General features: G+C 34.8%; 7 protein-coding genes and 1 long non-coding RNA gene across 20 annotated transcripts; 4 read left to right on the forward strand and 4 right to left on the reverse strand.

The window, feature by feature from the left end:
- Positions 1-1,702: 1,702 nt before the first annotated feature.
- Positions 1,703-17,775, forward strand: LOC7467222 (E3 ubiquitin-protein ligase UPL1). Its single transcript, XM_024595687.2, has 17 exons — positions 1,703-1,863; positions 2,032-2,176; positions 4,680-4,775; positions 4,860-5,066; positions 5,239-11,803; positions 11,973-13,042; positions 13,121-13,420; positions 13,535-13,739; positions 13,960-14,231; positions 14,319-14,596; positions 14,911-16,021; positions 16,104-16,250; positions 16,337-16,417; positions 16,499-16,724; positions 16,857-16,996; positions 17,252-17,358; positions 17,516-17,775. The coding sequence occupies exons 2-17, from the start codon at positions 2,081-2,083 to the stop codon at positions 17,616-17,618; spliced, it is 11,004 nt and encodes a 3,667-aa protein (XP_024451455.1). The 5' UTR covers positions 1,703-1,863; positions 2,032-2,080; the 3' UTR covers positions 17,619-17,775.
- A 3,035-nt stretch (positions 17,776-20,810) lies between these two features.
- On the reverse strand, positions 20,811-27,480 carry LOC7467223 (kinesin-like protein KIN-14R). Of its 3 annotated transcripts, XM_024594547.2 has the most exons (20): positions 27,194-27,480; positions 26,763-27,067; positions 26,482-26,653; positions 26,312-26,382; positions 26,031-26,214; positions 25,843-25,952; positions 25,650-25,749; positions 25,496-25,582; positions 25,188-25,364; positions 24,389-24,665; positions 24,048-24,209; positions 23,656-23,871; positions 23,535-23,572; positions 22,965-23,128; positions 22,621-22,872; positions 22,473-22,538; positions 21,921-21,995; positions 21,744-21,818; positions 21,598-21,663; positions 20,811-21,488 (listed from the first exon to the last, which is right to left on the reverse strand). In XM_024594547.2, exons 1-20 carry the CDS (start codon positions 27,264-27,266, stop codon positions 21,015-21,017), a joined length of 3,144 nt encoding a protein of 1,047 aa, XP_024450315.1. In that variant the 5' UTR covers positions 27,267-27,480; the 3' UTR covers positions 20,811-21,014. The 3 variants fall into 3 exon arrangements, with proteins under 3 accessions (XP_024450315.1, XP_052306129.1, XP_024450316.1); XM_052450169.1 differs by lacking the exon at positions 21,921-21,995; XM_024594548.2 differs by lacking the exon at positions 21,744-21,818.
- Positions 27,481-30,490: 3,010 nt separating this feature from the next.
- LOC7467224 (protein SABRE) lies at positions 30,491-52,523 on the forward strand. Of its 2 annotated transcripts, XM_002301083.4 has the most exons (22): positions 30,491-30,875; positions 31,286-31,397; positions 31,817-32,083; positions 33,079-33,344; positions 33,628-33,844; positions 34,432-34,602; positions 34,705-34,782; positions 36,201-36,452; positions 37,661-39,772; positions 40,833-42,696; positions 42,945-43,045; positions 43,685-44,044; positions 44,249-44,367; positions 44,923-45,172; positions 46,258-46,482; positions 46,800-46,939; positions 47,577-47,649; positions 49,550-49,651; positions 49,738-50,166; positions 50,255-50,422; positions 51,119-51,497; positions 51,811-52,523. In XM_002301083.4, the coding sequence occupies exons 1-22, from the start codon at positions 30,805-30,807 to the stop codon at positions 51,918-51,920; spliced, it is 7,866 nt and encodes a 2,621-aa protein (XP_002301119.3). In that variant the 5' UTR covers positions 30,491-30,804; the 3' UTR covers positions 51,921-52,523. The 2 variants fall into 2 exon arrangements, with proteins under 2 accessions (XP_002301119.3, XP_052306829.1); XM_052450869.1 differs by lacking the exons at positions 30,491-30,875; positions 31,286-31,397; positions 31,817-32,083 and having other exon boundaries at positions 33,208-33,344; positions 33,633-33,844.
- Positions 52,524-53,982: 1,459 nt separating this feature from the next.
- On the reverse strand, positions 53,983-59,510 carry LOC7467225 (GATA transcription factor 24). Of its 3 annotated transcripts, none has more exons than XM_024595672.2 (10): positions 58,837-59,509; positions 58,084-58,170; positions 57,866-57,999; positions 57,243-57,353; positions 57,045-57,159; positions 55,991-56,050; positions 55,569-55,634; positions 55,412-55,480; positions 55,003-55,083; positions 53,983-54,480 (listed from the first exon to the last, which is right to left on the reverse strand). In XM_024595672.2, the coding sequence occupies exons 1-10, from the start codon at positions 59,128-59,130 to the stop codon at positions 54,400-54,402; spliced, it is 1,098 nt and encodes a 365-aa protein (XP_024451440.2). In that variant the 5' UTR covers positions 59,131-59,509; the 3' UTR covers positions 53,983-54,399. The 3 variants fall into 3 exon arrangements, with proteins under 3 accessions (XP_024451440.2, XP_002302363.3, XP_024451442.1); XM_002302327.4 differs by having other exon boundaries at positions 53,983-54,465; positions 58,837-59,506; XM_024595674.2 differs by lacking the exons at positions 53,983-54,480; positions 55,003-55,083 and adding an exon at positions 55,090-55,316 and having other exon boundaries at positions 58,837-59,510.
- A 1,166-nt stretch (positions 59,511-60,676) lies between these two features.
- Positions 60,677-61,812, forward strand: LOC112326650 (uncharacterized). The gene is made up of 2 exons (XR_002980541.2): positions 60,677-60,845; positions 60,957-61,812. It is a non-coding gene; the product is annotated as an uncharacterized LOC112326650 (long non-coding RNA).
- Positions 61,813-62,309: 497 nt separating this feature from the next.
- On the reverse strand, positions 62,310-67,644 carry LOC7461845 (GATA transcription factor 25). Of its 2 annotated transcripts, XM_002302328.4 has the most exons (7): positions 66,958-67,641; positions 66,625-66,699; positions 66,409-66,542; positions 65,027-65,134; positions 64,825-64,930; positions 62,795-62,854; positions 62,310-62,656 (listed from the first exon to the last, which is right to left on the reverse strand). In XM_002302328.4, the coding sequence occupies exons 1-7, from the start codon at positions 67,237-67,239 to the stop codon at positions 62,549-62,551; spliced, it is 873 nt and encodes a 290-aa protein (XP_002302364.2). In that variant the 5' UTR covers positions 67,240-67,641; the 3' UTR covers positions 62,310-62,548. The 2 variants fall into 2 exon arrangements, with proteins under 2 accessions (XP_002302364.2, XP_024451718.2); XM_024595950.2 differs by lacking the exons at positions 62,310-62,656; positions 62,795-62,854 and adding an exon at positions 63,111-63,526 and having other exon boundaries at positions 66,958-67,644.
- Positions 67,645-70,428: 2,784 nt separating this feature from the next.
- On the reverse strand, positions 70,429-102,148 carry LOC7461846 (BEACH domain-containing protein B). 6 transcript variants are annotated; one of them, XM_052450838.1, is made up of 41 exons: positions 102,023-102,148; positions 101,073-101,293; positions 99,871-99,934; positions 97,831-98,065; positions 96,511-96,687; positions 95,913-96,236; positions 94,582-94,804; positions 93,461-93,529; positions 92,577-93,029; positions 92,113-92,440; positions 90,922-91,374; positions 90,672-90,830; positions 90,372-90,521; positions 89,232-89,387; positions 89,016-89,057; positions 88,512-88,856; positions 87,606-87,779; positions 87,313-87,473; positions 86,906-87,221; positions 86,387-86,819; positions 85,905-86,241; positions 85,606-85,794; positions 84,322-84,583; positions 83,970-84,161; positions 83,650-83,868; positions 83,352-83,528; positions 82,675-82,790; positions 80,653-81,117; positions 80,292-80,505; positions 79,070-79,291; positions 78,481-78,954; positions 78,081-78,407; positions 77,545-77,997; positions 77,404-77,450; positions 77,207-77,300; positions 75,809-76,015; positions 74,772-74,897; positions 74,288-74,659; positions 73,939-74,170; positions 72,127-72,888; positions 70,429-70,945 (listed from the first exon to the last, which is right to left on the reverse strand). In XM_052450838.1, the coding sequence occupies exons 2-40, from the start codon at positions 101,192-101,194 to the stop codon at positions 72,191-72,193; spliced, it is 9,807 nt and encodes a 3,268-aa protein (XP_052306798.1). In that variant the 5' UTR covers positions 101,195-101,293; positions 102,023-102,148; the 3' UTR covers positions 70,429-70,945; positions 72,127-72,190. The 6 variants fall into 6 exon arrangements, with proteins under 6 accessions (XP_052306798.1, XP_052306799.1, XP_052306797.1 ...); XM_052450839.1 differs by having other exon boundaries at positions 70,429-70,865; positions 101,959-102,128; XM_052450837.1 differs by having other exon boundaries at positions 101,959-102,128.
- A 25,999-nt stretch (positions 102,149-128,147) lies between these two features.
- Positions 128,148-136,924, forward strand: LOC7467228 (serine/threonine-protein kinase CTR1). Of its 2 annotated transcripts, XM_052450811.1 has the most exons (16): positions 128,148-128,364; positions 128,538-129,551; positions 129,641-129,939; positions 130,041-130,185; positions 131,707-131,822; positions 132,375-132,580; positions 132,931-133,380; positions 133,503-133,543; positions 133,738-133,806; positions 134,473-134,573; positions 134,663-134,747; positions 134,825-134,923; positions 135,013-135,081; positions 135,511-135,642; positions 135,736-135,830; positions 136,366-136,924. In XM_052450811.1, exons 2-16 carry the CDS (start codon positions 128,694-128,696, stop codon positions 136,484-136,486), a joined length of 2,886 nt encoding a protein of 961 aa, XP_052306771.1. In that variant the 5' UTR covers positions 128,148-128,364; positions 128,538-128,693; the 3' UTR covers positions 136,487-136,924. The 2 variants fall into 2 exon arrangements, with proteins under 2 accessions (XP_052306771.1, XP_024449952.1); XM_024594184.2 differs by having other exon boundaries at positions 128,148-129,551.
- Positions 136,925-144,179: the final 7,255 nt, after the last annotated feature.

Here is a 144,179-nt window from a genome sequence, read left to right on the forward strand (position 1 = left end):
CAGACCAAAAAATAATGAATTCACTTTGGCTTTCAATTTTTTTTTCTTAAATTTTATTATTACAGGATTGAATCGATGGACTGGACCTGCTAGTGATTTACTCACTTTCAATCATGCCATGTATACGAAATTGAGTTTGTGGTTGGATGAATATCATGTGGTGTGAAATCGAACAAAAACTAGCACTCCATGCCATGCAAAAGTTGGAGCAAGCCTTGAGTTTGCTCTTTAATGATCACGAGTTCAAGTTTTCTCATGGTTACTAGAGGTTTACATGGTCGTTAACTTCAGGGTCCGTGAAATTAGTCGAGGTGCGTGTAAGCTGGTCTGGATACCCATATTAATCTAGAAAAAAAAATTAGAGCATGATTGTGCTATCTCTGACATTTCCAACAATATTCATAAAGATTTGATGAAACATACTGTCGACTATTCTCCACGAGTTACTCAACATTGTCGCAATTATTAGAACAAATATGTGGTGAAACGAGGCATCGGTTAATCTGTCATCTTGAGTCAAACATGAGTTGCATGATCATACTTTTATTATCACTCACCCGTACTATTAGGATCCGGATTTTATTCGGATCCGAATATCATATCATTCCCGGTGCAATTTAGATGAATGGCCCAACAAGCCACTCTTGTTGGGCTCAATTGCAAGACTTGGGGTAGACGACTATACTTACATGTATGAGTGAAAGATTTGGATCCCACAGAAAGAAAAGAGGTGTTGAAAGCTTTGAGGACAAGAAAGGGTAATAAAAAATGAGGGGAAGTCTCTCTCTTAATAGGAAAGGAGAGAAAGCCAGAAACCCTAGTGTACCGTCTCATTAATTCATTGACTATATATTCTTGTAAAAAAAAAGTGTCAAAATCCATTTAATGAAAAACCCTAAAACTAGCACGGTGCTTAATTCGATTAGGAAAATAAACCATTCTTGAATCCATTGACTATGTGGTAGAAGAAGAATCTTGATTGTGTGAACACTTTAGAAAGGGATTTTTTTTAATTATAATTCTCTTTATAAAATAGCAAATTGAAAATACATAAAACTAATAAAGTATTTTAAAAGTGTATGAATATTTTTGCGTATAAAAATGTTTTTTCTTAAATATTTTTTTTATTTAATTTTTTTCTATCAATAATATAAAAAATAAATTTTAAAAACATTATTTTAATATATTTGTAAATAAAAAATATTTTAAAATATAACAATTACAAAACTACCAAAAGATTTCTTAACCGGCGTTTGAAAGATTAGCTTGAGTAATGTGTCAGCTCCCCTTGCCCAAGCACACACCCATCCCTCATAACCGTGTAAATTACAATTAAGTCCATACAGTTCCAGAAAATATTGAATCGGTCCCTATAGCTTCGAATATCATAATTAATCCCTTGACTAGCTTTAATTATGAAGAGTCTCTACTCATTAATAGATTTAGTTATAGGTTAATGTACAATTCACCTTTAAATGTATAATAAATAAAGAAAAAACTAAATAAAGGACTAAGTTAGAAACATAAATTAAAAATATATAGAATAAATTTAGATCTTTATAAAGCGAAGGGACTAAAATAAACAAATACTCACGAACAGTGACTACGTTATAATTTAGGTGTCCAAATCCAAAGACGCATCCTAATTACGCAATTCTGAGAGTATTATAAAACCAAGACAACCCTCCCCAACTCCAAACACACAAAACAAACTCAACCCCACACCACACCTCTCCTCTTTGCTCTGGGGTTTCGCCTCTCTCTCTCTCTCTCTGAAAATAAAAAAAGCAAGAAGAAGAAGAACAATCTCTCGCCTTTTTCTCTTAACTCCACTCTCTCCTCATGTGTATGCATCCTTCTCAGGTCACTCCCTCTCTCCTGATCTATTTTTTCTTTTCAGTTCTGTCTCTTTATTTACAACCAATCTAAGGGATTTCTTTCAGATTCTTCTCCGATTCCTTCTCTCCCCCAATTTCTGGCTTTATTTTGTGGTTTTGATTTTTATTTTTTCTAATTTTCTTAATATTGCAGTTGTAGTAGCAGTAGTTGAAAGGGTAGATTGTAATAAAGTGGAAGCCTAATGGCAACGATACGATCGAGTTTGCCATCGAGACTACGGCAGCTTTTGTCCGGTGATAGCATCATCGGTCCATCTATTAAATTAGACTCTGAAACTGTAAGCTTTTTATTTACTTATTTTTGTTTGTTTTGAAGTTTAATTTTTTTTACTGGTTTTTCTATCGGTTTTGAAATCTTAAGAACATATTAGGGTTTTGTGTTGGTTTTTTCGTTCTGTTTGATGATTATAGTGGGATTTTAATAAAGGGTGTTGCTCTATGGCTGTTTAATCAGTTTTAACTACAGTGACTGCATATTGACTTTGTGATTAAAGTCATAATTGCTGTTAGTGGTAGTTTTTATTTCTTGGTTTATTAGTAGGAGAGGAGGTTGCATATAATAAAATATATCTTTGGCATAGTCTCTGGCTGGTCATTTAAATTTAATTATTATTTGAATTTGAATATAGCTTAATGAGTTTGAATAGCTTTATGGGTTTAACAGGCTGATGTGGGGTTGGTTGAATCTGTGTGTCTAATTGTACCTGAGTGGATTTGAATAAAAAGTTCTAGTGGGGTCTAAAGTTTGGTCGAATTCCAGTAACAGAAAGATAACAAATGCTCTGCTTTTGCCCGAGTTTCTTCACAAGAATTTTTCTCCGAGGAAGTTTGTTCACATCAACTCATGAAAAGTACAATGAGTCTCTGCAGTCGAGCATCCCTGGTAATGGTGTTGTATAGGATGTGCAAGTAGCTATCCGATAGAAGGATATTTTAGTTCTGCTGCGGTTTGGACATTGAATGTGATACCTTATAGCGTATCTAGAAGTAACTGTCACCTAGAAGGGTGCTTAGTTTCAGTTTTATTCCTGTACCTCTAAGCAGTGGTATCTTCTTCCAGAGTGCATATTAAAAGCACAGATAGCATGCCATTTTGAATAATGAATAGTAGGTGGTTTGGCACTATAGAAAAATCCCCAATACTTGTTAAAGTGACTGTCCTTAATTTTTGAAAGAAATTGTGCATTTTAAGTTTTACATTGCCCAGATTGTTGTCTGTATATTCTCTGCAGACCAGTTGGTTGTATGTATTAACTGCTCTGACATGTGCACAATATTGTTAGTTAAGGATCTGCAATGCTAAATAATCCAATTTTTTCTTTTCTTATCTGGATAAAAAAAGAATATACTATTAGAAAGAATTGAATATGATCAAAATAACAAGCACAGAGCATCCTATGAAGAAAATAATATTACAATCAAGACGATATGGCTTACAAATACCACTGAATATCAGCTGTTGAATCAATCTACTGTGTCTGCTTAGGTTGCAGCTACTGGACCATTTTTCTGTATTGAGAACCTGTATACTCGAGCTCGGATTTGGTTTTATACCAAATCTTAAACCCTTTCCTTATCTCCAATGCCTTTAGATAATTTAAAATGATTGATTCTGGATATTCTTTTGAATTTTTTTGAACCTATTAACTTTCTTTTCATTAACTTTTGCCCACATCTGAATGCTATTGCACCGTTACATTAGTTATTGGTAGATTTCATTATTTCTTGTTTCATTATTTTGTTGCCTATTTTTCACAATGTTGCTTAAAATGCTATTGATGCTAAATAGCAGTGTATTCCTTGCGTCCTCATGATGTCATGAAGCATTATTATGGTATCTGAATCATATTTATTTGTAAATTTTGGATAGGTGGCTAACAATTTTTTTTCCTGAAAACCTATTGTACATATTACTTCGTTCCTTTTTGGTGAAGTTAAATTTTATTTAGATATTTTATGTTCATTGTCAGTTTTTCTTTGTTTCTTGAAGTGCGTAACTTCATATAGCAGTGTATTCCTTTTGTCATTGTAAAGTAACAAAATAATATCGTGATCTTTAAATCCTGCTTATATGTAAATTTTGATATGTTGCTAACCAAAATTTATGAAGATCAATGCGAATCCCTTCACTCATTTTGGTGAATTTTCAAAGTTCATAAATTCTTATTTTTTTAATCTATAGTTTTAATCTCAATGAAATCTTATATTGCATTTTATTATTCATTTTTCAACTAAAGGTTATATACTTCTTTGAGATACCATTTTCTGTCACAAGAATTTCTTTTCTTGGCTCCATTGTGGTAATTATTTATCAAGAAACAAATCACACCAGCCAATTCTAGGTCAAGCCACAAGAACTGACTCTTTAGTCTTTACCTGTATTTGTCAATAGGAGAATAAGTTGTTTTGGAACTATCTGGATACTCTCATTTAGTGAGAACTATTTGTTTTTTTATGCTACTATCAGAATTATAATTAATCCATTATTTATTTTGTATTGACGACTGGTGTCTTACTGCTAGTGTCGCATTCCTAACTATCTTTTTTGGATATGAAAAACCACTCTTCTTTGCTTTTTTTTTTACCTCAGTTTATTCGTAGGAATGATCTTGTTTAGTGCTATTACTCAGTTTTGAGTTTTCTGAGATAAGTTGCTTGCCATGCATCAGACACGAGGAGGGAGATTTGCCCCTCTAGAATCTTGGAGGATAATATATGTGGTGTTGCGTAGTTTGCACTGATTTGTTTTTCAAAAAGTCTGACCATGGTTTTTGTTTGCAGCCTCCTAAAATTAAAGCATTTGTTGACAAGGTGATCCAGAGTCCATTGCAAGATATAGCCATACCCCTTTCTGGCTTTCGGTGGGAGTACAGTAAGGTAAAGGCATTTTTTTGCTGCAGTACAAAGATTACTTGTTCTCCCCTTTTCTATTATATATCTTATTTGTTGCTTTAACTTCAGGGGAATTTTCATCATTGGAGGCCTCTGTTTCTGCATTTCGATACATACTTCAAGACATACTTGTCTAGTAGGAATGGCCTTTCATTATCAGATAATATTTCAGAAGATGATAGTCCATTTCCAAAACATGCGGTTCTTCAAATTTTACGTGTGATGCAAATAATTTTAGAGAATTGCCATGACAAGAGTTCATTTGATGGCTTAGAGGTATGTATCTGATTTGAGTCTTGCATTCTGCTCATAGGTGTTCGATGTTCACTTTTTTTAAGCCACCTGAAAATGTATGGATGTTGAAAGTTTGTTTGTATGCCTTTTTACTCTTTCAAAAGCTTCTGTAATGTTTGTTCTCTAATAAGCTTATATTGGTGACTTCCATCAGCATTTCAAGCTCCTTTTAGCATCCACAGATCCAGAGGTTCTTATAGCTACATTGGAGACTCTTTCAGCACTTGTTAAAATCAATCCGTCTAAGCTGCATGGAAGTGGGAAGTTGATTGGATGTGGCTCAGTAAACAGCTATCTCCTGTCTCTAGCACAGGGTTGGGGAAGTAAAGAGGAAGGCTTGGGCTTATATTCATGTGTTATGGCAAATGAAAGAACACAGGAAGAAGGGCTTTGTTTGTTCCCATCTGATGAAGAAAATGAACTGGACAAGTCTCAACACCGAATTGGCTCAACCCTTTATTTTGAATTGCATGGTCTGACTGCCCAAAATACTATGGAAAACAGTAGCAATACAACTTCTAGTTTGAGAGTTATACACACAGCAGACCTGCATTTACAAAAAGAAGATGACCTACAGTTGATGAAACAGTACATTGAGCAGTATAATGTACCTCCTGACCTTCGATTCTCATTACTGACCAGAATCAGATATGCTCGGGCTTTTCGTTCTCCTAGAGTGTGCAGGCTGTACAGCAGGATCTGCCTCCTCGCATTCATTGTGCTTGTTCAGTCTGGTGATGCGAATGATGAACTGACTTCCTTTTTTGCTAATGAACCTGAGTATACAAATGAGTTGATTAGGATTGTGCGATCAGAAGAAACTGTTCCTGGAACCATCAGAACTCTTGCAATGCTGGCCTTAGGTGCTCAGTTAGCTGCTTATACAGCATCACATGAGCGGGCACGGATTTTAAGTGGATCTAGCATCAGTTTTGCTGCAGGGAACCGCATGATTCTCCTGAATGTGCTTCAGAAAGCTGTTTTGTCGCTGAAGAACTCCAACGATCCATCCTCTCTTGCCTTTGTTGAAGCACTTCTTCAGTTCTATTTGCTCCATATTGTGTCATCCTCAGCTTCAGGGAGCAATGTTAGGGGGTCTGGAATGGTTCCTACTTTTTTACCACTTTTGGAGGACTCAGATCCCAGTCATATGCACCTTGTCTATTTGGCCGTGAAAGCCTTACAGAAGCTCATGGATTACAGCAGTTCAGCTGTGTCACTGCTTCGAGAATTGGGGGGAGTAGAACTTTTGGCACAAAGGTTACAGATAGAAGTACATAGAATTATTGGCTTGGCCGGGGAAATTGATAATTCAGTGACCATTGGTGAATGTTCAAGATTCAGTGATGATCATATCTACTCGCAGAAGAGGCTCATCAAGGTGCTTTTGAAGGCACTTGGGTCTGCCACATATGCACCTGCTGGCAATGCCAGATCCTTGAATTCCCATGATAGCTCCTTACCTTCTACTTTGTCACTGATATACAAGAATGCAGATAAATTTGGAGGTGACATTTATTACTCAGCTGTGACTGTTATGAGTGAGATTATTCACAAAGACCCAACTTGTTTTCCTGTTTTGCATGAAATGGGTCTTCCAGATGCATTTTTATCCTCAGTGTTAGCTGGAGTTCTTCCTGCCTCAAAGGCTCTTACATGTGTTCCTAATGGTCTTGGTGCCATCTGTCTTAATGCAAAAGGTTTAGAGGCAGTGAAAGAAACTTCTGCTTTACGGTTCCTTGTTGATATCTTCACCAGCAAAAAATATGTTTTAGCGATGAATGAAGCCATTGTTCCTTTGGCAAATGCAGTGGAAGAGCTTTTGCGTCATGTATCTTCATTGAGAAGCACTGGTGTTGATTTAATTATTGAGATTATTGATAAAATTGCTTCCTTCGCGGACAGTAACTGCTCATCATCAGGGAAAGTTGTTGGCAGCACTGCAATGGAAATGGATGCCGAGAACAAGGATAGTGAAGGGCATTGCTGTTTGGTTGGTGGTGTTGATTCAGGTGCAGAAGGAATCAGTAATGATCAGTTCATCCAGCTAGGTATTTTTCATATGATGGTGCTGCTTCACAGAACAATGGAAAATGCTGAAACATGTCGGTTATTTGTGGAGAAGTCAGGGATAGAATTTTTGCTGAGGCTTCTATTACAGCATAACATTGTCCAATCATCAGAAGGAATGTCTATAGCTTTGCATAGCACTATGGTTTTCAAGGGTTTTACCCAGCACCACTCTGCACCTCTGGCACATGCATTCTGTGGCTCCCTTAGGGATCATTTAAAGAAAGCTTTGACTGGATTTGGCATGGATTCTGGGTCCTTTTTGCTTGATCCCAGGACAATGCCAGATGATGGAATCTTTTCATCACTTTTCCTTGTTGAGTTCCTTCTATTTCTTGCTGACTCAAAAGAGAACCGCTGGGTAACTGCACTGCTAACAGAATTTGGAAATGGTAGCAAAGATGTTCTGGAGGATATTGGACGAGTGCAGCGAGAAGTTCTTTGGCAGATTGCTTTGCTTGAAGATGCTAAGCCTGAGGTGGAGGATGATGGCACTAGTTCTGCTGCTGAGTCACAAGAGTCTGAACTGGGCACAAATGAAACTGAAGAGCAACGAATTAACTCCTTCAGGCAGTTTCTTGATCCATTATTGAGAAGGACATCTGGGTGGAGTTTTGAATCCCAGTTTTTTGATCTTATAAATCTGTACCGTGATCTTGGTCGTGCTACAACTGGATTTCAACAAAGGCTAGGTACTGATAGTTCTATAAACCGGTTTGGATCTACTCAACATCCACGTCATACTGAATCTTCAGACACTGCTGGTGCTATCAGTAGGAAAGAATATGACAAACAGAGATCTTATTATAGTTCTTGCTGTGACATGGTGAGGTCGCTTTCTTTTCACATAACTCATCTGTTTCAAGAATTGGGAAAGGCAATGCTGCTTCCTTCTCGTAGGCGGGAAGATACTGTGAATGTTTCCCCATCTTCCAAGGTAGTGGCTTCTACTTTGGCTTCCATTTCATTGGATCACATGAGTTTTGGTGGTCATGTAAGTTCTGGATCTGAGGCATCTGTATCAACCAAGTGTCGCTACTTTGGCAAGGTTGTTGATTTCATTGATGGCATATTATTGGACAGACCAGATTCCAGTAATCCAATACTGTTAAATTGTTTATATGGACATGGAGTTGTTCAATCTGTTTTGACCACATTTGAAGCCACTAGTCAATTGCTCTTCACTGTTAACAGGACCCCTGCATCCCCTATGGAGACTGATGATGGGAATATAAAACATGACAATAAAGAAGAGGCTGATCATTCATGGATTTATGGTCCCTTAGCTAGCTATGGTAAACTTATGGACCACCTGGTGACATCATCATTGATTTTGTCTCCGTTTACAAAGAACTTGCTTGTGCATCCTCTGGTAAATGGAGTTATTCCTTTTCCACGGGATTCTGAAACTTTTGTTAAAGTGCTCCAGTCTATGGTGCTCAAGGCAGTGCTACCTGTTTGGACTCACCCACAGTTTGCTGATTGTGGTAACGATTTCATCAGTGCAGTTATTTCCATCATCAGGCATGTTTATTCAGGGGTTGAAGTGAAAAATGCAAACAGCAGCACGAGTGCCCGTATCACTGGTCCTCCCCTGAATGAAACAACTATTTCAACCATTGTTGAGATGGGTTTTTCCAGGTCTAGGGCAGAAGAAGCTCTGAGGCAAGTTGGATCAAATAGTGTAGAACTGGCAATGGACTGGTTATTCTCCCATCCCGAGGAAGCTCCAGAAGATGATGAACTTGCTCGCGCACTTGCCATGTCTTTGGGGAACTCAGAATCAGATGCAAAGGAAGATGCTGCAACTGCCAATAGCCAACAGCTTGAAGAAGAGATGGTCCAACTTCCTCCAGTCGAGGAGTTGTTGTCAACATGCACAAAGCTTCTGCAAGTGAAGGAGCCTCTAGCTTTTCCAGTTCGGGACCTCCTTCTGTTGATATGCTCACAGAATGATGGTCAATACAGGTCTAATGTCATCTCGTTTATTCTTGATCAAGTGAAGCAAAGCAGTCTGGTCTCTGATAGCAGAAATAATACCATGATATCTGCTCTTTTTCATGTTCTTGCCTTGATACTTCATGAAGATGCGGTGTCACGTGAAATTGCGTTAAAGGATGGTCTGGTTAAAATTGCATCAGATTCACTTTCACAGTGGGATTCTGGTTCAATTGACAAAGAGAAAAAACAGGTTCCAAAGTGGGTAACGACAGCTTTTCTTGCGATGGATCGGCTACTGCAGGTGGATCAGAAATTGACATCTGAAATTGTGGAGCAGTTGAAGAGGGATGATGTCAGCAACCAACAAATCTCAATCAGTATTGATGAGGATAAGCAAAACAAATTGCAATCTCCACTGGCGTCACCTACAAAGCACATAGATGTAGATGAGCAGAAGAGACTTATTAAGATTTCTTGCAGTTGTATCAGGAACCAGCTTCCATCTGAAACAATGCATGCTGTGCTGCAGCTATGTTCCACACTCACGAGAACTCATTCTGTAGCTGTTTGTTTTCTTGAAGCTGAGGGTGTGAGTTTGCTTCTTTCTTTGCCAACAAGTAGCCTCTTTTCTGGATTTGATAATATTGCTGCTACTATTATCCGTCATGTCCTTGAAGATCCTCAAACCCTCCAGCAAGCAATGGAAGCTGAGATAAGGCATAAACTTGTTACTGCTGCTAACCGACATTCAAATGGAAGGGTCACTCCACGCAATTTTCTTCTGAATTTAAGTTCTGTCATCTCTCGGGATCCAACAATTTTTATGCAGGCTGCACAATCTGTTTGTCAAGTTGAGATGGTAGGTGACAGGCCTTACATTGTGTTGCTGAAAGATCGTGAGAAAGATAAATCCAAAGAGAAAGAAAAGGAGAAGGAGAAAGCTTTGGAAAGAGAGAAACCACATGCTGGTGATGCGAAGGTTACTTTGGGCAGTATGAATACATCATCACCTGGGTATGTGCATGGGAAACTTCATGATATGAATTCAAAGAGTTCCAAAGCTCACCGAAAATCTCCCCAGAGCTTTGTACATGTTATTGAGCTTCTTTTGGATTCAATCAGCAGTTTTGTACCTCCCTTGAAAGATGATGTTGTGACTGATGTGCCATTATCCGTGGATATGGATATTGATGCTGCTGCAACTAAAGGTAAAGGAAAAGCAGTAGCCACTGTTTCTGAAGAGAATGGGACCAGTTGCCAAGAAGCATATGCAGTGCTTGCAAAGGTTGTTTTTATCCTAAAGCTTTTGACTGAGATTGTGCTAATGTATCCTTCATCTGTTCATGTGCTTCTTAGAAGGGATTCTGAAGTTAGTAGTTGCCGGGGCCCTAATCTTCAGAAGGGTTCCGCTGGTTTGTGTACTGGAGGTATATTTCACCATATTCTTCACAAGTTCATTCCGAGTTCTCGAAATATGAAGAAGGAAAGGAAAATAGATGGTGACTGGAAGAATAAACTAGCTACTCGGGCAAACCAGTTTTTGGTAGCATCCAGTGTTCGTTCTGCTGAAGCAAGGAGGAGGGTCTTTGCTGAGATCAGTGACATTTTCTGTGAGTTTGTCGATTCTTGTGATGGCTTTAGGCCACCAACCAATGATATGCAGACATATATTGATCTGCTAAATGATTTACTTGCTGCCCGTACACCTACTGGCTCATACATCTCCCCAGAAGCTTCTGCCACTTTTATAGATGTTGGTTTGGTTAGGTCTTTGACTCGAACTCTTGAAGTGTTGGATCTGGATCATACTGACTCACCTAAAGTTGTAACTGGGCTTATCAAAGCTCTGGAGTTGGTAACCAAAGAACATGTCAATTCTGCTGATTCTAATACTGGGAAAGGTGAGAGTTCAACAAAACCTCCTACAGAGAGTCAATCTGTCAGAACAGAGAATATTGTTGAGATTTCCCAGTCAACTGAAATGGGCTCACAATCCAACCATGATGCTATGTCAGCTGACCATGCCGAATCATTTAATGCCATCCAAAACCTTGGTCGATCTGAGGCTGTTACAGATGACATGGATCATGATCAGGATCTTGATGGAGGTTTCGCTCCTGCTACTGAGGATGACTTTATGCAAGAAACTTCTGAGGATATGAGGAGTCTTGAAAATGGCATGGATACTGTTGGGATAAGATTTGATATCCAGCCTCGTGGGCAAGAAACTCCGGATGAAGATGAGGATGAGGATGAAGAGATGTCTGGAGATGAGGGGGATGAAGTAGATGATGACGATGATGAAGATGACGAGGAGCATAATGGTTTGGAAGAAGATGAAGTCCATCACTTGCCACATCCCGACACAGATCAAGATGATCATGATATTGATGATGATGAGTTTGATGAGGAAGTGCTGGAGGAAGACGATGAAGATGAGGAGGAAGATGATGGAGTTATTCTCCGGCTGGAGGAGGGCATCAATGGGATAAATGTTTTTGACCACATCGAGGTTTTTGGTAGAGACCATGCCTTTGCCAATGATACTCTCCATGTTATGCCAGTTGAAGTTTTTGGTTCTAGACGTCAAGGGCGTACTACATCAATTTACAATCTTCTTGGTAGAGGTGGCGACAGTGCTGCCCCCTCACGACATCCCCTTTTAGTTGGACCTTCATCATCAAATTTGGGCCTTCCCAGACAAGCAGGTGTGTTTCAGTAGTTGGATTTTCATCTGCTGTAATATTAGTTATTGTTTTCATTTATTTCTTGCAAGTAATTGCCTGTAAGTGTGTGTGAAGTCATTGTGAGTTGATCTTAATTTCCACATCTTTATAGTTTTGAAATTTATCTTTCACATGATTTTGCATTTTCCAGAAAATGCCCGCGATATGGTTTTTACAGATAGGAACTTGGAGAGCACCTCATTACAGCTGGATACTATTTTCCGCTCGTTGCGTAATGGGCGTCATGGAAACCGTTTGAACCTGTGGATGGATGACAATCAGCAAAGTGGTGGATCTAATGTATCTGTTCCCACAGGCCTTGAGGAGTTGCTTGTCTCTCATTTGAGACAGCCAAACACTGAAAAACTCTCTGATCCAAACACATTGACAGGGGAGCCTAAACGCAATGGTGAGAACGTTCAGTTACAGGAACCAGAAGCAGACACGCACCCTGACATCCAAGTTGAAAACAATGCAAACCTTGAGGGCAGCAATGCACCAACTACCACTTCCATAACAATTGATGGACCTGGCAATGTTGAGATCGGACTGGCAGCAAGTGAATCTCACACACAATCTGTTGAAATGCAGTTAGAACAGAATGATGCTGCTGCCCGTGATGTTGAGGCAGTAAGCCAAGAAAGCAGTGAAAGTGGGGCAACTTTAGGGGAAAGCCTTCGGAGTCTTGATGTTGAAATTGGAAGTGCTGATGGTCATGATGATGGTGGAGAAAGGCAAGGTTCGGCAGATAGAATGCCTTTGGATCCACAGTCAACTCGGATAAGGAGAACGAGCATGTCTTTTGGAAATTCTACTCTTGCAACTGGGAGAGATGCATCTCTTCATAGTGTGACTGAGGTATCTGAAAATTCTAGCAGGGAAGCAGAGCAAGATGGTCCAGCTGTGGAACAGCAGATTGGTGGTGATACTGGATCTGGATCAATTGACCCTGCTTTCTTGGATGCCCTTCCTGAGGAATTGCGTGCTGAAGTCCTCTCTGCTCAACAGGGTCAAGTGTCACAGCCTTCAAATGCAGAACCACAAAACATGGGAGATATTGATCCAGAGTTCCTTGCAGCCCTTCCCCCAGACATCCGGGCAGAGGTTTTAGCACAACAACAAGCACAAAGACTTCATCAATCTCATGAACTGGAAGGTCAACCTGTTGAGATGGACACAGTCTCAATCATTGCAACATTCCCTTCAGATTTGCGTGAAGAGGTACATTTCTTCTTGTGCTCTGGTCATAAAATTTGTTTGGTATGTGATATAAACATATAACTATGTTTCCATCCTCAGGTTCTCCTAACATCATCTGATGCTATTCTTGCCAATCTCACACCCGCCCTTGTTGCGGAGGCTAACATGTTGCGAGAAAGATTTGCTCATCGTTATAGCAATCGCAATCTCTTTGGTATGTACCCTAGAAGTCGTAGAGGTGAGTCTTCTCGACGGGGTGAAGGTATTGGATACAGTCTGGAAAGAGCTGGGATTGCCTCCCGTAGGTCTATGACTGCTAAGCTTGTTGAAGCTGATGGAGCTCCTTTAGTTGAGACAGAATCTCTTCAAGCAATGATTCGGGTGCTTCGCATAGTTCAGGTACTCAGCAAGAATATATTTGCCTTTGTGCAGTACTCTCTCTTTTTTTTTTTTTTTCTTGATAGTGTGGACCATCTAGATTCTGATAATTGTACCAATTGCATGACTTTGTAGCCGCTGTATAAAGGACCACTACAAAGGCTTCTCCTGAATTTATGTTCTCATGGTGAAACCAGAGCTACTCTGGTAAAAATCCTGATGGATATGCTGATGGTTGATAAAAGAAGGCCTGCCAATTATTCAAATGTTGCTGAGCCATTGTATCGACTCTATGCTTGCCAGAGCAATGTGATGTATTCGCGTCCACAGTCTTTCGATGGTAAGATCTGTAATTTAATTTCTGTATCTTAACATTTTAAAAAAAATAGTTGCTATTTATTATTATTAGAAATCAAGACAATTATGATTCATCTGCTACATGCTTGAAGCTTTAGAGCTCTAATTCTTGATGGTGTATTCGAGGAGTTTCTGATTTTTATCTTGTGTTACTGGCGCATAGAGTAGTTAGTATATACATATAATTTGTTGTTTATTTATAGGAGTTCCACCCTTGCTGTCTCGGCGTATCCTTGAGATGCTGACTTACTTGGCTCGAAACCATCCCTATGTGGCAAAAATTTTACTTCAGTTTAGACTGCCGCTCCCTGCACTAAGGGAGACAGAGAATACTGAGCAGGCACGTGGCAAAGCTGTGATGATTGTAAGGGAAGATGATAGAAAGCAGCACGAGGAAGGATACATATCTATTGCCTTACTCTTGAGCCTCTTGAACCAACCTCTTTATTTGAGGAGCATAGCACATCTTGAACAGGTGATGCTTCACATAGTATTATGTTGGTTTTTAGATTGCTCATTGGACTGCAAAGTGGATATTGATTGACATGAATTCATTTTGCAGCTGCTTAACTTATTGGAGGTTATCATTGACAATGCTGAAAACAAAACAAGTTTATCAGATAAAACCGAGGCTGCCACTGAACAACCATCTGGCCCCCAAAATTCCAGTTCAGATGCTGACATGAATACTGAAGTTGGTGCTACCACTTTAGGCGTTGCTGGTTCATCTTCCGCCAAACCCACTTCTGGTGCAAATAGTGAATCAGATGCTCAAATCATACTGCTTAACCTGCCACAAGCAGAACTTCGACTTCTATGCTCATTGCTAGCACGGGAAGGGTATGATGTAACTTTAATATGCTTTTCCATGCCTTATGTGGTTCTTGTGCTCATTGATGTCAACAAATAGTTGTTTATTATCTTTCTGGCAAATTTTCTTGCATCATCTGCTGGTGTCATGCATGGACTAGATTTCATGGACTACAAGTCTTATTTTTATTTCCTCAGTATGGCTCAGCTGACAATTTGTTGGCTCAACAAATTTAATGGCTGTTTTTCTATTGTCTGCGATTAGTATCATCATTATTTTAGAGGTGTAGGATCTATTTTCACATATGCTCGGTGCCTTTGTCTTGACATGCTATGTTTCTCAGTTTGTCAGATAATGCTTATACTCTTGTGGCGGAGGTAATGAAGAAGCTGGTTGCCATTGCTCCAACCCACTGTCATCTATTTATTACAGAGCTAGCCAATGCTGTTCAAACTTTGACAAAATCTGCCATGGTTGAGTTACGCATGTTCGGTGAAGCAGTGAAAGCACTTCTCAGTACAACATCCTCTGATGGAGCTGCAATTTTGAGGGTTTTGCAGGCATTAAGCTCCCTTGTTACTTCACTAGTTGAGAAAGAGAAGGATCAGCATCTTCCTCCAGAAAAAAAGCATACTGCTGCTCTCTCTCTGGTATGTGACATCAATGCAGCTTTAGAGCCTTTGTGGTTGGAGCTGAGCACCTGCATAAGCAAAATAGAGAGCTATTCAGATTCTGCTCCTGATTTGCTACCGAGAACTTCTACATCTAAGACATCTGGTGTGATGCCTCCACTTCCAGCAGGATCACAGAACATCTTACCATACATAGAGTCCTTCTTTGTGATGTGTGAGAAGTTGCATCCTGCACAGCCAGGTTCCAGCCATGACTATAGTATTACAGTTTCTGAGGTTGAAGATGCGAGCTCATCTGCTGCCCAGCAGAAAACCTCAGTCCCTGGTTTGAAAGTCGATGAGAAACATGCTGCTTTTGTCAAGTTCTCAGAGAAACACAGGAAGCTGCTTAATGCTTTCATCCGTCAAAATCCTGGGTTGCTTGAGAAGTCTTTCTCACTCATGCTGAGGGTTCCGCGTTTTGTTGATTTTGACAACAAGCGAGCCCACTTCAGATCAAAAATAAAACACCAGCATGATCATCATCACAGTCCTTTAAGAATTTCTGTGAGAAGAGCTTACATTCTTGAAGATTCATACAATCAACTTCGCATGCGATCAACCATAGATTTGAAAGGGAGGCTGACTGTTCACTTTCAAGGAGAGGAAGGAATTGATGCAGGTGGACTGACGAGGGAATGGTACCAGCTGTTATCCAGAGTTATTTTTGACAAGGGAGCACTGCTGTTTACAACAGTTGGCAATGAATCAACGTTTCAGCCTAACCCAAACTCTGTTTACCAAACAGAACATCTATCATACTTCAAATTTGTTGGAAGAGTTGTGAGTACCATTTCTAGATGTTCTTGTTTGATTGCAATGTTGATTGTGTATTTTCTAAATGACTCTCATCCATGTCTGGCAGGTTGGGAAAGCACTTTTTGATGGTCAACTTTTGGATGTCCATTTCACTCGATCCTTTTACAAGCATATTTTAGGAGTTAAAGTTACATATCATGACATTGAAGCTATTGATCCTGATTACTTTAAAAACCTGAAGTGGATGCTTGAGGTATGCGCAATGGCAACCACCCCCCTAACCAACTATGTGTACACGCACTCTTTGAAACTTATTAGCCTACTCCTTCATGCTTGCAGAATGATATAAGTGATGTTCTGGATCTCACTTTCAGCATTGATGCTGATGAGGAGAAGCTTATACTGTATGAAAAAAATGAGGTAATGACTTTGCACTGACTTTGTAACCAAGACGTCATGGATGATGTTTTTTAATGATCAAGTTTGATGAACACAACGTAGGTGACGGACTATGAACTCATTCCTGGTGGGCGTAACATTAAAGTCACAGAGGAGAATAAGCACCAGTATGTTGATTTAGTTGCTGAGCATCGTTTGACAACCGCTATTCGTCCTCAAATAAATGCCTTCTTGGAAGGATTCACTGAATTAATTTCCAGGGAATTAATTTCAATTTTTAATGACAAGGAGTTGGAATTATTGATAAGTGGACTTCCAGATATTGATTGTGAGTTTTCCCCAATCTGTTGTCCTTGCTTGATTTATGACGATATTTTTTCATTCCCTACCTTCTATCCAAAAATTCTTGTGATATATGAAACAAGGCTCTAAAAGATTGTTCCTTGTTGATGTCTTCCAGTGGATGACATGAGGACCAATACTGAGTACTCTGGATACAGCCCAGCATCTCCTGTCATACAGTGGTTCTGGGAGGTTGTTCAAGGATTCAGCAAGGAGGATAAGGCTCGGCTTCTGCAGTTTGTGACGGGCACATCCAAGGTATTTTACTTACACTAGCATGTTATTTTGTCAGATTCATGCCTTAAGGTTCTCAACTTGTTTCTGACAACAGATTTTCTTGATCATTGACATCTCGATGAGATTGTAATATGCTTGCTAAAAAGTCTGCTTGGAAACAAATTCATAATCTTGGGGGATTGTTGTTGCATTCTTTTGATGCTTTAGATCATTTTCCTGGATAAAAATGAGGGAACTCTTAAGAGGTCTAAGAATGGTTCTTTCTACTTCTTCCAGGTGCCTTTGGAAGGCTTTAGTGCTCTCCAAGGAATCTCAGGTTCACAAAAGTTCCAGATACACAAGGCTTATGGGAGCCCTGATCACTTGCCCTCAGCTCATACTTGGTAATCTTGTATTACAGTGGCTTTTTTTTTTTTTGTTAAGATTATATGCAGTAATGATGTCTCTGGCTGCATTCCTTCACTTCACTCCCCCAATTTAAATTTTTGTTGATGGGGAAAATATACATGAGATTCTAACCTAACCAATTGATTCTTGCAGTTTCAATCAATTGGACTTACCGGAGTATCCTTCAAAACAACATTTGGAAGAGAGGTTGCTACTTGCCATTCATGAAGCCAGTGAAGGGTTTGGATTCGGTTAAGCTGTGGGGCCATTGCAGAAGTTATTGTAGATAATGTGTGTCACAGGCCATGATTAGAAAAGAATTCGGTGGCATTGAGATGTTGAGTTGAAACATGTTAATATACTGTACAGCCGTCCTATAATTGGCTATGGGAAATCCTTTGGCAGTTTTTCAATTTGCCAACCTGTGCTATTTGCTTGTGGTTTTCATTCTTACCTAAAATTTGTTTTGGGGCTTGTTCAGTGATTGTGGCCATTGCAGGTTTTCTCAACGAGTTGAACGCGATAATTGCAGCCAATTCCTGAGTGTTGGGGGAGGGCACCAGCTTCCATTTTATGTCGCAACTCATGCTCTCGAGGCACCGGGGCTGCAAAGTAATTGCATTGAACTTAATATATTAAAAATTCAATTTACTTTTACAGGATTTTGTGGTGGGTGGGCTGGTGCGGTCATGACGTTCGATTCACATCATAATAAATTTTCGGAAATAAACATGGCAGGGTTTAATAATTGAACATGTTTGGTTTCTGGAAAGGGAGGTGAAACTCAATTTCCTTGTTAGCAAGCTCAATTTCCTTCGTCATTAACACGGCAGTAGGACATGGATCAATGAAACTTTATTCTAAAAATTTCCTCGTAATTTTCTTTTTCCAAATTTACAAGTCATGGTCATCAGTTATTAACCTTAGCCCCGATCAAATGACAAGGAAATATAGAACGAAGAGTGAAAATCATAATAAAGAAACTAACCAATACTATCATCAAACTAAAGCTATCATGGCCAGGAATCTACCATAAAAAAAGTGATGAAATGTTGATGTATATGTCAACGTTAAAGTGGGCTGATATGGACTGGATCAAGTTTGCTGTATTCTCGATATTATAGAAGTTTTGGAAGTTTGTGTTCATATATAAATTTTAGTATGAAAGTGTGTTTTTGAGGTATTGTGGATATTGTAAAAGCTTTTGTTAAATGTACAGTGTAGTTTGGATGAAATTGGATACTTGGCGGAAAATAAATTTCATATGGGAGTGTAATCTAGTACAATGTGCTTATGTTATTGATGAAGCACGAATATATTATTTATATGGTAGTTAAAGTTGAGATAAACTAAGAATATACAAATACTCGTAGTAACTTGCATACCTTTATGCTTGAGTTAGAATGGCCATTGAATGAAGGAATGCTTGATTTTGGCCTAATAAAAATGTTTATAGGCTATCGTTGGGGAATTATAAGAGGAACAACTGAAGTGAAACCCAACTTGTCAAGAGCATATATGACAAGAGCTCTAGATAAGGGCTACCTCTTTGCCTATTTTTGTAATGATAGAATGCAAAGAAAAACTTACATGTATTGTGTACAAACTATTTATCATAAGAAATTATGTATTTAGAGTGAGAAATTGATATTATCAGAGGTCATGCCTTCAGGGCGGGGAAAACATTATCATCAGAGATTATGTCTTCGGGGTAGAAAAATGATATTATAAGAAATTATGCTTTTAAGATAAGGAAAATGATAGAAATGATTTCTTTGACGAAAAATGACATTAAAAAAGAATATGCATATGAGACAAGTAATATTATAAAATAAGAGTATGCCTTATTGGTGAGGACTAAAGAAGACATTAACTGAGTGAGTCACTTGTGTGGTTGATGACTAGTTATGTGATGATAATTTGTTAATAATGATAATATTAAAAAAATGAAATGAAATAAAAAATAATAGTTATATTGTAGTTTTAGGATAATAAAACATGTATGTGTATGATAGGATTTTATATTTATTTATTTATTGTCTACATTATTATATTTTTTATGATTATTTTTTTTTAAGAAATGTATAGTTTTGTTTAGGTAGGATTTTTATATATGCTATTTATATTATGTAAATAAACTTGATGTATGTAAATTTAATTAAACTTAATCTTTTGAACGTATAAAAAAGAAAATACTGATTTTTTTATATATTGTGAAATATATTCCCTGAAATATTATACATATGTCTGCATATATACTATGATACATGTGTTATATTGGTATAAATGGTTAGAGTGGAATGTATGTATGAGGCCACGTTGGTTTGTGATGATTGTGAATGGAAATTGATGAGTTGGATGTCCAAGACTACCCATATATATCTGTGCAAAATTGAAAATTTAGAGAAGCTTACGAATAGAGGAAACTTTGCCACTTTTTTTTTTAAAAAAAAATGAATAAACTTATTAACTTAAATGGAAAATCATTTGCATGTTGATATGCATATATAATGTAATTCGAGTGATACAAGTTATGATAAAAAAAAATAAAAATTGCCCCAACTTTTACTCATAAGTGCCTATCAAGAAATATGAAATCATATTAAAAAAATTATGGGATGTTACAATTTGACACAAAATGAAACAAGGAGCAAACTATATATATATATATATATTGTAATTATCCCTTTTTATTAACATTTTCCTCTATATCAATTTATCTTTTTTATTTTCATTAATCTTATATATATAATAAAATATATCATAAATTTATTTTGAATTTCGATTAGTGATTTTATTAACATTCTTATATTTTTCTTGTCCCTATAGTATCGATACACTGTGTCTATTAGGCTCAATTCACAGAGTTCATAAATTTATTTTGAATTTCGAATAGTAATTTTATTTGGGTTTCTCGGGAAACTTTCAATCTATGATCTTCCGTTGTTCATTTTTGAAATCTAGCAAAGAATAAAAATAATCTCAAAATTGTTGTAGAGCGATTCACATATAACCATATTAAGAATGCAAAAGGCATGCACTTGAGGGTCTAGCTGCTGTGATCAATCGTGTGACTTGTTCCGCCCCCGTCCCGGGTTCGATCCTCTATGTGCACGCCTGTCACCCCCGCGGTGCCTTACCTGCTCCTGGGCTTGCAGGATGTCCAGTGGGCCGTGGGGAATAGTCGTGGTGCGCGTAAGCTGGCCCGGACACCCCACGTAAATCAAAAAAAAAAAAAAAGAATGCAAAAGGCACTGCTCTATTTAATAATAATAATATTATTATTATTTTAATGAAGATATACAGTGCTCATGTCAACCACAATCAAGATTGGATTGCATTTTTTTTTTATTATTATTATTATTTTGTAAATACCTTGAACTGTTACAAATGAATGGTTTTGAAAGATCTAATTTAATATGTTAAAAACACCACCGAAAAAGAATAGTAAAAAAAATCCACACACTTCTTTTCACATATATCTTGACATGTGTTTTCATTAAATCACTTTCATTTCTCTAAATGAGAAATTGCAAGTACATTCGAACGACCTTCACCTAATCTATGTTCTGCTAACATATAAGAAAGAGCTTGAAAAGAATCATCACTGGCAGTTTTACAAATCACATCAGCTGGAAAGGCAATAAAACTTTCACCTCAACCAAACTTTGAATTTGTTATCTCTTGCTCCTGCACCTTGATCTTTGTTGATTCTGTTTGCAGTATTGGAGGTTGTCTTCTGAGCACCACGAATTGATTTTGTACTTGTTGTAATCTTTGCCGATGCTCTAGAAGAGTCAAGATGCTTTGCCTTGCTTGATTCAGATGGCAATCTCTTCTTCTCGAGCGAAGAAGCTGATATCAAGAAATTATTCTCCATCCCTCTGCTCTTAATGTCTCCTTTCCTCCTCAATTCACGGAGGGATGTATTTCCATGGAGTAAGCTAGGTTCTTGGTTTATTGTTCGGTTCGTGGAGTTTAAGCTTTTTTGACCAAGTGGATCAACGTCATATATGTTTTCCATTCTTGACAAAACTGGAGTGGCTTCTGACTTTTCAGCAGAGGGTGGCCTTGGCAAACAATCTCCTTGTTCATGTTGTCTTAGCCCTTCTCCAAGAACATTGATCTACGTAAATCATAGCAAAAAAATAATTATTACATCGTAATGGCCAGAACTTTTTACAAAAATTATATAGAAACATACATAAAAGAAAAAAAGAAGAAGAAAGAAAAACCTTGTGTTGAAGTGACTGAGATTCGGAATTTTCTTTCTCCCATAGTTTGTTTTCAGCTTCCTTCAACTACAACACAACAAAAATGGTGTTAACCGTGTGCTAGATTGGTGGATTTTCATAACAGCAGACAACAGTGCAAGCAGCACCTTTTGTTGGAGACTCTTTGTATGAAGCTCGAACTCCTGTGTTCTCTCTTTCATTCTGTTTTCAAGCTCCTTGACCTGTATAGCACAAGAAAAATAACTATTCCAACTTCCAGCACCTAAAACTCCCTATCAGTCTGACAACAAAATGAAGAGTGCAGACAACAGTGTAAGCAGCACCTTTTGTTGGAGACTCTTTGTATGAAGCTCGAACTCCTGTGTTCTCTCTTTCATTCTGTTTTCAAGCTCCTTGACCTGTATAGCACAAGAAAAATAACTATTCCAACTTCCAGCACCTAAAACTCCCTATCAGTCTGACAACAAAATGAAGAGTGTTTCCTTTTTTATTCACAACATAAAAAATCAACGTATAATTGACAAAAGGAATCACAAACATAATGAGTGGCATTGTTCAAGTAAATATTTAGTACACAAAAGTGCTGCTGATCAATCCCTGTCATCACGTTGAAATCCAGTAAATGTAGATTAAAATGAACCATCATGATTAGAGGAACAACATTATTTGAAGATCCACTAAATCTAAGACCTCCATTTTTCAGGTATTAGTGCTCAGCGTCTGCCAGTGGGGGATTGGTGGGAAATTGGTGTCTCAAACCCAAGATAGCGGGGACTGCATTCAACCACTTCGATGTACCTCTCTTGTCCTAAAATATTTACTCATGCAGTTACACGACTTCAAAATTTTATATTGTAAGTTAAGATTGTAAAAACCTTGCAATGAAGATTCATAGACGCTGCTTCTTCCTGCTCTTTCAGCTTCTTCTCAAGCTCGTTGACCTATGAAAGGCATCGGAGTCAATTGCCAGATTTATTACTCAAAGAAACAATATGAAGTAAAACCGTTTATCTAACAAGAAACCTTCTGCTGGAAATCTGAGCAAATTTCTTCCTTTTCCTTCTTTCCTTCTGAAAGTTGTAACAGCTGCTTCTCTAGCTGTCTGCATAACTCTGTCTTTGATGCAAGTTGACTCTCTAGTTCATTGACCTTTTCCTGTTGGTTTTTGAAAAGCTGATCCTTGACTTTGGCCTTACCTTCTACATTTTGAAAACCCTCTTCTAGCTTGCGCATGGCATCATCTTTAGATCTCAATTCTTGCTTTGCTTTGTCAAGCTTCAAAGAATTCACAAAAATAATAAAACCTAGTTGATCATCCTTTCCTTTCATCAATGTAATAAAATGTCTGTTACTATCTGTAAACTTACCATTGTTTTGAACTTTTGAAGCTCACCCATATCAATCTGCTTCTTCGCAGGACCCAACTCAACCCCTCGAACCCGAGTTGCGAAGTTTAGAGAACTCAGAGTCTCTCCTATGTCATGCTCAGAAGGGCTGATTTGCACTAACATAAGGGTTTTCGAATCACCTCCTGGAAAACATGAAGGTTTAGGATGATTATTAATATTATTATAATATAAAAGTCTTAAGCATTTGAATAATTTTAAGTAGAGTTCTGACAAGAAACCACTGTATAGTGTATACACCATATATTTTACAGTTATTTCAATGCTCTTTTACTTGTCAACGATGGAAACATACAAACTTAATGCATCTATTGTATTCTATGTTCTAAGCATTATGTATCCCCCTTGTATCATTGTCTGTGATGCATCATTTGCTATAATCGCTCCTTTTGCTTGGAATAACTCATTTTAAAAACAAAAATTATTACTTTGATATGTTGTCATGAGTAAAAGAATATTTGCGATGCTAATAGCTGATATATTAGAGGTTCTGGTACTGGATACGAACTTGTATTTCTTGTAGCTACTTACCCAACGAATCCTGGAGTAAATGTGTGAGCTTCGAGTTTCTGTCAAAAACCAAAAGAGGAAGTCAGAATAATTTAATTTGCAAGCCATATTTGAATATTACACATCAAGATTCAAAGGGAACCTGTATGGAATATGACTACTCTTATTTGCCAAACAAGAAATAACATCCCCAAGAGCTGAAAGTGATCTGTTTATATTTTGAGCTTCCTTGAGTCGTTCCCCTTGAACCTCTGTTTTTGCCAGCCTCTCACTGCCTGCCAAGTCCACAAGCCATAGCTTGCTCATAGTGCACTCATCATTTACCAAGTTCTTTGCTCTGACCATTGTGCAAAGCATGCTAAACACATAAGAATATGGTAATGTCAATATATACGTAAATTTAACATTTTATTCTGTTAACATAAAGCTTGATAGTAAAGAAATGAATTGCAGTAAAAATAAATATCGAGAGAGTTCCATCAATGAACACTTAAAACTTAAGCATGGCAAAACCAAGTTCAGATAGGCACTGACCAATGAGATCGGCTACTACGTTCATTCACATTGTTTGACCCCACGGCCCTTGCATTGCTTCCAGCCTGCAAAACATCCCAGGCCTGCTTAATATTCTCGACCTTTGCTTCAACTATCCCCGGAACATGCTGGACCCCATCAGATACTTGTTTTATATCCAACCTAAAACACAAATATATTCTTAGACGAGATCTTGTTAATTTGACAATTGCATGGAGAAAACAGCCATAGAATATTAGTATGATCAAATTACAAGGCCAAATTCCTTCTCAACCATTTTTTTTTTTTTTAAATTGAAAGTTTCGAGTAATCAAACGAAATTTGTAGGACAATGATAATACCTCTTTGTTGTTGTTGTTGAGGTGGCTAGCAAGTCTCTGATTTGCTCATTGTAAACTTCAAGTACGCTAACAGAAATGTCATATGTGACAGTTTCTTTCCTTTGCTGAGCAATTTTAAATAATTGATGTAAAGTTCGGTAGTTGACTCCTCGGTTTTGCTTGGTACCTTCCATAGTGAAAGTCTTTCCGGTTCCAGTTTGCCCGTATGCAAATATGCAAACATTGTAACCATCTAACACGGAGGTCACCAGAGCAGAAGCATCCGCGAAGACATCAACTATTTTAGTTTAAAAAACAATAGTCAACATGTGAACCTTTTCGTTTCACCCTAAGAAAAATAAAATGAATAAATAAATGTCCACTATTTTGTCGTCCAAAACTAACCAAACTACAAGTTACATAGTTTTGAAGGACATTTCTCCGAAGGTGCTCTGTTCAAATTCAATAAAAGGCTGGTCATCACTTCTTCTCTCCATCAGAAAAATAAGGTTCTTATGCTTACTATTGAACTTATTGAAGAGATAAACTATTGAAGTGATCATCAGAAAGACTAGTAAAACTAGGTTGCACCTGGAAAATATAAATGCCTTCAAAAATAGATAATGTATAATAAAAGAAGCATTCACTGTGTGTATTGTTGAAGTTCAAAAGGAGTTTTTCAGAGAAACAAGAAATCTTTTACTATAAACATCAACCAAACCAGTAGTAGTGGATTACATGTCACAAAACCCAAGCACTGTTCAGTAAGTTGACAGTTGAAAAAAAGAAAGAAAAGAAAAGGCATTTCAGAGGTGCATGCCTTGATCGTCCTTGGGAGCGTAGACTCGATCAAATTTGAAATTTTTCTTAGTGGAGCCATTTGTAATTACTGTAAGATCACCATCCTTAGCAGCACTAAAATCTACCACTGTTTGACAGCCAATTGACATCTCCTCCTTAGTCAACGGGCGGCACCTACAGAACACTCTTATGTTCCCTGAGATATTAAATAATAATAATAAAAAAAGAAGCAGAAGCAGAAGCAGAAGCAGAAGAAAAGAAAAAAACTTAGAATGGTTCAATCAAGAAAGAGAAAAAATGAACCCGAGTTTAGAAGATTAAGTATACCCTTTGCCTCCAGCGCTTGGTTATAAAGCTTCTTACTCTTTGCCTGCTCTTCATTTAACTTCAGTTTGAGGTCTTCATGTTGCGCAACTGCAATTCAGAAAAATCTTACAATTTTTTGTCTATCAATTTAATTTTACAGTTGATGCAAGATTACCTATGTCTCGAACTGCAATTATCATCTTGTTTAATTCAGGAATTGTATTGGCACACGCATGAGCATCATGGAAGAGTTGCGAGTGCTCTATCTTCATCATCTACAAATGGATCAACAGATGGTATTATCACAGATATACAAATTGATTTCCAAACATTTCCACGTAACATTTGTCATTCAAAAAGTAATTTACCTTTATTTTCTTTTCAAAATCATCAATGGCTGCAGCCCACAGTTTCTTATCACACTCATATCGTCTAGAAACATCTCTCAATTCTGCCTTTTGCTTTTGCATGGCTTGATCTAAACAAACATCAAAACCTGGTCAGTGTCGCTTCAGTTTCTAGTAACAAGCCTCAAATCAAATTGGGTCTATCTTACCTAATTGCATATTTCTGAAGAACCTGTTGTCAAGTTCCATCCTAATCTTCTCGAGTTCCTCGTTCGCCGCAGTCAGTGACATCCAGGCCTCGTGGCATTCATCTGTCTTGAGTTGGCATTGAGCCTTCAATTCCTCTATCTTCTTTTCATACCTCGCTAAAGAGTTCGTCCTCATAACTCTATTCTGCAGTCCACATCAATTTAAGGCTAAGTTTAAGCAAAAACTCAAGTCTTCACTTCAAATTTCAAAAAACTACCCGTCAATACAAATTGCATCTCACCTGATCAGATGAAACTTTTACTTCAGCGGCGCAATTGTTACACAGTGAAAGCTCCTGTTTAACCGAAGATTCTGCATTCAATTTATAAGATAGGAAACACCTGAGACTCGTAAGCGAACCTATAAGGACGGACCAATATGGCAAATATAAAACGGAAACGATAGCTTTACTTGGCAATTCTGTCGCCTGCTTTATATAGATCCCGCTAACTATTGGGCTCCCTACAACCCCATCAAACCTCATAAAAATCACCCCATCTTCCCCGACAGAAACCCTAACATCCACCACTTGCAACGGTTTGTTGTCACCAACAATAGAGTACACATCAAGCTCTGATATAACCTGCCATTTTTTATTTATTTTTTTAAAAAAACTTTCTCGTTTTAAAACAAATAAATTCATTAAAAAAAAAAGAGGAGAGAGAGAGAGAGAGAGGACTGAGTGCACTTGCCTTCTCTTCTTGAATAAAGACATCAAAGACTCTCATTCCCTTAGGACCGTTAGTGTAAACTATCTCTGCAAAATGAAGATCAACCAAATACTCTCCAGCCGGCATGTCATTGAACTTGTAACTCAAGTTGGTACCAAACCTTGCTGATTGATAAACAGAAGGTATATCACCACCATTGATTATGCTCTCATCTGTTCTTATAACATCTCCACCTTCAAAACAGCAATCTTTCTCAATATCAAGATTGATATCCCCCTCTTTCTTTATAGCCCCGCCTCCCGCGTTTACAAATATAACTGGCCTCTCTGTTTCAAGAAACACAAAAACTCATGCTTATACATTTAATCTTGAAGTTTATTGTCAATAATACTTGTAACATTTAAGAAGGCAAAAGGAATGTTTAGTATTCATTAAAAAAAGTAAAATAAAACCTTTGAAATTATTGGTGTTTGTTAACCCTGACTGGATCGATCTCGAACCCGAAACGCACAGCATGGAATCCATGAAATCTTGGCCGTCAATTGGGAAAGTGCCTATCTTCTTGTTTGCGGGATTTTGGTCACGAGTGGTGTCTTTTAGGGTTAGAATTTCTGGGATCTGAGAGAGAATTCTGTATAGTCTGTTTGTTTGGAAGAAGAGAAAAAGGAAAGAGAGCTTGGAGCGTGTTTAATTTGTTATGTTATGCGCTTTCCTTTTCCGCTCGTGCTGATGAGGAAGGGAGATCTTAGGTTTTCAAAATTCAAATTTATATGACCGTTAATTATTACTCTTTTAATTAGTGGGCCGTGGATAAGAGGGTTAGCGACCCGGCCCCAAAATTATACTTCCTTTCCTTTTCTGTTTTTTTTTTTTTTTAATAAGGTAAAATTATAATAATCCCCTATGAAAATTTGAAGGCGGCCAGGAAAATAGTCTTATCCTATAGTTATTTTCTGGGTTCATCTTAAAAAAAAAAAAACAAACACAAAAAAAAAAAATTAAATCTATAATCACTAAAAATGATAAAAATATTTTTATTCAAAGTTTTTCCTTTCTGATTTTATCTATTTTTTAAAAAAAATATTAATAAAATAATTAATAAGATATCACTAATTACTCTTTAAATACTATAAAATTTCTTACCTGCTTGAAACAAAATGAAATTACATGTATCATTAAATTTTTTGAAAATAGTTAAATTAAAAATACATTAATAATTCGAGAAAGAAAGTTAAAAAAAACCTAAATTGAACAAAACTAAACAATGAATTTTATATTGCTCATTCACTAAATTAAATAATTATCATATCCATTCATGTTTTGATAAATTTTTTTGTTAATTTAAATAGTAATTAAGAATTCTTGGAAATAAAGTATAGTTTTTTAATATTTTTTAAATGTAGACTGTGTAGAGGGGTTTATCATAATCTTAATTTTTTAATAGTTTTTATAATTCCATAATAAATAAAAGAGGCTGATGTGATGAACTCCGTAAAACAAAATCCAATTTTTACCTACACCATAGAATAAATAAATTACACTATCAAATTACATGTTTATTGAGTGTTTTTTTTTTAAAAAAAAAGGGTGGGGGGGGGGGGTTTTTGATAATTTGGTAGTATATTATTCTACAAACGCTAAGTAGAGTTGGGTAACTAGGAATTGAAAATTAAGATGATGTTATTGTAGACTTACATAGAACTTTATTAGTATCAAAGTATAGGATCAGATCACCATAAATCATGATGTTTGGCTAGCCATAGTTGAGGACATATTATTTTATAAACAATAGTCATTTTTTTTTGGCACTCCTTATTTGTTTCTCTGCCTGTTTGAGAGTGTAATTGTGATTGTTTTTCAAAATATTTTTCACTTGAAAATGCATCAAAATAATATTTTTTTTATTTTTTAATAATCATTTTGACATCAGCACTTAAAAATAATTTGAAAACATCAAAAAACTATTAATTTGAAGCAAAGAAAAAAATAAAAAAATTTTAAATTTTTTTAAAAGCACTTTTAAAATACAAAAACAAAACGCTTTTTAAATGTTTGTGTTTTTTTTCTATTGTTTTATTTGTTTGGAGATTCAAACCATTTATTGTTGCCATTGCTGGTTCCCCTGCCTATATTCATAGTTTTTGTTTCTCAGGTGAGGTCTTGCTCTCTTTTTTTCTTTATAAGTTGTTGTTATGTATGCTTTAATTAGGTTTCTCTTTCTGGTACAGTGGAAATAAAAAAGAAGAAAAAACTAGCGTTCTTTATGATAACTGGTATCAATAAAAAAATCTAGCGTTCTCTACGATAACTGGTATTCATTTAAGCACAAATTAATTGGGTTTGTGTGTTTAGCTCATTCATTGCTTCTGGTGTTGATTTCCTTGCCTATATTTTTTTTTAAATTTTTTTTCTTAGATGATATTTTTGTGTTGCCTCTCTATTTCTTTCTAAATTATTATCCGCCATGTTTTTTGTTTTTCTACCCAATTCTATGTGTGTGTGTGGCCATTCTTGCTTTATTGTGTTTTTTTTACTCTTACCTTTTCCTATACCTTCTTTAATTGTCTTTTAGCTATTTCCTTGGTAGATATTCTGGAAAGGTGGGACATGAGAAGGATGCTAACTTCCCAACCAATAATGCTTCATTATCAATATCCCTGAATATATTACAACTCACGTGACAAAGGGAAACATCCTCACATAGAAAAATGCTGAAGTACACTCGTAACATCAGTCTGGGAAAAACTAACCTTTTATGCCATGAGACCAACACCACCATCCTATCCAAATATGGCAAAACTTACGATGAAATTAAGGAGGAGCTAGATTGACCACCATGCATTTAAACATATTTCCATAACCAATAGTGATGAAAAGGCTCCATAAATGATGATCATGAATCTCTATGATTGATCTCGATAAAAACCTCCATGAACAGTCTCCATGCAAATGAATCTTCAAGATCGCTCTCGTGAAAAATATCCATGAATAGTCTTTTTTATGTTCCAGACTAAGTTAAGGTTTTCCTAACATGAAAAAGTATTTTAATTAAGACAGCGCTGATGTTTTTTAAAAAAGCAGAAAAAATATAGTTAAGTGTGGAGCTCCATGCACTAATAAAAAAAAACAAAGAGAAGAAAAGGAGTTAAAAGTTAAATCCATAAAAATAAAAACATCAAACCCTAATTCAATTATCATATTGAGAATTGAAAATATCGAAAGCTAACTTTCCTATGATTTGACTTTGTTCTTCTTTAGTAGCGTCCTCCATTTTTCTGTTAGCGGTCAACAATAACAGAGGAACTAGGGTTTTAGGGTTCCCCTTCCGCTCTCTCTGAACGCTGAGGTTTGTTCTTTATTGCCAGTAAATATAGTATTGCTAATTTGGGCCAACTGGTAGGATCTTTGTAGAATTGCTGATTTGGGCTTCTGTTCTTATTGGTCCGCTTCCAATAACGGGCTTCTGTTCAACGACGCCCATTTTAACGGTAGAATTTCCACCGTGGACCAATGATTTTGAACCGTCACGTGTAGTTTATTTGCGTGCCCGTAACGCTGTCTTTACTCTTTACTCTCCGCTGACAAAATGGCCTCCAAATCAACCCAGTTACGAAGGACACGTTCCCTCCAACAACGACATCTGAAGCACGTTTCCCTAGAAACATCCCTCCACACTATAATCCCTGCACCCTCATTACACCTGATAAAACCCCTCAAAAAGGGTAAAAAGAATAAAGAAAATAAATACGGTCTTTCTCTCTCTTCCATGTCTCTCTCAGTGTGTGATCAACGAGCGTCTCACGGATCGGATCTACGCTTTTATAAATAAAAAAGAAAAAAGAAAAACGAACGCGATCAACGCGGCTTTCTCTCAATTGACTCGCAAGATGGAAAAAAGAACTGTGAAGAAATTTAGCTTTTTTAGGGTTTCGATTATTCTATTTTGATGCATTTGTGGGTTGCGACCTGAAATTATGGCACAGAGAGTTTTCTGTATTTGAATATTATTTTGTGGCTTATTATTTGGATAATTAGCAGTGGAAGAAGTCGAGAAACTACGAAAATGGCAGCTTCGCCTGTCAAGTTTCTCTTCGGTTTCTTGTCGCTTTCCGTCACTTTGTGGTTGCTCTTCATGTAAGTCATTCAATTAAGATCAATTTTTTTTTACCGCGTCGAAATTTGGATTGATGATCGCTAGCATAAATGGATTGAAATGGCTGGTAATTTAGGCGCGTGAATGAATGTAAATAACCTTTTCTTTTGCGTGTTGTTGATAGAATGTAGTTGACTATGGTTCATGATTAAAGCCATGAAGATGGATAATTGAATGAAGGAGTCATGTTAATGTTACTAGAAGGAGACAAGGAGAAGTATATGATTATGTTTTGATAGATTATTTGGATTTAACAATTTGTTTGATGTTTTGTGGTTTAAGACATACTGTTCAGTTACCTTAGCGTTGATGGTAGATAAGCTTCGTTCAAAGTTACAGGCAGTTTTACGTGCTGAGATTAGATTAATTTTTATTGTGCATCTCTTTGCAGTTTTGCTTCTAGGTTGATGGCTTGGATTTTGAGCCGGATCTTGGGGGCATCTGTTGGATTTCGAGTTGGGGGATGGAAATGTTTGAGGGATGTTGTGGTGAAGTTTAGAAAGGTCAGTCCCTTTTTAAAAATTGATTCCATTTTAGTTGTTCTTTTAAGAGTGAATTAGAGAGGATCACCTCTTTTGACATTGTACTAAATCCTCGTTCCATTTAAAAATAAAAATAAAATTGAATAAATGAATGGCTTGTAAAAGTAGGGTTATCCGCTGGTCATAATTCACATTGGCTTATATTGGTTGAATGATTCCATGGTCTGGAAGAATTTTCTTAACTGGAATCTACAAACTGTCTGTCACTCAAAAGTAGATTTTGACTTCAAATATACAATGAGCCAATTTTACTAGAATTGAAATGTTGTTGTGAGTTTGAGATGAAGAACCTAGTGTATTCTCCTCAAAGAATATACTGGTTTAGTGTATGAAGCATCGGACCATGCAATTAATTTTGTTATGAACTTGATAACTTACAGGGTCCTGTTGAGTCTATATCAGTTGGTGAGGTTAGACTTAGCATACGTCAGTCTTTGGTCAAACTCGGGGTGGGTTTCATTTCCAGGGATCCCAAGCTACAAGTATTAATATGTGACCTGGAGATTGTAATGAGGCCTTCTAGTAGAGGCACACAGAAAACAAAAACTCAGAGACCCCGACCGCGCACTTCAGGCAGGGGAAAATGGATGGTCTTAGCTAACGTCGCAAGATTTTTGTCAGTTTCTGTGACAGATTTGGCTGTGAAGGTGAGTATTTTTAATAGTCACTACTGTAAGGGAATAGCATATGTTTTTCACCATTCATTTCATGGGTAAAATATAGCATACAACTTGTAGTTGATCATTTTGTCAATTTCTGTTGTTTTTTATTTTCAATTTTGTATTGGTTTTTGATTATTTGGCTTCCATCTATTTCTTTTTTTTCCTCCTCTTTGTTTAATAAAAGAATATTTTTTTACTAAAGGTGAATAAAAATGAATTTACAAAATTAAGCACCAGAAAATTTAGAAAGACACATTTTCTTAACAACTTGTTAAATGAGCATTTTTTTTTATATAAAAAAATCTGCTTAGCTTCTAGTAATCCTCCTCCTATTGATGTAATTGAGGTTAGTTATATATGTATCCTTTCCACAAGATAAGTAAATTGGAATAAGTTTAAAAATAATACATATGCGCTGATTGCATTAGCTCTTTATAAGTTATCAAGAAGGAGTATAGCTGTAGTTTTTGCAGGGTCCACAACTGAAAGCTAATTTCATGTATTGATTGAGTCAAATTAGTAAATGTTTAACACATCAACTGATCTGATCTTAGTCAAATTAGTAAATGTTTTGGTTTTGTGTTTAGTATCAATCTGAACAGCTGAAACAAGTTCATTTTGTTCCAATTTTTGTGGACTAAACCCTGGTCAATGTAAACTTGGTTCTACCTGACTTGATCTTGACCTGCCTCTCGACCTACTGGTTTGCTTGGCCTCTAGTAGTTGGAGTCTGATTTTTTTTTTTTAATTTTTTTGACAATGAGACTTGAACATGATTCTTTAAAAGGATTGGGCATAACAATGTGCTAAGACAGCTACTGCTCATGCAATGCTAGAAAAGGTGGTGCTGAAAGTACACCTGGAGGTTCTTAAAGCACCTTTCTTTCTGAATTTGTGATATTAACTTATATTTTACTCACTTATCATTCCCCCCCTTTTCTTCTGTTTTATATCAAAAATTGTTTCTGGAAACATGGCAGACACCCAAAGCTACAATTGATGTCAAGGAACTGAGATTAGATATATCCAAAGATGGGGGATCCAAGCCAAATCTGTATGTCAAGCTTAACATATCACCTGTTCTTATCCACATGGGTGAACCACGCATCATTTCTGACCAAATGCCTAACTTCAACAATGGAGGATGTATTTCTTCAGGAGAGGTGGCATTTGGTAATATGGACAGGTCTTCTGCTGCTTTTTTCTGCGAAGAGCTCTCTCTCTCTTGTGAATTTAATCATGATAGGTATTTTTCTCTTGATATGTTCTTTTCCTTTAATTGCAGTTGTCAGAAATCTGATCATAACTGCTCTATCAATCAGTGATTGATTAATGGCAAGATTACCACTGCTGATATTCAGAGTTTTAGGATGTTCTTTAATTCAGTTCTGACAGTTTGGATGCATTTCTTTCTGCTCTCTTCCTGTTAAAAGTTCTATAGAATGTCTTTGCCTCTTATTTCAGCTCTAGTTATAGACATGCCTGGTCTGTCAATTAAAGGTTCTTATGTATGTCTGTTTTGGATGTAGAGAAGTAGGTGTAATAATCCAGAATGTGGACATTAACAGTGGAGAGGTCACTGTTAATCTCAATGAGGAACTGCTTTCAAGAAAAAAGAGTTCATCCGATGCCTTTGCTCATACGGATAAAGAGTTGGTTGCTGATTCTTCAGTCTCTAAAAATCAACAGAACAAACAATCAAAACTTGTAGCAATTACAAAGTATGCTTCCATGTTTCCAGAAAAGGTTGGTGGGCTTTCTATTTATGCCATTTAGATGGGATTGCTGATTACCACATGCCCTCTCTGTCTTCATGCTTCTGTTTTCTATTTCAGTTGCTTCTTTTTGTCTATGCAACTTCATATCTCATGCTAGAATAAGGCTATATATGCAACATGAAAAGCTGGTATTTGCTCATCTAGATCCTCTAATTCTATAATTATGGTGCTTTTGTAATTCTTGCTGATTTGTTGTAATTCTCGGTAGTTGATTTGCTACATCCTCTCTCATGAATACCCTCCATATTTCACATTTAGTTGTTCCTAGAGTTTGCTCATGCTCAAAAAGTCTAGTAGTATTTAGCTCTCAATTTCCTATCTTATCCTAAGCTTACATGGCAGGCCTCTTCAAATTTGAAAATTTTAATTGTTCGTTGAGCTTCCTATTTTTTTTGTCAGAGAACATATTTTAGCTTTTATGAGTTATTCTTGATCTATATATAAATTACAAAAGCCATCTGTGTCAAGATAAGACACGTGCTACATAAGCCTGATTTTTGCCTAAAAATCTGAATGCCAGTGGAATCAACTGATAATCTTATTTTAATGTGACAGGTTTTCTTCACTTTACCGAAACTGGATGTTAGGTTTGTGCATCAAGAACATGATCTTGTTGTTGAGAATAATATAATGGGCATTCAATTAAGGAGCATCAAATCACGATCCGCTGAAGATGTGGGAGAGAGTACACTAATTGAAGTTCAAATGGATTTCAGTGAGATTCATGTATGAGCATAACAATTGTCAGAGCTCTTTTGGTGGTGTAATTTTCATATTTCTCATGCTGTTTGGCCTCTTGATGACCATGCTTTTTGCATTATATTTCAGCTTCTTAGAGAAGCTGGCACTTCTGTCTTGGAGATATTGAAAGTCGACGTGGTCTCATCTGTCTACATTCCTATACAGGTAATTCCTATCATTTCAATTACTGCAGTTTAGCATCTTTGTTCAGCAGATTTCCTATAGATGTATAATGGTGAGGGGCAATTGTATCACTGTGCTGAATCAGATAACTGACTTTGATGCTTACTTTTTCCTTATGCTGTTAGCTGAACATATATTGTTTTGTACTGGCTGATGCTTGGATAGCATTGTTGGAATATAAAAAATCGCTTATCATGTTTCACGGTACCTTTTCCATATTCAACTAAAGAGATGCTCACATAGATTGCTGCATTTGATACTTTTCAAGGTTTCTTAAACTAGGAGGAAAAATAATCCTTGTTGGTTTGTGTTTTTTGGCACTAGTTAGATGTTTTAGTACCCTCAAAAGAGTTGTCGGGGTTTAACCCATTCTCGCTGCATATTTGGCCTTTTGATGGTGCAAGTTGTTGGTTTTGGAAGCAATTGATGCAGGCTGCTTTAATTTCTGGAAAAGCAGGCTTGATTTTAGATTGACTTTAACCGAATAATTCTTTCTTTTTTTTTACTTTTACATTCCTAGTTCTTGATGGAGTCACGTGTGATGATTATCATATCATTTAGTTTTCTTTGAATGGTGGTGAGGATAGATTTTATTTCCATCTTGTCAGTGGGAGTATTTTTCTTTAATTTTTCTGTTGTAACACAGGTCAGGTGGCAGATTATAACTTGGTGTTACACCCATATAGTTTTATGGGACCCTACCCTTTCTTCTGAACTCTTCAAGAACTGACCGAAATAAACCTACATTATGTTTTATATGCATCTAGTATTTAATGCCTTCTTAACCTAATCAAAAGGCACTTACTTATCAGAAGAAGAACCTCATCAATATTGGTAGCTTTTATAAGAGCTTTCTACTGAGAAAAATCTATATCATATTTTCAATGAATCAAAAGGTCAAAGTTACCTTAGTTGCTGTTATTTTCTGTTGGAAGTATTATAACGACTATTTTGACATCTCCACAAAAGGGAATACTCTTTGTCAACAGATCCCTTTTCTAGTTGCCAGACATTGTGGGAGTGCATATCCTCACTATTGTGGATTTGTTGGGTCATAACAGCTGATCAATTGAAGGAATGCATGGATTTTCTTGCTCTTATAGGTCACAAGTCCTTAAGAGTTCTTTATAGTGATTTTTTCCTATTGAGAAAAAGAACATAAGGCTTTATGTATAAATTGAGAAAAAACTATTTTAAAAAAAATTGCTATCAGATAAATAAGGTTGTTTGATCCAGGGATGCACTCTTTCTTTTTGTTAGAGAATAATAAATTGAGCACTTTTGTATCAAAAATAGCAGAGTGATTTATATCTGTTTTAAGGCTGGGGAACTTAACAGTTTCCAGATTAATGATTCTATGCCTATTGCTTTGCTTATTCGTTGGATGCTCCGACTTTCAGCCAATCTCACCAGTTAGAGCAGAAGTTGATGTTAAGCTCGGAGGTACACAGTGCAACATCATAATGAGCAGATTAAAGCCGTGGCTGCGCCTCCACCACTCAAAGAAGAAAAAAATGGTGCTTCGAGAGGAAACATCTACTCCAGTTAGGTCTCCGACCACTGAATCCAAAGTCATCATGTGGACATGTACTGTCTCTGCTCCTGAGATGACTATTGTGCTTTATAGTATCAATGGTTTGCCTCTGTATCAAGTAAGTTATGTGCATATTAAATTATTAAAAGGTATTGAATTTTGTGAAAACAGCTGAGCTCTTACCTTAGCTCTCGCATTTTGCTGGTGCCCCATATCTGCAGGATTTTTTTTGTGTTTGTTAACTTTCTAGTAATCTTCCTCAGTCCGAAACCTTTTTATTGTTATTATTATTATTATACAGTTTAGGGGAGAAAGGGGGGTTTTGAACTTGCAACCTTCTCTTTGGAGGAGAGGTTTGTCTATCATTTAAGCCATGACTTCATCGCTTTCTCACAGACCAGAGCATGGAAAACATGTATTTAAAATTTATGTCCTCATTTTAACTCTCAACATGATAATTTATCTTTAGTCACTTCCAGTAACTGGACCTTGCATCTTAAAAGTGGAAATCTTATAATATTTATCCAGCCTTTTTAGCCAATGTTGTAAGGGAACCATTTGAGTTAATGCATCTAAATTTCATGATGGTGAAAAAATTGCTCGAACTTGTCAATCTAGTTGTCAGAATGGTAGGAGGTCATTTGCACTCTTGCTTCACACTTGACTTGAGACATTTATTGTGAACAGGTTGTTTCACCTTTTTTAGGAATTTCAGGGTCACATTTAATGCGGACAGGTTGTTTCACCTTTTTTAGGAATTTCAGGGTCATACTTTAAAAAGTTTCGTTATTGTATAGAGACTGTAGTGCAAACATGAGAAGGAGAAAGAGTCTAAATCTTGAGTCTTTTTTGCATCTCCAAGTAAATTGATATTTCCCACATTCTTTTGTTTTTCTCTTTCAAGCTTCTCAATCATGAACCTAACAGAAGGATGAGAAGTTGAACTCTCTATTGGGTTTTATCTAGTGGCATAGCAAACCTAGGGTTAGTTGGGCCATCCAAACAAATACAATCAAAGTTTAATTTTATGCTTTAGGCTGAGTGAATGATTTTTTCATCTCAATTGCTCCTTTCTCCTCTTAAAGGATTCATTTCTACCATCTGTTTAGGACATCTGGGAATTGGTCCTCTTAGTATCTCTTACACCCAACAGACACTGCTGGTAAGATGTGTAATTAAGTAGTCAGCCATCTATATCTCCCTGCCCAATTCATAATTCACCATCTTTGTGAAATATTCATCAATATCAGAAAGCTAGCTTACTCTGAGTTTGAAACCTCCAAGTCTCAATCATATAGCATCTTAACTTTTAATTTCCTTGTGTAGGGCTGCTCCCAATCATCACATGTGTTTGCAAATAACATATCAAGCATGGGAACTGCAGTGCATATGGAACTTGGTGAATTAAACTTGCACATGGCAGATGAATATCAAGAATGCTTGAAGGAAAGCCCATTTGGTATGGAATCAAATTCAGGTGCCTTAATGCACATAGCAAAGGTTAGTTTGGATTGGGGCAAGAAAGACATTGAATCATCGGAAGAAGATGGTTCTAGATGTAAATTGGTCCTTAATGTTGATGTCACTGGAATGGGTATTTATTTGAATTTTAAGCGTGTAGAATCACTTATAACAACTGGCATTTCCTTTCAAGCTCTCTTGAAAAGTCTTTCAGCTTCTGGTAAAAGAACAGCACAGAGCCGAGGTGGTCGGTCATCTAAACCATCAGGGAAAGGGACTCGATTCTTGAAATTCAATCTGGAACGCTGTTCTGTAAACTTTTGTGGTGACACAAGCTTGGAAAACACAGTTGTTCTGGATCCCAAGCGTGTCAATTATGGATCACAGGGTGGTCAGGTAATAATCAGTGTTTTGGATGATGGCACTCCTCGTACTGCAAGTATAATGTCCAGTGTTTCTGATGAGTGCAAGAAGTTGAAGTATTCTGTTTCTCTTGATATTTTCCATTTTACTCTGTGTATGAATAAGGAGAAACAGTCCACAGAGATGGAACTTGAAAGAGCAAGGTCTATGTATCAGGAATATTTGGAGGAACGCAGTCTTGATACAAAGGTTACAGTGTTTGACATGCAGAATGCAAAATTTGTACAGCGTTCTGGTGGTCTTAAAGGAATTGCCATCTGCTCTCTCTTCAGTGCTACTGATATTAAAGTCAGGTGGGAGCCTGATGTACATCTGTCATTAATTGAACTAGTTCTGCAATTGAGGTTGCTTGTACACCATCAGAAGCTCCAGGTTTATGGTAATGAATCCAAGGAAGATGCCTCTAACATGAAAGACACTGATCAGAAAAAAGAAGCCCCTTCAGCACCAGAACATTTAGATAAGCATAAGAAAAGGGAATCCATTTTTGCTGTTGATGTGGAAATGCTCACCATATCTGGTGAGGTTGGAGATGGGGTTGAAGCAGTGGTTCAGGTTCAGTCAATTTTCTCTGAGAATGCCTGTATAGGATTGCTTCTTGAAGGGCTTCTTCTCAGTTTCAATGGGTCTAGAGTGTTGAAAAGCAGCAGAATGCAAATTTCCCGTATCCCTAGCACTCCCAGTAGCTTGTCTGATGCAAAAATACCAGCCTCCGTGACATGGGATTGGGTGATTCAAGGGCTTGATGTTCATATCTGCCTGCCATACAGGTTGCAGTTGCGCGCCATTGATGATTCCATTGAGGATATGTGGCGGGGTTTGAAGCTTATAACTGCTGCTAAAACTGCACTGATATTTCCCATGAAGAAAGAAACCTCAAAGCCCAAAAGGTCCAGTTCAGCAAAATTTGGAAGTGTAAAATTTTTTATACGCAAGCTAACAGCTGATATTGAGGAAGAACCAATGCAGGGTTGGCTTGATGAACACTATCAGCTGATGAAGAACGAGGCTTCTGAGCTTGCTGTCAGGTTGAAATTCTTTGATGAATTTATTTCCAAAGCGAGCCATTGTCCTAAAGTTGCTGAAACAGTTGATTCTAGTCAAGAAAGAAAGGTTATGTATAATGGAGTTGAGATTGATCTGCAAAACCCATCAAATATTCAGGAATTGCGAGAAGGTATATATAAACAGTCATTTAGATCGTATTACAATGCCTGTCAAAAGCTAGTAACATCAGAAGGTTCGGGTGCCTGTGTGGAAGGATTTCAGACTGGTTTCAAGCCCAGCACTGCTAGAATATCTCTTCTTTCTATTTCTGCTACAGAGTTAGAAGTAAGTTTAACAAGAATTGATGGTGGAGATGCTGGGATGATAGAGGTTCTGAAGAAACTTGATCCTGTTTGTTGCGAGAATGACATACCATTTTCTCGACTTTATGGGAGTAATATTTTCTTGCGTACAGGGAATCTGGCTGTTCAGTTAAGAAATTACACATTTCCTCTTTTTGCTGCTACTTCTGGTAAATGTGAAGGTTGCGTTGTGCTAGCTCAGCAGGTAACACTAAAAGTTGCTTTCCACCCTCCCTTCCTTCCCTAATCCACGATGCTTCAAGTTTTCTTCTCTAGTTTATGCTCATTTACCTTGTCTGGCCTCTCCATTATCATATTGAAAGAACAATGGAAATGAAATCTACTAGCAATTACTCACTTCTATCATGCCATGGGTTTGAATTCTACTAATGAAATTTATCACAATACTGAGCTGATAGCTGGCCTTCCCATCTCAACTTATTTTTCGTAGTAGTTTAGTTGATTTCCATAGTTAAGATTAGATAAATTAGCTGGCCTGCTGAAGTGAGACCAAACCAAAAAATTATTATGTATGTTGACAAATAACTACTACTAAAAGAGGTCCAAATATTTGAATGTATGTGGATGGAGAGATGGTCTACTTTGGAGAGAGGCCATCCCTTTAACTAAAATACCCTGGAATTAGTAGTAACTGGTTTGAGGTCATCATCTGACAATCTACCCAAAAATGGTAGAGAATAAAGTTCGGAAACCAAAGGTTTTGTGGTTAACAAATTTAAGGGTATCCTTTAAACAACATTTCCGATATGTCTGCACCAATTAATTTATTTGCGAAGTCAGATAGATTAGAGATTTGACCAGAGCATTTATTTTATGGCCATTGACCACTTTTTGTTCAATTAAGTGGATAACTAACTACAGCCCCCTTTCTCCTGAAATTAAACACATTCCAGTGCTCTTCATAGTATTTGCTTGAAACATTCTAGAAAAGCGTAAAAATATTATGGTACAGGCATTTGTTTTATTGGCTACAGTATTTGATAATGGAAGGGACTAGTAAGTCAGTGACATGATTTTTCTCAAATGCTTGTGGTGTGTCTAAATAGTAGAATTGCGGTAATATTGTTTTCCCACTGCCAGTGTGAGGTGCAATATGATGGCTGGCTAAACTTCCTGTTAAGAATAATGTATGAAACACAAGAACTAGTATCTGTTCTTCTTTATTTGCATCTCTATTCATCTGTGATGTTATGTCTTGACTCCCCTCCCCCCTCTGTGATTATGACTTTTCTCCTTTGAATCAGGCAACAAGTTTTCAGCCCCAAATTTACCAAGATGTCTTTATTGGGAGATGGAGAAAGGTGCGCATGCTTCGTTCCGCTAGTGGCACGACTCCTCCAGTTAAATCGTACTTTGATTTACCTTTACATTTTCAAAAAGGAGAAGTGTCTTTTGGAGTGGGTTATGAACCATCTTTTGCTGATGTGAGCTATGCTTTTATGGTGGCTCTTCGTAGAGCTAATCTAAGTGTTAGGAATTCTGATGCTCCACAAGTTCAACCACCAAAAAAGGAGCGTAGCTTACCATGGTGGGATGATATGAGAAACTATATTCACGGAAATATCACTTTATTCTTCTCTGAAACTAGATGGCACGTTCTTGCAACAACTGATCCTTATGAAAAGCTTGACCAACTTCAGTTTGTATCTGGTTTGATGAAGATCCAGCAATCAGATGGTCGTGTTTATGTGTCTGCACAGGATTTTAAGATTTTAATTAGCAGTTTGGAGAAACTGGCAAGCGGCTGTGGCTTAAAACTCCCTTCTGGTGCATCTGGTGCCTTACTTGAAGCCCCGGTCTTTACTCTTGAAGTCACAATGGATTGGGAATGTGATTCTGGAACTCCACTGAATCATTACTTGTACGCACTTCCAATTGAAGGGAAGCCTCGAGAAAAAGTTTTTGATCCATTCAGGTCTACATCTCTGTCCCTCCGATGGAACTTCTCTTTTAGGCCCTCCCCTCCCTCGTGTGAGAGTCAATTGCCTTCTTCCTCTTCAGTAGATAGCAAAGTTGTAAATGGAACTGTCTATGATCTACCTTACAAGCCAGAAAATGTTTCAACAGTTTCCCCAACTTTGAATATTGGTGCACATGATTTAGCGTGGCTGATTAAGTTCTGGAACATGAATTATCTCCCTCCACACAAATTACGTTCCTTCTCCCGATGGCCTCGCTTTGGAATTGCAAGAGCTATCAGATCAGGCAATTTATCATTAGACAAGGTGATGACAGAATTTTTTCTCCGCATTGATGCTACACCTACTTGTATAAAACACATGCCTTTAGATGTTGATGATCCGGCAAAAGGACTTACATTTAACATGACGAAGATGAAATATGAACTCTGTTATAGCCGGGGTAAGCAGATGTTCACTTTTGAATGCAAGCGTGATCCTCTTGATCTTGTTTACCAAGGTCTCGACCTTTACATGCCCAAGGCTATCTTAGATAAAGTGGACTCTAACAGTGTGCCAAAAGCAGTTCAAATGACCAGGAATAATTCTCAATCCTCAGCTGTTAATAGAATTCCCAGTGAGAAACGCAATAATATGGGTGGTTGCACTGAGAAGCACCGTGATGATGGATTTCTTTTGTCGTGTGATTATTTTACAATCAGAAGGCAGTCGCGAAAGGCTGATGCTGACAGGTTATCAGCATGGCAAGAGGCTGGGAGAAGAAACCTTGAGATGACATACGTGAGGTCTGAGTTTGAAAATGGGAGTGAGAGTGATGATCACACAAGATCTGATCCAAGTGATGATGATGGATACAATGTAGTAATAGCTGACAACTGCCAGCAAGTTTTTGTTTATGGCCTCAAGCTTTTATGGACTATTGAGAATAGGGATGCTGTTTGGTCCTGGGTTGGCGGAATATCCAAAGCATTTGAACCCCCTAAGCCTTCTCCTTCTCGACAGAATGCGAGGAAATTGCATGAAGAGAACCAGTTAGATCCCAAATCTGAGGTGCTTCAAGATGATATCTCCAATCTCCCTTCTATCAGTCATAAAGTAGATACCCCTTCTCATCATGTGGAGACCTCAGGAACTCTTTCATCTCCATCACATTCAGCTAAAGTAAAGAATTCGTCATTTCCTTCAATTGGTATGTCAGCAGCACACCTTGTGATTTCAGTTTAAAGGATCTCACTTGGGAATACACGTGTTTTATTGAAGAAGCAACATTTCAGAACTCTCACTGTTTTTTGGTGTGATGCAATGCTATTCAGTGTGTTTATAACTCTTTTAAATATACTTGATGATTGTAATCTCAATTTTCTACGAACGTTTTCTTAATTGAGATCTACAAGCTACCATATAGCATAACATTACTGTTTTTTGCTTTGTAATCAGTGACAAATGGAAGTATTGATGATTCTGAGGAAGAAGGGACTCGTCATTTCATGGTGAATGTTATGGAGCCACAATTCAATCTTCATTCAGAAGAAGCCAATGTAACTTTTGAACCATGACTTTCTTAAATATTTGCTCACGTGGTCATTAACTTCTTCTCTTTTCCTGTGGTTATGATTTACATGTCCATATCTTTTTTCAAAAATTTATGCATAGAAGATTTTATTAGTGAGAAAGGAATTTGAGTTATAGCAAGGACTAAGGAGGTAAGAAATTCTTCAGACATTAGAAGAGGACCAAATAATTTCATGATTGTTTTAAATGTCCTATTTTGTGGCTTTATCTTCTGTCTCATTACTTTTTTCATTTTTGGTGTTTTATTTTCATTAATATTCAGTTGATTATTTTATGCCACTGATATCCTAAGCACACCAGAAGCCTATGGGTGAGGGATTTTTGTGCTTAAGAAAGGAAAAGAAACAAAATATAAATTACTATGTTGGAAATCAGTTTGGTTTTATTACATCTAATTTCTGTTTTTTGAAATCGAGTAATTCCTATAGAATATCAATTTCTCTTGTAATGTAGGTTTCTGCAGTAATTCTGGTTCATTCTTGTGCAGTGTAGTTGTGCTGGAAATGTAACATAGTTGCTCGATAAAATGTGTATGTTTAAGTTTATCTAATGAAACCTCTAACAAACAATGCTTTTGCTTTGGGGTCTATTTTTTTTTCCACCAGGGTAGATTCTTGCTTGCTGCCGTTTCTGGTCGTGTTTTAGCTCGATCATTTAATTCTATTCTTCATGTTGGATATGAGATTATTGAACAAGGAATGGTCAATGGAAATGTACAACAAATTCCTGAACATGTACCTGAAATGACATGGAAGCGCATGGAGTTCTCTGTAATGTTGGAGCATGTACAGGCTCATGTTGCACCAACTGATGTTGATCCAGGGGCTGGATTGCAGTGGCTTCCAAAAATTCTTAGAAGCTCTCCAAAAGTAAAGCGTACTGGTGCTCTACTTGAAAGAGTGTTTATGCCTTGTGATATGTACTTTCGGTACACAAGACACAAAGGCGGTACTCCAGACTTGAAGGTAAAACAGCAATGTTATGCTATAGGATAGTTTTTCTAGATTGTCTTGCATATCAAATACAAAGAGCTTGGTTGTGTTTGATCACTTATTTTACTTATGTCCCCTTGCAATCCTCTGAAGTTAATATTTTAAATGCTGGTTGTTTTATCAAGTTGAATTCTTTGTTTTGAACAATATGCTCACCTTTGATTTCATTTATTGTAGGTCAAGCCTCTAAAAGAGCTTACATTCAATTCTCATAATATAATGGCAACAATGACATCCCGGCAGTTTCAGGTTATGCTGGATGTGTTGACTAATCTTCTCTTTGCACGGCTCCCCAAGTGAGGAATTTTTTCTCCTTTCTTAGATGTATTTTAGGAATCATGTCTTGACACTCTTTGATATTCAAAATTTTGAGTTGCATTCAGTTTAACCAGTTTGTTCTTTTATGTCATGTTTTTGGCATATCTTATGCATGTAGAATTGCCATTGGAGATTCGTTCATCAAAGGGCTTTTTTTCCGTTTCTTTTTGTGCATCTTTTTCACCTTTCCCATCTGCGTGTAGTTGACTCTGATAACTCAAAACAGTTATTTTTATGTTTGTTTCGTGTACATTGTAGATTAGAAATGAACTTTGTGGCATATGCTTGGACTTGTCAGTTAAATTCTGTTTCAGATCGCTTTTAGTAATATGTGTAGGCTCTTTGTCAGTTTTAATTTGTAAAGACTTCAATTAATGAAGATATCATCAAATAAAATCTAGGTTTAGGCTTGTAGATTCTATCCACCTAAAGCAACTACCTTTTGATCTATGAATACTTAACTGCATTCAACTAATCTCCTGAAATCAATGCATTTCTGCTCCTGATTGGTTAGAGCAATGTCTGTTATTTAGGCCTAGAAAAAGCAGCCTGTCATATCCTGCTGAAGATGATGGAGATGTTGAAGAGGAGGCAGATGAGGTGGTTCCTGATGGTGTTGAAGAGGTAGAACTTGCGAAAATCAACCTTGAACAGAAAGAGCGGGAGCATAAGTTGATTCTTAATGACATCAGGAAATTGTCTCTATTTAGCGATACTTCTGGAGACCCGCTTTCAAGAAAGGAAGCTGACTTGTGGATGGTCACTGGTGGAAGATACTCTCTGGTGAGGAAAAAATGGTGAACAATGTTAAAATTAGAAGTTCCATGAATTATCATCAAGTTAATTATAAATAAAAAAAAATTATCTTTTATTTAAATACTGTTTGTTTCCAGGTTGGACTTTGATGCTCTCTTCAAACTGTGGGAGAGACACTATCTCACATGATATTTGAATTTGGACATCTCTTGAAACTGTTTTGGTTGTGGTTGTGGTTCTAGGGTAGGGATCCCTTTGCTAGCACGCCCTAACATAATGTTTAGAGCAATTCCATTGAACTTTCACCTTCACTTGAAAGGATAACAGGTCACTTTGTGTTATTTTTAGGTTTGAGGGACTATATGTATATATAATGTGCTCATTACATAGTCACTCAAGTAAACCTCATAAGCACTTATTGAATACACAAGTTAAACCTGATAGAGCACCGCAGCAGCTTGCTTAAAGCTTGTCTCATTGCAGAATTACATTGAGGAGAAGGATCCATATAAACCAATGAGTTTGGAACTGAGGCTTAGCTTAGTCAAGTGCTTCCTGTAACTTTAGGCATGCATGGCCACACACTTGCTTTGTTTAACTTTCATATATGTGCTAATTGATGCAACCTTTCAGTGAAAATAGCAATCTGTGTAGATTTGTGGTGAATGGACTTCTTTCAAAGTCTGCACGTTCTTTTCTATGCCTTAGCCATGAATTTTCTCAATGCTGTCCTAATGAATGTACAAGAGGTTGTGGAGAGGAAATTTAGTGCTTATTTTATTCAACTGGAAAAAAAATAGCAGCCAAAATATGACTTTTATAGGTTCCAATTAATAATGCTGAGATTTCAAATCTGAAGTTTAGTTTTGAATGCACTGCTATTTGACAATAGTAATTGATATATGTAAGTAGGTGAGACGGTTTGTTTCTGTGGCTCTCATTTTCTTCTGAATCTTCTGTTGCTTGCTGTTTGAATGTAATCTAAAGTTTCAGCATTGAATATTTCTGTCCTGTGCGAAAGTTTGTTTCTGTTTGTGTATCTTCTTCTAGTATTATTGATAAATTCTTCAGTATGCTATAGACTGTAATCTATTCAAGATTCATGCTCCCAGGTGCAAGGACTAAAGAGAGAGCTTGTAAGTGCAAAGAAGTCTAGGAAGGAGGCATCTGTATCTCTAAGGATGGCTCTGCAGAAAGCTGCTCAGTTACGACTGATGGAGAAGGAGAAAAACAAAAGTCCATCCTATGCCATGCGTATATCTTTGAAAATTAATAAAGTTGTTTGGAGCATGCTTGTAGATGGTAAAACTTTTGCAGAGGCTGAGATAAATGACATGGTGGGCACCAAAAGCTTTCCTTCTTTTCCTCTCAATTTCTTGGTCTCTTATCATTCAATTACTAACAAAGTAACTGCATTTACGTAGTATTTAAAACTGTCCTTCATGAGAAGTTCTCTCTTCTCTTGTTTATTAAAAAGAAAAAGAACCTGCCATATAGTTACTAGAGCTTGGTGTCCAAGTCTAGGGTATAAGACATTTGTGTTTGATATGGTTCCAAATAGATTTTGGTGGGCTTTGATTCTTTATTTACTTATTTCCTAAAAAATCTGATTCTTTCAAGGATGTTTATTTTTATGGGTTTTTTTTATTAACAGATATTTGATTTTGACCGGGATTACAAGGATGTTGGGGTTGCTTTGTTTACAACAAAGTATTTTGTCGTGAGAAACTGCTTGTCTAATGCCAAGTGTGATATGGTGTTGTCACCATGGAATGCTCCAACAGATTGGGGAAAGTACGTACCTTTCATATCTGTGTGCATTTAATGGTACTTTAGGTTACTTCCATTGTTATTTGTTATTGGTTAATCATTTACAGAGAGTTGTGGTTTCATTTACCACTTTGTTGTTTATAGTTGTTATATATATCACTGTGGTGAATGTGTTCCATAGTTTTTATTTGTTGATTTACAAGGCATGTCTTCTTCTTGTTTATCATATAACTCATATATCATATAAATAATCCTTGGACGTTAAAACTTGTTTGAGGACAAAAAAGGGCTTGGTTTTAATTGTGACCATAATACCTGTGCTGTATTCTTTTTTTATTGATATATCATATATATCACCGTGAGAAGCTGTGAGGCTTGTGTTTACCATGCATGTTTCTCATTTGTTGAATAAATAACCAGATACTTCCAGCAGATCATAGTACAATGATATCTAGGTTCAGGAATGATTTGAAAATTGCTTTATTAATGCATTGCTAGTAGTCATCCAATAGGTTGTTGAAATGGAGCAGAGACTGCTATTCTGATACTGAGAAGTTTAATCTGTGTTCCTTTCTAATACCCATTCAATTGTTTTAGCTTTAAGTACCTTCCTAAATATTGTATTTATTATTCAGCAAAATGCAATTGTTTTTGGCTGCAGAGAAGTCATGCTACGTGTAGATGCAAAGCAAGGGGCTCCAAGGGATGGAAATTCGCGTATTGAACTTTTCCAGGCAATTCAGTGCTCCTTTATTTCCCCATTATTAACTCTTCATGATGAGCATCAAGCAAAAATAGATGTAGGGTGCACACTACATATGTGAAAATTCTAATCTGTTGAAACCTTGAAAGTTTAAACCTCTCCCCACCTGTTTGATCATTCATCCAAGAGCTTACTGGATACTGATTAAATAGGAAGAAAGGAATTTAAAAGAGGACAATGAAGAATAGGCATTATATATTAACATAAATACACATATGCCATGCACATGTATGTCCTCTTTATTGCTGAATGTATTGAATACATGTATGTGCATGTGTTTGTGTGTGCATGCAAAGTGCTCTTATTGCTGGGTGTGTCTGATCATTTAAATGCCAAGAAGCAGAATAGCACAGCTCGAAACACTGATGAAATGAGAACATCAGATAAGTCAGTTGTCTTCATAATATTTTTTTTGTTGGTTGTTTTTGTAAACCCACCCAACACCATTCGAAGGCCTGTACAACCCTCTCAGTGTAGACAACCACATAAAGCTCTCAATCTTCAAAATTTGTAAGAATCTTAAAAGTGGCCAATGAAACCCCAGTCAGGAAAAAAAAACCTGTTCATCAAAGAATCCATACACCGATTCTGCTGGAAAAGATCCTTTGGCAGTTTTGCTTCTCCATTAACTTCTCACCAGCCTACAGCAATCACCTCTAATTTTGTTTCTTGGAGGAAAACAAAATCCCATTTATTTTTCACCTTCTCACTCTGATCTCTCTGACTTCCATGCATTCTAACAAATTCCTGATACCCAAAAGAAACGTTACAGGAAAAAAAAATAATGGAAATTAAAAGCTTTTGAGGTGGCTAGTCAACCACTTGTAAGAATAATGGCGGCAATCTGTGTAGCAAAACACCGCACCCAAGCACCATTTGTCTCATCACCATCTTTCTTCCTTTGAACTCATTACAAGAAAAGTTGCTGTAAATGGAAGACCTAGCCACTCCTACACATATGCTAACAGCCATTTGTCCTTTGACATTGATTATATAGAGCATATGGTAACAAGCACTCTATACATCCTCTCAACCTTTCTTCACATTTTATATTTAATCTCCATCCCTTTCTAAGCCTCATAAATATATACACCTGTCAGTTCTGTCTCCAGTCTCGCTCCCACTAGAAATCTAGGGGTTTTAGATGAAATGAAAGAATATACAAGGTGCTTTTGTCAAGGAAAGAGAATGGAGTTCGGTGAGGGCAGTGCACACATCCTTTGGAATATGGAGACTTGGGTTAGATATGTCTATGAGATGAGCTGGGTAAAATGGTAGGTGGAACTCTAAAAACGTTGGCTAGATAAAACCAGAATAATCTGCTTCTTATATGTAATCAAATATTTACAAATGAATTTTTTTTCTTTCATTTTCCAAACCAAACAAAACTGAGAACTGATCTCTCTTTTGAAAAGCAACCTCATTAACCTAAATGCATCCATTTGGTTAAATAATTTGGTTTAAACAAAATGATGTTGACCTTTAGCCCCAATGACATCCCTGGAGAGGAGGATAACACTGCACTGTGCAGATCGATTAGCAAATAATGTTACAAATCAAGAAAATATCTGTTAGCAGTCATGATACCTGTGTACCTCTTATTACAACTTCCATCGCTGTATTTAATGCATGTAATGAAAGGAAGGACTAGAAGGTTTCTTCATTCTTTTGGTTCTGATGGTCTCCAAATGCTTACATTACGATAACCACTCAAGAAAACATTATATCACAAGCATTTTGTGTGTGAAGGCTCATGTGTGCTTAATAAAATTGTTTTTATGAGATCCCTAGAGGTTATTTCCACCTTTTGAAAAGTTCCTATATTTGATCGTTGCTTTATTTTAATAGAACCTTATTTTTTTCTACTGCAGGTAAAGATTTTTCCCCTTAAGATTTATTTGACAGAGACAATGTACAAAATGATGTGGGAATATTTCTTCCCTGAAGAAGAACAAGATTCACAACGGCGGCAGGTTAGTGTGAATTGTCAATTCTCACAAGGCAAAAAAGATAATTTGTTGAAGATGCTAAGGTTGATGTTGCACTTCCTGAGCTGCAGGAAGTTTGGAAGGTTTCAACAACTGCTGGTGCAAAACGTGTTAAGAAAGGCCCATCGAGCCACGAAGCTTCTTCTTCATGCAGTCATACAACAAAAGAGTCTGATGTCCCATCCAAAGTGATTGGCAGTTCAGCCCCTGAGTTAAGGAGAACATCTTCTTTTGATAGAACATGGGAGGAGACGGTTGCAGAGTCTGTTGCTACTGAACTTGTCTTGCAGGCCCACTCATCTGGCATATCTTCCTCAAAAAGTGAGCCATTTGATTCTATTGAGCAACCAGATGAATCATCTAGAAGCAAGTCAAAAGAGTCCAAGCCTGTGAAGTCTGGTCGGTCATCTCATGAGGAGAAAAAGGTTGGAAAAACAAATGAAGAGAAAAGATCTCGACCTCGAAAAGTAATGGAATTTAACAACATTAAGATAAGCCAGGTTGGTTCATGGTGTGAAACAATCATTTATTATACTGTATTGCATTGATTTGTTGTGCAGTAAGATGTTTCGTAATACTCTGTTGTAGGTTGAGCTGCAGCTTACTTATGAAAGCTCAAGATTTAATCTGCATGAACTTAAGCTGCTGATGGATACATTTCACCGTGTCGAGTTTACTGGGACTTGGAGAAGACTGTTCTCCAGAGTTAAGAAGCATGTTGTCTGGGGAACCTTGAAGTCTGTTACAGGAATGCAGGTAATGAATCTGTGCTGAGATACATTTGCCGCTTCTAATTCCATTAATCAATAAGTTTTTTCCTTTCCAAGGATGCAGTTTGATTCTATCCAATCCTATCTAGCATGAAGTTTGTGTTACTTCTTATGGAAAATGAGAGATTCATGGAGAAACTTTGTCTCTGTAATGAAAATGATATAAACTCAGATAGTCACTACACTGTGACAGTGCTTGATTGACTACTAATCCCTTTTTGCATGTGTATTATTTATACATATGCCTGAGGGAGCAGCTTAGCAGTTTAAAAAGGTTCCATAAATCAAGTCCTCTTTCACTCTTTTCTTGTTTCGCTTTTTCCTTCCAATTATGGAGCGCAAATTTCAAATTTTGTATCCTTTTCATTTTCAGATCTCAAAGGTAGTTTCCTTTCACTTAACTCACCTAACACCTAAACATTATATCATGAGACAAAAAAGAGAGAGACAGAGAGAGAACTGTTTGTTGATAAAGTCTGTAGATCAAATTATGAATATTTTAGGTAAAAGATAATACAATTTATGAATTTAGCCTTGTATATATCAGATGAAAATTGAGCCGTTCATAGTGATGAGCTGTTAGTGTCTTTATTTCAGAATTTAACTAATCTGGTATTGTAAGTATGATAAAATCTCCTGTGTTTTCATTTAAATCCTGTATTGATTTCCCTTACTTTCTTAGGGTAAAAAGTTCAAAGACAAAGCACACGGTCAACGGGATCCTAATGTAGCCAGCGTTCCTGATAGCGACCTTAATTTTAGTGACAATGATGATGGTCTGGCAGTGCAATCTGATCAATATCCAAACTGGCTCAAGCGTCCAACTGATGGAGCAGGTGATGGGTTTGTGACTTCCATAAGGGGTCTTTTCAATACCCAGCGTCGCAAGGCCAAAGCATTTGTACTGCGAACAATGAGAGGTGAAGCAGAGAATGACTTTCATGGAGAGTGGAGTGAAAGTGATGCTGAGTTCTCTCCCTTTGCTCGGCAACTTACCATAACAAAAGCTAAGAGGCTTATTAAGCGGCACACGAAGAAATTCCGATCGAGAGGACAGAAAGGTTTGCCAGATTTTTTCTCCATGGATTTTGTTTTGAATGTGGAGACATTAATCGTTCACTTAAAAAGGATTTTGGACGTCATTAGCAACCCCACCCTGTCCCATAAAAAGAAAAGAAAAGAAAAATAAGAAACGTATCATGGTATTCCAAAAGAAATTTCATGGTTTTGTGCTTTTGTTATGATCGTCCACTTATCTCTGTGGTATATGCTACTATATTCAATTTCTGCACGTGGATACACTCTTTTCTTGTGTTGAGATTTTTATAATCCCCTGATTTTCACCATTATAACTTTAGACTCACTTCCATGCAGCATCATCATCGCAACAAAGAGAATCACTTCCATCATCTCCAAGGGAATCCACTCCATTTGAAAGTGATTCATATAGCGATTCTTCACCATACGAGGATTTTCATGAGTAATTAGTTTTCAATCAGCAAAAAGAGATTACGAAGGCTTTCTTTCTTCGCGGCAAAAAGGATTTTCCAAGTTACCTGGTGAGGCAGTTCAAGGGACCAACAGCATGCAAGAATGGAGCATGCTCAATGGTGACAGGCTACAAACACGAGCACTTTCCAATAGTCGTTGACGGACGGTCGACCTGTGCTGATCCTTCCAAGCCCGCACCAAGAGCCCTTACTGCCCTCATGGATTGATTCAAAAGGTTGTATGTGTACAGTTTTTTGCAGCTACTAAGTAGAGTATACAAACTCCCAAAGCATTATAAGAAGAGTGTTGTCATCGAGGACATGGTTAGTCTGCCAGGCCTTTAACCCATTCGTTGGGTTTTAGGCCGAGACTCTGCAGTATCTTTGGGCTTCGGAGACAAAACCAATCGCCATTAGGTAGAAACTATTGTTACCATTAAGAAGTGGACTCCTTGCTGTTGTTTCCGTTCCAAAATCTAATCTACTGGACTGAAAATAAGAAAAGTAGTTAAGCTTAAAGGAGGCCATGACATGTTGTCTTGTAAAGTTGGGGTTCATGGGAATGGAAATCCAAATATACATATATTTTTTCATGCCGATGGAATCTCTCGGAAAACTTGGTCTATCTAGTTTTTACAAGTTCAAGGCTAAGAGCATCAGCCCCCATGCCTTTCTTGTTGTTTTTACAAGTTCAAGGCTAGGCCGGCCCTGCATGCTTGCTCGCTCCATGACACAAGCATTACATGAGGCGTTAAATAGAGCTACTTCCTAGTTTAGATCTAGATTTCTTTTTTCCGTCAGCACCAAGGTGTTGCTCCCGGCCCCGAAAAGGTGATGATTTTAATTTGGAGGTGAAGCATGAAAAATAAAAGGTAAGATGAAAATTATAATGATTCGGCATGCACGCTCAATTCTAGAAAGTCAATAAAACAAAAGGGAACGTTAAATGAAGACATTTTTTGTTGTATCAGAGTTCGATGAAATGATTATGCAATAAGTGATACGGGAGTCCTTGTGATTTTGATGAAATTAAGTCTACAAGATGGGCAGCTTCTTGATGAAAGATGATTAGGTCTTCAGTGTTTGAACTCTTGCATATCCCAAGAAAGACTCGTGTTCAAGTTTAAATCCATAAGCAAAACAGTGGCTGTCCTGCCAAGTTTAAATTTACAAAGCATGATAGACTTAACAAATAAAAAAAAGTTTATGTCTTTACAGAGCTTAAAGACAAACAACAGAGGAGCCGATATTATTATAAACACACCATACCAAAAATATAAATCTTTAATGTACAGATCATCCCAGTAAACCAGTAAAGAAGTGCATTAACAACATTGTAGAAAGATTTATTAATAGACATCAAAGCTTTCCCTGCAACAAAAACTCATTTAAGTGTTTTGCATGTAAATCAGAACATGTATCTTTTTTTATTATTATTATTTTTATCATGTATTCAAAAGCAATAATGATTGTTTGAATCAATTTTGAATATAATTGTCATCAATTATTTTGGTGAACCATCTCTATTAGTGTTTTCTCAAGTTTCTTAAATCTAGAAAAAAAAAAAACTCCACAAATATTTAATGGGTTTTTCCGCTACCTCCATAAACAAATGAGGCCATTAAGCAACATAAATAATTATTTTTAAAGTAAATTCTTGTTTTAAAACTTGATCCCCCTGCCAATTATAATTAATGTTGACCAATAGCTAGAGTTGAACAAGATAGACCAAAATAAAACGAGAAACTGGAGTTCCATTAATGTTGTTGTTGCTCCCATCAAATAGTTCTCTCTGCATGTTACTACGCGCGCGCGCACTAGGTTTATCAAGCTGTGGTAAGGGGGATTGAAATTATGGATTGATTATTTGATCGATGTCAATCTGCATATTTCAGATCGATTTTGCTTCAAGAAAGCAATTCCACAACACAACACGGTCTGATTCCAAAAGAAAAATTACACGGTCCAGTATAACACTCGCATTAGTATTTCTACCAACTTTGTCGCACGTGTCTGAGGCCTGTTATAATTTGCCATCAAACAAAATACATAAGAATACCAGAAGCATATTTAATTTAGTCTTTTGGGCCATGTTAAAAATGATTTAACAAGTACATTTCAATCTTATAACAGCCTAACAACCTAATCACATAAATACTGGTAAACGCACTCAGGTGTGTCCTAACGAATCATACACACACATGATCTAGCATTAATATCCACAAGAAGCGCTGCCCCGTATCTTGGTGTCGGCTGGAAGTAGCATCACATCTCCTGTCAAGAAATCAAATCTACAGTTGCGAAATGCCTGTTTATGGTTACAACTCTAGTTACAATTCACAATTTACACCCTTCATGACAGATCAGTAAGTTTCCCTCCATGTAGCATCATGGTAAGAGGGATTGAAATGGCACCACCCATCTCCAATCCAAATCTCTCATGCATTAATCGAGAGAAGCAAACTGTCACCTTCTAATCAAAATTAGCAGGAATGTCAAGATCTGTATCTGAAGGATTGGCAAGCTCAACCAGTGGTTCCTGCAAATCCCAAAACTTCATGAAATAATGCGGTGTCACTGGAAAGCCTCATATTTCCCAACATGTCATCCAAAATCATTGGTTAAGTGAATGATACCTTATCATAAACAACGTAAAAGAATTGGACATATTTTAGTGTAAAAATGAAAATAAAAAATAAACCTCTATTAAATTCAATATTTTTTGGACACCTCTTTGTTGTTTAATAGCACATAACCATATTTGTGTGCTCGGAGTTCTTTGTTTTGTGTTTCTGCTCAAGAAACCATTCTTAACTATGCGCAGTTGCACATTAATGCTATACCCATCCCTGGGTTCCTGTATCTTGCCCTTCCAAATTACCCCTCACGTTATAACAGGAACTCTTTCTCAAACATAAGTGACATGCCCAATGAAGACTAATCAATAGAAAATGCACTTTTAGCTCACCAACAAGGAAATCAAGGAGCATAACATATAGGACATGAGCAAACATGGCATCAGCACTTAGCAATCATGTAGTGTTCTCATCAATTGATGTTCATATATATACTATACCTGCTCATCATCATCTCCGGAAGAATGGATAACTCCCATTGGCAAAGTATTTGTAATATCTTCAGTAGCTTCTTGGAAAACCTGCACCAAATGATAGACACATGACCTGTTTGGGTAGGAAAAATAATTCAGAGGACACAACCAAGCGTTGGCAGACATACTGATTTGGGTGTTTGATAAATTTCCAGAAACATATGTACACAGAAAAAAGAACAGAGTAAAAACAAATCATGTCATTGCTTAGCCACAGATGGGGAAAAAAAAAAAACTGCTTCCATCCATTGTAAAATTGCTGAAGCCAGAAAAGGCAGGAACTGCACAGTTTTAATCCAAAATCAGCAATAAATGGTTTTGAACAACCAATAAGTTCATTCACTTGCATATGATAAGGCTGGGATTGGAAGCATACCTCATCTGGATTGATAGAATGGTTGTTGAATCCTTCGCTAACTGCCTTAGAAAGATCTTTAGCAGTTCCCTGCATGCCCCAAAGATCAACTTAGTAAGATGAAACATGCCAGTCCATTTATCAACAACATAATTGCAATGGTAAGGTGAAATTGTACATGCTCATCCTGGTTACCAGAGAATTCCCCTTCAATGATGGAAGGCTTGACTTCGATCAGTGTTTCCTGCAAATCCCATTAACATGAGAGGTTAAACCAGTCAAAACAAGATAGCAAATGTATCAGTGCCATTACCTCTACTATAAATATTCAAATTAGAATTGAGACTAAAATGTAAATTTCACTGCTGGATTCAGAATAAGAACAAAAAAACAAAGCCATTGCATGGAACTATCATGTACATGAAATTAAGATAAAGCAGTGACAGGCTAAAATAGGTAATCCTCATTGGCAAGCTCAAAACCAAGGTTGTAAGAGAGCAACAAGTTTTTAAAGCAACAATTCATAAAAAAACAGAATCAGCTTCACGAACCGAACTACACATTCTGAAAAGAAAAGCAGCTGTTACTCATGGAACATACAGGTTCTATTTGGTCCACTGGAAGATTCCTTCCTCCTTTACTGAGATCCCTCAATGTTCCCTGCACACTCAACAAGGGAAACATAGAACCAAAAAGATTAATAACGTTAGAAACCACAGAGAAGCTCGACCTGAAGCATGTCTGGAAATTATCGCGTAACCAATGATTTCTAATATAAAAAAAAGGTGCAATTTTAATCACAGCCGCACAGGATTGAAAAAAATAAAAAGAAAAGAGAACTATAGGACCATTCACTACCTATGCTCCAAAAACATGGTTAATTTCAAACATTCACGTGGTTTATTGGTTTTGCAGAACTTAATTATATGCGTGCACATAAATTTATCACAATTTTCCCTAAGGGCCCCAACAATTAAGACTTCAAATGTCTAAATCCTAGGAGGGATGGGAAGTGGGGACTAAATTATTAAGACCTCGCTATGTAGTCCAGAGCGCTTGTTCAGCCTTTAAATGAAACAAGAAAAAAATCACATTTCAATCCTTTAATTTTTCATTAGCCATGTAATCAAGGAGTGCAACAGAAGATTGGATAATAAGATTACTCATCAAGTGTTATCCCTGGACCATTATGAGAAATGAGAAGTGGATTGTTCCTCAAATGCAGCATGAGTATCAGTGAGTCAAACAGTCAGTAAGGACATCGAAGTTGTTGCAAACATGTCCAATGACTAAATAAAAGCTTCTTTTTGTGTATTTTCATATAAAAAAGGCAACTAAATGAACACAATTGATATCGGGCAAGTGAAATGATATTAACTGTCTATAGGACTTTTGACCGGTGCACTGAACAGATTTGCATAGTTGAGCACATTAAACAACAGGCAAGAGCAGAGCACAAACTCATTACCTTTCTTGACAAACTTGAAGACATCAGAAACCAAGAGTTAAATATCACCATTTAGAAACACCTATAAACAGATATAACTCCATATGATTGGCAATTGACTGTTTAACTCTATAGCTCCATATGCATGCAAAGCCATCTCCATAACTCCAACAGTTACAGTTAAAATGAAGTTTAAAGCAAACAAACCTTATTTGCCCACATTAGTCCACAAGCATTGCATAAAGTCCTAGGTCCAGCTGGCCCACGACGCATTGCTGGAGTATTATTTTCACTAACACCACAGTGCTTACATCTCCGGACACTACAAAGCATTGCAAGAACACATCATTGTCGTAAATATTTTTAAATGGAGGATCTCCAACCCAGATTATGTTTTTAACTCACACAGTTTCTGAAAGAGGGGTGCCATCCTGAAGGCAACTCTGACCAGAGTCCCAACTTGAATCCCCTGGATTTTCTTTTATGGATGCAAACTGCCCATTCTTGCGGTGCATTCTAGCAGGACAACAAAGAAGAGAGTGAGACATTGCCAGTACCAAAAAACTAGCAATGATATTACCAAACTTAAAGGATGTCTGGAAAGAGGTTTAATTATGTAGATTCACATTGTGACTCATTATTTCCACCCCTCACATTAAAGTACATTTCTTTCTGTGATAAGCATCTCCAACACCATCTGCTTCCTTGTTCCAATAACCACCAAATCATAGATGAGCACTTATAGGAGAGTATTTAAAGAAAATTTCCAGCAATAATTGCTGCACATTCAGCTGTCTCCATCCACTAAACTAAAAAAGGTTTTCACTCTTGGTAGCTCTCACCCAACCAGATATGTAAAAAGGAAATAAACAAATAAAATCATCTTGTTTTATTACAAAGAGAACTTGCTGGTCCTGGCAATCTAGTTTATTATTTTCCATGAACATACGCACTTAACATAATCAGATAGCAGAAGAAACATTTTTAAAAAGGCCAAATTTAAAGTTAAAAGGTTTAATTAGAAGTACCTCTGTGCAACCTCTTTTCGCACAGTGTATCTTATTTTCTTGTCAAAACATCTCTCCTTCCTTTTTTCACGGAACCTAACAAGAGAGGCTATTCTTCGTGAAAGATTTGAGCGCTTTGGGGTGTCACCCACTCCCTAGAGAATATAACAAAGGATGCGTAAAATGTAAGCTCAGGAAGCAATTGCATTGCTCTTGATAACCCAAAAACACAGCATTACCCTATTATTTTGATCATATTGCACTTCAATAGTAGGTACCGCAGTAGGTATATCTCGTCCTCCCAGAAGCAAGAGCACTGCTTGCACCTGACAGTCAAAACCAATAATATCATTCATTTAAAGTAAGCGAACTAGAGAACTATAGGAAGATCTCTGGAAAACTAATGGAAAGATGAAAAGAACAAAACAAATAATTGCATTAATTGTAAGTGTCCAAGTAATTAGGCTAATCCATGCATAGCAAGCAAATATGCATCCAATGTGATTGAAGAAGATGCAATCGATTTCTTCTGCAGTTCCCAAAAAACCACGGAAACAAATATACATAGTTCATGTAGAAGATTTCCTGAAAACCAAAAGCATCTCCATTCACGTATTAATGCGCACAAATTTGGTATTACTAAGAAAGCATCAAAAGTACGATTACTACTTTCCAACATATATGAAGTAAAAAAAGAAGAAAAAAAATTGTAGCACCAAAATAACAGCCTTCACACAAAATTCAAAAGTAAAAAATAAATGAATGTATAGTAACATTCCGTACAATAAATTAACAAATACGTACATAAGCATCGCATTCATACAGAATTCAAAAGTAAAACAGCCTTTACACTAAATTCAAAAGTAGAAAATAAACGAATATATAGTACCAATCCGTACAATAAATTAACAAATACGTGCATAAGCATCATATTCATACAAAATTCCAAAATATTAGAGTTAAAATTATGGAAAACAGAAAAAATGAGAGACCTTTTCAGGGGTAACAGCAGGGAAAACGTAAACTTCTCCTTCAAAAGAGAGAGTGAGTTCACTAGTCCTCGAAGCTATAACCACACCACCACCACCACCACCAGCTCCGTGGTTGTGCTCTGCCACACTCACGCCTGAATTCACTTGCGCTACTGCTGCTTCCTCTTCCATGTCATCCATACCATCACCGTCTTCGTACTCTCCGTCGTCATCGTCCTCGATCTGTATTGGAGCTCGCGTTCTGTGGTCCTTGTACGGACGCGCCTGTAGGGGCTGTGGATTCGCCGCCGCCATATGAAACCCTAACCGTCACCACCGACCGTCGTGGAAATTGGAAACCCTAAGTTAGATCACTCACCAACTACCACCGCGCCTGTTTCATCGAAGAGGACATATTTTCTTTTAACTTAAATAAATAATGATAATGATAAGTTATCTAAATAACTGGAATCGGTGAGCTGCGAGTTATAATTTAACTTGAGGTTAGAAGAGAAGAAGAAGAAGAAGCTTCGAAAATGGAAGATAGAGAGCCCTCAAAAATAGCTAAGATTTGCAGGGTCTGCAGGGGCTCAATTTGGAAATTTCTTTTCATTTTCCCCTTTTTCTCTTGTTTTCTTTCTTTCAATTTCCCCCTTTTTTTATTTTTGTTTTTATTTTTCGGATTGAAAGCGAAGACTTTGTCAACTTGTCGAGAAGGATTTCTATTTGTATTTTAATCGAGGAGTTTTCTGGGATTGCGCGGGAGCATGATGTTAGGATGTGGGGTAATTTTGGGTCCTTGATGCTTGTTTTCTGGTGGGGTCCATAGAGAAGACGGTTCGCCTGGATGGATGATGGGTGATCGAATGATGGGCTGATGTGTTTTCGGATGATGATCCAACGGCTGGTACTAATAGACGAGGGCGTGCGGTGGTGAGAATCAGTAACTATAGTGTTGGCGATTCCAAAGTGGGCCGGGTATCTTGGGAAATTACTAATATGGGATAGTGTGATAAATGTACATAGCTTGCATTTATTTTGGACAAGCAGCGTCTTACAAATTACATTACAGTTACAAAAGAAACTGAATGGTCCGCATATTCCACTGTTATTACATCCACAGGGGACTAGAATAGTTCTCTTGCATTAAGCTGGTTATGCCTTGCAAATATTTGGGTGCTTTTTTGTTTTTGATATTCACAAGGATTTGTTTGGCTGTGGGTTCAGGGGATGTCCTTAACTTCTCTTTCGATCTCCTTTACACGTTGCTCATCGCTGAATTTATAGTGGCGTGCTTGGTGTTTGGTGCTGCGCTGGCATTGAAATCCAGCATGATTGGGGCGTCGCCCTTGCTTGGAATTTCAGCGACCATTACCCATGTATACGCGCCTTACTTCTACGTTACCATTGATTTCAATATCGGGACACGTTGTGCGTTCGATCAGGGGAGAGTGGAGTGGGGTGGAGTGGAGGGTGGTGGGTGGAGTAGGCTCAAAAAGTTTTTTTGAAAAAAATTTAGTTTATTTTTAATTTTAGTTTATTTTAATATATTTTAAAAATTATTTTTAAAAACAACTCTAATTACAATTTCAAATACTATTTTTATTATCTTTATCTCTTTTTGTTTTTGGAGTTCAATTATGACAGTTTTATTTTTATTTTTTAATTGGTGTAGTCATGATTATTTTTTAAAATATTTTAAAAAATTATTTTTATTATCATAATATCAAAATAATAGTAAAATATAAAAAAATTAATTTAAAAAAAAAACTCAAAATTTTTTAAAACAACGGTCACACAGCGTAACAAACACACCCGACCATGTACTGTACTGCACATAGGCGCGTAATGGTTTTTGGGTTGTTGATGATTTCACGTTTGTTTTTGGATTTGGACAGGTGTTTTCTTAAGTGGCTCGTCTCTCCTCTCTGTGTTCCGTTGTAGTTCAGTTGCCATCCAACTAAGTTAAGGTGTCCTGCTCCAGCTCTTTTTAGATTGGCTAACTCCTTTTTTAATGTTCTTTTGCCAAGGTGATCCACTGTTGCTTTTTGTCCCATTATTTCGGGACTTGAGTTTCCCATGCATGTGTCTTTCATCTGGCTTACCTTTTCTCTTCTTTTGCTCTCATTTGTGTCTTTTAGGTGCTTTAGGAGGGGGTTTATAAGCTCTCTATATTTTCTCGTGTGCCATTTGCGGACGTTGCCATTGCTCTGCTTTGTGGGTTTGTAGGTCAGTTTTTGCGTCTCCCTATCATTATACTTGTGCGTTTTTCTGTTTTTTTTTTTGTCCTTGTTTGTTTCCCTTGCTCTGGCTTTTTTTTCTTCTGGTACATTTACGCTACTGTCTCTTTTGACTGTGCTTTTTTTTGTTTGTTTCTTTGAAATTTTATTGCCTGTGTTGTCTTCTGTTGCCTTGTGGTTTGGGCTGCCAGAAACAACAGGGAGAACAGGGGTAGGACTCTTTTTCTTTTCGTTTAGGTTTTGTGAGGCCTGTGTTTTGTTAGCTATGGGTGTTAACCAATAATGTTATGCACATGAGATGTCTGACAGTTTACTCCTTGACTTTCATATGTCCCTTCCATCCTTCCTTTGCTCAGCGCTTGCTGTGGCTTACACATTTGCGTGGCCTATATATCTGTCATCCGCGTTAGACTCTTGCTCTAAGCATGGAATAAGTGCATTGCTTGGAATTGAGTTTATGTGTCCAACATTCTTGAACATGCTGACTATATAAATAATTAGTGTCTGACATGGCTTTTTCAAAATAATTCAAGATGGATTTGGTGCGGTAACATTTTGTGGATTTGTATGATGATGATGAAGATGATTGTTATTGATTGATTTCTGAATTGTGAGTTTTCGTATATGTTTGTTTCATTAGTTATTAAGATCTTGAATGAGCAAGCAAACTGAGTAGTTGATGTATAGCTGGCAAAGTTCAAAGAAGGAATCATATTTGATAAAATTGGGGATTTGTTTCGTTGAATATGAAACTAAATTGTTCCATAAATCTTCTCTGTTAGTTTTTGTGTCGTAGAGAAATCAAGTTCCACCGAGTGGCAGTTTCTGTAAATACACCAACATTTGTATTCAATGGAAATTGGAATCTAACTTCTCGCACCAACGACCTTGCAAGTGTGTCTGTTCACAGACAACATGTTGCCAACCAATCTTTTCCCCGAAGTTAAAAGGAGGGGGGGGGGAATGATGACCTAAGGGGAAGCAACGACCGTTAGCTCATTTCAGACCAAAAATCTCCACGGGCTCTATAGATAAGTTTAGGAAGTTACAAGCATGCGAGGTTGACATGGGAAGTAAATTCAGGCTTCATAACAATTTGGAGCATCCGGAATCTGGGCAAACTTTTTGGCGAGACTGATTAAACTTCATTAATCAAAATCCCCGCTTATTCTTTCCTTATTTCAGAAAATGGTGAAGCCCAGCTAGCATGTGATTCAGTGGAGTTATTGGCATATTAATCAAAGCATTTGGAGCTATATAAAACTACCAACATAGATCATTGAAACTTTTATGTTATACATCAAAGCAGAATCCTCCAGTGGTAAATCTCATGCACTGCTAAAGGTAAGGACAAGATAACTTCATGTATTGATGATGGCACTATAATATCTGTACATTCCACAGGACAAGCAGGAATTAATTGCTATAAAACCTTCAACATGAATTGATGCTGATTACAGTAGCCATTCTTGAAATACAACTCAGAAACTCGGTCAATGATCTGTTATTAAGGCTGTATCACCACCATTGGCGTAAGTAACAGGATTGTTATGTGTATTGATAGCAGGGACAGAGTCCGATTCGTTGGCTTCTGTTTCACCCTAAATAAAAAAGCACGCACAGCATTTACATTGCATGGCGGATTAGCAAGTTGCTTATAGATGGGGGGAAAACACAGAGAGAATTGATGTGATGAGCAGTACCAAAGAACTACAATTTTATGCAGATAAGGAATATACCAGATCAATTGGAGCCACAGAATGCTCCAGGGCTTTCTTGGAGTGATCTCTCAAAGTTCCCTGCAGAGTTTTATTAGTCAAATACGGAATCCAATGTCTATTTTTTAAATAAGGCGGGGGTTGCATAATGTTCTGTTTATTTTGGATTGCATGAAATGAATTTAGCCAAAATTGGACTTTGGAGAGGTGAACATTATTAGAAAAGAACGTTACAACCGAGTCATCTTTCCAATAAATTGTAGCGTGCAGATAGAATTTAAAGCAAAGCAAACAAGAACAGCCTTTTTCTGCACCAAAAGCAGCAGTTATCAGATGGTTAAAAGACAATACAGCACAAACGCAAAATATCATTAAATCAGGAGTCCAATTCCAAAATAACGTATATCCACACAAGGATGCTGATGGGCCACCTCGAAACATTATATGGTATCACTGATGATCTCATCCAGCGATCCATTTCCATAGTCCACTCTATTCTCACCATCCTAACAAAATGTGTCTAAACTCCAAATACCAATACAAATACAGCAAACATTATTTCCAGAATTAATCTTAGCCCTAGACCCTCTTAGTCTTACATGGATGTCTCACTAACCTAGCTTCATGAATTTCAAAAACTTTCCCACAAAAAAGGAAATGGAAATAGAAGAGGGAGAGATCTCAACTAATATGCAAGGTTCCAAGATATGATCCAGCATCACCACCTCCATTATCTAGTACCATGCTTCTTCACTGCAAGGGCTCAAAGTTCTTGAGAAGTCAAAATCAAACTCAGTAAAACTAATTCTTTCTTCAGGTCCCTCAAGATAACAGCAATCCATTTATTTTCCACAAGCAAAATCATGAACCCCCCCCCCCCCCCCCCAACCCCCCTAAAAAAAAGAAAAACATTCACCAATTCACAAAATGGCCACTACCATGAATTAACAGAAACCAGCTAGTGGACATCACCAATTCATAAAATGACGAATACCATGAATTAACAGAAACCAGCTGGTGACCCAGAGTTGATATTACAACTAATTGTATACGTTCTACCCTCCACCTTGCAAATACATTAAAGCATGGCATGGCCTTTAACACATGCTTATTTTAGAGCCTGATATCAGAGGGCTTCTTTGGTTCACTGGATCTTGACTAATGAGCTTGCCAGGCAGTCGCCAAACCATCACCAAGCTAGCATTTGGAAGCTCAATTGAGCTTGATCTCATAAAGTTTTATTTGCTCAACAGTGCCATGCTCAGAGCCTTGGGCAGCCAAAGCTTGCAACCACTGGGCTCCTTTGCATCCTTAGCCCTGCCTACTACATGATCTAATTTTACTTGGTGAATTGTAACATCTAGTTTTTCCTCACAGGTTATTAAATTATTTTGTGATTTGTTTTCTTTTTCAAATTCTTCCTCCACTCATTCCATTAGCATCTCTAAGTCTGTTCCTTTTTCGAGGTCAGCTCTCTCATCATAAAAAAGTGAAAATGAAGACTTGGACTCGGCTACCCACTGCCAATAGGATAGCACCAGAGCTACTGTCATCCTCTTCACCCAATGTACAAAGTTAAAACTATTATTATCTTGACCTTGTTATCAATTCATCATTCATCAAACTGAACACCTTAACATGAATTCTGCATCATATGAAACCAAACATATATGCACAAATATAAAAGTTTGATGACTTGTAGCGATGACAATGTGGCATGGCATATCTAAACTTCCGAACCATAATCAACAGCAACAGGCTACATTTGAAAGGTAGGGCAGAAACAAGCAAATACAATATCCATCAAACAATCACATGCAAATGTGCAAACAGTACGTATGGAACTGAAAGCAAGTGTACTGACTTCCTAACAAGTGGCATATATAACAATAGATACAGGATAATCATTATTTTTTTTAAAAGACCTGGACCTTAACTCAGCACCAAGAATGTATACATGCACTTTTCACAACAGTGATAACAATTTAAAAAGGGACAAGTGATAAAAGCAACAAGGTATCCGTGTTTTATGAAGTGCAATAGATACTCACTCTGTTTGCCCAAAAAAGCCCACAGGCATTGCAAAGAGACCTTGGACCAGATGGACCACGCCGCATCATTGGAGTGGATTTTGAATTAGTGCCACAATGTGTACACCTAGACAAGGGCACAAATGATACAAATATTCAAACAAGTTAACAATAAAACTCCTTTTGGGATATATTTCATTAATTAAGAAATATAGCAACTTACGAGGTTTCATGTTGGCTATCATCTTGTGCTGAATCCTGACCACCATCCCAGCCATATCCTCCCTCAGACTTCTTGGCAGAGGTGAATTGACCCTTATTCCGCTGCATCCTGATGTAGTCATACATATACAATTAAAAAGATTTTCTTTTTGCGAACTAGTCTACATAAACGCATACTACTATCAAACATAACAAGAGTAAACCTCTAAGAGTAGATGTATATAATATGAGAATGTTGTGGTTCTGCAACGGCTATTGCAACTTTTCCTCTCAAGTTTTTTGTTTCCTGATGACAATTCAGGTTTCCTGAATAATTACACTCCCATAAAAGCAACAGTATACCTAACTTCCATGATTTTCTCATTCAAATAGTGCAATGAATGTGGATGGTACTTTCATCTCATATTATGCTTCTCGGCTACAAATTATCATCAATAGGTTTTCAACAAGTAATAGAAGAACTGGGAAGGCTACTGCATGCGCATAAAAAAGTATTTTCATTTCAATTTGTTTTTCTAGATTACAACTAAGGTTACTTGGCTAAGTTTTTAATACTTTTCCAAGATCACTAGTGTATGATTTCATCACTTCAAGAATACATCTTTAAATAAGTTTCTCAGATGTGGTAATTGAGCACGGAATCATAGTTTCAACAGTGTAAACATGTACAAGGAACATGAATTTTTATGATGAATAGCCAAAACATGATTTGTGTGTGCATATATGCCTCCATAAAGGAAAAAGGGAGGAAATCCTTGATGCACGGTTAAGAGCTCCTTTTTTTATTTATTCTGAAATTGCAGAAACAAATCATTTTCAGTCTCCTATTTACTAAAGTATGAATGCTCCGAGAACATCATATGAAGTACAGTTTCTCGGAAAGTTTTAGACCACTGAGCTCATTAGTCTCCCTAGTTTCAACAACTTGCCACAATATGTTTCTACCAGACCAATGACTAAATGCATATGTCCACCATTTGGATCATTGCCGAATATTAGTTAATCTTTATACCTACTATGAATTACCTGAACCTTTCCCTGTTCTAAGTTATTTATATGTTAAAAACCAGTAGATGTGAATTGCTAATGCAATGGAATAAAAATGATGGTTACCAAAGTAGGAAACATAAGTAACGCAACAATAGTATGCTCTATTTGTTTTTAACAAAATTCTCCATCTGTTACTCGTCTGAGAAAACTTAAGCGTGGTATAAGAATATAAAAATGCTTGCAGCCCCTGAAACAAGTTTTTATTTTTTTGAATTTGATTCAAAATGAGAATCAACAAAACAAAAACAATTTGACACTTAGTTAGAACCAGTATTCCTAGCAACTCGTGCAGTAATTTAATCATAAATCCAGAACATACATAAATAGCCAAACCTGAGTGCAACCTCCTGACGGACACCATATCTAACTTTCTTATCAAAGCATCGCTCTTTTCTCTTCTGCCGGAACCTACTTAATGAAGCTGCTCGTTGAGGTTGAGTACACCGCGGTGGGTACTCCCCCACACCCTATATTAAAACATAAAATGCAGAAAAATCAGATCAATTGATACTATATCAACATCTAATATCATCATGATTGAGAAAATACCCTTTGATTTTGAGGAGTCATTTCCAGACCAGGAGTTAATTCACATCCTCCCAGTAATAACAATACAGCTTGAACCTGTAAAGATTACAGAATATACAGTGATATTAACAAATTTCGCAAAAGCAAATAAGTCAAGCCCTAATTGTCCTTTTCTTTTCAATTACAGAGGGATGACGTAGTTCTCGTCACCCTAAACCACAAGATTAAGCCTATTTCGGACTCGTTTGAACAAAAAAAAATCACAAATATGAAAACTCTCAAATCTTTTTCTTGAACAAAATATATATATAAAAGAAAACCCTAAATTGCATAATTCAGGGACATAAACAGTACCTTGTCAGGAGTAACGGAATCGAAAACATAAACTTGTCCACGAAACGTCAGGGTGAGCTGACTCGAACCATCACTAGGCTGAATCCCGAGTTCCGACGAAGCGACACCGGCGGTAACGTAGACGGAATCGGGAGAGACGTCTTCGACAACGACTGCAGGGGTGCCGTCTTCGTAGTGAATGTGATGGTGGTGGTCGATAGGATCGGCTGGGGCACCGTCGTCGTCAACGCCAGGAGAGACGATCTGATTGTGAACGTTCATAGGCTGCGAGGGAGTGTACATTGGCGAATCTCGGGTGGAATTTGAAGCATTACAGATAGGGGAAGAGAATTGGGCAGGCAATTTACGAAACCCTAACCCCAAGTGAGCGAACTGAGTGAAAGAAAAGGAAGAAGAATTCAATCTTTACCGGAGAGAGAATGTGTTTAATAATAAGCTAGAGAGTTAGGGTTTTTGTTTAGGGAACTCTTAGCGCGTTCGGAAAGAGTTGAGAGAGGGAGAGACCGGAGAGTGAAGGGCAACGACGGACGGAACGGTGGGGTGAGTTATGCAAGGAAAGGGGAAGCGCAACTCGATATAGGGAAAAGTGAAAAACGGCTAAAATTGGGCGGAGGCCTTCTATGCCTAATTGGACTGAATGAAGTCTATAGTGAGAAACCCACCGCATGCCTTTATGAATTTGTGATTTGAACTTGGATCATATTCTTTTGCTAACAAAAATAATTAAAATTTAAATTTAAAAAAAAAACCTTAAAAAGAGGTAGCTCTTCTATTACAATTATAGCTTATCTCACTATTTCACCGTGGATTGTTACACTACCATCATGAATTGTACATTAGTCACGGAAAGTTCAATTTAGTTACTGAATTTGATTTCTTTGTTCTTTATAGTTATCAGTGTTGATGTTTTGATTCTAAAACTTTGTTATTGTTTTAAAGAAAATAACATCTGTCATCAAGAATAAAAATAACACCAAATGACCAAACTAACACACACACTTATATATTGTATACACAAACCCAATAAATAACAAACACAAACTCATTTTCTCTATCTCTCTAAGCTTATTGTTAACAAAAATTAAAACATTTAGGGGAAAGGATTGTAGCTTTCTTTATAAAATAATATGGATTGATATAGTGTTAATTTTTTTTTTTTTGTGTTGCTTGAACACATGGTTTTTTTTTCTTTTTGTTTTTTTATTTTTTAATATTAAGACGGTTGAGAATTTAACTTTGTAATTTTATTCTTTTTATTTTGTCTTTTTATGAAGTTAGCATTGTTTACGGGTTTTTCAAGGTAATCTAGATTGTCCCAGTTGCCCTATTCTATGAGTTTGGCGGGGTTTCTTTGTTTTTTTTAATTGAATTTGATTTTTTTATAGTCTATTTTTTTCTCTTATAGTTAAAAAAAATTGTTTCAGAAAAAAAATCATTTTATTAGACTTTATAAAACAACAAAAAATAAAGGATGTGGGAAAATCATTGTTCACCAAATACTCATTACAATATGGATTACAATAGTTTGTAATCCACAGGGTTTTGCTTTCTTTTTTTTCTTTTTGAATTTTTGTTATGATTTTTTTTTAAATTTGTTTTTGTTAATTTTATCTTTTAAAAATGAAATTGTTGAGAATTTAGCTTTGTAATTTTTTTTTATTTTTTTTTTCTTTATATGAGGTTAACATGGTTTATGGGTTTGCCAAGGTAACCTAGGTTTTCCCAGTTTATGAGTTTTGTGGGTTGTCTTTTTTTTAGTTAAACTTGATTTTTTTATAGTCTATTTTTTTATCATATAGTTAAAAGATAGTTTTAGAGAAAAGTCATGTTACAATGAAACCATTATTAACTCGCACACATTGCACTATGAATGACAATAATAATCCCCGATGTTTTTTTTATGATTTTTTTTATTTTTTTTTGTTGATTTTATTTTTTAATATTAGAATGGTTGAGAATTTAACTTCATAATTTGTTTCCTTTTATTTTACCTTTATACAAGTTTACGGGTTTGCTAAGATAACTCAAATTGCCCTAGTTTATGAGTTTGACGTGGTATTCTTTCTTAATTCAACATCACTTTTTTATTATTTATCTTTTTCTTATATAGTTAAAAAAATAGTTTCAGAGAAAAGTTATGTTATCAGATTTTATAAAGTTTATGGACCTATTCGCATGTTTGACTAATTAACCTAGTTTGCGGGTTTAATAAATTTAAAAAATAATGATAAATCGGTAAATAATTAAAAAAATAATTAATATATTTTTATATCATTAAAAGTGTTATAAACATATTTTCTATAAGTGTGGGTCTGAGCTTCTAAGCTCAGCTGTGCGTGGATCTTTTTTTTTTTTAAGACTAGGTGCACAATCTTGGCAATATAGGCAGCCCAAACGCTTAGGCTTGACTCCATTAACCCCCTGACTTTTTTTAAAAAAACTTTCTATAATAATATCCTTTTAAATATAAAATAATTATAGTAATATTTTTTTAAAAAAATAATATGATGATGCTATATTTTTAAAATAAAATTAGATTTTTTTAATAACAATGGTAGCAATTGCTTTATGAATGATTGTATATGAAACTAAAATGCATAAATAAAAAAAAATCATGAGTATTTGATGAGAATTAATTATCTATTTTTGTATTGTGAATTTTTTATAGAATTTTATCAAATTAATTATTCCTTTATCTTCATGTACAATACCATAAAAATTATCAAAACATAATAGTTTTATCTTTTTATTTGATTTTACTTTTCAAATCATTATAAAATAATTATTAGAAAAACTATGCTAGAGAAATATTTTGAAAAGATTCATAAAAAAATGGTTTGATTGACATAATTATTTATTGTCAGTTTCTTGAAGAAGAAAAAACATTTTCATGTCATAGACACATTGTTCCCTACTTTTTTTATGAAAATATTTTATTTTCATGTATCTTGATTAAGTTTTTACATTCTAGAACACCATAGTATAATAAAATCTCTAAAAGGATAAATCATACCTTATTAGATATAATACGGTTCATAATAAGATACACAAACCTTTCATCTTTTTTCTATAATTATGCCCTACAATCACACCACCATGAAACTTCCAGATATGAAACAAATTCAGGCAGAGACTCAATCGCTTGTGTAAGCATATGATTCAGGAAGTTATGCTGTTCAAATAGAAGGATATGTTTAAAAATACAGTTGACACAATGTTTTTAAAAATTTAATTTTTTTAAAATTTATTTTTTATATATTCAAATCATTTTGATATACTATATCAAAAATAATTTTTAAAAAATAAAAAAATATTATTTTAATACATTCTTAAAAAAAATAACACTTTAAACAATAACAACTATCAAATTTCCAAAAACACCCGAGATGTTGAAGACATACTGCAGATATTATTACATTAGAAATTATATTTCAGATGTGCACTCACAGAGACATGCGAACTAGAAAAATCTATCACAACAACTAGAAATGATCCAGCAAGATTATAAGTTGCTTGAGTTGGATCTTTCCCGTAGTTATTTGCATCTCCAATGAACTTTACAAGTGTCTGGTAAAATACAAGCAACAAATTTCACCTCAACAAAACCTATCTGTACAAAGGTCGCGCCGATCTAAAGAAAACGTGCTGAGATACAACTGTTGCTAATACTCGACAACAATTCTATTCAACCCTATTAGAATATAACGAACACATATGTGCAAGCAATCAGATTCTGTCTCGCCTCCTAATACATAAGATGAGACGACTACTCCTGGCAGACAGAATTTGAACAATATGTCAATTTGAATTATTCAAGGTCTGTGTATGTATTAATCCACTTCCTATCTGGTAGCTGCTAACTGCATACATCCTTGCTGTCTTCATGAACAAGAAATGTGATTGAGATCCTGCCCAGATGGAATGTGTCTATTAGTCTTGACATCCATTACAGATGTGAACAAATATCCAGTATCCTAAGCATGTGTTCCTGTTCATTATCAAAAGAAAAATTACATCACAACAGGAAGGAAATAGAAAGAAAAGTAAAAAGAATCTCTCAACATTTATTTTATCTTTGTCAAGCAAAGGTAATTCTAGTTTTTCCATAAAATCCTACTTCATAGGGAAGGAAAAAGTCTTAAAGCCAGAAAACATTTTCTTCTTGGGATGAAAACAAATCATACACTAACAGAAAACATTCCGGAGATCTATGGAAGCAATTTTAACAGAAGAAGCTGCATCCTAATATACCTGCAGTTGTGTTTAAGAGTTGAGAGAGAGGATTCACATAACCAAAGTTTTTATGGGATTTTGCTCTTCGTATGAGTTTCCTTGAGCAAATAATTCACAATGCATTATGCACATACTTGCAAGTGTGTGCGCAAGCAAACATTGCAGGAGAAATTACTTGTAACACTACAAGTGATCAAGAAAAAACAGAGAGATGATGCTATTCAGTAGACAAATACCAGAAACAGATCTGACAAAGGACCACAAACACATACTGCTAAATTTCATTAGTTAAGGCACCATCACTAGCCATGGGCCAGACATTACAAGGAAGATATGCCAGTACAATATCACGCTATTTAGTGGTAAGAGATGAGAAAATTAGAGAAGTGATAATCTAAGAATGAAAAAAAAAAAAAAAAAACAGAAACAGAAGAAAAAAGAAAAACTTCAAGAAACAAGTTTGTTCAGATCATCACATGGGATGAGAATATATTTGGACAAGCAAGATATGCTTTTTAGTGGCAAAATACTAAAATTAGAGAGGAGATGATATAAAAATGCAATAAGCATTTCAAACAAGAACAAAAACAATACAGAAAAACTTCAAGAAACAGCTTTTATTGGGATCATCTCATGGAATGAGAACATATTTGGACATAGAGTTCATTAAATGGACCTGGCCAAAAAGCATATCATGCTGTCTGGTCAGGTACCCATAGAATTCTCCTGTTTCCAACAGGATGTGCATGATCATTTTTTTACTCCTCTAAAGAAAGCACCCTTTAACAGAAACATTTTACCTCAGGATGTTAAGACAAAAACAAATACTCCAAGGATAAGCATCAAGTAAAAACATAGCATAAATTAAGCGTGATGATAGACACATATGAAGTGCAGTCAGCATTCATTAGAAAAGGCACAATGGTAGCAGCATACCCTAAATTAATATCAGCAATCGGCAGAGGCTGTTTAACTGCATCTCTGACCACTGATTATAGATCTATCCTGATACAGAAGATTTAGATTTCATACGAGGAATGCTAGTCTTACGAAGTTGAGGATTTTCTATGGAGTACACAAGAAGGCTTCCATCCTTGGTCCCAGCTATGAAGCATTCCTCCACAGTTACTGTAAGACAAGTTATAATCTTTCCAACTCCATTATACCTTTTGACAATATCAAATGTGTTCATAGAGCGCACAACTATCTGTCCTTGGTCACCTGCACAAACCAAGAACTCACCACATTTGCTAAGTTCAACACAGTTGAGGCGCCCATTAGATTCAGAGGAGGCAAGGTGCTTTCCGTTAATAGAATACAGATGTAAACTGAGATCCTCATCAGCATAAAGGACTACCCGCCCATGCCGAGATGCAACGAGTTTTGACAATGCATTGCCAGATGGATGGCGTAAAGATCTTACATATTTTCCCTCCCTCAAGGTATGGAAAACACAAGTTCCATCCTTTGAACCACTAATAACTAAATCAAGCTCCACACTAGCACATAAACATGTAATTATGTCATCGTGACCACAGAGAATATGAAAGGGAGTTTCAGCAATGACATAATCTTTACGGGCTAGTTCAGTCGGAGTGTTTCGAACTCTCTTTTCAGTAATTCGGGCACGAAGAACCTCCCAAACCATGACTGTGGTGTCGTAACTTCCAGTAGCAAGGAAACAACCATCATCTGTCACTGCAATTTTCATAGATTTAAGAGATATGAGGTGCACTCCAAGAATAATTCAAAATAAACAAATAACTATCAAGAATAAAACATTTTAATAAGCACTATGAAAAAGATATGGCAATATACGATGAATAGAAGATCATGTGATACAATAACAATGCTACATCATGAGATTAAATGATGATGGAAGATTCCACTCCAGAGCAGTCATGACATTATAGAATGAGAACTCACTAGCGTGCTATGACACTTTGGCTGGCCTTTCTACTTGTAGAAGCTTAAAACGCTATCCAAATAAATGTTATCCTTAACAAAATTCAAAACAATGATACTTGCACATTATCCTTTCCCCTCAAATAATTCATGTATCTGTCATTCATATGCTCCATTTCAAGAATGGCTTGCAATTCCCAGAAAGCAAAAGTAATTGGGGTTGAAACTTGGACAAGCACAGGTCCATCCCTACTTTGACTTCGTAATTTAATTTTTAGCACAAGAATAGGTGATGCCAAGGATAGAACTCCCCACCCCTTGGTCCTAGAGATTTAATATCCCATCAAACAACCATTTGACTTCGAAGCTTAATTGCTAGTTGAATGATTTGAAAATTAGACAAAGGGTAACCCACTGCTACCTTATGTTGATTTAATTTAATAATAAGAATTAGGGTGGGTGCCAAGGCTCAAACTCATGACAACTCTGAAGAATCATGCAACCAAAATGCTTAACATAGGATGGTTTTTATTATTTTCTCACAAACCCTAAAGCAGAAGCCCTTTACGCTGAAACTTGGCAAACCACATGCCTATCACAACCCTTTGCTGAATTTTGATTTAATTTGATTTAACTATTATAATAGGGTGTCAATAATCAAACTCCTGAATGGTCATAGAGGCTTTTTCAGGTCAAAGAACCACTCAAACCAAAAGTTTTTGTTATTTGGGACACCAAAAATTGGTTTATGTTATATTCTCTTACAGCAGATCCACATTTTAATGTGATTCTTAAACATATGAACTTATGGGTGGACACAACAGCTTCAATATAAAGAATTACCTGCCACACAGCTGACCACATCTTTATGTTGTCGAGTGCTCTGCACCATTCTTCCATCACTTAAAGAAATGACTTGGAAACTATTTTCCCAATTACCACATGAGATTAAAAAATTCTCGGTTGGTGTTTGCAATATTGCAAAGCATTGTGCTCCTAGTTCAACATTTTCAGCCAAAGGACTGCCAATTTTTCGAGCAGAAAGAACATCATAACCAACTCCAAATAGCGGTTCCTGCAAAAGTTTGAAAACTTGTATTTAATACAAATGGATCCTAAGAAAATTTTATTGTAATATATTTTAAAAATTACGGGGAACAATTAGTAATCTACATGAGAAAATACACTCAACCTGGAAGCTAGAGAAAGTGAAATTTCCACCAGATTGAAGCTGAGTTGTCAACCACATCTTAACTGACAAAGTTAGCCCTTGGTTTACGAGAACAATATTCGAATCCAAAGTACCAACATATAATACAGCTGAAGGTGGATGACTTGTACTAGATACAATGGATGATAAATTAATGGAATCAGGTGCGAAGTATAAAGGACGGGCAATTGGAATTGGAGGCCCTCTTCTAGGGTGTTTCTTGCGGAAAATCTGAATTGGAGTTTGGCCAAAGTTCGCAATCTGGTCTTCAATTGCTGATCTCTGCAACTCATCTTCCATAGTGTCCAGATCAACAGCACCTTCGTAAGTTAAATAATAAAAAATATTTGCAGCCTGCAATCCCATTTCATTTCCGAAGAAACTAGTGAATATGGAAACACTAAATATCAACCAAGGCAAAACATGCATCACTTGTGAAAAATAAAATTGAACAAACCAACAATACCTCCACTGCTGGTTTTCCTCGCTGCTTGTAACCAAACACCAAATCAATCCAGTGATGGAGATTTGAGCTAACATATTCACTTTCAAGTGCATCTCGATTTTTATTTATAAATAATTCAGGTGAACCCTGCAAAAAAGGATTTAGATAAAAGTTATTCCAGATCACATGTTAGAGATAATAATAGACTTCCAGAGAAAAAAGCGAAATACAATACATGGTACACACATACATCTCAACAGAATCCATTACACAATCTAAAGGCAACATAACAGACCACCATTTATCAAACAACTTCCATCTCCAATTGAACTTTAGGGTTTGATGTTGCAGGGGGTTTGAAAGAATAGATAACTGCCAACAAAAGCAATATATTAAGTGGCCTGGCATGAGAAAAGAGGAACTCATCTGCTCACTGGTTTCAAGATGATGCCGAACTCCAAGATGGCCATGACTCATAGAAGTGGGCATCAAAGAATTATGACAATCTCAACTCATTAACTTCATGGAGCATATTATTTATTAAGACCAAAATTGATATTTGGTATAGATCATGTAGTTTAAAGTTTATTTCATCTGCTTGTAATTTGAATTAAGCTTGATCCCAGCTTGTATTAGACACCTGCCCACATTAGTTTCCGTGGCACATCACATTTGCACAATGACAAAAATGAGTTGCTTTTGGATTAGGATAGCAACACTTGTCATAGGACTAATGGCTGAGCTCTAGAGTATATCTGAAGCTCGAGGACCTTGTGGCTGCTGCAATTAATCCCCTCATCATCATTCTTGGATATCTCCCCTACCTCTCATTTGGTTTCTGGTTCTCTTCCTCTATCATTTGTTCATTCTTTTAATATTTACCAAACCTAATTATTATATGTTCCTGGATATTTTAATGTGATAAAATTCAAAAATTAAAATGCATAAATCCTCCCTTTCAGTTTTACTTGGAATCTGAAAGGTTGTACAAGCGCTTTCTCCTTTCCAGTATGACTATAGTGCTGTCCGAACTATAAAGTGCATGGAAAAGTTCGTACCTTGGCCCAGGGAGGGAGGCAAACATCCCCTAGTGGTTCCCCGTCCTGTTTGACTCCCAAATGATAAGAATTTGAATTAACAAGAAACTCCGGCATGTAAAAGAACTCAGGAATCAACTCCTTCACATCACTAGTATTAGAAAGACAATTTCGATATGTGCCTTCAATGCTTTGGAAAAGGCGATCTGCATGATCAAACTTACCACCCTGATAGAAAACAATGGCTCAGTTAAGTATATGCCAACAAATGATAGAAAAGAACTCAAACACATATTAACACTAAGAAAACCATATTGAACCAGATAACAAGTGAAACACGAGCTATTACCTTGAATACTACAAGGCTCAGCTGGAATGAATTATATGGAAAATCAATTAAGCCACTGACTTTCATCTTCATCTTATTTCATCCACAAATCTTTAAATATAGTAAAATACACCTTTTCTCGACCTAATAGAACTTGCTAAAAAAACCTTTTTCAAAATAATAAAACTTCATAGAAAAGCTAGCTATCAACTGAAAGTTTGATGCATAAGTGAATGTTATTCCTCCTCTCAAGATTTCCAATCACCCATACTGTCATATTCTATTTCTAATCACAGTAGGATAAGTAAATTACAAAAAAGGGTTCCACCAGTGTGGTGTCCTAAGAAGGAGAGATTGGATTCAATCCTATGCTCCAACATCTTCTGCTCGAACCTACATCATTGCGGTTGAGGGCCAAGGATGGGTAAAATGGAAAATAGAGAGAATAGACGAAAGAAATTTGAATTTGAAGTTTCACATTTAATGGAAAACATTCAGGCAACTTTCCTTATAAACAAGAAGTCAAATGTGCATAGCCTCTCTTTTATGTAGACGAAGCGGACCATAATGACAAATGCTTTTACCAGGAGAATCCTAAAAGAAGTTGATTTTGTTTCAAAGACAACCAAAAAAGAAAAGAAAAAACAAACAGAGAGAGAGAGAGAGAGAACTCTCAATTTCTTATTATGATGGGAAAGAATAAGAAGAAAGGAATAGAATTTCATAAAAGCAAATGGGAAACAAAAAATATGCATGCATAGCATCATAATCCTGTGTACACTCTTTATTCAAACACTCGTTATGGAATAGAGTGAATTTTGGGCTCCTTCATGGTGTTCTAATTTGATGCTTTCAGAGGAGTTTTATTAGCTGACATTCAACAGAGCTGGCTAGCCTTTTAACTTTTGTTGTTCCCTTCAGTTATGCCTGATCTCGAATCTTTGTATTATATTTTCTTTGTGAAATCCTTTTCTTGAATCAAAACAATAAATAAATAATCAATAAATGGCTACATGCACCATCTACTCATATCACATTAAGCTTCCACATGCTGTATCAGATATTTAACAAGAAATATTTAAAACCAGTACCTGCAAATTACGGTGAAGAGATGTGAATGGCTCTAACCTAAGAAGGTAATAAAGCACAATCCCCATGCTTGAATAATGAGACCCATAGTAGAAGCTGCGCTAAGGAATGGAAGAACTGTCACCCATCAGGGAAAAAAGGAACTAGAAAATACATGTAGAAAACAATCACAGGTGTTAAAAATATGGATGAGAATTACCTGGGTATATCAGGATCAGAGAAGCTGCGATACCTGTCTTCAAACACCTGATTAGGAGAAGCAAATATTAAAATACTTTTAAAAAGCTTAGTTAGAAAAACTGTGTTCATCATTCTAAAAACAGATGACGAGAAAACAAACCTCAAAACGTTTTACATCAAGAGCTCCAACAGGTTTAGTAAGATCCCGAAAGGTCAAAGCCTTGTTAAAATCAAGATCCTCAGAGGAATAATCTGCCAAAACCCAAGGGAAGACAGGATACTGTGTTAAGTCATTGTAAGATCTTCCTGCAAGTGTGTTGAGGATCATCAGGTATTCAAAGTTCGTTATATCCCTTCTCCTCCAATTCTCCCTGGCAATTTCTGCCATCCGCAAGGCTACATGCCTATCAACAAATGAAATAGTCCCACTCTTGTCCTTACTACTTCCTTTCGGAAACAAGAATTCATTTCGAGTAGCAACTATTAATGTTCCAACTTCTTTTGCATCCTTCTGTGATGCGAAATTCAAGAAGACAGGAGCAACAGAGTCACTGAAGAAAATCTCTATGGCACTGTATCTAAGCAGATAACGACTCCAATGGACAGCCTTTATCTATAACAAGAAAAAGGAATATCAACAAATCAGGTTTTGTACAAGTGAAGAAAAGAAACAAAAAATTACTAGAGTTTACCAACCTTGTCAACACTCCATCTTTTATGTCGCCTCACATGTTTTAACTGCCTTTGCTGCACATTTTCATTTGCTAAGACTGTATTATCAACAGAAATCACCTTCTCAGGGCTAAAATTGACATGTATAGGCCAGTTAAGAGACTTATGTTTCTGTTCAAGCTTGTTTGCATCAGACTTGATAGAAGCTTGGAAGTTTTTGAATACAGATGATCCTCCAGTACCTTCAACCAAAAACTCACCAAAAAAGTGCAAGAAATTTTTCTTGACTGCCAAATTTCCAGCCAGTTTTCTTTTTGGTGTTACAAGTACACATTGAACAGACATGAGAACCTGAAACAGGAAACCGGCATAAGTAATGCAGCAATTCTAGCTCTATGTATTCTCAAACTTGACTCAGACATACCTCACTAGTTTCTGTTTCTTGTGAAGTGGAAGAAGAATCTCTTTTGTCTTGTACAATTTCATTCTGACTGCTACTGTCTCCAACAAGATCCAAGCGTTGACTCTCTGAAGGATCATCAGGGATAGGTGTTGTTTGCCCACTGGTTTCAGCATCATTTTCACCAGCTTCTGAAATCACCTCATCAGTTATCCTGCGCACTCCTTTCAATAGAAACTGCTTCATTTGCTCAGGAATATGGCCCACAAAACTATTTTTGGTTTCATTTACAGGAAGAGTATCCTCATTGCTAGAGGATGAAGGAGGAAGACATAGCTTCTCATCAAAGTGATAGTTCTGTCTTAACTTGGGTCTGCGTCTCCATGCATCCTCTGTCTTGTCAAGTTTCCAGTGCTTTACAACACCATTTGGAAAAAGATTAGCTGACCACGGACCTCTCTCATCAATCAATGTGCGGAACATGTGCATCCACTTCTCCTATCAAGGCAACACCAATTGTTTTATGAGCATAATCAAAACATTCAGAAACGTTCCAGAGGCAATAAGACAACAGTTAGAAAAGATGGTATATATTATACAAAAACTAACATACTGCAACATTTTGCTCCTCTTCCTCGTGCACAAGCTGCTGTGCAGCTCTTCTACTGTCATCCAAAGCAACAATTGAGTTCAAACTATTTTGTATCTCATCTTCAAATGCTTTCTTGTTAGTAGTTTCCACAGTGGAATTCTCATCCATCCTAGCATGGAGCTCCTCCAACTGCCTGGTGCGGTCAGATATTGATGATTTTATGTATTTTGCCTCGTCAGAAACCTGTAGAGTAAAATATAACAATTGATCAAAAGAGAGAAATAGACATAAACAGACTTCACCATCTAACTTACCATGATCCATTGAAAAGAGGCCATCCTTTAAAAACAAATGAAGGGCTCCACATGAAGCAGGATGAAATTTTTGTATAACTTGTTCGTGTGCTCTTTTTCTTAAAACAGGCTTCTTTATTGTGGAGCATAATCTATAGCTAAGAGTATGGATGTGTTGAAGTTTAAATAATTTCTCATAGATGACCTTTTCCTATTGTTGCATGCACAAAATATTTCATTTTGTTTTTATATTAGTTTTTTAGTTCGTATCCTAGTTTTCTTCAATAGACTTCTTGACATGCATATTTGCCTGTAGTGAACTATGTACTAAATGCAATAAGAAAAAAGATTTCATCACATCTTCGTACCAGCTATATGAGGTATGGCCTTACATGTGTAAGAACCTGACAACAACTTCAACTGAAGTTTTTCTAAATATAAATTACTAGCCAGAATGTAGTCTACAGGAGTTGATTCGAGGAAGACAAGCAGGAGTCTCTTAATACCTCTAGTTGCAAGAACTATATTCGACTTTATATTAATATATTGAATCCAGATCATAGAATCAGCTTATCATATACTTCTTTTACTTAAACTTGAAGCTTCTGATTGAAAAAAAGCTGCAGGGTTCTCTTTTGGCCATCCTCTTTACTGTCATCATACTATCAGTCAGTGTGTTATGCTGTACCAATTGGCATTACAATCATGAATCTCCCTGCTCTCCCCCTGGACACTAATATTTAATAAATGATCCCATATCCTACAAGTAAAAGTCATGACAACTACCTCCACCTTTTTAAGGAGAAGAAGCACCACCAGGCTATCAGCTTATTGATCTTTAACTACTTCATGCAATGAAAGCAAACAGAGGAATAAACATCAAGAAAAAACCAAGTAGAAGTCTATGCATAAAGCTGTATGACAAGAAAAAAGACACTAATGAAACATACCGCTGCAAGCACTCGATCCTTTTGAATTATACTGTGAATAGAGCTGGTGTCTTTTGAGTTACTCCCTGTATCAGAAGAGTCATCTCTACCCACAATGCTAGAAGCCAGCATCGATTTACCACAGTTGATTGTTTCTCGAATTAGGTGAGATATAACATGAAGACGAGCACCATCATCTAACACCCCATATTCAGACCTTACAGCAAGCAAAGACCTGGCCACAATGACAAAGTCACAACCCTAGGTTAACACTGTAGCAAAGAGATCACAGGTCAGCCTTCATGATTTATGTAAACCAGTGCAGCCATAAGACAGAAAATCTAAAGACAAAAAAATGTAGTTAGGAGTTAAGAAATAATACCAGATGAAAAGCTGCAACCTGCTCTTACTTTGCTCATCATCGGCAGCCAGAATAGAAGGTAAAAGTGCAATAACCTGTTGCACACACCGAGATGCTCTTTCTAGGGAAGATCTGCAAAGATACAGAATAGCAAGTCGGAAAACAATTCTTGGGCACCTCTCCCCTCTTAAAAGCATAGCTTTGTCAGCAGTTTTATTTGGTTTTCCAGCTAATGCATTGCCAATCCCCCCTGACACAACAACCGCAGCCATTTCTGCTGCAGGAATATTCAATGATTCTACTAAGCCACGTGCTCTTTGACCCAATGATGGTCCTGCTGCTGCTGATGATTTAAGCATCATCTTGCTTGGCCCTTTGCCATTGATCTCGCTGATAATAATCCACAAATTTTCATACAAATCCCACCACTTATCATTGATTACTTCACCTTCATGTGTGGTTGAATGCTTGCCACCCCACGGATTTCTAAAAAAAGCGACAATTTCATAAAAACTGTTAAGCATAGTACATGACTACATGAAAAGATGTGGCTATTTGAAGAACTTGAAAATCATAAAAATTATATTGAAAGCTACCTCCATGGGTTACACAAGAAATGAGTAAGTTTTGGGGGCTTGATTTACTGTTTAGGTTTTAAGGTTTGATGGCTAAAAATTGGAAATCCAACAATCAGTGGTAATTTTGTAATTTTATAGTCAGAGGTACTTTAAAACTACCATAACTTTGAATTATTCTATTTAAGATGACATAGGTTGATGAGTCTTGGCAAGTTTAATAGTAATTTGCTTTCCTTCAGGTCACATCTTGATTTGGAAGTCTTTTCATTTTTCTGAATTAGGAAACTTTTTTTACACTTATAGAATTGATTTAAAGTTTTAGGGAACATAACCTCTTCGGATGTTATCGCACCCTTGGATGGTGAGACTCCACTAAATCTTAATTTGATTAAATTTCAAGAATCCCTCACCAAAGCTCCATTTTTCATAAGAACCCCCCCTAGTCACTGTTAAAAGGCTGTGAAGAACCCATTTTTCACTGCTCGTCTCTTGAGCTAACACATATTCCTTCAAGTGCATCATACACCAATATATACCTATGTGTTCATACATACTCTTTAGCCCACCAATTAAGCTTCTAACCATTAGTCAAATAATCTTAGTTTTGGCTGTTGCCTATTTTCAGCCAGCCAATACTTTTTTATTCTGAATAAAACTATTCTTAACCCAGAATTGACTGTAACCTAAGAAAATCTAGATCTTAAAAGCTTTAGATCACCCTCATTGTATAGCATCCATAATCCAATTTGAGTTTTGTCCAATATCAGAGATTGACGCATGGAAATATCCAAGTTGAATAGCCAAATGATCATAAGAAATAAAGAGCACATATAATCTCCAGGATAGTTTGCTTCCTTTGCATCAAAATATAACTACATCTATTACAAAAACTTCTTAAAGGAGGAAGGAAATTTTATGCTTGTAGAACACTCAGAACTGAAAGTAAGTTAATTTGAACCTCAGAAAAAGTTGTCTAATAAGAAACAATACCAATTTTCAAGCACAGCTTTGTATATTCTAAAATATTTTCTTGTGTAGACCCCCTTCTAAGTAACTGGTTTCACTTTCTACATATAGATTTACACACATAAAACATGCAAGTTGTATATTAATGAAACTTTGTGCATGGACAGAACTGAGTATTCAGTGATTATGATGCTCATTTCAATATATAGTATTTTTGAAATGGTATCTCCCAGGTTAATAAATGAAAGTTAATGGATAAAGTCGGGGGAGGGGGGGGTGAATTGAGTCAACTGAAATTACCAGAGAGATTAATGATGCAATGGAAGTCTGTCTGACTACATTCTTTATCAAGCAAGTTTCATCATTACCCATGCGTGCATTAAAGAACCAAAACAGGTTTCATTTTAGACAAGTTAATTCACAATTAAAAATAATAATAAATCTGACAACAGACAGTGTCTTAAGAAAGAGTAACAACTGAAAAACATAGTGACAATACCTAGATGTCTGATTATTAAATTCTCCTTGCACAACCTGAGAGAGTGCAGAACTAAAATTCTTCTGACTTTCTAGTTCTGAAGAATCAATCGACACTTCAGAGCTGTTTTCTGGAAACTACAAGAAAGAGAGAGCATTTATTTTGCTCTTCTGTAGCAGAAAAATATAGAAACAGTATTCAAAGCAGTTTCAGTACTGTAAAACAAGGAGATAATGCTTTTGCAAGCCCATGACATGAAAGTTCTAAGATCTTCTGCGTAAAGAGAAAACAACACCAATAATTCTGAAAAAAACACAACAAAAATGTAGAATATTGTCGTTGGTTTTTTACAAAACAGACAAATTTGCACAGCACTAATAAAACATTGAAATGATAATAACTTTGACTTGGCATAATATTAGATTTTATAACAGAGCATGGATAACAAATTCATGCAAGTCCATATAATAACAATGTGAAAAACAACTGTGTAATTTACCATCATTAAAATTTGAAGGAAATACTCCTTTTAAATGCAATTGACGCAACAGGGTTCAAGCAACTAATTAAGCATCACAATGGACTCAAATCTTCCTGCTAAGTCCTTTGGGGTCATCCCAATGAACTTAACTTCAATAACTGCACAGGAAAGTATAGTCATGCCAAGGCATCAGCAAGATAATCGAAGAGCCACATACCAAAATCTTATGATCAATTTCAGCAACGAGCATCTCATCCATCAGTTGTAGAAGATATAATGTATTGTCCCGACAAGGTTGTGCAGCAAAGATATTTTCCTCAAAAGAAAAGTCTACCAGCCTTTGAATCAGGTCCTCAAAGATATCATGAAGCAACTTTCTACGTGAGATGCTGTCCTGTGGTATAAAATGTTCAAGCAAAAACAATTCTTAAACTGGTGAAACTGGTGATAAATTTTAGGTAAACATAGACAAAACGGTGACAGATATTCATAATGCAGACAGGATTTCAACATACTTGGTCACATTGCAGGAGTAGAAAATTCACTGTCTCTTCCAACTGTTGCCAGCCACCTTTTACTGAAAGCATATAGTGGCAAAGAACAACACAAAATAAACTCCTCACCAAATTCTGCTCGAGTCTCTCACTATGAGTTTGGTCTTGAGACTCAACTATATAGTCTTTGATCACGTTAAGTTTTAAAGTGGCTGTTAACCATGCATTCCATCCATATTCCTATTTGCAGCATTCAAATGATTAGAAAATAGTTTAGAAAGAGTAGACTAATTATTCGTGGTTAAGAAAGTGTGTAGACTAACTATTTGGAGTAATTATACCATCAAAGCTTCAATGTTTGAAGAATTTGAATCAAGCAGATCAAGCAGATCCCTTATTATTTTCGTTCTAGTGGATACATCCTCACAGCTAGACAAGAATCCGAATATGATAACCAAGATTTGAGGAACAAGAAAATGAGAATTATTTCCTTTGCTTCTCTGCTTGTCAACCTGGTTATATTTCTGCAAAACCTGCATAATATCAGTTTTCATTAAAGCAGTTTAGAGATAAATCCCATGGTATACTTTAAACCAAAATGGTATGCTATTGAGCAAATGACTGGTGAGCTTAATTACTATATTGACGGGATGAAAGGAAAAGTTGAACTATTCACAAAATATTGGTAGTCACCTGTTTGGGACTAGCACCACCAAGAAGAACATCAAACAAGGCTGCACACAAATTATCTGTTAGTGGAAATCTGAACAACCTATCAGATATAGCTGAGAAGACTGGCTGCATTTTTGAACTGACTTTCTTCTGGCTTTCTGAAACAGATCTGGATCTCCCAACAGAAAGATTGAAGAGTCTTGGTGGCTTCCTCTCAGATTGTAAACCAACCAAAAGTCTTCCCAGAAACTGCAAGCTGAGAAGTCTGATAGGCTCATATTCCCTATTGGAAACAAACAGGAAGTTGAATTCTAAGAATATGAGAACCATTGATTCAAATCCTGAATTCTATGAAAGAAATAGAAGCACATCTAGAGATAAACTATATGCAAATCAAAGACAGATATTATTCTAAAAGTGCTATGAGTTCTGAAAGAAAAGGTTGAATTTTTCAATGTTAGAGAGTAATATAAAATCATTCTTAAGGCTTCATCTAGGAGCTTAGGTTGAACTAGTTCTTTGACATGGTATCAGAGTTTTGATAACCAACTGGTCATGAGCCAAATTAATAGAATTAAGCACAGGGTAATGGTGGGCCGTGCAAGTTTCAAATCCAAAGAACTTTCACACCTAGGAGCTTAAGCTTTTAAGTTGAACTGATTCTTTGACATTCACTACTGCAGCCATTTAGGAACAGCAGCATCGTGTAACCATATATCAACTCCAAACGTAGGATAAACGTATATTTGCAATGCACACATTCAGGCTTTTAGGGGAGTGTTCTTGCCTTTCTTTCCTGACATTCAACAAGTTTGGAAATCACATTTACATTCAAACCTTTTCTTTACTTTCTTTTTCTTTTTGAAGGATGACTTATTCTCCGAATTGTCTATAGTCTCTTTCTTTCCAATAATACTTTTTCTTTCTTTCTTCTGAGAAGAAGTATATACATATAGCAGAGGCACTTAAAATGTAAAATGTTTAACAAAAAGCAGGCTGCTTTAGCAGTTGTTAAACAGCTTTTACTAACTTGATGAAGATTCTGGAGTTCATAATACCTAGTTTAAAGTCTAGCATATCTACATATAAATGAAACACCAGCTTAATTTAACTCACCTACCAACCATGAACTCAAACAATTTTGTAGCCCCTTTTCAATTCAAATTTGTAAAAAGCATGCAATTGGTAACAAATTTCATTTCAATGCCTTCAAAAGCTCAAAGTCTCTATAAAATTTGGCATTCTAGATGCTACATCTAAGGAAATCATCATATGATCACGCAACAGCCTCATAGAATAGCATACCTCTGAAGAAGATTAACAAAAATGTGGCAACCACCAATGAGATTAACTTGTTCAAGGAAAGCAACAAGCAGTTGTTTTTGAGAGAGAGCACGGATGACCATATGCAGAACATCCTCAATGCATGCCATATCCTGGCTTGTTTCAAAGAAGGCTATTATTGCCTTTATGTCTGCAGTGCCAATGCATTGCCTGCATATCCCAAAATTTTATATAAGAACTTGTAAAATAAAACACCAGATGAGAAACCAATAAACCAAAATAAGTTTGTTTCAAAGTAACTGCAGTAGTGGAAACGGTACCTGAGGCTCATCTCACCGAGACTCAATAAAAGAAGACGAATTTTGTGAGTTTCTTCTCTATTAGGTCTCTCTCCAATAATAACTTTGGTAATGGGATGCCGAAGAGGCTTGCTTCCAATAGCAAACCGAGATTTTGAGTTGTCCCAATAAAATTGACGAATTATATCAATAACACGAGGTAGTTGACACAGACTCTTGAGTAATCTTGGATCATTGTCAAATTGCTGGATGAGAAACATGTAAAGCTCTCGCTGCACCTTGTATACTGTGTAGACCCAGATGAAAGGATTAAGAAAGATGCAAGATATGGCATCTTTAACAAGCAGCTCAGCTAACCCTGAAGAAAAAGCAAAGAAGATAAATACTTTCAAACAAAAAAAGTATATGCACAAAAGGCAACTAAAATGATTGAGGATAATCAATACATGAATAGAGTACTTTTCCACATGAATTAAAATTAGTGGATAGTTTATGATACACACCGCAATTTGCAGCAACGTTAAACAGATGTTTCAAAGCTGAAAGGGTCTCCAAATTGAGTAGCTCTGGTGGAACTGATTGCAATAAAAATCCCAGTATTGAAAATCCAGAAAGAAGATGCATTTGCTGCTGATTTGCTAAATTATCATCTAGGACAGAAGCTATAAGCTCAATAACCTCAGCTGTCAGGCGTTCTTTTGTGATTGGTGTAAGCAATGCATGTTCAAAGGATCCACTTTCTTCATTGTCATACCTATCAGATTGGGAAATGAGAGGAAAAAACACAGACACGCCACCGACGCAGTAAATTATCTGTTGCAGCATGCGTCGTGAACATAACTGTGTACCAGCCATAACAGTTGCTTCAAATGCCTTCTTATCTAATGCATGATCTGTTACCAGTGAAACATTAAACAGCTTCTTGCCATCACTTGCCTGAAAAAGAAACTAACTGCTTTGAATTTGCCCAAATATCCAAAGCAAGCTTTTAAAACCAAAATTTTCATGAGAAGACAGCAAACCTGGGCATTGAGTCCAAAGATAATTTTTGATGACAGACCATCTTTAGAATCAAGAATTCCACTGGGCAATGAGCTATCATAAAAAGGTGTGGCTTCATTATCAAGGAACGAGTACATATAGCTTGGTCCCAAGGAATAGATGCCCTGGACTTGCTCAGAAGAAATGGCATCACTAAACAAGTAGACAGGACCAATCTGACCATGAAAAGAGAAGAAATCTCGAATGGAGTCCGGAAAAATTTCTTCTTCATTATGAGGCAAATTAATTTTCATGCCAATACTACTGCTCGTCAATAATTCATTAACTTTTGCATATCTGAATCATGAAAAGATGCAAATCAGGGAGGAAAATCCCTCTACGCAAATTGAAATGTGAATGAAATAAAAGACAGGAAGTGGGATAGAACCTGCATCGTTCAGATGCCACGAGATCACCATTCACATAACATCTCAACAGGCTACCCCCAGAAAATGCCCGCCCAATGCTATGAGTTATGCAAAGAAAATGCCATTTCTTACTGGCTAAATTAATGTGAAATTGAATACGCTGCTGCTTCAGATTAATTGACTGCCAAAGACACAAGGAGATAATATTAAATGAGATGCTAACAAGAATCTTCTTAGTCCAAATTATTGATCAGAGCTTTTCGTATATGAATTACCACCACCACCAGAAGATTTTTCCCAGCCAATAACTTACCTCATAAATAAGCCTTTCATTTCCAACAGCTGCCAAGCACCCTTTTCCATTTTCAGAAAGAAAACTGAAAAGACCCATTGTTCCATTTCTAGGGAAGCTTTCCACTCTAAGCCAGCACGAAAAAGAAAAACCCTTGCTGAGAGGCCACTGCACAGGTGTTTTAACTATAATCCCCTGCAGTAAGTTAAGAGAAAATGCAAATAATCATTTTTTTTATATTATTGTTAATTTCTCTGAGAATGAGAGTGCAAGTATCCTGAAAAACTCATGTTTAAGAGTAAAAGAAGTGTATTTTATCATGATAAAACAAATCACAAGTATAAAGAGGAGTTTAAAGCATCATCCAATTCAAAGTTAAAAAATCAACACAATAGCTCTCCAATCCAACTGAAAACTAAGAACCTTACATCTCTCAAAGCAGTGACAAAAAAAATCTATCCCATAAACAATAGCCTCAAAACAGAAAGATCCTTAAAACTAGTGAAATCGAGTTCATTTAACTGGACAAAGATTGCACAATAACAGTGCCCCCCCCCCCCCCAACCCCAAATCTGATTACAAATTTGTAAAGAAGTAACAAGATAGAGAAGACAATGAAATGATGAGAACAAAATCATTTTCCAAATAAACGTTATGAACACAAAGAAAAGTTTCCTGTCAATATCAATGCCAGCTGGAGATGCACTTACAGAAAAGATATGTGGAAAACAAAATCATTTTCCAAATATACATAATGAATGCATAGAAAAACTTCCTATCAGTATCAAAGCCAACTGGAGATACACTTACAAAATAGATGTATAGCTCCATAAAGAAGGGAAGGAAAACACTGCATGTCAATGTAATTGGATATGAAGATACAGATTTATTTCTTTAGATAACTTCTAAGAAACCATAGGGACTTACAGAATCATTCCCGTTGAAATCAAAAAAAGCAGTTGGGCCCTTCTCATTGAGCATTGACAAAACAGTGGTCAATAATAGTGAGCAGTACTGCTGCCGCATCCCGACTTTTTCACTTCGGAGAAGAGCAAAGATTTTACGGATATCCTTCCCAGATATGCTATGCCCACCAACGACCTGAATCAATTGCGCAATTTTCAAAATGGTGCTGTCATTATCTTCTTGAGAAAACCAATCAAGAAGAAAATTAAGCATTCCTGCTCTGACACATGAGGCTCGGTTGGAAATGGAATCCCTGAGCAGTTGCTGGAACATGTTGAGACCATAGTGCCGCAAAGAGTCACTGCTCTGCCCAGTCATAAAATAGAAAGTAATGACACAGAGTATTGTTGTCAAAAAACAGAGGGAAAAAAAGGGACAACTTCAGAGATGAGGCAGTGGCCACTCCAAATCTGAGGAAAAGGAAACAAACAAATGGAAAATTTACAGTGGGAAACAATTACCAACCTTCTGTAGAACACTGAGATAAAGTATGATCACATCCTCATTCTGAAGCAGAACAAGAGTGGAAAAAACTATATATGAGAAGCAAGTCTATTTCACTAACTTAAGATTATAAAAACATTTAAGTATATAGAAAAGGTAAAATAAGAATTAACAAATGTATGATCAACTAACAGTGACTGGCAATGAATTGTTCCAATTTTCAGGCAAGGATATCACCTTTATGAGAGGGCTTGATTTTATATCAAACTTTCCATCGACAAGCATATCAAGAAGTGCATTTAAAAGTGCTTCACTTGGACGCCATTGACAAAAGTCCAATAGCAAACTTTGCATTGTCTGATAACCCTTGCCAACTAAGGCTCTAAACGAAGCCTACAAAAATTAATGGATTAAGTATAATTGGCATTATTACATAGCCACATGAATAAAGAATTTCCATGCATTGCAATAATTAAGAGTCCGTTTGGGAACGTGGTACAACCGGTGTTCCCAAAAAAATCAGAAGATGCAAAAGGAAGGACAACAGGAATCACACAAACAGAGTGCTCACAGAAATGCTTGTATATAAAGTTGGAAATTGACTTAGTTACATTGAATCAAACTGGGCAAAATAAGATGAATTAAGCAACCACACCAAAATTGTCAACACCAACCCAACCACACCCCCCCCCCCAAAAAAAAAAAAAAAAAAAAACAGAGAGAGAAAGAGAGATCCAATTTCCAAGCTTGTTTTAACATGTAAGGTGATCACTTGATTATCAATAGGACTTCATATACACGAATAATAGAATGAAAAGACTCATATTAAGCCTCGTTTCATCTGATAACTAATGGACAAGAGAATTTTACTCTATATATACTGAGAGATCATACCAAGCTGCAAAACGTTTTAAACTATAGTCAAAAACCAACAGCCAGGTTAGTTCTCTTTCCCCTTAATATGTTCATCTTACTACTTTGCAGTAGCTCTTCAATGCCCATACCATATTACTGGACTCCCACATCTACCATCTCTTGACGATGGAGTTCCCAGCCACAAACAGGCATGTAATTCACCACCAAGCCCATTCATCCACTAATTCCTAACTATGAAGGACATCCATACACAGACACACATGCATGCACATATTCTCAATTATTGCAAGTACCAATAGCATTAATATTTGTAATTACCAAATGGACAAGAAACATACATGTCAAATCGTTACTTTGTAAATAATTCTCCATTAGAAACATCAGCCTTTCAATTGAAGTTAATTATTCATAGAATCCGAAGGTGAGAATATACAGGAGCACCATGAAGGAAGATTAGAGGAAAACAAAACACACAAAACAAAAGCAGGAAAAAGGGATTACCTTTGAGTCATCATTATTTTCTAGGAGGCAGGTCAGAGTTTGAAGGACATTTAGAACCAACTTCTCTCCATACACCTCATCAAGATTACCATTTAGTAATGAGACAACATGCAAAAAGCATTCGCCATCACGAAACAAGGCTTGGTAGTACTGAAAGAACAAATAACTATTAAGAAATCAAAACTACCCAAGAGCAAAGTTCTCATCATATATAACCCCCACAACCCCACTCATAGGAAAATAATAATAGCAACCATAATAAGGTCTCTGAAATCAATATGACTTTTGAGGACAACATACCGCAGGATTGGTCATGAGCATCTCTCTCATTCCAACCAATAGATTGATAGACAGCTCTGCAAAACTTTTCTCCCTTTCCTTTATTTGAGTGAAAGTCTCTAAATACTTTGAACATAAATGCAACTTTGCCTTTTGATCTTCTAGAGATGATGGAACTAACTGATGACATGGAAAAAGGTTAAGTTCAGTTGCCTTGACAGTGACAACAACAACAACAACTGTCAAGCAAACATTGAGTACAGTGAAGTACCTTCATGAGGTCAAGGATGCTCTCAAACACATGATTTCTCATGCCTTCTTCCCAAAATAAATCAAACAAACAATCAATGCAAGTCCAGTCACACAAAACGAAACTTCCTGCATCATCAGCAATTGAGAAAAATTTTGTGAAGAGCTCCATGCATGTATCCATGCATGTAAACCAACTTTGGCCCATCTTTTCTGAATTAGGTCTCTGACCACCATGAAGTGGTAGTATTTTACTCTCAAGAGAAGGGCTCATATTTCCAGACCTTCTACACTCTTCGGCTTGAATACATGCAACTTTGAGGACCCGAGAAACTGCACTTAGAGACTTGAAGGAGGCAATCGTTTTCTCTGGCAAAAGCTGCAATATATGCAGTAGACTCTTTGCAAGAACAACAGCGATGTCAGGATGACATGCACATTGTTCTAAGGCATCCAGTAAAACAGACACCTCAAGCTGCAAAACAGAAAAGCAAATTCTAGCATGACAAATGCAACACTACCAAGTTTATCAACTAATAATGAGATATTTATGGCCTTTGCAAAACCCAGATAACAAAGTGCCTCAAAATAGCATCTCTCCCCTTCAACAAACATTCATATTTTTAGTTCATAAGCAAGTTTGTTTATACCGAGAACGACCAAAAATGGAGGGCATCCTTTCAATGTGACTCATATATGAAAGAAAAGTCACAACAACAAAAGCTAAAATCGATAACATCAATGAACTCCAAAAGAAATAGATGAGAACAATTTTGTGACATTTATAATCACAGATAAGTCAAAAGATTTCCTCACCCTTTCGAAATAATGCTATTTCACTCCAAACAATGACATCATAAAAAATAAGATAGGAACATGGCCATGTTATGTTATTATTCCCCTCCAACATGGATCACAAAGCTTAACCACTAAAGATGATGCTGCTCAGCTTATCCCAAAAACTAAGAAAAGCATAGATCATATCTAAAAGAAGACATGGGATTGCAAATGATTCAATATTTCCCCAATATCTTCAAAAACAAATGTCATCATGCAAACTCAATTTACAAGGTTTTACCAGCTTATTCAAGTCAGACTAAATTCAATCTCCTTTCTTATCAGATAATATGTAAGAAACAAAACATCAATCTTAAAGAACTATTCACCATTAAGTCAAAAAGAGAATCATCAAGTGAATGAAACAAAAACCTACCAAGTTATCCACAGTTCCATTGCAAGTTGCAGCAAATTCCACAAAGGAGATTACTTCCATCTGAAGGATCTCAAAACTACTAATCTTTGTTTGATTGGAAATGCTACTAGAGGACAAGTTTCTGTCAAGCTGTCCTGGGAACCCTTGATTGTAACTGCCACACTCTCCAGCCATTTCTTCTGAATCTGGTCCGAAGTGGAAAAAATTCTCAGAGAAGATAAGGTCCCATATCCCCTCTTCCCTGAATATTTCAAGTGATACAGGTGATGAAACAAGAACCTTCGTAAAGGCATCAAGTACAGAGTGTTGTAGGACATTAGCAAAGACCCTGCAAAATAAACAAGCAAATAAAGGAAAAACGAGGGAATCATGGAAAAAAACATGCACTGTAAGGAAAATTTGGTGCCCTGAATTTCCTAACAAGAATACAGGGAAAGAATACAGAAAACGCACTGCGTCATCACCTTAAATGGTTAGGCAACTCCTTTTGATTTGAACAAGCCTTGATGCATGGAAAGACTGTAAGAAGAACCCCCATGACCCACTTAATTGAAAGCTCACCATATGCTGCAGAAATTGGCATTCCAATTCGACCAGTGTTTGTTTGGACATGGTGAGGTTTAATATTTTCAGGAGCAACAATGAAAGAACACAGCACCCCACTCAATTTGACAACATATTCATTCCAAAGTTTAGAATAAGCAGCATCAGCTGGAAGGGGAAAAGATCGTTCCATCTTTACATGATTCTCATTTTCCAAGTCAGAAACAGGAATTTGGCAATCATCCTGTACAGACAAATCCTTTGTATTCTGCTCACACTCTTGAAGCAAGAAGGAAAGCGAACAAAAGCTATTTGCAAATTTATGAATTCTTCCATTTTCACATAGGAACTGCAGGTTGTTCATATTACCAAAGCTGAATATTTGTTAAGGGCATTGATAATTGTTGGTACATAATTAACAGCAGAAATATTGAGGAATAAAAAAAAAGGCTTTCTTTTTCACCTTTTGGACCAAGAAACACAAATGGGGAGTCCGAGCCAGATACTAAGAGAACTCCTACCAACCTAGCCCCTGATACGATATATAATGTCCAATTTTCCTTAAAAAAAGAAGATTTCATGATTTGTTTTTTCTTCATCAAAGGATACCTTTCGCTCCATGCAATTCAGAATTCTAAACTTCCTAATGATTGAAGTATCAACTTAAAGCCTAGTTATCTTTTTCATTTCATAAACAAAGTTGGAAAGCACTATACACACATAATCTGGATTCACTTCGAGGCAAGATATCAAATGGAGCAATGTAGAACATTAAATCTATGCAAATGCATGATTTGAAGGATACACAGCCTCTCTTAGAACTGTCAAAGACAGTACATGTAACTGGAATATTTTCAGCAAGGGATTCTCACCTCTGCAATAGAATGCAAACCTTATATTTTAAGAAGACATGATGGTGAGCACAACAAAGTTAAGACAAAGGTTCAACTTGAAACAAAAGCATATGAAAGAAACCAAAACAAACATAACATTATATTTCAAAATGGTAAAGAAAAGAACTAAATCAGCATCTGATATCTTGTCATTGCTAATTACAACAAAAGCAACACTGCTAAACTTCTAACAGTCTCGAAACCATAATTTGCTAAGTGAAATAATGCCAGCACAAGCAGCAAATTAAATGCTTTAAAAGAGAAATTAACTAATGTCAGAACTTTCATGCAGCAGACCACATCACACACGCACAGCAAGAGCAGAAGAGCAGTGAAGTTAGAGATCAGAAAAATCAGAGGCTCAAGGCAATAACTAAAAATCTTATCCACTCTAGAAATTCCAATAATCTCCACCCCAACATTCTCTCCAGGCAGATGCAAATTTCAGCAAGCCTAACCACACTAGAATAGTTAACTCAGGCAAGATTAAGTTTATCAGTTTATGGCCTTCAACTTCTTCAAGGTGTTCTGCTTCAGCATTGTGTAGGGGAAGTGGAGAGCAAATTTAAATGATTTGCCAAAAAAATGGGAAATACAGAAAACCCTTTTTCAGTAAAACTTGGTACTAATCTTGAGGATGCCTTATCTTCTCCATTGCGTTTCATTTTCTCTATTTTTTCTTGTATTAAAAAAAGGAAGGAAGACAATTCAATACATCATTGCTCATGCTTCCAATATTATCAACTGGATGAGGATATTAAAGCATTAACTAGATTTTAGGAAGATAAGGACAGTGTATTTTACATTTGGACATTCCAGTGATCCAAAAAAAAGTTGAAAAGTTTCTATTTTACCTTGGAACCATATTTCCTCATGAGTGTCTATTTCATTTTATCTTAAAACTGACATCATCGAAGAGATTCCGATAACCATCAAATGCAATCATTAGATAAAAAAATGTTGCTTGCCAATCATCAAAGTTCTCAACAAAGTTTGCCATCAGATTTTGATATCCTAACATGAAAATTATTACCTTTCATCACCAACATGAGAGGCGTTCCTCCACAATAGCACATTAATTGATGGAAGTCCTTGTCCATCCAGCAGAACTTCAAGCCCTCCAATGCTTTTAAAATGATTTTGACCACGTGGATTATTGGATAATGCTAGATGAAGAGTCCACAAAGTCAAATATTGAAGTGACAAATCTGTCCTTTGTTCTTTCATGCTCAACCTTCTGATGACTCGCAGCAACTCTGAAGCACAAACAAATTCAGTGAGTGGAATGTTGAATACAACAACACCAAGCCTCAATCACAAACTAGTCATGGGCAGCGGCTACATGGAATGTTGAATGCAAATAAGAATAAATGTTCAGCGAGAGTACTAATTTAATTGTGGACCATAGAAAAATGACACGAGAAGTTTCTATCAGGATTGATTGGTGCAACTTCTAAGCTCAAGTCACATACACTAAGTGATGACTTCAGTGGGGATGCCAGAAGATAGTATCAGGATTTTCGCTCTTTTTTTCATAAGAAGAGTATTTAATTAAGCAAGAAAAGGTGATAATCTAAAAAAAAAAACTATACAATATGATATCCTCCATGGGGAAATCAATAAAAGAGCTTCCTAATCCTGCCAATGATGTGCTAGAAGCACAGGTGTAGAACAAACATGAAAAGGTTAAAGAGAACTATTATATTCCATGATAACTACTTGGACAGGAATTGGTTCTCAAAATTTATCAAGCTATTCTCCATCCATGGACTGCCAAAGAATCTTGTAATCCTTTCCCTTCCCAACCACAAAGCTCAAAGATCCAATACCCTGCCCCACAAGAATGCCCAACTAAAAAATGACCAAATGTATTCATAATCCAGAGCTTATAAATAATCAACCATGACACTCTCTCTACATGCATATGGCCAGATAAATTTCAATGTTGTGGAAATTTCCCTGCAGCATATTATGTGAGTTTAAATATTTCAGAATTAAAGGAGTGAAATATTCATTCACGAAAAGAAGCCACATGAAAAACTAAAGGTGTGAAATATTCATTCATAAAAATAAGTCACATGAAAGACCAACACTGCAAATGACTAGAAGCTAAAGCCTTCCCAACACAAGAGAGGATTGAAATACCACGGGTGGGTGAGTGGGTGGGTGTGTTCATTGTATTTGAATATATAAAATCATTGTCCTCAGAGATACATACAGGAGCAACCTTATGACACATCTATGCTTTTTTCCTCTTTTCAGTAGAGGGACAATAATTACTAAACCAATTTAGAAGCATCCTTTTCACTGTGCTTTATCAAGTCAAGTTAACATGTATAAAGATCTTAAAAGTGCCTACCTTACCTACTAACCAGTTAAGAACACCAGCTTCCATCACTGACACAACTGCCCTCTGATGCCAATATAGCCTCGTTTCAGTAGGAACCTTCACACCACTAGAAGATTCATTGGAAGATGCACCCCAACTGGGGGTGAAAAACTCTGCATGGCTACTGAACAACTGTGCTTTCTCATATAAATTTGTATTTAAATCAATATAACCACATATTATGGACACCACATATAAAAGTATTTGTTGCAAAAGTCTGGTCTTATCTAGAGAAATACTAGACAGACTCTCGTCGCCAGATAGTTCACTTGTTATTGATTTTAGCTGTACAAGAGCCCCTGAAAAGAAAGAATTAAAAACAAAAATAAAGTAAAAATGGGCAAAACATTCTGACTTTTATGGCAGTAACTACTCTAGAAACAAAAGGACAGTATTCAAAGTTGTGGATAAGAAATTTTGATGATAGGCATCAAGTTAGAGACAGCAGCTCCCTCCTCGGACCCAAGAAAGAACCCAAGTGAGAATGTATCTTACAGTGATTAAATGTCAATACAACCAAGAATCCATCGCCACATAAAAGAAAATAGCAAGAGAAGCAAACATTACGTGTACCTTTCATTAATGCAGTTAGCTTTTGAATCCCGCCATAGTATCCAAAAACTCTGCAGTTATGCATTGAACGAACAATTATTGTTAAAGCATTCAACAAGGGCAGCCCTTCAGAAGTGATACTCAAACTTGTCGAATTCCCTGGTGAGTCCACCCTGGTGCGCACCACACTGGTGTTTACTGGATTTACAATGAAAAAAAATTATTAACATGGAAAAAAAATAATCAATATGGAAAAGGTCAATAAGAAGGGAGGTAAGAATCATGCAACATGCACTGCCTTCACAAAGGTGTTCATTATTAAACCTAAAAATTAAGATATCACCAAACACTTAAAATAGGATGCACAAGTATCACGTTGCCAATAACTTGTATGATGATGACAATAGTAAGAGAAAAGGCAAGCTTTGCCACAATATGCCATGAGAGGAGGAAATCAACTGGTTTACTAAGGTGAGAGTAACAATAATGATTAAAAAATTGGTGTACTACACATTGTGCATAAATTCTAGCAATTAAAACAACTGTAAAAGAGCAAGATATTGTGTAATGTTGTGCTATGAGATTCTTCAAGAAGAAGAAGAAGAAGAAGAAAAGGAAAAGAAAATGTTTTTGCCATCTGGCGTTACTTTCATTGAAATGTCTTTGAAGACAATCTTATGACAGTTTTTCATGAATTTCTTCTCAATAAATTGTATTTTGAAAATCATGGTATAATCTTATGTTAGCAGTTTTATTTAAACAGTAGTTCTTAATAAATTAATACAATGACATGTTACATGTGAGGCTCAGAACATGCTGTCATCTGCTGTATAGTATTATAGGCTTGATAGTGGATAGTCATATCTTCCTAGGGTGTACTGAGATGTGCTGAACAGGCCGTTCTTTTTTTTTCCGGAAAGCAATAAATGATCCTGAGAACAGTGAATGATTTTCAATTGATGCAACTTGTAGGTTCTAAAAGACCACCAAGATCTTGTCGTGAGTTGATTTCTTCAAACTGGATTGAGTTGGTTTGGGTCATTATAACAGTGACATGTCATCAAAAAAATTGGAGCTATTAGTAAAGAACAAATTCCGATGACTATATATTAGACCAGTTTCTTCAGCTTGTTGGTTTGTAAGATCTGAAGCACCCTTGAGTGAGAGACAAACATAAACTAGTTCTGAAGCAATCTTAGACCACCACTGCTAGAAACATCAAGTCCATTACAATCATTAACAAATATCAAAAAAAAATTATTATCTTCATCAAGCAAATTGGAATTTCATTTTCTAACTTGTACAGCTAAACAGACAAAACATCAGCAATCAGGATCTTACATTCAGAAACAAGAGAGGTTAACTGTGTGATCTCTTCAGTCAATGCAAGAATGATTTCTGCAGGGTGTCCAGCAGAGCAGCCAACAATTATATCATCAACCCGCAATGGATACTCCACGGGAGGCACAGTTGTCAATGCAGCCTCTGGCAACTGGCTGGCATTAGCGGGTTCCCATTTCTCAAATACCATTAAAAATTGCTTGAGGAAGACATGAAATAGCTTCTTCTTTTCAGCCTAAAAATAGTGAATCAGAAAACATTTTTTTTTAGACAAGAGAACATTTTGTCGATGGCAAAAGGAAATTACAAAGGCTTGATGGAGACGAGGTCATCCTCCCTGAAAAAGAAAGCAAGCACCTAACCATGACACCACAAAGAAGCCCTGCCCCACAACAGTTGTCTCAAAGTGTACTGGTCCTTAAAAGTTGTAGCATTACTCAATGACAAGATACAACATAGAATGAAGAAGCTATTTCATGACACATTAGTATTAATACCCAAGAATCTCCACCGTAAATAAACAATCCACAACACATATTCATCACAAGTGGGAAATGTAAAGATAAGCGACTATGAAACTCGCCATTTTCTTGACACATTAGACAAATGATACTGGAAGATAAGGCCTTGTGAAGCCTTCTTATTTGCAAAAATCATTAAGTATTAATTATGTTGGGCACCATTATCTAGATAGAGGCCACAACTTTAGAGGGTACCTTGACTTTCCAGATACGATGAGGCAAAGAAAAAGACAAAGGGTAAGGGTACTGGGAAATTTGGAAAAGAAAAGACTTGCAAGATATGCATCAGACCCTTCCAAAGCCAAAACTCTATCAGATTTCCTAGTCAAGAGAAAAGAACTAAGAATAGGAAGTAAATTAATGAAATCCTCTGATTTTCTATAGTTAAGATTCCAAAAAAAAATGAAAATTCCAATCTACATTATCCCCCTCGATCGAACAAAAATAAGAAATAGGAGCATTATGCAAACCAGAGAGGTGACAAAGATGTGAGAGAGCGATAGAAAGAGGAGTTTCTCCTAACCAAAAATCCTCCCTGTGAAATGAGCTTCCAAGGGCTCAAATCTGAGACAGATGATCCAAGTTAGGCATCCCAGCCATTAGCATGGGCACCATGAAAATCACAAACAACTATGGACCACGAGAATTTGGTTCTAAAGGAATGGCCACAACCATTTCTGTACAAGGGCCATATTCTTCTCCACCAAATGACCTAGTCCTAAACCCCCTTAACTCTTGGATTTACAACAAACCTGGCAACTCACAGAATGATGGCAAAAAAAGACATACAACAAAGTGCAAACATTTGTTCATGACATTGTGTAAGTCATCTTTATTTTGAAACTGAAACATTAAGTATACGAGTGATAGACTGCAGCTTGCTACACAGAACAGCTCAAGAAACATACTTCCTTTTAATAGTTCACTTGTTAAAACACAGACTTCCCCTGCTAAAGCAAATAAAATTTCATTCACAGACCAAGCATTTCTATACCTCTCCTATCAATAAAATTATCGCCTTATTTTATGTGATAGATCATCCATAAAGAATACAATATAGACACAAGCTAGAATATATGCTTTACTTTTGATAAATAAATTAATTTTAGTATGAACCATCACAGGTGTTTACTTTCAACATGTCCCAGCTCAGCCTCTATCAATATATAAAACCTTCATCATTTTTCAATGGAAGAATTAGGGGATAGAAAAGCTCCAAAGACACAATAAACATGGTTTCTGCAAAACGCATATCAAAATTATTGATTCATTCCATGTTAAGTCACATCTATAGATATAAAAGAGTTCCTCTAAATTAATCAAGTTGTGCATGGATTTAAAAAATCTTTTTGCTTCAAGGACAAAAGAAAAATGACAGATGAATTTGCATAACACGTTACTTTCAGCAAAACAATATACAGCATAAGAAGCTGGAAAGATACCAAACAGTTTAGCTGGAAAGATACCAAACAGTTTAACTGGAAAAAAAAAATTAAGACCATGATACTAGCAGTCATACCTTGTCAACAGCATTCTCATATTTCTCCCAGAGTGTATGTAAAACCGCCTCGTCACCTACTTCACTGATAAGATGGCCAAAATGTATGAATATCAGGTAGATTAACCAGCAGTTGCTATTTGAGAAATGGAAAATCTAGGGGTAAGAACTAAAGGGTGCACAAAAAATCTATGTCGTTGCACTCCAGAGATGGAGTAACAAAGCTTAAGTCTAACAGAAAAATTGTTGACACTTGCACTTGAAAATAGTTTAAGCCATTAATCAAAATAGCTACTGGTATATTTGAAAAGTTGTCTGTTACCAGGAAATAGGTGGCAGACAAATAAATGAGGATCAGAATAGGGGAGTATAACTTTAATCCACTGTTAAATTAGGGGGCAGGAGGGGAAGAGTCCATCACATAAATAATTCCCAACAATGGCCACATGTTAAGCAATCTTCTCTTCTCCTACTATACCTTATTCAGTATTTTGTAGCAAACTTCTGTTGCTATTTTTACAGGCAAAGAAGCAGGCATTCCAATGCTTCTACTTTCTTTTCTTTTTTCAAAACTTCAACTTATTGTGAAACTAGTTTATCATAGATCTAAACCATTCCTTCAGCACATCAACTTGATACAATAAGTCATTATTATAACATGATATATGTGCAGATAATAAAAAATTAGAAGCTTATGGGTGATGATGTACAAGATTGCACGTTTCCACAAGGTCATGGCAGATTTAACAGTTCAAGAACTTGAAGCTTAATTGAGGGTAAAGGCCTTTATACAAGAACAACCATAAGCTTCGCAAAGACACAGAACTGCATACCTCAATATTTTGGGTGTTGTGGAAAGGACAAGACAAAAAAATATTTGAGGAGGAATCCATTTTCAAATCATTGAACAATTTACGGGATACTTGTGGGAAAGTAGGGAGTTTTCTCTAGCAAAGCATTCTTAAGTTTTACATATTGCTCGTTCTGAATTTATTTTATATGATGTGTATATTAAATGAGGATGACTGGTAGTCTTTCTCATAAATCTGCAGCACTCCATCTGTGCCTTCAATGACTGATTTATAGGCTTTAACAATTAAAAACAAACACACAAACAGTAAATTTGAAGTGCTTTCTTTCCACATTAATAAGAATCCTCAACTCTTATCAAAGAAAAGAAAAATGCAAATCATGATAAGCAGATTCAGACTAGTCACACATACCTGAAACAGATCTTTGGAGAAGGAGGAGAAAACCTCCCAGATGATGACCCCTGGATGGACTCTCCAGTTTGACCACTGGATGTCCTTCGAATGAGATCAGCCACACCCTTAACAATGTTCATGCTTCCCACTATACTTACCGGAACAATCAAAACTTCACAATTCCATTAAAAAGATACAGAAGGTCAATCCAGACCATTCCTTTTTGCGAGCTCAAGAATCTGTTTCCAAAGGAATGAAAATCACTAAGTCAAGCATGCTGCCTATTTGCTCCAAAGTTCAAACAATGTAATTTAGATTGCCGGAGAAAATAAGCATGACAGCACACTAATAAGAGAAACACTAAGCACATTTGCAGGTGCTATGATTGTGCTATGAGAGCTTACACATCCATGCATGAATTGGTAGACATGTAAACATGAATTTATAGACATGCTCAAGTGAATTCCAGAGTCCATTGCACATGTCTCAAGCGCATTGTCATGTGCACTTAGGAATCCCCGATTAATAACTACTCCATGGATATGATAACATTAGAAGACACTATAACCAAAGATTCTTGACCACATAACAAAAATGAAAAAAAAAAAAAAGAACTGTTGCACATATTACTTGTAATGACCTCAAGTTCACGCGCTTCAACTTGCCAGATCTTAAATTAGTCAATAATAGAATATTATAAACTAAAAATCAACAAAGCTAGTAAGAAACAAAGAATAAAATTTATACTCCGACAATCAATTTTTTTGCATAATCTGAGAACTAGCACTTCTAATGAAGGATGCAAGAATTAAACCAGTAGTTGGGGAAAAATCATCAATTTGATCCTGGTAAATAATTAAGTTTAATAACCACTGATTATATGAGCATTAAGAACGAAGAGTACCTGATTAAATCGCAGGTCTATAAAATACAATTTTAGGGTTTAGGGTTTGATCGCGAGATCTGACCTTGGAGTTTTTGACAGCTTTCGTTCTTTTTCTTTTCTCTTTCAAAGGGGAAGGAACCGGAGAAAAATAGTGATCACATGGAGAAGCAGCTTTATTAAAAAAAGAATTTAGACCTCGAAAGTGTGGTTTCGCGGGACTGCCCTTGTGCGTAGATAATTATTATTTATTTCCTCAATAATTTTCGAAATCTATTTTTATTTGGTTTCTTTTATAAAAGAAAAATATATTTATATAAAAACTGTAATTTAAATTTTAAAAATATTTTTTTATGCATTTTTTTTACCAAAAAATTATTTGTGGCATTGAAAATTAAAAATTTAAAAAAAAACAAAATTAAATGAGATAAGCATTTCATTGTATATTAGACATAACAAATATACTAAAATGCACAGGAGAATCACCATAGACATACTCACTTCATTGTTCACTACAATACTTGAGTGATATCTATAGTCTTGGCAAATAAAAAAAATACCCTTGATTAAGGAGTATTTTGATATTTTCACAAGATCATTTATCATTATTGATTTGTGTGTGGGTATTTATATCTGTATAGTATTTTATGAACAGTAAAATAACAAAAACACTCCTTGAGAGTGAAAAAAAATCAATTATTCTAAGTAGGGGTATGTAGGTATTTTTTATATATAGTTGAGTTACAAATATACTCTTGGATCCAATAAATTTAATGCATTAAGGTAGGGGGTATTAAGATTTTTTGGTCCAGTTTTTTTTTTTTTTGTTTTTGGTTAGTTGTTAGTTTGCATTAGAGTAGTGTCGCAATTTACCATTGAAATAATATTTTTAATTATAAAAAGTTGTTGGCGCGTGACACGCCAGTAAGTGGGAGATGTCATGTCCTTTGAGCGGCGCGTGCAACATCTCGGTGGTCAAAAATGAAATTTCATCATATAGTTCGATTCTCTGTCGTCTCCTCTTTCATCATAGGCGACGCGTGTGATCTAACTATTCTTGGTCTATCTTCAGTTACCCCTTTTTTTTCCCTTCATTTCTCTTTCCTACCTCGATAAATACATTATTGTTCTTAGTGTTATTACTATTTCAAATTCAATCATTTCAGTTTTGATTTTTATATTTTCATCACTTTCTCTTTTGTTAAAGTTTTATATGTTTTCAATTTAACTATTGGTTTCTAATTTGTATATAATAATTTTCGATTCGATCATTTTTCTTTTAATTTTGTATTTTTGCCCCTTTACTCTTTTAATGAAATTTGTATGGCTTTCAGTCTTATCCTTCAAATCAAGTCTATAATATATTTTTTTTCAATGATAATAATAGTGATTATAGTTTGGTCTCTCTTCTTTTGATTTCTTGTTGTTTTTCTTGGTTTTGTTGTCAAGGTTTTTATAGTTTTCAATTTTATCCTTCAAATCAAGTTAATGGTTTTTATTTTTTCAGCAGTGGTAGTAGTAATCGTAATAATAGTAACAATGATAATAATATTAAAAATAATAATAATGCTACTAGTAAAAATAATAATAGCAGCAATGCTAGTTATGAAAATAGTAGTAGTAATAGTAGTACCAGTGATAATGAAAACAATAATATCATTGATAGTAATAACAATAACAGTAATGATAACAACAATAATAATAATTAAATATTTGTTATTTTTTATTGACTTAACCCTAATTAGCGTTATTACACACTTATCATTGCTAGTTTTTTATGTCATTTTTTAACCCCGTTCTAATACTTAAACATCATTTTTGCATGAAAAAATAGTCGGCACCATAGCGAAGCTCGGGAGCCAATGCTAGTATGTTACTATAGATCAGAATCATGACATGACAATTTTATTATTCTCAAACAAAATCATGTGATATGCTATTGGGGGCAAGACAAATTTTTCTATAGAATTCATAAGTCATTGTCATATTGATCGGGAAAAAAATATTCTTCTTACATTTTAAATGTATAGTAAAATAACTCAAATACTTCTAAAGGCAAAGAAATAAAATTGGGCTTCAAGGGCTTTTTGGACTCTCAACTCTTTGATTATACAGTAAAATGACTATACCATCACTAAAAAAAAAAAAAAACTAACGTCCAGGGGTTTTTTTTGTATGGATTTTTAGTTTCCAACTATATGAACGAGTGAAAATTTAGGCTATTAACAAATATAGATATAGACATTTTAAATGCACATTAAAATAACTTAAATAATCACAAAGATAGAAATAAAAGTGGGGTTCAAGGGCTTTTTGGACTCTCAACTCTTTGATTGTATAGTAAAATGACTATATTATCCCTAAAAAAAAAAAACTAACATCCAGGGGCTTTTTTGTATGGTTTTTTAGTTTTCAACTATATGAACGAGTGAAAATTCAGGCTATTAACAATTATAGATATAGTTAAGAATAAAAGTTGGCGATGCTTGCTACACATACTTCAGCGAGTGGGAGGCATACGCATTTTCTAGGTGGCACGTGCGACACTTTTTAATGGTCAAATGTCGCCTTACGATACAACATTGGAAGCATCATGTCGTCCTCTTCTCGTTAACCAGGCACTTGTGTACGGTGGAGCAGCAGTTGGGCTCCAGTGGATTTTTTCTCTCTCTCCTGGCCTCGAATTTTATATCAACCCTTCAAAAAACAAAACGTGTCATACTAGTTTGTATTTGTATTGATTTTGGTTCTCGTTCTTCTGATTGCTGTTTTTTTTTGTTTTTTAATCATTTTCTTGATTTATTTTTATTTTTAATTTCATCCCTCGATATTTTATCTCATTTATTTTTAATATCCAACTTGGTTCCCATTAATTTGATTGCTGTTTTTTTTATCCTTTTTTTTATTTTTGTTTATTTTCAACTTTACCCTTTAGTATTTTACCGCATTTAAATATTTGTATCCAATTTGGTTATTATTTTTTTAATTGCTATTTTTTATTTTTTTCTTTATTTATTTTATTTTTCAATTTAGTCCCTAGATATTTTTTTCATCTATTTTTATATTAGATTTGGTCTTTATTGTTTTGATTGTTATTTGTTTTTTTTTAATTTTGGATAATTAGAAATTTTGCTTCGTGTCTACCTTTCATGAAGCAATCATAATCTCATGAGTCATGTTCTAAGTCACGGATCTTGAAAATTAGTATGATTTAACCTCGATCTTTTTGAAGGTTTTTTTTTAATTTTTTAATTTCATCATTCGATATTAAATTATCGAGTCTTAAGTTTCGACATTATCATTTTATCATTCTATATTATTTATTTTTTTAAAAAATAATTTTGTGGTCACCTTCAATTTCAATTTAATCAATTTGTCTCGATTTGATTACTTGGACCACGAGTTTTGCAGGTTTTTTTTATGATGTTTTTTTTTAATTTTTGTTTTGTTTTGTAATTAATTTTTGTAGATTTTTTTTATTTATCTTTTAATTTTATTATATATAGATAGGTTTTGTTTTGCAAAGAAAAAAGTTGTTTTGAAATAATATTTTGAATATGTTCGACCATGCATATTTTTTTCCTTTTATCTTATTAACTCGGTTTTATATATGTTTTTATTTTTATTTTCTTTAATTGATTTTAATAAATAAGTTCAGTTAACACAAATAAATGAATAATCTTGATCTACATTCATCTCTTAATTTTTTTATTTTCTCTTATAGTTATTGTTAATAACATTTTTTTATGTATTTGCATAGATTATTACTAGATGTTTGGATAAACCTTTTGATTTACACTTGTAATTTTTTTATGTGAAAAAATATCAAGATAGCTTTTGTACCCAGGTGTTTTTCTTTAAAAGAAAAATTACGACCCGTTGCAGAGCGCAGATCAAATAAAATTATTATTTCCCTCAAATTGTTTTTTCCCTCGTTTTTTTAGATTTTTTTTTTATGAATTCATCTTTTGAACATTTGATGTGTTGGGGAATATTCGGCTTCGTACGATCTTATCGTTATGCAATTATTACTTTTAAAAAAATATTGGTTTGGTGACTATCTTCAATTTATTTTCTAAGAGTTTATTTCGATTTTATGATCTAGATTACGGGCTTTGCATGCCATTTTTTAACATAAGGTTTTTTTAGAATTGTTTTGTTTGTGTTTGATTTTTCAAATATTATTCCAATTCATTAATTTTTTTATACAAGTGAAGTTTATTTTTTAAAATAAAAAATATTAATTTTTAAATAACATTGCTGATTTGATTTGTTCGACCTCGCGCAATTTTTATAGGACGTGAGTTTATTCCGTCATTTTTATTTTATTTATCTTTTAGATTATGTGTTTTTTAAGATGTAGATTTATCTTTTATTAATTCAAGTAAACAAGTTTAGTAAACGCAATTAAGTAAATGTCTCTTTTATGTGATTGAATATCTAAATTTGCATTCATTTCATAATTTTTTCAATTTTTTTTTGTTATTGCCAACTACTTTTTTATTTATTTACATAAATGATTATTGATTTATCTAGTTAGATGCTTACGTTGACTTTTTAATTTATACTTTAATTTTTTCATGTTAAAAATTCATTGAAACAACCGACGTACCTTTTATATATATATAAAATCACAGTGTAATACAGGTTAAATGGCTATTTTTTACTTATTTAGAATTACTATACGAAAAAGTGGGATGTCATTGTATTAAGAAAATGGAGGTATCATAGAGAAACGTATCTTTTAGCTACGAAGACACATCGTCTGTAATAACATGTTTTTTTATCTGTTTTTCTTGCCAACCATGCGAAATTACTGTAAAATCTATATCTTGAGATGTATTAAAGAGAATAACCTGGAAAAGGTTTCTAACTTTACTGAAGATAGTTTATTTTTCTAAACCAAGCTCGCCACCTTGGTAAATATTTTGAAGAAGTTAATTGTTATTGTAGATTTCCTTGAAGAATTTACGTTAAATTCAAGATTAACAATAACGAAAGAATTAATATTTGTGATTTTGTATGCAGATTTTTAATTTTCAAGAGCATCGAGTGGCATTGATGCGGAGACAATGTTTTCTCTTCCCCTTCATGGTTTCTCAAATTAATTAATTAATTATTTTCTCATACATTTGCATAAAATTATCAAAGCATAATTTTGTTGTTGTTTTATTTGAACTTGTTTTTCAAGCCATGATAAGCATTTATTAAAAAAAACCACGCTATTAATAAAAAAATGTTTTATATAAAAAATAAAAACACGAATAAAGAAGTAATTTTTGTTTTTACATAGAAACCTTTAAAGCAATTCATATAAGAAAACTCACAATGTAGCCTCGATAATTAATCTAGTGGTTAGTCTAACCAATGGCATGGTTTTTCCCGTTAACTCAGTCTAATTTAAAGAGTTGACCTGTTAAATTTGTAAGGGTTGATTTTAAGTTGAAGAAAAAGACATTAATACCGTGAAATTTCGATGGCTTGACTATGCACAACCAGATCAATATCAAATAATTTTTTAAAAAATAACAAATAATATTTTTTATTAAAAATAATTAACATGGTGACCAAGCAACACTTTTTTTTTTTTTTTTCAAGTCAATTCTCGGGCGAGGTCTCTGACAACCTTAGATTTTTATATCTTGCGATTCTACAACTAAATTGTTTTACCTAAAAACTCTTAGTAATAAGAAATATTTTTTTGTTCAGATTCTACATAAAGACTATTTAAAGTGTATTTTAAAATTGAAAATAGATTTAATGATGTTTCTACGATTTTTTCAATAACTTGAGGCGCCTGGATTTTTTTTTGCAGTTGAAGAGTGTGTTTGGTATTGCAGTAACTGTTGTGGTTGTGGTTTGAAAAAAGTTATTTTATAAAAAGTACTTTTAGTTGAGGTTGGTTTGAAAAAATAGGTGTTTGGTTAAAACTGTGGTTGAAATTGAAGTTGAAAAAAAAAAGTTTAATGTGTTTGGTTAAGAATGCTTTTAAAATTGAGGTTATAAAATAATTTTAAAAAATATAATAATACTGATGATTTTTAATTTAAATATTACGGATTTAACTATTGCTATTATATCATGAAATAAATCATACTTTATATAAAATATTTTTTATTATTCCATGAAACCATTTATAATTCCATTACGTATACATCCGACAAAAACTACAGTTTTCATAATATTTTTAGCATGTAATAAAATTAGATAAAATATTATCAAGTATAAAATTCACTAGAAACTAGTTTTTTTAAAAAAAATATTAAAAAAATAACACACCAAAACAATAACACACTAATAAAAATAAAAAAATAAAAAATAAAAAGAAGAAGAAGAAGAAGGAAGGTTCACGCAGGCAGTTAACAGTGCAAGACAATTGCACTGTTCACTATTTTTAAGTGAACAGTGTACACTATACACTGTTTATGTTGATTGCACTGTTCAATGAACAGTGCAATTAACATGAACAGTGAAAAAAAGTAAGAAATGGCTGCTTTTCCTTTCCTGCGTTCCTAACGCAGAAATTAAGTGGGGCCTAGTGAATAGTAAATCAATTTTTCTGTTAACCAAACAGCTGCGAATTGCGTTTTCAATAAAACGCAGCCGCAGCCGCAGAGCCAAACGGGCTCTGACTTGTATCCGCCCGAGCAAATGAGGTGCTGTCTTTTTTTTTATATATCTTTTAAAGGTAAGCACGCAGCGTGCCCTTGCAAGGTTAATTGCATGTATGATTTCAGTTATTTTTTAAAGTGTTTTTTATGTTAAAATATATTAAAATAATATTTTTTTATTTTTAAAAAATTATTTTTAAAATTAACACATCAAAATATATAAAAAAATTAAATTTTTAATAAAAAAATTAAATTTTTATGAAACACAATTTACACTGTATTCATAAAATATCACTTAGTTTTTTCAAGCTAGATGTCGATGGTTTAGACTCTCCCTCTTCCTAGTTTTTTTAAATAAAATACTTTAACATTCTAAAATAAAAGGTTATTTTTAAATAAAAAAATATAATAATATCTAAAAAAACAATAAAGTGATATCATACTTTTCAAATAAAATTATTGGTTTTTTTTATAATAATGTTGATGGTTACTTTGTGAATAATTATATATACATAAATATTTTTTATATATAATTTCATAAGCATTTAGTCAGAATAAAATATTTATTTTTTAATTGTGAATCTTTAATACAATTCTTCTAGATTTATTATTCTTTTTTTTTTTAGTTTAACGTGGGTGTCCGGGTCAGCTTGTGCGCACCTCGACTAATCCCACGGGCCCTGAAGTTAACGACCATGTAAGCCTCCAGTGGCCATCATATGAGCAACCACATGGCTCGAACCTGAGACTACAGAAAGAGCAAACCTCTTAATCCCAAGCTCTTATCACTAGACCACTACCTAGATGGTTAGATTTATTATTCCTTTGTTTTTACACATGGTTGTATAAAAATCATCAAGTGACAAGTTTTTATATATAAAAAAAAACATGTTCAGACACGTGGAAATGTGAGTTTAGCTAAAGAAACTTTTAGCAAAAATCACGAGGGAATTATCAAAGCATAATTTTGTTGTTGTTTTATTTGAACTTGTTTTTCAAGCCATGATAAGCATTTATTAAAAAAAACCACGCTATTAATAAAAAAATGTTTTATATAAAAAATAAATACACGAATAAAGAAGTAATTTTTGTTTTTACATAGAAACCTTTAAAGCAATTCATATAAGAAAACTCACAATGTAGCCTCGATAATTAATCTAGTGGTTAGTCTAACCAATGGCATGGTTTTTCCGTTAAACTCGGTCTAATTTAAAGAGTTGACCTGTTAAATTTGTAAGGATTGATTTTAAGTTGAAGAAAAAGACATTAATACCGTGAAATTTCGATGGTTTGACTATGCACAACCAGATCAATATCAAATAATTTTTTAAAAAATAACAAATAATATTTTTTATTAAAAATAATTAACATGGTGACCAAGCAACACTTATTGTTTTTTTTTTCAAGTCAATTCTCGGGCGAGGTCTCTGACAACCTTAGATTTTTATATCTCTACAACTAAATTGTTTTACCTAAAAACTCTTAGTAATAAGAAATATTTTTTTGTTCAGATTCTACATAAAGACTATTTAAAGTGTATTTTAAAATTGAAAATAGATTTAATGATGTTTCTACGATTTTTTCAATAACTTGAGGCGCCTGAATTTTTTTTTGCAGTTGAAGACTTGTATCCGCCCGAGCAAATGAGGTGCTGTCTTTTTTTTTATATATCTTTTAAAGGTAAGCACGCACCGTGGCCTTGCAAGGTTAATTGCATCTAATTGCAAAAATATAATTCTAATTATTTTTTAAAGTGTTTTTTATATTAAAATATATTAAAATAATATTTTTTATTTTAAAAAATTATTTTTAAGATCAGCATATTAAAATATATAAAAAAATTTAATTTTTAATAAAAAAATTAAATTTTTATAAAACACGATTTACACTGTATTCATAAAATATCACTTAGTTTTTTCAAGCTAGATGTCGATGGTTTTGACTCTCCATCTTCCTAGTTTTTTCAAATAAAATACTTTAACATTCTAAAATAAAAGGTTATTTTTAAATGAAAAAATATAATAATATTTTAAAAAACAATAAAGTGATATCATACTTTTCAAATAAAATTATTGGTTTTTTTTATAATAATGTTGATGGTTACTTTGTGAATAATTATATATACATAAATATTTTTTATATATAATTTCATAAACATTTAGTCAGAATAAAATATTTATTTTTTAATTGTGAATCTTTAATACAATTCTTCTAGATTTAATTTTTTTTTTTTTAGTTTAATGTGGGTGTCCGGGTCAGCTTGCGTGCACTTCGACTAATCTCACAAGCCCTGAAGTTAACGACCATGTAAGCCTCCAGCGGTCATCATATGAACAACCACATGGCTCGAATTTAAGACCATAGAGGGAGCAAACCTCTTGGTCCCAAGCTCTTACCACTAGACCACCACCTAGATGATTAGATTTATTATTCCTTTGTTTTTACACATGGTTGTATAAAAATCACCAAGTGACAAGTTTTTATATATATAAAAAAAGATGTTCAGACACGTGGAAATGTGAGTTTAGCTAAAGAAACTTTTAGCAAAAATCACGAGGGAAGAAAAACGATTTGCCCAATGCAATTTGTCTCAGTGATTTATTGGAATTTTTTTTTTCATATCAAAGACACGTTGTCCTCTATAATGATAAAAGTTCTATATAAATTAAGTGAAATGGACTACATGCACGCACCAAAATTAAGTTAGTTACACCTTATAAGAATCATAGTCGTTAAACTTGGCCAGTCATAACAAGTTGCTCAAGAAACTTGCAACCCAAAACACGATGTGAGGTTTCAAGTTAAAAAAAAAAATGCTGACGTGATCCAACAGTGAGGATTTTTTTTAAAAGATGAAATAATATTATTTTAATAAAAATAACTAACCCAATGACTTATTAGAAGATTCACAGTAACCCAGTAACATGATCCTTTTTCGAGTCGGTCGCAGGTCTATGATAAGAATAGACATAGATCTCAATTTCCTAATTAACGAGAGAGATCAGAAACACGACTTGGAACATGTTTGCTTGACGTGCACGGGGAAGTTGAGGAAAAATGGATGGCTTGAGGCATCAATCTTGACTATTTTTATACTTCATACTGCTTTGCTATGGATTCTTTTTATATAAGAATATACATGCATGAGATTGTTACAATACCTCTTTTTTCTTTTTTTCTGTCTTTGAAAAAATTAAACAATACATCATAATCAAATTTTATTTATTTTCAATTTATTCTCTTACTTTATGTTTAGAAGATTTTATGTTTAACGATTTATCAAAATGTTGCAAAATAGACTTTTAGATCATAGATTAACACGCTCGCGCGCGCATATATATATATATATATATAAACACAACTGTTTTTGTTTTTACTGTACAAGGAGCAAAACAAATGGTTCTTGTTTTTTTATTTTCATGTTTTGACCCTGATGTTCATTTTCATTATGATTTTTTAATTAATGTGGGTATTCGGGTCATTTTGTGTGTACCTCGATTAATCCCACGAGCTCTGAAGTTAACGACTATGTAGGCCTCCAGTGGTCATTATATTAGCAACTACAGGACTCGAACCTGAGATCACAAGAAAAACAAACCCTTTAATTCCAAACTCTTATTAGTTTATCATGTTTTTACTTCATGCATGCCAAGGGGAGAGAAAAAAAGTTCCCAAAAATAAAGAAGAGAGGAAATATACAGGTGACCACATTCTAAGTACAAAAGTCAAATACTGGTGTCGATTGATTTGTCTTGAACAAGGGAGATTAATAGAGTTGCTTTCGATCTTTCACCGCGCCAGAAAAAATAAATCATGTATAATAAATGTTTTTTTTATTCATTTTGATTTTTAATTTTGATAGTCATTTTAGGGTATTTTTGACTTGAACATGGGTTGTAAAGATTTCTATGATGTTTATAAAATGTCTTTAGATAAAAACATGTTAAAATTTAATTAATTGATATCGAAAAAGCTAGATCTGATTCTTCAATCATTAAAGGTGATAAAAAAATGTTTTAGAATTCAAGACTTCGTCTAATAGTAGAAAGATATGTCGTCCATTATGTTAAAAAAAAAAAAGTGAGGCACACAGGACTATCCCCTTTTCTTTTAGGCTTCAACACGCTAGTCGCTACCCTGGTCTGCCAGCTCAATAATGCTCGACTTTTTTAAAAAAAATTTAATTAATTTTGTTTTTTTTTTTAATTTTAAATCAACAACCTTTCTCTCTCTTTTAAAAATTGTCTAGTTTAACTGTTTTAATATAGGAAATAATATCTTGAATTATTTATATAATTTCACTGCACCACAAATAAATTATTGTAATTTTTTTAGATTTTTTTTCTTATCAAAATATGGACAAATAAGCTGTCTTTGCATGAAATATTTACAAGAAATAAAATTATATGTATTTAACAACTAAAATTAACCTTCAATATAAGAAAAACTATCTTTTCACTTTAGTATTTAATTAATTAACGTCGATAAATCCTTTAATGATTTATTAATGCATATATTTTTCAATTCATTTTATTAAACTTAGATATATCATCTTTTCAATCCTTAATTAGTTGTTTTTTATGACATAAAATTGGCTATATATAATGGCTATATTGGGCACGTCCATTTTCAGCCTAGGGCATGGGCTTTAAACCTTTCATAGCGATTTCATGGATTTTAGCTAGCGGCAGGCCAACCCAAAGGAAGTAAAGAAACGAATGAAGAGTCGATTTACCTGCGATGTACAAGTGTAACGGGACGGGGGCCCAGATATGACTATGGGCAAGGCTATCTCAAATAACATCGCAGGCAGCTCAGAGCGGCCATATGATAGATGGGTCCATGGTTACAGTTAGATTATCAAGTTTTCAGTAAATTAACATTATTTTTAATACATATTAAAAATTACAGATCCTGGATTTTCAGTGCTGTTCTTAAGATACCAGGCATTCGTCATTCGAAATATAGTAACAGGATACTGTTTTTTCCTCTTGACGTGTATCGATCCAATTTATTAGTCTCTCGTCGAAAGTGGTTCACGAAGGCATTTCACATCACAGTCCTTTCTAACAAAACGTCCTCGTGTGCACTCGGAGTTGATTCGGTCTCCTGAAGATTTTACCACAGGAACGGCACCCGTGAAACTACTAGTGGTGGTCATAGAGCACTCGGCGTCACTACAAAATACAAATGGCATCTCTCCAGCCACGCAACATACAGGTTAGAGGTCATGGGACTGACCAAACCGACTCATTTGTAGTCCCTTTTTTTTAATAAATTCGGTAAGCTTTTCTAGTATAAAAAGCATGTTGTCCTTTTTTTTATTTTAATATATATATCCGGATTCTTTATACACATCTCCCTTAATTTAATTAGTTTTAAAGTTAATAATTATATAAGTTTTTAGCAATTTTAAGATTTATAAGACTCAAACTAATAATCTCTACAAAACAAATTTAAAAACTAATCAGTTAAGTTACACCCCTTAAAATTAAAAGTTATTATTTTATTATCGTTGCGATATGAACCAGATTTTGTACGACGTAAAAAAATAATATATCATTAATTATAATTTTTATTTATATTGTTATTAAACTTTGTTATAACAATTTAAAATTTAAACTTATAAAATCTGAAAAAAATTTCAACATGAGTTTACAGTCCTGTCTAAATACATCTCATTACATGTATTATATAAGTTCATTGAATAATTTACAAAAGCATAAATCTACCATTCAATATTTATAGATTTCAGGATGATGACGATGATATGATAGGATATGTATTTGCCAGAGAATTTAATCCCTAGTTTTGAAATTTTCTTTTCCAGATAATATCTTTTGATATACTTAGAAATTGGAATTCTTTATTATGTAGGTTTTATAATCTATTTTGTTTTTTCCCCCACAAGAGAGATGAACATTCATTGTTTTTTTAATATTCAGTTGTTTTCTTGGGGGGGGTTTGATATCCTCACTGATACATTAATTGCATTCCGTTTCTAGATAAAATCAGCCTTTTCTTTTCTTTTCTAGAAAAACTCAAGGACTCCATGATTTATTTTTTCAAAAACATTTCATATTATTCTTCTTCAATAAAGTTTAATATGTTGGTTAGAAAGGACATTAAAGGCATTTTACTAAGTTTTTATTAGATCTAGATTCCATATTATTTCTAGAATATTTTTTTCCCCTTCTTTTGGCCCTGAACTTGTCTCATCTAATTACACTTCCATGCTTTACAATGCCCTAAATACATCGCACAGAGATATTATATCACAGGGAATTACTCTGCTTGTTTTAATTATTCGAATTTCTAGAGCGATAGCAACCACACATCACACAGATGCAGGAAAGGTCCACATGAATCACAACAATATTAAAATATCGTTCAATTAAGGCAATGTTCAAGATTGTGTTTTTAAGACTATGGCTTGTATCTAAAATCATGGTTTTAAAAAATTAGGATATTTAGAACTTGTTTGGAAGTGTGGTTATGGTTATTTTTTAAAGTATTTTTTACAAAAAAAATACATCAAAATAATATTTTTTCTTTTTAAAAAATTATTTTTATCATCAGCACATCAAAATAATTTGAAAATACAAAAAAATATTAATTTGAAGCAAAGAAAAATAAAAAAATTTAAATTTTTTTAAAATTATTTTTGAAACACAAAAACAAACAGGACTTTATAATCTTTTCCAAAACAATAAATTCTAGTTTCTTCATAATCATGATTTTAAAAGGGTTATCAAACGTCTATTTTTAACCTAATTTAATTACTTTTTTTTTATCAACTCAATAACAAACAACCACCACGACAACGATAGGGTGATGGGATATATTATGTGATGAATGATGTCTATATAAATGCAAGCCAATCAAATTATCTTTAATAATTCCAACTATAAACAAGTTTGACTTTCATAATAAAAAAAAGTGCAATAGCAGGTAGGAAACTAGTCCTGCGGAGTATAAATAACACCATTTGAAAAAAGGCCAAGTTTTTGTTTTCGTCTAGGATTAGCTTGCAAAATCTTAACTATTAATAATTGTTGCTGAATATATATACATACCAGGAAATATATATATATATATAATAGCTCATTAAATCTCGTGGCACACAGATTTAGTTTTCTGAAGGAAAAAAAAATGATTTCAAAATGATTATGAGGAGGCTGAGAAAGAGAGCCCAGAGAGCAATGCGAATTGCTTCACGTTTGTGACCAGCATACGTTAAGATGTTTTAAGTTATAAGCAGTACAAAATCAAGCGTGTAGTCTAGTATCTCTCCTGCCAAGTTTTACGTAAATCAAGCACTCACCTAAAGGTTCCTTCCAGATTACTTGATAGGAACGAAGATTAACTATAATCCAAAAAGATACCCTAAAAATGGGGATTGCTTCTTAACACTACATTTTCCTTTAAAGCTATACCTATCGATCAACGACCTATATGAAATTGGACTTGTGCTTGCTCGAAGCAGCGACTAATAAAATGTGCGATGTGAGGTTGAAATTTAGCATTTCATACTATTGTTTAGGAGTTCGTTAACAGTTTTATTAAAAGTATTTTTTATTTAAAAATATATTAAAATATTTTTTTATTTTTAACATAAAATAATTTGAAAATATATATAAAAAAATTAAATAACTTTTAAAAAAAACAACATTTAAAAGACAATTCTAAACATCACCCACTCCTCGTAATTAATTGGGGGAGAAACACGTTTACGAAAGCTTCAGACTTTGAAAGATTATCCTCTAGCTGCCTCAACCCCCAGAACGCAACTTGCACCTTTACACCCGTCTCTCTTCAAATTTTGTATCCGTACTATTTTAGTCTTGTCTACTATTTTTGGTCAGTAGTTGTCAATGTGGCAGATCAAACGTCCCCTCTCCCTTTAGGTATCAGTTATCACCAGCCTTTTCCAACTATTCAAAGCTCATTACAAGCAACCTCTTGTCACATGTTAAATATATCGCACGGGAAGAGGGTTTTCACTTTTGAGGCCTAGTTGTGATGTATGTAAATTGTTCTAGATATTTATATTTTTTTAAAAAAAAAACACGGATGAATAAAATTGACAAAATTAAAAATTGGATTCTCAACCTACCTATTTGTATTCAAAAGACAAATCCGTGGTGGGAAAATGGGAGTTGCTTGAGTCCGCACATAAACACTGTATCATTTAACCAGTTTATTATAAATTATGATCAAGGTCGTCCAGATTTATGAGCTGTTTAGTAATGAGATTGGGTCTGTGTTTTTAACAAAACACAGATGCAACTTGTTTGATAAAAAATATATATATAATTTACTGTTTATGGGTCTTATAGTGTTTTTGCGTCCGAAACGCAGGGGAAAAAAAGTAATTAATTGCTGCTTCTTGCGCACTGTTCATGTAATTAATTAGCATGACCAGTGTAGCATACTACACTGTTCAGCCAGCTCTACTGTTCTGGTTCAAAGCTCAAAATGCATTGAATCAGGTCTGATCCAGTAAAATAAAAAATAAAAAATATTTTTTATTTTTTAATCGTGTTTTATTCGAAACACTAGTGTTTAACATTATTCAATAACACTACATAAATTAGACAGAGATCGCTTGATGACGTAGCATTTACAAAATTTGATCACAATCCCAATTTTGTTCCTGATTATATTTTGTCTGATGTTGTTGCGCGCTTGAGAAACCAAAAAAATTGTAGTCCTTGTCAGATGTATTTCATACGTAATGGAATTCTAGATAGTTTAATTGAACAATAAAAAATATTTTATATAAAGTATTATTTATTTCATAATGTAATAACAATAGTTAAATCTATAATATTTAAATTAAAAACCATCAATATTAATATATATTTTTTAAAATTATTTTATAACCTTAATTTCAAAAGCATTATTAATCAAATACATTAAACTATTTTTTGTTCAACCTCAATTTCAACCACAGTTTTAACTAAACATACATAAATACAAAATTAACTTCGACCAAAAATACTTTTTATAAAACAATTTTTTTCAAACCACAATCACAACAACTATCACAATACTAAACACACTAGCCAAATTCTTTTATATATAATTGTACAATCCGACATCACAGTGAAAATATAAAAAAAAAAAGTGAAAACAGAGTATTCATTTAAATAAATTCTTAGATAAAAAACTAATTATACTGTAAAAAAAAATCTCATCCCTTAAAATATGCCTTTCTAATTGTTTGCTTAAATTTAACATGGGTTTTTTATTTAAAAAAATGATTTGGGGATCGGGCATGGTTTGAAAGCTTAATATTTACTTTCTGAAACACGAGCAGAGAGTGATAAATATTGCATTAGGCTTATAAACCTATTTTATCATTATGTTCCAAATTTAAATCGTGAATCATTACTCATTCTCAATGAACTCTTGAGGTCTCGTTGCCTGGCTCAAATCAACTCATAATATAATATAAAAATAATATTTTCTAATAAAAATCACAAATAAGTAATTTTAATATTATATATAAAAATTCATTCCTAAAGTCAGGTAATAGATGATAAATAAAAAAAAATAAGGAAATTAATTTGTTTTATATATTTTTTAAAAGTAATATAGTCACTTATGGGATAAGTAACTAATACACTATAAGATGTGAAAAATAAGGTGGAAGATATCTCCCAAGATACTCTTAACTTCACAATCTAATTCCATGAAAACTAATTTTTATTTTTATGTTTATTTTTTAAAAACAAAGCATCTTGAAAAAAACACAAAAATTCCCACCATATTTTTTTTTTTAAAAAGCCAAAACCCAATATTTTATTAAAAGAAGGAAAATATCAGAAAATTTAAAAAAACAAGATACAAATAATCAAATCAAAATGCATATAAAAATCTAAGAAAACTAAATTACATTGAAATCCTTTAATTTTCAATCCCAGCAAGGAGGATTGAATTTCCCTTGTCACTCTAGACGCATAAAATTCCCCAGCGATTATAAATCCCTGGGGGTATCCAGGCATCAAGCGTGAATTTAATCCCCACATACTGGTTCATATTTTTTTTATTGTCCATTGTTACAAAGATTATAATAAAACAATTAAGTCAATAAAAGAAAAGTAAAAACAACTAGGACCAAAATTGACCTTCGGCTAGCTGAAGAACGTTAAAAAAATTTGTGGAAACACGCGGTACCCAGCTGGCAACCCTTGGAGATCATGGCTTGAAAGGAGCGTGCCCTCACGTGCCATACATAAAATCTCAAACACAAACACAGATAAAAAGAGCAGCAGAACTTTCTCCCACAAATCTTAGAAGCTGACAAAAATTAATCGTGATTTATTGGTGAATTTCTCATAAAAAAATGATGTGCTTGAGGCTGTGATCTCTATCCTAAAACCAAGACTGTTGTGATTTGGTTATTGGTGTGGAAAATGGTGGATTTAGGTCTTTTGTTTACGGGAAAATTTGCTACAACTTAGGCTAGTTTTTCAGTGGGCTACTGCCGGCAAATGTTGCTGGGTTCTCATCCTAGCGTGAGGAAGGGGGTGCTTGTTGACGGGGAGATTGTTTTTGTTGGAGAATTTGGTGGACTAGGTTGACAGTGGTGGCAGTTAGTTCTGGGCAAAATCTAGGTTATCGATCGTGAGTTGTGTCTATGATGAGGGGAGATCAAAGTTCTGTTGAGAAAAGATCGGGCTGGTGGCTATGAGTGTGGTTTTCCACTGATTTATTTGGTTTCAGTGTTTTATGGAAGAGGAGGAGGCTACGGGCGTTGTGGTGGCTGATGTTGGGTCTGTCACGGGCTGTGCTGGGGCTGGTAATGGTATTTGGTGCAGCGGTTATTGGAGAAGAAAAGAAGATCAAGCCACTGGAGTTGACAGCAATGATGGTGGGCACTGTGGGGCTGATTTGTAGCCGGGTCATTGTTTTTGAAGGGGAAGGATTTGGTGGATTTTAGTGGTAGCAATGTATTTCGGATTCTCTTGGTGGCCGGAGATTTAACGTATTAATGGGTGGTGGTTGATACTTTTGTTCGTATGAGTATAGGGTGGCAGTGTATTGTTTTGTGGGTGGCTTGTGATGTTAGATGGAGGGGACAGGTTTGCAGCGTCGGTAAAGGCTGGTTGCTATAGGGAGATGGGTAATCGGGATAGAGTCCACTGGCGTGGCGTGGAGGAGGTTGTGAGAAAGTTTGGTGGTTATGGAGACTGGTTCACAGTGCTGGAGAGGTTTTATTGTTTATTATGATTCACCCATTTCAATTATGAAAATTTCTTTTCCAATAATCAAATCACAACTTAAAAATGTATCTCCAATACCGATCTAGAGCGTCAATGGGAATAACATTTCCAGGCGTAGGGGCAAACTAGGATTTAAAGAGTGAATATGATGAAGAAAAAAAACCACGATAAGTTTGAAAGTAAAATAACAAATGAAAGACTACATGAATAACGCATATTTTCTGCGGTGAAAAATACACATCTTACAAGAAATAAGTCCTAGTTTCAAGGATATAATTCAAAAACTCAAAATTTTAGTGCCAAAAAATAAATTTCTCAAAGTTAGCTGCTCAATTTTAAAATTCCAAGAAAAAAGAAAAAAGAGCAAGCCGTTTTTGGAGTTTGGACCACTGATCCTTGAAAGTTTGTTTTCTCAAAGCGAGGTATTGCTAAATTTCAGCTCGAGCTTAATTAGCAACTTTCTAAAAAGTTAACCATGTATCCAGTACCCATGCCTGGATAATAATTTCGATATTTAAATTCGAAAAATAAGAAAGAGAGCAAATCTTTTCTGACCACTATCCTTCGGTTTTAGTTTCATCAATGCTATATGCAGTTATATTCCAGCTCAAGCTCCATTAGCAAACGGTCCAGGCATGATTAGAAAAATACATTATTAGCCTTACAAAAAGGTTAAAGTATTTTTCCCTCAAAATATATATTAAAATTATTTTTTTATTTTTTATAAAACTATTTTTAATACTGACATAATAAAATAATAAAAAATATTAAAATAGCAATTTTTTTAAAATAAATATTAACCCATCTTTATTTGAACTGCAATACCAAATAAAGCTGTTAATTTAATAAAAAATTTGCTACGTGCCGTGAAATCAGCCCCTAACTTTTACATATCCATTTTCTTAACGTTGATTATTATTATGGATCACCTAACAACGAGTAAATAAATGTACATCTAGCAATGATCCACTTAACGTTGCTTAACAATTCCAATGCTGATGTATCTCCAATTTCTGAACATCTAAAAATATAAACAATGGATGTTGGGTGACGGACGTTATACACACGGACATTGTTTATTCATAGTTGTACTATATGATACTTTTTAAAATAAATTTTACTTTCAGATTTTATTTTTAATTTTTTATATTAACATATTAAAACTATAAAAACAACCGTCATTTTAATATTTTTTAAAGTAAAAATACTTTTAAAAAAAATATTAAGTAGAAGTTACGACAATCACTTCTAATACATATTTGTTCACGTGACAAAAATGATGTTTTTAGAATATTTGAATTTTAAAAAAAAAATTTAAATAGTTTTGGAACCATAGTATCAAAAATAAATTTTAAAAAATTAAAAATATATTTTCAAATAAAAAAATAATTTAAAAAACAATCAAACCATAATTAGAAACAAATAATATCTATGCTCAGCACTTCCATGATGGTGGGAAACCATGCCTTTTCCTTTTGGTTCTGGGTTATTCCTCTTAATTATTGGCAACCACTGTACTAACCCTATCAATGACACCCAATTTGCAAGTGCATCTCAACTCCCAAGCTACTTTAAAATTATCTCTATAAGATATTCGAGACGCATAATTGCCCTTCGGCATCCATAGACAAAAATATAAAACTGCCACTGCACGGGGAAAAAATTATTTAAATTTGATTCGCCTCTCGACCCCAGAACCCCTCTGAGCAAATTGTAGATACTGTTTTCGTGTGCCAATATTTTGTGATTAGGAGCATTGCTCGATAAGGAAAAGACCCCGATAAAAAAATAAAAGAAGAAAAAAGACAAGTAAAAGGCATTATTCCACAGCTACCACTGGACTTGAATCACGAGGCTGTATACATAGCCCGTGCCTGCAGGTAGGTGATTGTCAGATTAGGTTGATGACTGGCTAGCATTTCAATACACATGCTGAGCTTTCTCCTTGCCTCCTTGGTGTGAACTGTGAAGCAAAGGCATCATGGATCTGCTCAAACTTTCTTTAAATGGAAATACTGTTCCTTTGAATATAAAATTTCTCCCAGAGCTTTTTTTGTCTCCTGAAGCAAGTCACATCATGCGCAAGTGGGTGTCTTATTATACTAGGAAATCAACCAGTGAAGAACAAGAGAAATGTGTTCCGCTAGCAAGGGCCACCTATTTGTACTCTGATTGGGACACTTCATCATACTAATGGCCAATAACGTTAGTGGTGAGATCATCGGATTTGTATCTAGATAAATTAAATTTGTAACTAAGAGATTTTGATTCGTGCAAAATGGACCCCATTCGCTTACTAGTTAAAACATTAAGTAGTGCATCGAATTTAGCTTCGATAAGTTCTAGTTTCTTCCTTTCGGAATCAATATAGCTAGCTTGTTTATTTGGATTAACTATAATTATTTGGTTAATGTTGTTTCACTGCATGGTCAGGAAAGATGTAGATTCTTTGTGCTAATTATAATTGACATATTTTTAAGTTATATCCAGATAGATAGTTTGAGTTTTCGTTATGCCGCGGGTCATGGTAATTTTTTCTTGATACGAAAAAAATAAAGTCTAGGTAATAATAACTCGAGTCCAGTTGAAAAAAATTACAAAACTTAACATTTAATAACCTAATCTCAAATGATAAAATTAAAAAATTAATTAAAAAAAAACATCAAAGAAAAAAACTTGTACAAACTCGGGTTAATTTGACTAACTCACCATGAGCGATATGAGACTGGGATAAAAAATTAAATTTTTAAAAAACATGAAAAAAAATCGAAGTTAAATCAATAAAAAACATTGAAAAAAACCCGAGTCAACATATGCTAACTTGACTAACCTACACCAAGGATAACACCACATGAAGAAAAGCAAAAAAATCACAAAGCTCAAGGGATAGTTTAATGCCAAATGATGAAATTAATAAAAAATTAATAAAAAACACAGTCAACCCGGATTAACTCGACTAGTCCACTACTCGAGATTGAGATAGCCCTAAAAGAAAAAAAGTGGAACAAATCACGAAGTTCAAAGTCAATAACTCAATGTCGAGTTATGAAATTGAAAAAAAAATAATTTAAAAAAAAACATAAAAAGATCAAACTTAAATTGAGATAATATTCAAAACCAGCAACTCGGATGAGATCATGATTATTTCGTATAAGGCAGACACAAAAAACAAAACAAAGAAAATTTCTCAATCATGATAAATTAAAAAATAAAACAAATATCAATCAAAATAACGAGAATCAAATCTAATATAAAAACTAAATAACAGAAAATAATTATGGACTAAATTAAAAAATAAATTAAATTAAGAAAAAGATTAAAAAAATAACAATAAAAAACAATGATCAAAATTGGATACAAAAACTAAATGAAAAAATTTTTGATGGTTAGAATTGAAGAAAAAAAATAAGAAAAAAAAACAGTAATCAAATCAAAAGAATGAATATCAAATTTATTACAAAAAAATAAATGAAATAAAATACATAGGGATGAAATAATGAAAAAAAAAACATGAAAAAAAATTTAATCAACACAAATAGCAATATCAAATGAAATAAAATACTCATGGATGAAATCATAAAAAAATTAACTTAAAAATACATTAAAATCAACACAAATTAGAATCAAATTATTGAAGGTCAAAATTAAAATAGATACAGATAGGAGGACACCATTGAATTTGGAAGTGCAACACGAGTCCTGAGGGTAGGAGAAAGAGAAAAAGAGGAGAAGAAAAAAAAATTACCACTGCTTAACCACCATCGTGATTTTTAGCACACGCGCCGCCCTATTAACTTCATCGTCACTGGACGCTTTGAAATACACAAAAACTAAATGAAAAACCAAAAAGCTCTAATTTTTTTAAGGGATAATTAAGTCTTTTTCATATTAAAAAAAAATGGTTTAACCTCGGTCAATTTGTAAAATGCCAGTTGAATCCATGTAAAATGATCAGTTTGCCCCTCAATTTGCACTTCTTTAGCTGTCATTATGGATGGCAAAATCATTACTGCATTGTAATAATCCACAACAGAATGTGTCTTGCTCTGCAATGAATCACTAAGCATCTATAGTTTTTTTTATATATATAATGTGCGTGTTTTCTTATAAATTATTAAGTATTTGTGGATTTTTATGATTTAATAATAAAACTATCCTCGAGTCATAAATCAAATCATGAAAAAATAAAGATATGCAATGATAATTATACATATTAATGATTTTTTTCATGAGTGAACAGCATTGAAATATTTAATAATTTTCATATATTTTTACTTGCAAAGAGAATAGTTTGATCTTACGTGGAGTTCTTGAAAGAAAAAAGAGAATCTCATTTCCAGAAAGATATTTGAAGTTTTTAAATGCAGTTTAATCTATCAAAACTAGACATTTGCCTGCAATTCGCAGCGAGACAATGACACATCGATTGTGTTAAGTGAGTTTACAGAAACAACATGTCGTTTGTTGCTTTTTAAAAAAATTCCCTCCCCTAGCTTTCCAACCCATTAAAAAAAAATCCAAGATCACAAATTTTTTAAAATGGCATTGTTTAATTTGGTTTAGTTCTTCAATCGTTTGGTTTGGATTTTAATTTGATTAACCCTATGTTTAAGATTTTATGAGTTACAAGTTTTAAAAATATTATTTTCACGAGGTTTGCCTAAATGTTTTAGTTTTTATTTTTTAAGTCAATATTTTTTTGATTTCATCATTTAATATTTATTTAATTGAAAATTAAGCCCTATTTTCTTTTTCATGCTTTCTATGACATTGGTTTTATCATTTTTTTTATTTAATTAGGTTACCCCGAGTCTTTTTATTTGTTATTCTTTGCTAAGTATATTTTTTAAAATAAATTTTATTATTGAATTAAATAGAATTTGTTTATTAAAAATAAACAGATGCTCATTTTATTTTGTTTTATTATATTTATTTTTCTAGGATGTTATTCCAGAGATCCATGTGACTTCTTCTTATGTCATCATCTAGAACTTTACAGTAAAGTTTGAACTACCTAATTTTATTGAATCCAGTCAAGTTAATTACTCGAGTATCAGATTTTCTCGCTTCTTTATAAATATTATTGTCATCTAAGCATCTTTTTTATGTGCTATTTTTTTTTAATTAGCCACGGTATAACACGAATCACCAATCTAGTTACCCTAAAGTGACCCTAAATTTAGTTACATGTGCTACTCAACTAAACTACAACATGAAGATTTATATATATATATAAAGGCCTGCTTCTAATTTCTAATATTACTTCCTGGCGAAATAATTGGACAAGGAAGCGCCCAATTTAGACCACTTTCCTCCGTTTTAAACTTTTAGCATTCGAACACTAATACCATTCAGCCAAAACACCCAGAAGAGGGAACTGAATAATTAGGAACCTTTTAGTTTAATCTAAGCTAAGCATATATCATTAGAGCAATATAAGTTGGAAAATGATAAATTAAGAAGGCATCACGCATTCCAAGTGATAGAAAAAAAAGGAGATATGATGAAGCCCAAAAAAATCCGCCTAAAATTGCCTTTACAGCCCACCGACGCCACCAAACAAAGCTTCAAACTCCAACAACCGTCACGTGCCGTTATAGAAAAAGCGAACATTCTCGTCTTTTCACTATTAAAAAACCCAGGGATTTTATCATCATTTCAAGTTCGGCCCTATTAAGTAGGGGTGATTATTTTTGGTTTTGTTCGGTTTTTATCAAAAAATAACCAAACTAAATTTTTTTTTTTAAAAAAAAAACCGAAACCAAACCGAAACCGGGTCAAACCGACCGGTTTCAGTTCGGTTTTTAGGGCAAAAACCGGTTCAAACCGGTTTGACTCGGTTTTTTTCGGTTTCAGTTCGGTTTTTTGCTTATAAAACTGAAACCGAACCAGCCGGTTTTTTCAAAATTTTAATCGGTTTAATCAAATTTTTTTCAGTTCGGTTTTTTCAATTATTTTTTTTATTTTCTCAGTTTAATTAATTTTTTGATTTTTTTGCTTAACCCTACCATTCAGTTTACCAAAAGATATATATAGACCACGAGATATAGACATATATTATAATTGTGTATTGTTATATTGAAATTACTTTTTTGTTACTGGGTGGAAGAAAAGAAGCCTCGAGGATAGGGTGCTTTGATCTATTTCATGTCATTAAAAAAATGTTAAGGGTATGCTAGTTTTTTTCATATTTTTTCTAAAATAGACCTTTAAGATCAACAAAATTTCGAGATATTGACCAAATGTTCTTTTAGTTTTTCATTTGCTTTTACCTTCAATATAAAAAAAATATATTGGGCAATTGATCACGACTTTTTTTTTATTTTTTCCTTCTTCGGATGCAGTTAAAATACATTATTGATATTTTTTAAAAAAGATGGTTTGCATGTTTTTGTACTTTTACACAATTTTTTTTTCTTGGTAACTATATGGGTCATGGTGAGTTTTTTTATTTTTTTCATTTTGACTTTTTAATTTTTCATTCAAGAAAGTTATTGGAGCGTGCTTATTATGTGTCAATAAATGAGTGGCATCGGAGTCTTATAGGCTATGCATGCAATGCCACCCGGTTGCCAGACATGACATTCTACCATGTTTTTTAAAGCGTCATTGTGTCCTCTTCTTCATAGTGTGGTGTGTGACAACATATGGTTGTTGGATCGTCGCCGATGATTGTTTCTTTTTTTTTTCCTCTTCCCTGCCAGATAAAGTATATGATTGTCCTCTTTATTTTTATTTTTTTAATTTCAGTCCTTATTATTTTAATTTGTTATTTGGTCTTTATTCATTTTATAAAAGTTTGTTTGTTTTCAATTTAGTCATTTACAATTTCTCATATGTTTTTTTTTTCATTTTGGTTCTTGTTCTTTTAATTTTTAATTTATTTCATTTGACATCTTGTTTAAGTTTTATTGGTCTTCAATTTCATCATTCAATCAAAGTTCATTATTTTTGTTTTTTCTATTCTAGTCCTCATTCTCTTGATTTCTCATTTCGTTCTTGTTCTTTTTATAAAATGTTTTATTTGATTTCAATTTAGTCTTTTAATTACAATTTCTTGTATGTTTTTTTTTCTCATTTTGATCATTGTTATCTTGGTTTTTAATTTATTTCCTTTGAATTTTTGTTAAAGTTTTATTGACTTTCAATTTCAACATTCAATCAAAGTTCGTGCTGTTTTTTTTTTTAATTTGACCCTCATTCTTTTGATTTTTTCTCCATTATTAAAGTTATTTTTCAATTCGATTTAACCCTCAAATTAAGAATTTTTGTTTGCCCTCAAATTATTATTTTTTTTATTATTTTCACCCTCATTCTTTTAATTAAAATTTTTTATTTGATCCTTTTATGGAGTTGATTTTTTTTATGGTTTCATGTTTTGATATTTGATTTGTTGGGGATTCAACTTCACATTTGTTTTATCTGTAGCACTTTCAATCTAATGACCCAGTCACGAGTTTGAAAAGTTAATTTAGTTTAACATCTTTTTTTTCTCATTTTCTTTTATAATCTTATCATTCCGCATTAGTTTTTTTTGTAAATATTGGTTTTTTGATTATCTTCAAATTTTTTATGAGTTTATCCCAATATTATGATTTAGATCATATGTTTTGCATGCATTTTTTGGATTGAAGTCTTTTTAAAATTGACTTGTTTGTGTTTGATTTTTGAAGATATAATTATAATTTATCTATATTTTTTTATTTATAAAAATGAAATTCATTTTAAAAAATAAAAAACATTCAATTTTTAAATAATATTTCTTACATGTTAATCATTGTTTAATATTTTTTTAGGGTACGGTATTCAATCAGTTTCATTTGTATTTTTATTTTTATTATTTTTTATTGATCTAGATAAAAAAATTTAGTAAAAATAATCAGATAAATAAATCATTTTGTGTGATTAAATATCTTAATTTGTATTTATCTCTTAATTTTTTAATTTCTCTTTCAGTTATTGTTAATAATTTTTTCTCTTGTTTATTTACATAGAAAATTATTAATTTATTTAATTAGATGTTTGAATAAATTGTAAGATTTATAATTTGAATTTTTTTAGATAAAAAAATACATTAAAATTAATTACATATCCAATAGTGTATATATATATATATATATATATATTTTAAATTTACAACCCGTATCGACACTCGGGTTAGGCAGCTAGATGCAATATAAACATAAGCCTCCAAAACCTTTTGGCCTCAGTAAAGACATTTTTTTTCCAACTTTTATACTCTTACACTAAACCCGCAGCTTCAAATATCGCTAACGTACGCCATTTGCGATGTGCGCATTCCCTGCCATAAAATCTTACGTGTGAGCCCATTACAAAAGGTGCGCACTCACCCTCGCTGCGCCCGTTAGCTTCTTCCCTATGTTATTTTAACATTTTCCAATTTCCCACCGATTCTTCTCACTTGCTTAAAATACACAGACTCTCGAAACCCTTCTCCTCTTTTCTCTTTCACTCCACCACCCCCACCCCCACCGCCCTTACCCCTCAATCTGAAGCGGTTGTTTGTCTCTTCAAACCACTAAAATTCTAATCTCTTTCAGCAGCTTCATTTCCTTCACCAATAGGTAAACAGTTTCGGCAAAAATTCTCGATCTCTGTTTGTTTTTACCGGATCGCTGGTAAACGCAGTGCCGAGATAACGGTGGCTTGTGGTTTTGAAATTTTTTTATTGGATTCAGAAAACCACACAGAAATCATGCGTTTTTTGTTTACTTTCCTGAATCTCATGGACTTGCAGGGATTGTATGTCTTCTCCACTTCTTCTTCTTCTTCGTTCACCCTTTGCAACGTCACCTGAATCAAGTATTTTCTTAGTTGCTTGTTATCTTTCTGAATCAAAGCTTGAATTGTTGGTTTGGTTTGAATTGTGTGAGGTCCCTGAAAGAAAGAAAAAATGCCTCATCGTACCACGTACTTCTTCCCCAGGCAATTTCCGGACAGGTCCGGATTCAATGCATCATCGTCTTCAAAACAATTATTAGATCACGGGAATAAAAAAGTCACTAAAGATGCTTTTAACATCGAAAATGACCTCCGAAAGCCTTCATCGAAAGATCTGTACTCCACAGTTGGCAAAAATACATCGAAAGCAACTGCTACTCCGACCACAATAACCACACCAATATCCGATCTCTTCACGAGCAGTGACGACGAAAAGTACCATCTTAAGACAAAACAATTTGGCGAGGATGACAAGTATAAACAAAAGAAAAAACAACTTGCCGCTTTTTTCGACTGGTTGTCCGAGAAAAAAATTGAGAAATCTACTAGTCACGTGAAGTTGCAAAGATTATCGACTGAGGAGGATTGTCAACTGTTAGTTACACCGGACCTGGAACCAGAGCCTGTTCTTCCAGCTCCGGGGATAATTAAAGAGAGGGATGTTGACCGGAATTTTGACCGGCAAGTGTCGTTGCCAAGATTATCGAGTGGGAGTAGTTACGCTGGTAGCTTGTTCTCGGGGATTACTACACTTGATGGAAACTTTACTACCGATATCAAGGTTGACACGTCGACTTTGGTGCATGTGCCGACTATGAAGCAGGAAGTGGTGCAGGAGGTGACTGAAGAAAAGGAGGATCAGCAGAATAAGAATGAAAACTTGGTGCTAAAGACTAAGGAGAGTTATTATTTGCAGCTTAGTTTGGCTAAGAGACTGAGTGCTCAAGCTGGTATTGCTAGTGAGCTTTTGCTTCTGCAGGAAGGCGTACCTGAAGCCTCCGATGCACGAACCGTTTCGTATCGTCTCTGGGTACAGTACAATCCATCCCATAATGTTTTTTTTTACGATTTTTTTTTTCATGTCATGACGAATGCATATGATCTTGTTTGTCGTTCCAGGTGAGTGGATGCTTGTCGTATAGTGACAAGATATCGGATGGATTCTATAACATTTTGGGAATGAATCCATATCTATGGGTGATGTGCAATGAGGACGAGGAAGGAAGTAGGCTGCCACCATTAATGTCGCTCAAAGAAATTGAACCAAGTGAGACATCAATGGAGGTGGTTCTTGTTGATAGACGTGGTGACTCGCGTCTTAAAGAATTGGAGGATAAAGCTCAAGAACTGTATTGTGCTTCGGAGAGCACGTTGGTGTTAGTGGAGCAACTGGGCAAACTTGTTGCTGTTTACATGGGGTAAGGTGTTTATCATGATATGATTACTCTTTGTTATCTAATTGAATGTTCACTTTTCCGCTTGTGTTTTCCCTCCCTTTTTTGTGGGATTAAATGTTTAGGGGAAGTTTCCTCTGGGAGCAAGGAGATCTCCACAAGCGATGGAAATTGGCTAGCAGGAGGTTGAGGGACTTCCATAAGTGTATTGTGCTCCCTATTGGTAGCCTATCCATGGGACTCTGCAGACATCGCGCCATTCTTTTCAAGGTAAAAAATACATGGTACTTTTCTTAATTAAAAAAAAAATCGGTATTGGTTTCTGTTACTAGTTCCTTCGTCCATCAAAAGAACACTAATAGTCCACTGATTTATAAACCTTCAACGAGTTGGTGCTACAGAGAAGAGACTTGATTGAACTGAAGGATATTTGTTAGTGGATACTTAGCCTTCATGGTAATCTAATTGGATAGGATAACTATGTGTACATGTGTGGTGGTATCTACGCCCTACTTTGGAAATTTCAGATTGGGGGAGGGAGGGCTGCAGTGGACTGTATACATATATAATTCATAAGGTCCTGTCAAGGAATTTTCAACATGGGAAATTTGAGATCAACTACCGCATGATTTAGGAAATACTCATTTGATTATTATTTTTTATTTAGTTCAAGAGCACAGGTTCATAGTGATTTTTTATCGGAGCCCCTAGCTAATCCTCCTCAAAGGATGCTAGCTCTGGACTTCAGTAATATTATATGCCAATGGCTGGTGATTCTACTATAATTGTTATCATATTTGAACTTTCGCGAAATTCTATTGGATAGATGTGTTACATGGAGGAATTATTTGTTTTTTGCAAGAAGGTTCTCTTGATATGTAGGCTTGTGATCCATCACATTTTGTTAGGATTAGGGATGAAGGCTTTGGTGTCTTTGTTGTTTCATTTCTCTTTTGTATGGATTGATGTGACTGCCAGTTGAGTGGGTACACATGTTTTTCATTAGGTATTAGCATGGAAAAATCTGGCAGTTCGTGTTTTTGTGTTTTCTTCTTTAATTTTCCTTCTCAATTTGTACCGTCTTACGACCAATTTGAAGAAACTATTTTTTTGGAAGATCACATTTAGTTCATAGATTTGGTGCCAGGATTCACTTTTCTTAATAGAAGGAAATTTTTAAAGCACGCCTGACTGTCTGAACAGGGGCGTGGTATCGCATGAGAATGCAACTGATTTAGAAGAATCAAGTGTCACCCACAATTATATAAAGCAATCCATTAAGAGTGCTCTTTCCCCTGATCACTAAGTGAGGTATTTGTAGCTTGTTGCAGTAAATGACTATTTGTTTGAAATCTTTAATTCATGTGGGTCCTAATATGATGTCAAGCCTATCTGATTGTTCCGCGTAACATTTTGTTCTTGCAGTTAATATTTGTAGCACTTACTGAAGGATATAAGCTTAATCTTTGAAAACTAATTTCATTGCCAGTGGATCATGTCTGTTTCTGAGCATCATTGAGTAAAGCACACCATGGGCAGCTATCTTTCCATTGTGTCGTTGTAGACAGGGTCCTTATGCTGATGTCTCGTTAAATCCAATTAAAGTTGAAAATAAATTTAGCAAGATCATGGTGAAGCAGATAGGAAAATTACATTTTCAGCAACTTACTATTTTGTAGAAGTACCCAAAACTGATTTTAAATCTGTGGGCGGCGCATGATCATTATACTATAAAAAGGTGAGTTTCTCCAAGCATTAGTAACCTGTGGTGATATATTTTTGCATGTGCAGAAATTGGCAGACTATATAGGTTTGCCGTGTCGGATCGCTCGGGGTTGCAAGTACTGTGTAGCTGATCACCGGTCTTCTTGTCTTGTCAAAATCCAGGATGACAGGCAGTTGTCAAGGTATGATACTTTTAATTCTACCTTACATTATCACGTGAGATAAAATGAAACAAGAAAAAGTTAAAGTAAAACAAGATGAGGAAAGCTCTAACCAGTCTTCTAGATTTCTCTATTTGCTGAAGAATGTTTGTAGTTTTTGCAAGATGATTTAACATTTAGTTACGTCACTTCAATTTTGAACCCCGAGTATATACTTAGCCATGTGTTCTTTTCTTCATGTTGTCCAAGCAATTTTGTCTATGCAGCAATAATGGTTTTCGAGATGTTAAGTATCCTCTTTTGTTCATTTATTTGTTATTTATTTTGGTTTATACATTGACTAGTATACATATGAACTTTTGGCCACCATTGTATCTATTTGACCATTGCCAATCTATGTGTGTTCCCAGTTCATGATTCTCCCTAAATATGGGTAACTGTTTAGATCACCTGAAAACTGTTCCATAATCCAATTAGATGGAATTATGAATGTCTTTGAACTTGTCTCCTTTACATATGGTAGTCTACCATTTTCATGTTTTGCTAATACAGAGGAGTGCATTTTATTAACAGGGAATATGTAGTTGATCTAGTTGGGCAGCCAGGAAATCTCCACGGTCCAGATTCCACAATAAATGGAGGATTCCTTTCTTCAGTGTCTTCACCTTTTCAAATCCCACATATAAAAGAATCCCAACAACCTTACATCGATGATGCACCTTATGAGATTCAAGACTCTAAGCAGTTGTGTGCATTTCCTGAAAATCCTCTATGTTCAGGTATGCCTCACAGAGTTAACTTTTACATGCATCATGCATCAAAGGGGTGAGAGTAACTTTAGGAATTAGGATAACCAACGATGACATAGCTACCACTTAAGTTTTTTTTGGTTGTGTAACATATAACATATTGGTTCTTTGCACTTCTGTTTTGTTTGGCATTTGCATTGCAATTGTTTGCAATAGCATGCATTCTTGATTTCCATGGATAGCTGACAGCTCTAAATTTCTGTTATTTTCTTTCGTACCTTATTAAGCAACAAGGTTTCCTACATTGGTATCTATTCCTATTTTATGCAAACCTTTTTCTTGTTTTACAATTTTATTTAATGGGGAGCAATCTCTTGCAGGCAATAAGGAAGTAGAGGAACACACAGTGGTTGATGGTTGGCTTGAACATCTGAAACCCTCCACTTATGTACCAGTGGATCAAGTTTGCCTTGGAAAAGAATCGTCCCTGATGCTTTTGGATTTGATAAGGAATGCTGAAGCTCCTGACGCAGCTGGGCGATCTGTACATGAATGTTCTGGACTTGAAGAAGAACAAGTTATTATACAACAAACTTGCAACATAGAGAAAGTTGTATCTGGAGGTCCAGTCATAAACAGTGTTGTCAAGCAAACCAAAGTAAACCTATCCAGTCAGTCGGATAAGAAGGAAATTGAGAGCATAATCGGCAATCAAGCCAGACTTCCTTCCTTGACCATCCCAAGATATTTGAATCTTGAACCTTCACTTGCCATAGATTGGCTTGAGATCTCATGGGAAGAGTTACATATCAAAGAGCGTGTTGGAGCTGGTAAATCTTTTGCTTCTCATTATCTCTAGAAGCCTAGGATTGATGTTCTTGAAGTATTCGATCATTATTCTTCTCCTAGAAGCAATTAAATGAAGTGCTGTGCTCTCATTTTATCCTTGCAGGCTCATTTGGTACGGTGCATCGTGCTGAATGGCACGGATCTGTGAGTATATTCCTCTTAGATACGTGTTCATTGATTTTTCCATGATTAGTCATTTGAAGTTGATTCTGCTGCACGCCTGCACAGCTCCTCTGGTCTTCGACGTCATATGAATGTTTGGTTGTGCTATTCTTTATTGATTTCAGAATGCTATTCTTTATTGATTTCAGAAAGTAAATCCCTTTGTGTCAATACAGGATGTTGCTGTCAAGGTTCTAATTGTTCAAGATTTTCATGATGATCAGTTGAGGGAATTCTTAAGAGAGGTATGTAAATGCACCCTATCTATTTCATCTTTATTATTTGCTGATGTGCAGATTTTGTGTCATCTGTCCATCCATGCTTCTGTCTAAGTTCCCCTCCCCCCTAGTCCCAATCTTTTCAAAATGCTACTTTATTCTCCTCTTCATTGTTTTGTTTCTTTTGTTCTGCTCGTGATTTATCTATATGCTCTAGTCACCATTGTTTTGGAATTTTAACAGTTAGCTAAACAAGCAAATGAGAACTCTTGATTTCACACCCATGTACTTCCATGGAAGCAAATGAGAACTCTTGATTTCTCACCCATGTACTTCCATGGTTTTGGTCACTCTCTTCCGTATATGCTGTCTTTTAGTGTTACACCTGTCCATGCAAATGTATGGAATCCAACAACCATGGGCTGTACCTTGCACGAGTATTGGTTAATGTTATTGGTCTTTTGAATAGCTGATTGTCTTGAATACAATTTGCTGTCAGTGTATTATAGGTTGCACCTTATCATCTCTTTGATTTTTACTGGTTGAGTGAAAAATCTAAGCATGTCACAGGGTATTCCTCTATATATTGTTAGGTTTTAAGGTTTTCTTCTTCAAAGATTACCAGCTTTGGGTGTGTTATTTCTGCGGCGAATAACACTGCTACAGATCAAGTTATAATTAATGTTTTTTCAGGTTGCAATAATGAAACGTGTTCGTCATCCAAATGTTGTTCTCTTCATGGGTGCCGTTACAAAGCGCCCTCATCTATCGATTGTGACAGAATATCTGCCAAGGTATCATCCAATTTTTAGCACAGTAACCGGTTGATGTTCATCTTTCACTACTAACAAGAAATATCATGCTAACCAGAGTTTCTGAACAGGGGCAGTCTATACCGCCTCATACACCGGCCTGCTGCAGGCGAAGTACTGGATCAAAGGAGGCGTTTACGTATGGCACTTGATGTGGTGTGTGATAGTGTTGTTCATAGTGCTTTTGATTTCTGATGTTTTTAGCAAAACTTGATGTTCTTTTTTGGGAGCAGGCCAAGGGGATCAATTATCTTCACTGTCTTGATCCTCCAATTGTTCACTGGGACCTTAAATCTCCAAATTTGTTGGTTGATAAAAACTGGACAGTAAAGGTAAATGATCAAATATTCACATGAATGGTATTCGACTTTCAGGCAGCTTGCTGCATATTTTTAACCTCAATTGTTAATTTCATGCTCAGGTGTGTGATTTTGGGTTGTCCAGATTCAAAGCTAACTCTTTCATATCATCAAAATCAGTGGCTGGAACAGTAATTCTCTCTCTTAATATTATCTGCTTTAAATTATCCGTGTTCATTTGCATCGTGAAAATTCCCTTGATTGTGATTATTATTTAATTGAATTCTTCAGACAGTTGTTTCTCCAAGAGATTAGACTAATATACTTGTAGGACTAATATACTTGTAGGCATGAGAATTTGTTGAAGCTGTTATACAGAATTTTGTCGACTTCCACACTCCTATGGTGTTGAGAGCTACAGCATTCTTGTTCATCATCATGAGACCTTTTTCGTGTTGCTTTTTTCTTTTCTGATTTGGCTTTTGAATATGTTCCATAATTAGCTGTGCACTCTTCTCTACTCTAGAAAATCAGATAATTTCCAGTTAACATCTTGCAGGTTGAAAATTTACTTCGCAGTGCTTCAATCAGGCATGTAACTCTCTTACTTTTATTTTCAGCCCGAGTGGATGGCTCCAGAATTCCTTCGTGGAGAGCCTTCCAACGAGAAGTCTGATGTTTACAGTTTTGGAGTCATCCTATGGGAGCTTGTGACTATGCAACAACCTTGGAGTGGACTTTGCCCTGCCCAGGTGAAACATAAAACTGACACCTGCAGCTCGTCAAATTGTTAGACCCCCCCACTCTTTTTTTTATGATTAAGCCGACATGGTGGAACCTTTCAGGTGGTTGGAGCTGTAGCCTTTCAGAATAGAAGGCTTTCTATTCCCCAGAACACACCGCCAGCATTGGCTTCTCTCATGGAATCTTGCTGGGCGGAGTAAGTACTCTTGGGTTCCATGGTTGTTTATAGTACTTGTATGCTCAACAGTTAAGAGCCGGGGTATATTCAAGATGGAATATGCTTTCCCTGCTAAGATTTTTTTAATTAAGAACAACACTCCAGCACATCTTCATTATTGAAGACTGTTCATGCCATCATATTGAAAGTATTTAGGCTTCTGCATGCAATTTGCGTTACAATTAAAGTGCCTACAAGATATGGATGCTTCTTGATCATATGCTCTGTTCATAACTAGTCAAGAATTGATTGCTTATTCCATTTTGTCAGAACACCAGATTCAATTGCACTTGCCTGAGATGTGCAAGACTTCTACTGTTCTGATATACTTATCTGGACAATCATAGCTGTCTTGTGTCTAATACCATGATCTAGCTGCTATCTCTAAGAGTCCTATCCATCCCAAACTATATAAGTTGCTGTTTTGTTTCAAGATGAGCTAAAAAAATTACAACTGCTGAACTGTTGGTTATATTTGTTCTGTTTATGATGCCTTTTGATTTTCTGTTGGCAGTGATCCAGCTCAGCGCCCATCTTTTGGTAAGATAGTGGAGTCATTGAAGAAGTTGTTAAAGTCTCCACTGCAGCCAAGGCAGATCAGTGGACAAAAGAGTTCTCCCTTCAAAGATACTTAATATATTCTCACTGTAAAATACTTTGAGCATCCAGCTGGCTTCGGAGATTTAGCTGATAGAAATAGAGTCCTGAACCCCTATAGTTATGGTGAACTAACAGTACCTTTTTGGTTCCAGGCAACTGTAGATGTGTTGCTTATCTAACCCATTTGGAAGGCATTAAACTTCGAAACCCGCAGTTCAAAATGCAGGCCTAGAAGTTCCCTCTGCATTTGTATAGGTTTCTATGGGTAGCCCTTTTCATTCAAGTTGATTTGCATCTCAAATCCGAGATGTTTAAGATTTCGGAAGATATTTTGGCATGTATTTTCTTCTGTAAGCTGCAATCAGGGAATTTCTCCATGTTCATACAGCAGCGTGATGTAATAATTCGATTGAACTCCCAGTATATTTAAGCATCAATGCAAGTGATCTACAGATGCAATCATTTTCTTTTAACTCCTTGTGCATGGCACAGAGTTCCTTGTATTTTTGCTGAAATCATGGCCAATCGAAGCTTCTTCATCTGGGAGTAGCTTGATTTTTACTCATCTTCTGAAGATAAGTCCTCAGTGGAATCGCTTTGATCTTCCTCGTTGTAATGTCGTTATGGACTCTTCTATTTCACGGCCATCGGTAGAAAAGGTGGATTCAATACCAGTATGTAGTCTTCCGAATTAGTTGCGTTCCCTTGGCATCAATACAAGCCATTAGACTCATTACCAGCTGCAAGAACTGTTTCCCTGCGACTTGGCTATCACTGCATTTGTCATCGTTTTATGCAGAACCTGGAACATCCTAGAACAAAAATCTCCCTTGCTCTAACGTGGTTCTGAATATTTTTTTTTGCTGGGGACTGGAGGGAGTTGGTGCTCATTATATTACACATAGCGACCTCTGTGATCCTATTCTTTTTAATCGCACATCGAAGGGTATGAATGTGCTCTCTCTGTTGCAAAAAAAATAAAAATCAAGGGTTAAGCTCTAACTCGAGTTTTCCGTTTTGTCAAGTTGAAGCTGCTAACAGTAAATACTCGACAATATCATTCTATCATTTTACATGACTACATTGTTGCCCTAGTTTTTCACTTAGGATTCTTTAGTGAATGTTTGGATTAGTTAGGAGGTTGGTGCTCATTTCTCAATGCTCCCCTTAATTATTTTCTCTTGCGAGCATTTTTCACAAAGCATGTGTTCGTCCATGTGACGTGATATTTCATGACCCAAGATTGTTTTTTTTTTTTTTAGAAAGTTAAGTCATACTAAAAATTAAGGGTATTGATGCATGTAGATGGGTTAGGTTTCAGATTATAATTGTATGTAATTGAACTTTTGATATTTTACCAATTATAAACTTGATTTATTTTAAAAAAATTTACACGAGGAGGTTGGATTTGATAATTAGGCTAAATTCTTATGAATATTGCCGATATATATGAGCTAATTTAATATTGCTAATTTTTATAGGTTGAGTTTAATTAGAACAAAGATTTGATATCAATAAATTAACCCAAAACTTTTTATAAGATGTAACAATACTTAATAGTTAATACATCAACTGAATCAATTAACTAAAATAAAAAAATCAATTAAGATGTGATAAATAGTGGGTTTATAGGGTATACAAGTTGGGTCGGGTTGATTGGATTTTAAAAATTATAAACTGCCACCCGATCCGTGATATTTATTTCTTAGATTTTATTTATTTATTTTCATCTATAATATCTATATTATATGGCTTGATGGATTAGTTTATGTTAGTTTAAGTTAGATAATACAAATATTATAGATGAGATAGTTTTTTAAAACACCCATACTAAAATTTAAAATGGTTTAGTCCGTTAAATATCTAGTTTTTTAAAACACCCATACTAAAATTTAAAATGGTTTAGTCCGTTAAATAATAGATATTTTCTTTCTTAATAATTCAATTTTTCATTAATTTTGATATTTAAAGACATGAATAGATATTTTTTAAATTTATATTGGCTCTAATTTTAGAAAAAGAAGAATATATTATAAAATATAAAAAATGTATTAAAAATTCAAACAAAAAAAATTTGCCCATTTCTTTTTTTTTCTTCTATTTACTAGCTTTTTTTCAAAAAGTTTTTACACATTTTATTTCAAATCAAAGTTTTCTATTTTATTTAATTTTTTTAGTCACACTTTTATTAGCAAATGTTGCAATGATCATTTGCATCTTTTTAAATCAAAAGATGGTTTAATAATATTAAAGAAAGAATTATAGATATGTTAATGAAACATACTTGATGGTAGTAAATGTGTATTTGTTTTATGAATAATTTATTTTTAATTAGTATTTTGATTTTATGTTCAAGATTTTCTATATTTTACATAAAAATGATTTATTTTCTATTTTTTTATTTTGATTTTTAAGTAAAATAATAAATCAGATAAAAAAACGTGAAAAACAAAAAAAATCCAGCATAAAAAATAAATAAAAAATACAACTTAAGTAAATTTGTTTTTTAAAAAAGCAATCATTTTTATGATTTCTAAAGTAAAGTAAAAAGTTCTGATGCAAATAAAAGAAATATTTCTAGATGTATATAAATAAAAAATATCAAATTTTGTTTGAAATTTTTTTAATTAATTTTGTCCTTCCATAACTTTAAAATCATAATTAATTTTTTTTTTAAATTATGAATGGAGTGACCTATGAAGGAAACTATAAAGACTGATCTGTCAATGTCAGACTATAAATTTTATTTTTATAAAAAGAATAACATAAAAGGAATCTCTAATGTCATTAAACTATTTTTGGACTCGTGGCTTTCCTATTAGTTCGGCTTCTTATATAGACTTGTTTGTTGCCCTGACTTTGTCCAATTTTGTGGAAGAATTTGATGGAAATTCAAGTTCAGACGAATCAGTGCATTCCATGACCTTTAATAAAAGACAGGCCTTTATTTATTTTTATTTTCTTATAAAACATGTTTTTTATAGTTTCTGATTTTTTTTTTGCAGGTCTCATTTATTCTCGGTCCTTGTGTTATTATAATAAAATAAACTAAAATAAAAGGAAGAAATCCACAGTGATAGATACGGTAACTATAGACTTATAACATGTTTGTCAAAAAACTGAATTATTTTTTTAAAAAATATTTTTTTAGTATTTTTAGATCGTTTTGATATTTTTTTTAGATAATGTGTGTTGTAAATGAGTGCTCGGTTTGGCACTAACGGTCTTTTTTACTTTTTTTTCTCTCTCTTAAACATTAATTTTCACATGACCCTCTAAAATTTCAAAGTAATGTGTTGTTTTTTCCACTTTCATAATCGTTGTTTGATTTTTAGTTTTTTTTCTTGACCCTTTTGTATAACTTTTATTGGTTTTCACTTTCATCCTTCAATTCTAATTTATAGTATATTCTTTTTTCAATTTAGTCCTCATTTTTTTTATTTTTTTGTTATTTTGTTAAAGTTATTTCTCTTTTCAATTTCACCAATTCAATAAAAAATTTGTAGTTTCCGTGTAATCTTCTTTTTATTATTACTATTCTTTTAATTGCCTTTTTTTTATTCTTTTTTATAATTGATTTTTTTTCCAATATTATTCTTCAACGTTTGATTTACTGGGAATTGGGTTTTGCATTTTTTATTTATTTATGGTGCTTCTAGTTTAATGACCCGGGTCACGGGTTTAAAAAGTTAATGTGGGTTTACATCATTTTTGTACTTATTTTTTTTTTTAGTTTCATCATTTGACATTAATTTTTTTTTAAAAAAAAATGGCTTTGTGTTTTCTTATATTTCTTTTCTACCGGGTTATCCTGATTTCATAACTTAAATCGCGAGTTTGACGGGTTCGGGTTGGCTTGGGTTGTTCCCCACCCTTCTTTTTATCGATTTTCATCCTTCCAGAGGTTTGTTTCTCAAGTTATTGTGAAAAAATTTTAATTTTTTTTATTCGTTTACTATCATTATATATGTTTGAATGATCTAATTAAAATAAAATCAACATATTTGATCCAATTAGAGTTATAATTAGAGTCGTAGATTGTTCTTTTTTCTTTAAACACGCTTGTGACAACTAAACATTATTTATTTATGAAAAAAGATAATACGGCCCCGTGGCATAGCACAAGGCCACGTCTAATGCTAGTTTATTTGTCAATAAGACTAGGTTCTTTCCCCTCTAAAACTCAAGAAGTCAACCTCTATCATGTAAATGAATTTGGAAATATACATTCATTAACCACTTTGTTGAAAAAAAAAAAAGAAACATAAATGGAAGCATAATAAAGATAACAACTAACATAAAAGGTAAAAGAATTGGCTGAAATAGGATTGTCATAAACAAAACCACCAGTAATGATTTTATTTATGAAATAAAGTTTGATAAGCTCTACCTACCTAAAAGGTTTACAAGTATTTAAGTAGGCTCGAAATTGTTCTTAACAAAAAAGAAAAATCATAATCTATAAACAAAAGGGAAAACAAATATAAAATAAATAAAAAACATAAAATCTAGAAAAATCAAGGACAAATAACAAAACTAGTTCAAATGGCATCTCCGAGACCTAATTTAGGGGTCCTTTAGAGCTCAATTAATTTCAACAACTTGGGCCTCCAATGGAACTAGATCTTAGAAATATCCTAGAAAAATTTAAGCTTGATCCAATAGTTGGATAAAAAATTATGATCTTTTAAAGCTACTTTGTTGGTTTGGCATGATCGAGCTTCTTCTCGAGCTTAGCTCCGTCCTATTTGTTTAAAAAATGCTTTTGCTAGATTATTTGCGTGATTTGTTAGAGGTATGTCTTCATCTAACAGCATCTGGTGTGTCGTCTGGTGACAGAAACCTTGTTTCCAGGGTAGCGACCGAAACATCTCGGCATCCTCTCCATTAGGGGTGATCATTTTCGGTTCGGTTCGGTTTTTATAAAAAAAATAACCAAACCGAAATTTATTTAAAAAAACCAAAACCGGTTCAAACTGACCGGGTTCGGTTCAATTCGGTTTTTTAGGAAAAAACTGGTTTGGCTCTGTTTTTCCAGTTTGGCTCGGTTTTTTTCCGTTTTTTTCAGTTTGGGTTCGGTTTTTTCGGTTTCAGGCTTATAAAATCGAAACCGAACCAAACCGGTCGGTTTTTTCAAAATTTTAATCTGTTTAATCAGGATTTTTCATGTTTCGGTTTTTTCGGTTATTTTTTTTAATTTTCTCGGTTTAATCGGTTTTTCAGTTTTTTTCTCACCCCTACTCTCCATGTACAAATGGCGTGTTTGGCATAATTATTTATTGTTTGGCGTGTGTAGCCTTTTCTTTTTTTTTCCCTCACTCTTCTCGATTTTCGTATTGGACTTCCAAAAATTCAAATAAGCCCCTGAATTTTATGTTCTTTGAGATTTGATTACTACTATTGATTAAAAATGCATCTATTAGATTATTTTTGTGATTTGTTGAAGGCAGATCTTCATCTAATAGTGTGTGGTTTGCTGTCAGGTGACAAAAATCATGTTTTCGTGGCAGCGATCGAAGCGTGTCGGCGTCACCTTCACGTATAGGTGGCGTGTTTAGCATAATTTTTCTTGTTCGGCATGTGTGGTCTTTTCCCCCCTCACTCCTCCTCGATTTTCATGTTGACCTTCTAAAAATTCAAATTAGCCCTTGAAATATATTTTCCTTGAGATTTGATCCTTATTATCTTGATTTTATTTATTTTTATTTGGAATAATTTATGAAATTAGAGTTTTTTTTTAGTTTCATCCCCGTTAGATTTTTTCATATGTCATATTTAATTCATATTCCTTTGATTGCTATTTATTTTTTTAAAGATGCTCTTTTATATTTTTTTACAATTTTATTATTCTTAAGTTTTTTTTCTATCAAGTTTAATCATTTTTTTATCGCTATTTTTTTACCTTAAATTTGTTTTGATTTATTTTATTTTATTGTTTCATCATTCAACATTTAATTGGTCTAATCTTTTAGCTTATTGATTGAGCTCGGATCTAGAATTTAACGGATTGTAGATTTGAGAGATTAACCTGGGTTTACAAGGTTTACCCGGCTTACTTGTTTTTTCCTATTTTTTAAGCTTATTTTTAGTTTTGACTTGTTTTTTAATATATGCCTTTCATGTTCGTGGTGGATTTGAGAAGATTGAGGTGGCTAAGCATCTCAAATCAGGTTTAGTGGAAGATGAGATTGCTTATCATAAACGAGAACATGTAGTTAGGGAGGCACATTCATCCACAAGTAATCCAAGCCCGTCTACGAGCTGTGGTGATTTTAGTGTTGACACCTACACGGATGAATTGTGAAGTGTGTTGACTTTTTAATCATGTTGAGGAGATGAATTATAACTTGTGTTTATGAATTGTGAGTTGCCGGTTGTTTTTTTGTGGTAATGAGTTAAAAGGTTGGAAACATTGCCTTAGTCACATTTTTTTAGCGAGTCATGAATGAAGCATGGACTCTCGAGTTACAGATATCGCATATGACCTAGCAAACTATGTCATTATTCAAAATATTTTATGGGCTGTGTTATTTTTTTATGTCACTATACTAAATTAAAAAAAAGCTCCAAATCGCTTAACAAAAAAGGAATTACACATTAAAATCTATTATGATTATTCTAAGAAATATAATTATGAGACTCGATGAAAATTGACTTGGTTTAAAGCTGATTTGGTTTAAAGCTTGGGTCATGAGTTTGGAGAATAATTAGGCAATTTTATTTTTTATTTTTCTTTGAAAAATAGTTAAAAAACTCTAACAATAAAAAAAATTAGTTTTTCACCAATCAGATCCAATTTAGAATCAAGATGGTCATATCATTCATAAAACTGCCTAGAAAGACACAAATATAATAATTCTTTTTTTTTTCATTTCTATATTTTTTTAAAAAAAATAGCATAGTTTGTTGAAAGATTTGGGACAATAACGCAGGTTGAAAAAATATTTGAAAAATAACATAGTTTGAACACAATCACGTTTTGAAATAACATTTTTATACGCAGCCACTATTTTGAATAGCAATCGCGTCTTAAAATATGTTTTTCTACACAATTGCTATTTAGAATAACGATTGTTTAATGAATGTTTCAAAACATCTTCTTTTTGTAAATTAATTAACCTAAACAAAAGCCAACCAAATGTTTTATGAAGATCTAATAGCCAAAAGATAAGATTCAAGATCCAATAGTCAAAAAAAGAAATAGGAGATAAGATGATGCGGTAAAAGAGAAAAATGAGAGGGGAAAAGAAAAGAAAGAATAGGTTACTTAAGAATAACGAGACTATGTTTTCGACACACTCGATATCGTTAGAAAAATTTTGACGAGACAATTATAACTCCACCTCAAAAGAACACCAAATGAGATCATAATTAACCTTAAACAAAACTCCTAACAAATTACGATCATGCCTGTAAGTCTTTTAAAGTGTGGTTAGAATTGTCTAGTTGAGATCTTTCTAACGGTACTAAGTGTGTCGAAAACAGAGCTTCAGTGTGTCCAATAACCAATTCTTTCTTGATCATTAGATCTTGAATCTCATTTTTTACTATTGAATCTTCATAAAATTTTGAGCTAACTTTTCATGCATGTTAATTAAATTAAGAGAGACATGATTTTTGGAACAACCATAATTTTTAATAACAATACAGTTGTATTCTCAACAACCGTTGTGTTTAAGAACACTCGTAGCCTTCTTTTGAAAGTGCAGCCCAAAAGAAATTGATCAA

Source organism: Populus trichocarpa, chromosome 2 (genome assembly GCF_000002775.5).
Source record: "Populus trichocarpa isolate Nisqually-1 chromosome 2, P.trichocarpa_v4.1, whole genome shotgun sequence".
NCBI lineage: Eukaryota > Viridiplantae > Streptophyta > Magnoliopsida > Malpighiales > Salicaceae > Populus > Populus trichocarpa.

Bases quoted from the DNA above. Each gene is read 5' to 3' on its own strand.
- LOC7467223 (XM_024594547.2), bottom strand. From the start codon at position 27,266: ATGGATTCCATGCTGTGCGTTTCGGGTTCGAGATCGATCCAGTCAGGG. The intron at 26,654-26,762 runs GCAAGTGCACTC...AAAAAATGGCAG, and splicing joins TCTTTATTCAAGAAGAGAAG to GTTATATCAGAGCTTGATGT. The intron at 22,873-22,964 runs GTAAGTTTACAG...AATTCTTTGAAG, and splicing joins TTCAAAAGTTCAAAACAATG to CTTGACAAAGCAAAGCAAGA.
- LOC7461846 (XM_052450838.1), bottom strand. From the start codon at position 101,194: ATGAACATTGTTAAGGGTGTGGCTGATCTCATTCGAAGGACATCCAGT. The intron at 94,805-95,912 runs GTAAGGTAGGCA...TTTGTGCTTCAG, and splicing joins TGTTCTTAACTGGTTAGTAG to AGTTGCTGCGAGTCATCAGA. The intron at 77,301-77,403 runs GTAATTCTCATC...TCCTTAGCGCAG, and splicing joins TCTGATCCTGATATACCCAG to CTTCTACTATGGGTCTCATT.
- LOC7467228 (XM_024594184.2), top strand. From the start codon at position 128,694: ATGCCTCATCGTACCACGTACTTCTTCCCCAGGCAATTTCCGGACAGG. The intron at 134,574-134,662 runs GTATCATCCAAT...GTTTCTGAACAG, and splicing joins GTGACAGAATATCTGCCAAG to GGGCAGTCTATACCGCCTCA. The intron at 134,924-135,012 runs GTAAATGATCAA...TTTCATGCTCAG, and splicing joins ATAAAAACTGGACAGTAAAG to GTGTGTGATTTTGGGTTGTC.
- LOC7467225 (XM_024595672.2), bottom strand. From the start codon at position 59,130: ATGGCGGCGGCGAATCCACAGCCCCTACAGGCGCGTCCGTACAAGGAC. The intron at 55,635-55,990 runs GTATGTTCCATG...TGGGATTTGCAG, and splicing joins CAGTGGACCAAATAGAACCT to GAAACACTGATCGAAGTCAA. The intron at 55,481-55,568 runs GTACAATTTCAC...TGGGGCATGCAG, and splicing joins CTGGTAACCAGGATGAGCAT to GGAACTGCTAAAGATCTTTC.
- LOC7461845 (XM_002302328.4), bottom strand. From the start codon at position 67,239: ATGTACACTCCCTCGCAGCCTATGAACGTTCACAATCAGATCGTCTCT. The intron at 66,700-66,957 runs GTACTGTTTATG...TAATCTTTACAG, and splicing joins ATTCCGTTACTCCTGACAAG to GTTCAAGCTGTATTGTTATT. The intron at 62,855-64,824 runs GTGAGTATCTAT...AAAACTCTGCAG, and splicing joins GGCTTTTTTGGGCAAACAGA to GGAACTTTGAGAGATCACTC.
- LOC7467224 (XM_002301083.4), top strand. From the start codon at position 30,805: ATGGCAGCTTCGCCTGTCAAGTTTCTCTTCGGTTTCTTGTCGCTTTCC. The intron at 46,483-46,799 runs GTGGGCACCAAA...TTTTATTAACAG, and splicing joins AGGCTGAGATAAATGACATG to ATATTTGATTTTGACCGGGA. The intron at 47,650-49,549 runs GCAATTCAGTGC...TTTCTACTGCAG, and splicing joins CGCGTATTGAACTTTTCCAG to GTAAAGATTTTTCCCCTTAA.
- LOC7467222 (XM_024595687.2), top strand. From the start codon at position 2,081: ATGGCAACGATACGATCGAGTTTGCCATCGAGACTACGGCAGCTTTTG. The intron at 13,043-13,120 runs GTACATTTCTTC...TTCCATCCTCAG, and splicing joins CTTCAGATTTGCGTGAAGAG to GTTCTCCTAACATCATCTGA. The intron at 14,232-14,318 runs GTGATGCTTCAC...TTCATTTTGCAG, and splicing joins GCATAGCACATCTTGAACAG to CTGCTTAACTTATTGGAGGT.